This window comes from Carassius auratus, chromosome 30 (genome assembly GCF_003368295.1).
Source record: "Carassius auratus strain Wakin chromosome 30, ASM336829v1, whole genome shotgun sequence".
Classification (NCBI taxonomy): Eukaryota; Metazoa; Chordata; class Actinopteri; order Cypriniformes; family Cyprinidae; genus Carassius; species Carassius auratus.
The window spans coordinates 5,202,143-5,346,321 of record NC_039272.1 but is presented as its reverse complement, the minus strand read 5'-3'; the positions used below and the strand labels follow the sequence as shown (position 1 = coordinate 5,346,321).

At 36.4% G+C, this 144,179-nt stretch overlaps 6 protein-coding genes across 11 annotated transcripts in view; 2 read left to right on the top strand and 4 right to left on the bottom strand.

Moving 5' to 3' along the window:
* The window catches only part of LOC113048963 (sodium- and chloride-dependent GABA transporter 1-like), a 15,580-nt gene extending 2,266 nt beyond the window's left edge, over positions 1-13,314 (top strand). For both annotated transcript variants that reach the window (XM_026210951.1, XM_026210952.1), the window contains exons 2-13: positions 1-52; positions 4,462-4,672; positions 5,463-5,595; positions 5,944-6,078; positions 6,619-6,722; positions 6,949-7,073; positions 8,426-8,538; positions 9,513-9,653; positions 10,707-10,806; positions 10,919-11,019; positions 11,806-11,976; positions 12,067-13,314. The exon at positions 1-52 is cut by the window's left edge and continues 83 nt beyond it. In XM_026210951.1, the coding sequence (XP_026066736.1) occupies positions 1-52; positions 4,462-4,672; positions 5,463-5,595; positions 5,944-6,078; positions 6,619-6,722; positions 6,949-7,073; positions 8,426-8,538; positions 9,513-9,653; positions 10,707-10,806; positions 10,919-11,019; positions 11,806-11,976; positions 12,067-12,171 (1,491 nt within the window). In that variant the 3' untranslated portion in view covers positions 12,172-13,314. The remainder of the gene's footprint in view (positions 53-4,461; positions 4,673-5,462; positions 5,596-5,943; positions 6,079-6,618; positions 6,723-6,948; positions 7,074-8,425; positions 8,539-9,512; positions 9,654-10,706; positions 10,807-10,918; positions 11,020-11,805; positions 11,977-12,066) is intronic.
* Positions 13,315-25,843: 12,529 nt separating this feature from the next.
* LOC113048962 (WSC domain-containing protein 2-like) lies at positions 25,844-76,195 on the top strand. Of its 2 annotated transcripts, none has more exons than XM_026210950.1 (10): positions 25,844-26,489; positions 48,657-48,771; positions 49,976-50,847; positions 58,659-58,773; positions 64,033-64,217; positions 66,455-66,576; positions 66,660-66,834; positions 71,621-71,785; positions 71,884-72,084; positions 73,859-76,195. In XM_026210950.1, exons 3-10 carry the CDS (start codon positions 50,421-50,423, stop codon positions 74,209-74,211), a joined length of 1,743 nt encoding a protein of 580 aa, XP_026066735.1. In that variant the 5' UTR covers positions 25,844-26,489; positions 48,657-48,771; positions 49,976-50,420; the 3' UTR covers positions 74,212-76,195. The 2 variants fall into 2 exon arrangements, with proteins under 2 accessions (XP_026066735.1, XP_026066734.1); XM_026210949.1 differs by having other exon boundaries at positions 48,657-48,793.
* Positions 76,196-76,283: 88 nt separating this feature from the next.
* LOC113048961 (chemokine-like receptor 1) lies at positions 76,284-79,974 on the bottom strand. The gene is made up of 2 exons (XM_026210948.1): positions 79,213-79,974; positions 76,284-78,380 (listed from the first exon to the last, which is right to left on the bottom strand). Exon 2 carries the CDS (start codon positions 78,354-78,356, stop codon positions 77,310-77,312), a length of 1,047 nt encoding a protein of 348 aa, XP_026066733.1. The 5' UTR covers positions 78,357-78,380; positions 79,213-79,974; the 3' UTR covers positions 76,284-77,309.
* A 969-nt stretch (positions 79,975-80,943) lies between these two features.
* On the bottom strand, positions 80,944-82,782 carry LOC113048960 (chemokine-like receptor 1). The gene is made up of 2 exons (XM_026210947.1): positions 82,685-82,782; positions 80,944-82,036 (listed from the first exon to the last, which is right to left on the bottom strand). Exon 2 carries the CDS (start codon positions 82,020-82,022, stop codon positions 80,979-80,981), a length of 1,044 nt encoding a protein of 347 aa, XP_026066732.1. The 5' UTR covers positions 82,023-82,036; positions 82,685-82,782; the 3' UTR covers positions 80,944-80,978.
* An 18,695-nt stretch (positions 82,783-101,477) lies between these two features.
* LOC113048959 (chemokine-like receptor 1) lies at positions 101,478-107,911 on the bottom strand. Of its 2 annotated transcripts, none has more exons than XM_026210946.1 (2): positions 107,723-107,911; positions 101,478-103,062 (listed from the first exon to the last, which is right to left on the bottom strand). In XM_026210946.1, the coding sequence occupies exons 1-2, from the start codon at positions 107,833-107,835 to the stop codon at positions 102,210-102,212; spliced, it is 966 nt and encodes a 321-aa protein (XP_026066731.1). In that variant the 5' UTR covers positions 107,836-107,911; the 3' UTR covers positions 101,478-102,209. The 2 variants fall into 2 exon arrangements, with proteins under 2 accessions (XP_026066731.1, XP_026066730.1); XM_026210945.1 differs by lacking the exon at positions 107,723-107,911 and adding an exon at positions 106,144-106,502 and having other exon boundaries at positions 101,478-103,185.
* Positions 101,478-125,428, bottom strand: LOC113048958 (chemokine-like receptor 1). Of its 3 annotated transcripts, XM_026210942.1 has the most exons (3): positions 124,800-125,428; positions 122,487-123,473; positions 101,478-102,188 (listed from the first exon to the last, which is right to left on the bottom strand). In XM_026210942.1, the coding sequence occupies exons 2-3, from the start codon at positions 123,461-123,463 to the stop codon at positions 102,185-102,187; spliced, it is 981 nt and encodes a 326-aa protein (XP_026066727.1). In that variant the 5' UTR covers positions 123,464-123,473; positions 124,800-125,428; the 3' UTR covers positions 101,478-102,184. The 3 variants fall into 3 exon arrangements, with proteins under 3 accessions (XP_026066727.1, XP_026066726.1, XP_026066728.1); XM_026210941.1 differs by lacking the exon at positions 101,478-102,188 and having other exon boundaries at positions 122,250-123,473; XM_026210943.1 differs by lacking the exons at positions 101,478-102,188; positions 124,800-125,428 and adding an exon at positions 124,268-124,342 and having other exon boundaries at positions 122,250-123,473.
* Between the last annotated feature and the right edge of the window lie 18,751 nt (positions 125,429-144,179).

Below are 144,179 nucleotides of genomic sequence, written 5' to 3'. Positions count from 1 at the left end.
ACCCGTCTGGGGCCGGTCCACTCTCTGGCTAAAATATGTCCCCTCTTCAAAGGTGAGTGGTCCGTGTGCCCTAATCCCTCACATCTCCTTTGTTCAATTCTTCCATCCAAACATAGTCCAAGCAAATGGCCGCTGTTTTTATTTACATGGCACATTCCAGTATTTCAATCACACAAATTGCATCCTGCTCAATTCTTACCATTGGTCAGATCTTTTCAATGACATCAAATGAGTTCAAGGATTAAATAACTTAAAGGCATATTTTTATGTAAATTCTTGTAAAACCCCTTGTTTTTTTGTTTCCAGTGATTATGTATGTTCTGTTTTTCTGATTTTTATTGTATCAACAAAGGTGAATGCTCATCATATATCACTATAGCCATACTCTGTTACACTAACATATTTATTTTTATGAAATTGTTAAAAGGTATTTATTTTAAGCATTTATTATTTTGCTGGACAATGTTTAGTGGATTGTCTTGACATGGCAGTTCAAGCATGGATACTGACTGCAAAGCTTATCTTTTTCCCTTTATGTTGGATTTTCCCTATAGAATGTGTGGACCTGCATTTATATGACGCTCGATCTCTGATGATCTAGTGATGGCTGATCTCTTCTCTATTGACCTTATTTGAATATCTGAGTCAACCTCTTCATATTTGAATTCCTATTATTATGAAATCATGCATTGTTAATTTGCAAACAACAATATTTCTTCTAGAATCCTTATCACTTTTAAGTTAAAATCTTTGTTACTATAATGAACTGGAAGAGCTATTTTTTGATCATCGAGGCAATTTAAACCTGAGCCTCGAGACAATTTCATTTCGAAAATTTATTTTATTATAGTTTATTGGATTATTCACAATTTGTTTATGTTATGTCATAAAATACCTAATTATATGTTACAAAAAAAATCAATAAAAAAATGTTTTGAAATAATGACATTTTATGTAAATTGAGTTCAACTTAGTTGTGACCAAAGTGAGTGTCAACATAAAGATGTTTAGCCATCACTGTTTGTCATTTGGGTTTCGTTCCTTTTTTTTATTTGACATTCTTTCACCTGCTAACTAAGGACTTCTTTCCTCAAAGACAGAGATAGTCTACCCGGTCAAATCTTTTGGGTCGGTCCCTTGATATAGCGCTCATTTCAGCCGATTATGGCTCCTTGCTAGCAGAGGGACTGAAGCAGGTAGTTCTTTCTGTATATTCTTTTTGACTGAAATGTACCCTTATGTCATTCTTTGTGATGTTCTGAACATTCACCAAAAAGTGAGCAATGGGCTATTCAGGGGCTCTCTTTGTAAAAAAGCTCCTCCTTTTACCTCTGCATTATCTATCTTGGTATGCTCAGTAAAGTTACCTCACTCCTAAGTAACCTTTCTGTCTCAAGGGTTATCATTTCCTCATGGGTTAGCCTTTCACCAGGTGTTGACATCAAGGTTGTGTGGCTTAACAAGCTCAGTATAAGATGGAATAAGACATTAGAGTGACTTATTAGTGCACTTAACAGGAAAGAGAGAGAGAGTATGCATGCAATTATGTTTAGTCATACCACAATAATTCTGATTCTCAGAATGTTGCATGTGGTACATCAGAGAAAATGAATTCTGTGGGTTCTGAAAAAAAAAAAATATATATATATATATATATATATATTTATATATATATCATCTGTTCTCAAGTCTTTTCTAACTGTACTGGGCTGCGTTTCACAAAAGCATCATAAGCCTGAATTCATCGTAGACCTATTGCAATCAATTTAGGCTTAAGATGCTTTTGGGAAACGCAGGCCTTATAAACTTGTGTGGCAGCTGGCCAAAATGCCTTTCTTTTTATAGTATTTGTCACGGAAACAATTTTTTAAATTTAATTCAACTAAATATCTCTAAATTTTTTGTCTGTTCACGCATACTGTACATTTGCTGATGGCTGATATTACCATGGCTGATATGAAGCCAATATCTGTAAACCCAATTACATGCCCGATGCCCAGGTTTCTCCATAAAAAAATAATTATAATACAGATTTTGGGGTTGATTTACTCTTTGACATGTAATAAATATTTACAAACCAATTAGTATTTCCTCTTTTCATGATATTTGATGCAATTTTAGGTGCAAACTTGTCCTTAATAAAAAATGCATACAAACATTTTAATAACAGGTCTGTTTATGAAATAAATTCAGAGCAACACAAAGTTTACAGTAATGTTAAGTGCAGTGGATGGTAGCCACGGTCAGGCAAAACCAAAACTGTTTTCAGTTTCCAGTGGATTTCCAGTAGAACATCCAGTGATCCCAAAATGCTTCTGGTCTATAGTTTTGCTGAAGCAGCAAACTCGTTTAGGCTTAAGTTCAGGAGACCAAAAGGCACTGAGGGAATCTGGGTGACCTTAGAACGTGCCAACAACAACATTCCGGTTTTAAGAGCATTCTACTATTCAGGCCTGAAACAACTAGTGAACATGCCATTTAGACGGTGGGAAATACAAAATGATGCCAAGATCCACAGGGAGCATCGATAGCTAATCCATGGATTTAAAGCAAGTATCAAAGAAAATCAAATCAGTTATCTTTGCATTGTCATCCTCCTACAATGTTGATCTTGGTTACAAGGTAACATGGTCACACTAAATATCTAGATTAGATTCAGAACTGTTTGATTTGTCAAGAAAATTATAAATAAATCACTAAGAATAGTTAATATAACACCCTTTCTTACTCTAAATCTTATTTTAAGGACCCTGATGACTGGTTTTGGGGTTGTTGTTTCTTACTATGTGACTGTTAATGTTCGCATTTAGTTTCTAAATCGAAACTACTACTTAAAAACATTTTTTCACTACTACTCATCTAGATCAAGAATTATGCAAGTTTAGCAACCGAATTGCACTTGGTATATCTTTGTCCTATTGGATTTAAAACGAGGGACTCTGAATCTCCGGCCTAAGGGGAGGACCTCAAAAGAACAAAGAACGGGGTGATTTACACAGTCCAATATGGCATCTGCTTTCCTCATGCAGCGCAGAAGAAATATATTAAGTTTAACCCTGACCATTCAATCCCTTTGTGCTATCCTGTGGTTTGCTAAGAGTCCTGTTTCTTTTTTTTTCAGGATGTAATTAATACTTGAAATCACGGAGAAACAGAACTAGTATTCAGTGAACAGTTTTTGAGATTTCTGAATTCGTCCATTAATTTAGATAGGAATTGGACTTGGATGAGCTAGCCCGGAGGCATTGCCAATATGGCCGATTGAGTGAACAGACTTTCCTTGAAAGGGACTTTGCTTCTTTTACTTTGACCTAATGTTAATGTAGAGCCAAAAACTCATCACCAATGACTAGTACATACACGAAATGGACAAAAGTATTGGGACACCCCCTTCTTTAGAAGAGAAAAAGGCACTTCCAAAACTGTGGCAACATAGATGGAAACATTTCATGTATTTAAAAATTATATTTCCATCTCTGTCGCAACAATTTCGAAGTGTCTAAAATGACTGTACCCGTATGCACTAGTCATTTGTGTTTGGTGATGAGTTTTTGGTTCAAGGTCTGCATTTAAAGTCACACCAGAGGTGTTCAGATTAGGATTTTGCTTTATGCAAATCAGTCAAGTTCTTTCTCACTGACTAAATCTCTCATTTCTTTTTTAACCTGGCCTTATATACAGTGGCATTGCCATTTTATATAGTTCTAGAATATAATTATATGGTTTGCACTCATGGTAATTGCTAAAGTAGTCAAACCTGTTGTGGTCAAACCTGTTGTAAAACCTGCAAGATTTTAAAATGTCAAGATTATGAGATTATATGTTCCAACAACACATTTAGTACTCAACATCAATCCAGTCATTATCGCATGTAAATGGGGTAAACCGTCTTTTTAGCGCTTCAACATTGTGTGCGTCTAAGATCTTTTGAAATTAAGTGTTGTGCAACTTTAAAATGTTAAATCTAAAGTTTAGCATGACATTGAACCGCCTTAATGGATTCATTCACGTAACCCTCAATAATAAAAAAAAAAGACTTTCTCATTCAGATCTGCTAGAAGATCTCACAATATGCCTCTGTTTGTTTTGGCCAGCGACCAAAACATATTTAATAAAACAAGGATAACAAGAATCATGAGCTACTGCTGAAAAGTTTTTCTTTCTTAGCATATGTTTAGAGATGTTTTCAGATAGAGCCCTCTTAATATAACTTGACCTAAAACATCTGTCTTGAAGACTTGCTTTGTTCTTTTGGAACTTGTATATTAACCTAAAAATGTACTTCTGGAGGTCAACAGTTTTCTTCTTTTTCTTCTAAAACTAAAACGAAACATTTCAGAGCCTCTGAAGAGCCCTAGGTGCTGTTCCAATGTGAGTCTGTTCAGCAGTGAAAGGCTTGGACAAGGTGACAGGAAACAGTGGTGTCTCCTGGAGTCTCACGCTTTCTTTGTCTGTCTTCAGGTGTGGGGCTTGCCACAGTGGTGATTTCTTACGTGCTCTGCACATACTACAATGTGCTCATGACCTGGGCTCTCTACTACCTGCTTCACTCTTTCAGCTCCTCATTGCCGTGGCAGTCCTGCAACAACACATGGAATGCAGTCGGCAACTGTTCCACTGGTTTTCCTGGCAATGCCACACATCTGAAATCAGCCAGTCAGCAGTTCTTTGAGTAAGTAACAATTTTTAATTTGTTTACAGTCTTTATTGTTTATGCTATATTTGGTGGGGATGTTTGACTTTTTGTCATGGATTTTATTTGTGCATCACTCTGTATATTGCTGAATTTCCTGTAATCAATGTAAATGGAACATTTGAAAAAGTTAAAGAGTGCTATCTCAATGTGTGTAGTAATAACGAATGTCCTTTGAAATGATGAAGTTTTAAAGGAACACTCCACTTTTACACCAGTTGAGTTTTACAGTTTTCGAATCCATTCATCCGATCTCTGGATCTGGGTCACTTTTAGCTTAGCTTGGCATGGATCATTGAATCTGACTAGACCTATAGCGTCTCGTTCAAAAATGAACAAAGAGTTTCTATATTTTCTTATTTGGAAACTTAGTGACAGTGATATAACCACGGTACAGCAACATAGTTCCTTGATTATTACGCCAGAATGAGAGTTATAGTTCCTAGCCATATCGGCCTAGAAAATTGCAACTTTTCATTTTCTTAATACACAATGTAACTACAGAAGGGTTAAGTTTAGATCGGAAAAATCTAGAAACTCTTTGGTCATTTTTGAGCGAGATGCTAATGGTCTAATCAGATTCAATGATCTATGCTAAGCTAAAATTGCTACTTCCAGAACTGATGATCGGCAGAATGGATTCAAAAGCCGTAAAACGGAGTATTCCTTCAATGAACCTTTGACAATATATTTTAATGTTTATTCTATTAATCAAGTCAATGTAATGTCAGACTCCTGAGACTGATGTAGATTTGCTCTATTCCCCCAGTCATAAGGTTTTAGAAATGACCACAGGGATTGAGAGCGCTGGAGGGATTCGTTGGGAACTCTTTGGCCTTCTAGTCCTGGCCTGGACCGTTGTCTATTTCTGTATCTTTAAAGGAGTCAAATCCACTGGAAAGGTCCAAGTTCACATCATTTATAAATTAAGCCTTCAATATGGGACACAATAGCATGTTTAAACTACAAATTGGTATGTTAGTATGTATACAATAAGGCTTAGTATGGCAACAGTAAAAGTAACCATCTTTAACATATTTCATATTTTAGGCGAATAAAAGAAAATGATGGAAATAAAATAATGAATAAAAAAAATATAATCATGTAAAATAATTGTATATATATATATAACAATACGCAATACGCATGTATTTGCCTTATATATGGGTGGGTTTATATATGGGTGGGTTTGTGTGTGTGCACGCATGTATTTGCCTTGTTATCACAAATATAAATCCCTCTGTCTATAGGTTGTGTATTTTACTGCCACATTCCCTTATTTCATACTGTTTGCATTGCTGATCAATAATGTCCAGTTGCCTGGAGCAAAAGATGGCATTCTCTTCTTTCTCATGCCAAACTGGAGTAAACTCTTGGAAGTCCAGGTGAGATCAGATGTGAAAACCATTCATATAGTGTTAAAAAAAACCTGTTTACATGCTACCGTATCATTACTGTAGTACCACAACAGCATTACTGTGGGGTTATTGCGGTGGTTTACCACGTGACATGTAATTAGCACTTGGTGAAGATAATCAACAGGTTTAAAATAATGACTTTAACACTGGTAAATCTTTGAAAGCACCCATGCTTTGTTAAAACTGGGGTATTGAATGAATGGCAGGTTTTATTTTTTAAAGTTTATATTTGTGTTGCTTCTGTAAATGCTTATACAATTAGCCAAACCCAAAATTCACATGTTACTTTTTCTTTTCAGAAAAAGGATAACTGCCTTAAAAAGTTGTGATTTGTTTGCTAATAAGTTTTTAGATCAACTGAAAGTCCTAGTAATTCTGTATAGTAAATCAAATATGAAATATGTTTCCTTTAAATATTTTATTAAAACATAACATTTAAGATATATGGTAACAATACATGGACAAAGGGCACAAATAAACCCCTGTGCTTGTATTTCTTTGCTGAAGGTGTGGGTCAATGCTGCTGCCCAGATCTTTAACTCCATCGGCATCTCCTTCGGTTCTATGATATCTATGGCCAGTTACAACAAGTTCAACAACAACATCCTCAGGTTTAGTATCAGCAAGTTAACATTTGACATATTAAAAGCTTATTTAATTAAATGGATCTAAGTAAATATATAACTGAATAAAAAACATACTTGTGCAGCTTTCAATTGGAACCTTCTTTTTTATTTGCCTGTAAGTTTATTAAACTGATCAGAGCTAAAAGGGTCTGTTATCTTCCAGGAAAACATGATTCATTCTCTTCATCGCTCTTCGTGTTTTATTTTACAGGGACACCTATATCGTCTGTCTGGCTAATTCAGCCACTAGTATTGTGGCCGGGTTTGTTATTTTCTCTGCCATTGGGTACATGGCCCACATTCACAACCTACCTGTAGATGACATTGCCACTGATGGTAAGTTGGTTTTCCTTTTCTCTGTGATATCAGTCTCTGCAGCTGTGAATCTAGTCCTCTGTCCTTGTGCATTTCAAGGTTTGTTCACAAGCAGCTGAATTGCTTTGTCTGGTTAAACCACTTTTACTGTCTGCTTTTATTGCTGTGTCTCTGTATGTTTGTACGTAAGTTTGAAGGACCAGAGGATCACAGAGGATCTCTGTTATCTTTTTATCTGCTCTTTGCTGCTGTGCTCTGTGGGAAATCTAAGGAATAAAATTCTAATTAATCAACACAGTAGCTTTTACATTGCTAGTGTCGTGTTCTGTGACCTATGAATATACATACATGAATATACTATATGAATATACATACATATTCATGCACAAAACAGGCCTAAGGAAGTCAATGCCAATGCCATGCAAGCTAATGAAATGAGATAATTCCAGCTTTTTTCTGAAAGGTTTTTGTTACAGGATAAGTGTGAGAGGAGGTGAAGGGTGGGTAGGTTTAGGCCAGAGGAAACAGAATAAAAGGACTATTCATGGAAGAAATGTACCGAGGAAGGCCGAGTAGAACAATGTGAAAACAAAACAGTGATAAAAGCATGTCCTTCAGTTGAGCTGGCCTTAAGAGAACTTCACAGCAGTTCACCATATCATAATCTTTTTTGTGTTTATATTACAGTACTGTTTAGTAAAACATGTTATCATTTGAGCTCATCAGTTTGCACCAGTTTAATCCAGTAAGACCTCAAGGAGAACACAGAGATACTGGACGGCTTTTGGAAAATGTTATGCTTAACAAAAATGATGAGTTCGCACGCTGTTCAATATCATATTTTGTATTATTTTTGTAATTGTTTTTGAGGATGCACGCACTTCCTGCCTCAACTGTTTTCACCTTATACACCTTAGATTTCAGCCAGTCATCTTTTATCTCTCAGAACAGCAGAATGATGTTTTCTTCTGAGAAATGCAGTTACAGTTGTGTGTTCAGTGGTTTTGTGGAGGATTTCTCATCATGACAAATAGACAAAAAGTCTTTGCCATTTTTTTCCCATTTACTCTGTTTTTTCTCTCCCATTGAAAATTAAAAAATCTTTTTTTATTCTACTTTTCCCTTTCTATTTAGTCTCCTTCTACTGTGTTATTTTCTTACTTTCTTTTTTTTTCCTGCACTGATTTTGTTGAAAAAGTACAGAATTGAAATTGTCAAGCAGAGCTCTTTTACTGGAATCTAAAAACAATAATTAGATTCTGGTTCTCCTTGTTGGCCACAGTCTCAGTAATGAGTGAGTTCATGCTGGCGTAACTGCTGGTGTGCTCTTTCTCTGTGTTAGAGAGTGATGTCGTGGGTGTGTTTTGTTGCAGGGCCGGGTCTGGTGTTCGTGGTGTATCCTGAAGTGTTTTCCACTATGCCAGTCTCTCAGCTCTGGGCTCCTCTGTTTTTCATCATGTTACTCTGCCTTGGATTGGACAGTCAGGTAGAATCAGCCTCAAAACACAATTTCAATCCCTAGAGAGCTTCCTTTCCATCTAAGAAGCCGTCCACAAAGGACATACTCTTGTTTTCTCTCTCAAAAAGTGCTAAACTCATGTTTGTATCCTTTATAATCAAATCAACAATTCTTTGCATTCATGTACATCTTATCGGATCAGTTTTGTCACAGTACATTCTGTAATTGTCTTCTGTGCAAAGTATAAACCTAATGCTGCCTTGGTGAGTTTGATAGGCCACAGTCTCGTTCATTTCTGCAGCTGTAGGCCCAGTCCTCCCATGTCCTTGTGTGTTCTCTAGGTTTGTTGACAAGTAGAAATCTAGCAGTGAATCTCTTGAGTTAAAAGATGATTCACTTTAGATTGCATCACAGCTTTTATTACTATGTTTCTGTACAGCCAAAAACTATAATTCAGAGTTTTAAGGAGCAAGATCAGTGGTCCTAAAAGCTGTTGCACAGATAGAAAAAGACACAACTGTAAAGGAGTCAGGGTCAACACAATCTTGCTGGCAAGATGAGAGATAAGAGTGCAGCTGGAAAATCCATGCCATGTGTGATGAATCTGGAATCTGAGTGTGCAAAAAAATCGAAATACTAAGAAAATCACCTTTGAAGTTGTCCAAATGAATTCTTAGCAATGCATATTACTAATCAAAAATTGTTTTTATTCATTTATGTTAGGAAATTTCCAAATATCTTAATGGAACATGATCTTTATTTAATATCTTAACATTTTTTGCATAAAAGAAAACAATAATTTTGACCAATACAATTGGCTGTTGCTAAAAATATACCACATTGGCTTAAAACTCGTGCTCCATGTGAAAATGTTTCATTCTTGTGTGTGGAAAGTGATATTGTGTGTGTGATCAGGATAAGGGAAACGCCCCACTCATCAGGTTCTTCAACAGTTGTTTGCACAGTTTGACTTGTTGTATGTTTACATCTACACTGTGCAGTTTGCCATGGTGGAAGTGGCTGTAACTTTCATCGTGGACGGCTTTGGAAAGAAAGTTCTGCAAGTTTTTAAGAGGAAGGAGCTGATTGTTCTGGCGGTGTGCAGTGTTGGATTTCTGCTGGGGATCCCTCACATTACCAGGGTAAATATGATCTAGTTTCACTCCAGAAACAAGTCATGTGTTCTTATAGTTGAGATTTTATAAGACTGTTCCTGGAACTGTTAACACTTGACACTTGGAACATAATTTTAGTTTGAGAAAATAAAATGAAGTACATTTATATCCATGTATTTCTCAGGGTTTTTTTTAAAGTATATTTTTTTCAATTAATCAATTTTAGAATTTATTTTAGAGCTTATAAAAACCCTAGTAGTATATTTAAAATACATTTATTTCATACTATCTATTAAATTATTTACTGACATATTGCTCAAGACTTACTGATATAAAAATTACAGTTAAACTCTATTTGGAATATTACTTGTGCACGATGCACATTTCTTAATATTAAGCCTAAAATGTGTTTTAATGTCACCATTGATGAGGATTGTGCGATCTTTGAATAATATCGGTCTTTATACTTCAGGTTAACATTAAATATCTTGCATTTAATTTAAATATTTCCACTTTAGCACCATTTTATATCCTTCAGTATATCTTTAGTTGGACTTCAGCTATCCGACACATCTAAAGTGCATCTAGTACAAAATGAGTTGTTCCTATTTAGCAGATCTTAAGTATAGCAGAAATACAATTGCAAGCTATTTTATTATGTACACAAATATGTAAATGCATTTGTAGTATGCATAGCATGAAATAAATGTATTTCAAATAAATTTTAGTTTATTATTTTTTCTCTAGGGATTTGATTCAGTAGAGGCAAAATATCTACATATCTTAACTCATTTTAATGTGTGAAAAATTAGCATTTAATGAGATCGATTCACTGAAATGGACAATTTGAACTGATTCACTGAAATGAATCAAACTTTAGACACCATTAAAGACAGCGTAAAATTGTATTTCTTCCATAGTTTAAAAATAATCTAGTAATATTTTTGGAAAATGTAAAGGCCAAATTACATATTTTTTCCATTGCATACTGTATAAATCTGCTATACAGTAATTATTTTGATTATGACACAACTGATGGTAGTGAAATAATATTGTGTGTGTGTGTGTGTGTGTGTGCAGGGTGGGATATATGTGTTTCAGCTGATGGATCACTACACAGCGGTGGTGTCTCTTATGTTTCTGGCCTTCTTCGAGGTGCTCGCCATCACCCTCATATTTGGTGAATCTCTCTTCCTTCAGTCTGCACTTCATGATCACAGAAAGACACATTGAAGCACTGCTCGTATTGAGATATGAAGGTTTTATCTCGGCTCTTTCTTGCTCTCTCGCAGGAGTGAGACGGCTCAGTGTAATGCTGGAGCAAATGCTGGGGAAGAAACCCAACCTCTTCTTCCGTGTCTGCTGGCAGTTCCTATCACCCATGCTCGTGCTGGTGAGGAAAATAAAACCGGACATTTTGGGATCCAATATTTCATAACGTTGAAAACTATAGGTCTGTTCCAGAATAAATGGCTTCAAAGCTCTTAGACTTTAAAATGGTCACTTTTTTTTCTTTTTACTCTTTTTTTTTTCCATTAAGTTGCATTGAACCGACACAAAATCAATGACAGAACTCACTTTTTGTCAGATTGTGTTGTGCACACATCCTTATACAGTACATGGAATCCAGGCATCCCACCTTAAAGGGATAGTTCACCCTAAAATGAAATAAATACTCACCCTCATGTTGTTCTAAATGTGATGTGGAACTCTTGTGAACATACATCAAATTCTGGCATGGATGAGAATTTGTTGAAATTGTTGAATAAAGTTATTTTTTTTATTCTCGTAGCTTCATAAAATTAAGGTTGAACCACTGATGTCGCATGGACTATTTTAACAATATCCTTACTACCTTTCTTGGCCTTCAATGTCTCAGTCTATGCAGGGTCAGAAAGCTCTCGGATTTCATCAAAAATATCTTAATTTGTGTTCCAAAGATAAACAAAGGTCTTATGGGTTTGGAACGACATGAGGCTGAGTAATTAAAGGCAGAATTGTTTTTTTGGGGGGGAACTACCACTTTAAATTCACTTTTCTCAATTTAAGGACATTAAAGTCATTCCATTGAAAATGCATTTACTGTTTGGTAATAGATGTTTATAAAGTGTAAGAGTTTGGTGTGTGTGTCTCAGGATGGGATATAATGGGATATCAATACCAGTGTCTCTGTCTGCAGGGTATTCTGATCTCCAGTATTGTTCAGTATACTCCAGCTCGATACGGGAAGTCCTACACGTACCCGCTGTGGGCGGAGGTGGTGGGCTGGTTCATCTCTCTGTTCTCCATCATCTGGATTCCACTGGGGGCTCTACATGAGCTTTGGACCACTGAAGGGTCTCTGCTGCAGGTATGTACGGTGCACAAACACTCTCTATCAATATTTGCTTTGTTTCTCTCTGTCGAAATGAACCTAGTGCCTCTCTCTATCTCTGCACAGAGGTTGAAAAAGTCCATAACCCCAACCGTTGATCTGGAGTCTGTTTCAGAGAAACCATCCGGCGAGTCTGTTGCGCTTTTTGCTGCTGCTCAGACTCCTGCGTGAGGGTTCTTGGTGTGTTTACTCATTAGAAGTACAAAGTAGCTTTGCTTAATCTGTAGAAAGTAGCATTTTATGTTTTTATTAGTATTTATATTCCGTTGTTTTGTAATTTGAGATTAACGCCGAAAAGTACAATCTTAAAAAATGTCCCAGAATATGGCATTAATGCAGATTTTTTTTTGCTTGTTTTTCTCATTGAATTACTTTTTTACATTGTATTTTTTTGATTATGTGACCAAAAAACTAAACTTAATGTCAGAAATTAGAGATTTTTGTTTATAATTTTCTTTAAGGAATGAAATGTAAAATATATGATAATCTAATATGAGAAAATTGGTTTTCCCCATTATTTAAACTTGAACTTTGATGGAATATATCTTTTGATATGGACTGATGAGACATTTAAATACTTAGAATGTTTGAAACAAACTTGATAAAAAAATACTTGATAATAATTCATTTCAGAATTCATAAACTGATTTCATGAAACTCTTCCACAAAGTTTCGAGATGCAGCTCATGCATGTTTTGCCCTCTACTTTGTAAACTGGAACTGTGGCACATATTGTAAAAAACTTTACCCAAGTGTATGGGAAAGGCTAAAGGTTGTAAGTAAAAATGTGTCCTTATTAGTAAGCACTCTCTGACATCACATGTAAGGCCTATTCATTGACAGAGATTGTACTATAATTAATGTTTACTATTTTCTTATTTTATTCTTTTAGTGTTTACTATTTTACTTTAAATTTAGAGTAAAAATAAGAATTATTTCTTTTTAATTGTCCTTATCAAAATGCATATTAAGAAATAAAATAGTTTACTATGCACACTATTGCAACCGATAAATCATAAATGGTAGTATCCACTGAAGGACTGATTAAATAGTATAAATATTTTTATTATTACTGTTATTTTTAAAATATGCATAGCATTGTCATATAGTATGTCATTTTTTTTTTGGGTTATCTCAGAATAAATACTTTTTTTATATATACTACTGAAGGATAATCATACAAAAAGTTGTTTGTCATTATAGACTGTCTATGGAGATTAAACGTTTTTATACTTAAAATGAATTTTTTTGTAATGACCGACAGTTTTAAGTGCAAGTGTCTCGCCAAAATAAAAGACTGTCAATTTCACTTTAGTTTTTCTTGTGTATTGTGCAATTCTATATTAAGACGTGTAGTTCTGCTGTTTCACCACTAGATGTCATCGCAGCACAATTAACTACTGATGTCAAAGCCATTCATTTGTCATAAACATGCAGTAACTGTAGAAATTCGAGTTATATAATATTGTTATTATTAATTTAAAATAATTATATATATATATATATATATATATATATATATATATATATATAAAGTAAAATATTTTAATTTCTATTTTTACTTATTAAATTATAATGTATTGGGACCAGTGTTTACCAGTAGCATTTATGTATTTCAGCAGCATCCTTAGAAATAAAGATAAATGTAACAGATTTAAATGTGCATATATGCTGTCATTTAATTATGACTTCTAGTGATTTCTTCCTCTAGATCAATTGCATTTCATGTCTCTGTGCACTGTTTGACTGAAAAGAGGAATCACTAATAGAAGTCAGTTGAGACTGCAGTTTGGATGTCAGATCAATACCTTCGCTCAGTGCAAAAGCAGGCGGGATGCCACCGCAGCGGCTCATTTATAGCCAGCAGCAGATCAATACACGGCAGACTGTGACAGAGCAGTGCCTCAGTGGAGAGATGTGCTACACTGCTGTTAGCACCACACTGAAATAGCACAGTGTGTGCAAGCAGAGGACAGGGACGTGTGTGTGTGTGTGTGTGTGTGTTAGAGAGAGAGATTCTATAACAGAGAGGATGTGTATGTTAGTATTTAAGGGCCTGGAAAGGAGTATGTAGTGCTTTGGATCTGTGTGGCGTTGGGAATTGATATCTTTGTGACCTGACAGGGCCGAGTGCAATGAGAGAAGAGCTGTGGGAGAAGCACAGGTCTTTGGGGAGATACCCAAGGGCTTGGCCGACCTTTCGGTCACCTCTGTCTGACCCCTAGCTGACCTGTGGGATACCTTTGCAAATGAAGCCCAGCCAGATCGGCCTTCTCTCTCTCTCTGCCTGGAGTGTAGATCACACTCAGTACTCGCTGCAGGGGAGGGTTCACATCCAGCCAAAGAGGAAATCAGGCGTAAAGGGAAATGAAGACACATGTCCCTCTTTTTCCCCTCCACACACTCACACACACACACACACACACACACACACACATGCTGTTCAGATGGGGGGGGGGGAAGCTTTTGCATTTAATTGTAAATATCGGCTTCCAGTGATATAGCTATTGTAACTACTTTCACAGTTGTCCAGTTTTAGCTCAGGCGGATCTTCTGTGATACTGTTTCTCTTTTGCGGTCACATTAGAAGAATTTCAGTTGGTCAATGCAGCAAATTAATGTGATCAACTGAACCTGGTGTGAAATCTGCATCTTTACTATGGCTTTTTCATTTTATTTTTTTTATGCAAAACCAGGCTGATGCATGGAGTGGACAGAGCCAGCCTTGGCTCCATCTCCGTGATCCAAAAATCCAGGGGAAGTCGTGGCCTAGTGGTTAGAGAGTGTGACTCCTAACCCTAGGGTTGTGGAATCGAGTCTCTGGCTGGCAATACCACGATTTAGATGCCCTTGAGCAAGGCACTGAACCCCCATCTGCTCCCCGGGCGCCGCAGCATAAATGGCATTTTTCATATCATTTTTAAAGCCGACAATATGCCGATAACCACCAAATTAAAGATGGTAAAACGGAAAACCACATGATTACTTTATTTTAAATAGATTTTGAGTGGCCTCTCTTTTGATCAAAATAGACAGTGCACAAGGTCATACAAAAAGAAATACCCTCAAGGTCACAAACAGGATGACACGAAAATAATGCAGTGAACGTGAACTAAATAGCATGCAATTTAACACAAAACATTCTATTGTTCATTACTGATAACAAAAATCATCAGAAATGAAACAAATTCAAGAAAACACTATGTAATGTGTCATGCAAGAACTTTAGAGAGGATCTCTATAAATCTTATGGAAATAAACAAAAAACATAAATCTGAAGGTATTTTACAGTAATACATTGCAATTTTCAGCCACTTATGATTATTCAATATACAAAATAAAATAACTTGCAGTTAACCAGGTTTTAATGTATACAGCGTTTTCCTGTATTCTACAGCTCAGCAATTCTCTAAATTAAATAACGTGTATTTTAAGTTTTGGATTTTTCTTAAATGAGAAAGCTGATTTTCATGTTATGAAACAGAAGCCTCTGAGCAATAAATATTTCCTCTGTGATGCTAATCAAGAAAGACAGCAGTAGCTAAGACCAGTTATATAAAACTACAAGTAAAAGAATGAATGAATGAGTGTTTAAACAAACGAGACTCTCGCTATACTGTGTATTCCCATCAGCGGACGGGGCAGCCGTGTTTTAGCGTTGACAGCTGAGCGCTCTGCCAATCTGTGTGTCTGTGCCTGTCTTAGAGTTCGCTGAAGGGGAGTTCTGTATGTTTGTGTAGTGAAGCTGTCTGAAAATGATGAGAAGAAAGAATCAGAGCGGTTCAAAGGTCACAGACAGAGAAATAAAGCATGGCTGAAAATACACACTCACTCAGTCACCTTCAGTCTTCCTTTACTGTCTGTCTGGTGCCAGAGCGCTTGTGTGTCTGTGTCCTTCTCTGATCCATCACTGGAGGAGATACTCTCTCTTCTCTTCTCTTCTCTTCTCTTCTCTTCTCTTCTCTTCTCTTCTCTTCTCTTCTCTTCTCTTCTCTTCTCTTCTCTTCTCTTCTCTTCTCTTCTCTTCTCTCTGACAGACATTTTAAACTCACTCACATGCTTGTCTCACTAGTTTCCTTAATGTGTCTATTAACAACATGCAATAATCTATATAAATGCAATATCATTGACTGCTATTTTTGGAATACGATGGTTGACTCTTTTGTGTAGCTACTGTAGGGCTAATTGTATAATTGTATAGAGGTAATATACACACAAACAGTACTTTAATAATATTAGTATAATTTGACAAAATTACAGGTCGATGTTATGTTCACGATTGAAATACCCTATTTTTCTTCACACGTCTTATGTATATATATATATATATATATATATGTGTGTGTGTGTGTGTGTGTGTGTGTGTGTGTGTACTATACTAAAACTATAAAAACATTTTAGTTACTTAAATTTTATTTGAGGTAAAAGAAAAAATATATAAAAAGAACATTTCTTTTTTTAGTTAACATTTATTATGAAAAAATAAAAAAAATATATATTTTTAGTTAATATAATATTTCCTATAAAACTATAACCATAAAAACATAATAAAAATTCAAACTTAGTTTTATTGTTATAACTATTATAATGGTGAAAATGATTAATGTTATTTTTTACCCAGATGATGATTTTCCCACAATCATCATTTCCGATTTTCATTTAGTTTAACTTGATGTACTAAATCTAAAACTGAAATAAAAAAAAAACAAATATATTTTTAAAAAAATATTTTCCAAAATTGTATAAAATCCAAACACAAATCACAATTACAATAAAATATTCAATTTACAAATTGACAGTATATTATAACATATATGATGATGGTATAGTGATACAGAATTGTATAATGATGGTAGAAGATTTTAAATCATGACATGAGCCTTATTCAGTATGTCAAAAATGAAAAAGTTTGAGAAAAACAAAAACCAGTCCCTTCATGATATGCGACTGTGGATGACAGGTCAAGGGCTTAATTTGGTGCAGCAACCATCGCTGCGTGGATGGACTAAATAATAGGATCTCAGAACCATCATCTCTACGATAAGTGAATTTAGTGTATTTATTTAGTTTAATGTTGCCTTGTTTTTTCCCCACATCTGCTACATTGCACAATCCAGTGCACAAGTGCATTTGGGGGAAAAAGATTTACATTCGTTGGCAGTTGAGCTGGTGAGCAGTAAGCACGCAGATGTGGCCTTTGGATGAAAGAGTGAATAGAAATGCTTGGTGTTTTGCATTTATTCAAAAGACTATAAAAGTATTTTTCCTCTTGGTTTCTGCTTCTCCGAGCGTCCCATATAGCGTGCTGAATGAGATTTAAGCCCTTATTTCCTCTCTGCAGTGCAGATAGTGCACTGACCATGTGAGCTGCTTCTTCTAGATGCTACATATCTCATAAAGAATTGTTGCCCTCCATACTGGAATAAACTATGTCTTCTGTTTGGAGGAATTAAATGAACATCATGCACCTATGAACTTTGTTTATAAAAGAATACAGAATTAGATCTTTCATTTGACTTTTAACACTTGAAAGTTAGATTTGAATTTCTCTAAAGAAAATGTGACTTTACTTGCCTGTCTGAAACCCATTTTCCAAGACTTTTTGTTGGTGGGATATTGCCTGCGGGTTTCCCCGTTGATTGCAGAGGTGTATATCACAACCATGACCATCTTAAATGTTTGATTTGGAAGCTGCCTTGGAAAGAAATGAATGTAAAGGAAAGTCATAAAGAGTGCATGGTTCATTTCTCCCTTCTCCCTTGTCTTGATGTCTGCCAAAAAGGTCCCCAGAAAGGCTTATGTCAACATAGTTTAGTCAGTTAAAATATGAGAGTGAATACATTAAGGGAATAAATTGGTTACCCATAGTCATGCATGATGCAACTATATTTTACAGCGCTGTACTGTCTGCAGGTTTGAATATGATAGTAAATTATTTCTGTCACTATACTGGATTATGCACTATACTTCATTCTCAGATGTAATGTTTGGACTATTTAAAGCTATTACAGTATGTTGGATAATGGCGCTTCATATTCTCTCTGTTTTAACCTTGCTATAGGTACTGTGTTAGGCTAACTGAGACTTGTCATAGCACTTGCATATCATTGCTCCTTCACTGATTTTGATTGCTTCACCTGTCGTTAAGGATGAAAATATGAATATAAATACTTGTGCGATATCTCTCATTCTTCCATGTGTAATATAAAGCTCCAGAAGTTCCTCTGGACTGGCTCGAGATAAAATGTCTCAATCTGACCTGTCGCATGGTCTGAATGAAAGTGATACATGTAATTTAAGAAGCCATCAAGATGTGCTGTCAGGAAATGAGATCACTCAAATTACATGCATGAAGTTCCCACCCCCTTCAAACAAGACACGCATTTGTCCATCTGCAGAGGTGGAGGATTTTAAAAGTAAGAGGACGTGTGTTTGTGAAACCTGATGAGCACATTCTCCAGCATGATTTGAGAAAGATCTTGTGTTTTAATGGAAGCAGGAACATCTGACTGTTCATACAAAGAAGTTAAACAAAGTAAATGTCAGGTGTTGCAAATTATATTTAGAAAATGATTCAACCCGGCGCTCCGGTGAGGTAAGAACTTGTAGTAGGTGCTCTGGGAATGGGGAAGCAAAACAGAATGAAAAAAACACAGGTCCCAGGCACTCAAAAATAATTCAGGTGGAGAAGGTAAACGTTAAGAAGCCTTTATTGTGGTATGGCCAATATCAAAATTAAAATGCCGACATGTTTCGACCGCATTGGTCTTCCTCAGGGCAAAGTGATAATCACATTTAGTATGCTCACACATATAAATACTACAAACCACTCCCATCATCAATAAGAAATTAGTGAACTAATAAAGTTCAGAGTCAACATACGGGTAATCAGGTGTATGAGATCAGGAAACTAAAAAGTAAAAGACAAAAAAGGACAATGCAAAAAGAACAAAAAATACAAATACATAGATCTAATAATATTAAAGTAACACAAAACAAAGCAATGATAAATGTAGTTAATACAAATTGAATATATACCCCAGATTATATCATAAAAAGCATTTGAACTCTATATCCTCATTCAACCCTGGGTAATTAAGTGCATCCAAACGATGGATCCAAAATGACTCACGTTGGCTCAGTTTGCGAATCCTATCACCACCTCTATTTAAAGGTCTAACATGTTCTAAAACCTCAATTTTTAGTAGAGAATCATTTTTGTTATGTTTATGTAACAAATGTGTGGCCATATTGTAGTCTGGATTATTGGTACGAATAGCATACTTATGTTCAGCTAATCGATCACGCAAACTTCTCTTGGTTCTGGCTACATAAAATACATTCTGACATGGGCAAGATAAACGATATATAATGAAGGTGGTGTTACAGTTAATAAAATCTCTGATTTTGTATATTTTGTTGGATTTAAAATCCACAAAGTTTTTTGATGGGATAATGTTACTGCAATGAGGACAATTCATACATCGATATAAACCAATGGGTCTCTTGAGCCAATTTTATTTTTTCTCAGGAGGAAGATAACTATGAACCAATTTATCACGAAGTGTCGGAGCTCTACGATAGGACACCAAAGGAGGTTGCGGAAAAATCTGTTGAAGTACAGGATCAGACTTGATAATGGCCCAGTTATCTAAAATAATATGTTTGATATGTCTAGCCTCCATACTATATTGTGTGACAAAAAAAAGGGCCAGATTGAGTGTCTGTTTTGTGTACCTTCTTAGCAAGGATGTCGGAACGTTTTAATAATTAGGCTCTAGAACATGCACGAGCAACAGTGTCTGATTTGTAAGCTCTTTTTATGAACCTTTCTGACATATTGTCCGCCTGTCTCTCAAAATCAGCATTATCATCACAAATACGGCGTAAACATTGGAATTGGCCAAATGGTATGTTCTCGATAAGATGTGGAGGATGAAACGAATCAGCTCTAAGAATGGTATTTTTAGAGGTCTTTTTCCTAAAGATCGTCGTGTGTAACATACCATCTACATCAATTGAAATGGTCAAATCTAAGAAGTAAATTTTGTGTTTAGAATATTCAATAGATAATTTGATATTACTATTAATAGAGTTAAGGTATTGGTGAAACTCCAGTACCTGAGTCTCAGTTCCATTAAAAATAAAGAGTAAATCATCTATATAACGACCATACCAGGTAATGAAAAGGATTAATCGGATTGAGTACATGTAATTTCTCCCATACTCCCAAACAAAGACAAGCATAATTTGGTGAAAAACAGCAACCCATGGGTACTCCAATTTTTTGTCTGTACAATTTATCAGTAAATGTAAATACATTGTTGTGAATAATGAATTCAGTAAGTTGTACAATAAAATGAGATGGAGGTTTTGTATCAGTTCTCTCAGATATAAAGTGTCTTAAAGCATGCAGACCCTCCTCATGATCAATATTGGTATATAGCGATTCCACATCCATAGTAATTAAGTATTGAGAACCCACATTACCCAACTTAAACAGACTGTTTAGGACATCAACAGTATCCTCAATAAAAGAGGGGAGAGTCTTAACAAAGGGTTTGATGAAAAAATCAACAAATATAGATGCTGGTTCAGTAAGTGTACCATTACCCAAAATAATGGGTCGCCCAGGAGGATTATCAAAAGGAGGTTTATGTACTTTAGGTAATAAACAGAATGTAGCCAAAGCAGGGTATTCAACAGTCATATATCTCATTTCCCTTTCAATAATCCAATTAGAGTCATTGGCATGAGTTAAAATGTTATGAAAAGCATTAGTTAACTCAGACAAGGGATTAGTATGAATTCTTTCATAATGCTTGGTATCTAATTGTCTGGTTGCCTCTTGGATATACATATCTTACATTGTATTATTGACCTAGAACTTACTGTTTTCTTCCCATCAAACTGTCTAGGTTTAAATGCATAAAAAAAATACTTTTGGATCAACTATTATATACATTATATGTAAATTGTTATGTGAAAATGCTGCAGACTTTCAAATTCTATGCTACTTGGTTCATATTCTCATGAGCTGCAGGTCAGATGAGGTTTTGAAGAGACAGAGAAAGTTTGAGTCTTCTAATGAACAGTGAATGAGACGTTGGTGAGTCAAAGGCTGAGCTAACATGAAAATGTCAGAGCCATTTCACACATGACTGCATGTTTACAAATCAGTGCATCGATTAGCATCTGTCAGCCTTGATTTAAATGTGAAATGTTCTGTTGGGTCAATTCATCATGTTTTTATATTTCAGAAAATGAGCTGTGATATGGGGCGTATGTGTGCAGTGAATATATGAGCTGTCACTGGACCTCACCAATGTTCCCATGATTCCCTGCAGTAAATTCAGAAAGGCTTTAGCTCTCGCTCTGTAATTGAGCCTGAAACATTTACCCGAAACATCTCATTGTTAGACAGTCTAAAATCTAGAAGAAACAGTTCACAAAACCGTCAATCATCTCCACTTGCGCCATCGTGTCTTCCAAATATTGTTTTTTCATTTAGAAAATAAAAGGAGAATTTATATTTTATTTTGCAATAATTGTGAAATATGAATAGAATTTAAAATACCAAAAATACCCTTCAGAAATTATTTTATTTATTTATTTAGTCATTTAGTAGATGCTTTAATCAAAAACAACTTACAAATGAGGACAATGGAAGCAATCAAAAAAAAAAAAAGTGACATGACAAGTCTCAGTCAACCTATACATACATATATAGGACACATAGCAAGGTTTTTCTTTTTTTTTAATGATATAGTAAATAAAAAGAAAACTGACAAAAGAGAAAAATAATAGAGCAAGCTAGTGTTAGAGGCCTTTTTTGTTTTTTTGTTAATTGTAAAATAAATAAAAATAAAATAGATGGATAGAACACAAAAAGAATAAAGAAGCTAGAGTTCGTTATTTTTTTAAATGAAAAGAGTGCAAGTTGAAAAGGGGCAAGTTTTTTTTATTATGCTGAGTAATATACTATAATATATTATGTATTATAATATGCTGATATATATTTTAATATGCTGATTTGGTGCTCAGATAATGTTTCTTATTTCTCAGGTTTCATTTTTCTCAGGTTACATTGCATTGCATTAGTCTTTACTGTCACATGATCAGTTAATCAATTTAATGTTTTATTCCAAATGTTACCTGTGGCAACTTGATTGAACACATTTACACATGATCTCTCTCTCTCACTTTGTCTGTCTCTCACTGTGAATACTATTGGTAATTCTCAAATAAAGGGACTAACATCAGTTTAGCGGTGTATGATGTATTTTATTAATACAATCCTCTTTGGGTTCTTGAGCCAATCTAATGGCATTTGTTCTTCTATAATAGCCCTCATTTTAAATGACTGCTGCCCTTGAGGGTCATGGCCTGAAATTACTGCACTTATTAAGTCATCCCTAATACCTTGTAGTCAGTCAATAATAATTGCAGAGACCATTTTTATAAATGATGTGCACAGTGGGAACTTGAACTTGAAGCATGACAAGTAAAGACACTCGTGCTGAAATAAAGAGGCATAGAAAAGTGTGGCAGACTGTCAATGGACCTTATTCATGCAGAACAAATTAATACAAGACATTTGCAAACCAAATATTATGGAAATTGCTGCACTTAATTGAATGTAGCACATTGTTAGAATGGTTTTATGTGTAATTTACACAGAAATACATTCTGTTCATGTGCGTGAACAAGGCTCAGTGTGTTCCTGTACCTAGTAGAAACAGAAATGTTGTCAGGCATGTGAACAGATTTAAGATGTGATTGTATCACCCTCACTTTTCTAAACCATTTACTGTAGGTCACTGCCATATTCCCTGAGGTCTTTAATCCCAATGGAGTTTAGTGATGTCTGAAAAGAGGAAAGAGGAAAGTGCTGACTGGAAACTTGACACTCTGGGTTTCAATCCTTCATTGAATAAATAAATCCATGGCCATTGAATCACTGAATGTTTTGCCTAATAAAAGCTGATCCCATCTGAGCTAAACAATAATGAGATCTACATTCCAGAACTCCTCCGTGCTCCTGCCTGATAGAAATCACCCACTGGATATTTCTGTTTCTGTTGAGAGCTTTGTGGATTAAAGGCGAAAGTTTAAAATAATCTCATTATTTATTCATCTAACTGCTAATTAATTCTGCATGTGCCTTCAATAATTCACAGTCTATATTTTCCCCGGTTTTCTGCGAGTGCCAAGATGAATAATTGATCCCAACAGACTTTTCTGACTACAATGAATGTTGGTTACTATAACTAAAATGTCTACAATGTTTTCCTTGTTTTCCCTTTAATTTGATAAGCATCTGTAGACCTGCTGAAAATATGATACTGAAACATAATTTTTAATCAGAATAATAGGGCTTTTATTCTATTTTAGGTCTGTTCATGTGATGTCTGCATGACTTCCATACTTTAATTAACTAGAGCCTGTAACTTTGGTTTATAAATGTTTTAAGAATGCTTAAAAGTTGCCCGAGATGGATTTTTTAATTAATTGAAGTTGACCTTTAATCATCCAATGAAACAAATAAATAAATAAATTATCCTCATCAAATGACTTTCACTAATGTTCTTGTTTTAAATGATATGCTTATATTAAAACCGGTTATGAACATTGTTAACAAATGTTTCCCAAGTCATTAAGAACATATTTGATCTTCAAGCCAGTGACTCTTCTGCATGATTTGAGGGAGTGAAATGTCTCTGTCTGTCCAGCATGAATGTTTTAAATAAAGAAGAGTCGAGACGCCCCATCTCTGACCTCCAGGTTGAGTTCACGTTTCTCTAAAGTGGAGGAGACTGATTAGACTTGACAGTAACTTGGGGCACAACAGCCACAAGAAACCAACCTTTAACCTTTCCTCCCTCTCAAACAGTAGATGTGCTTTGCTTTATCAGTGGAATAATTTATGCTCCAAAATAGCCCTGTATCCTATACTGCACTTTACTGGCCTGAAGCAGCACAGAGGGTCAGCTGGCAGTAAGATGCTTTTAGCAAAAATGCCTGATCAGCATGAATCATCACATTGGAACAAGAAATAGCTGCTCAGCAGTCACTGGGTGATACATCTTTAAACAGAACCGGTTCAGAAGAGAAGTGTTTTTATTAGTCCAGTTCTTTGCTTTTCTGTGGTTGTTGTCATGTGAAATGCATTACTGTCAGAACTGGTTTCCAGAAGACAGAACAGGACATACAGTTCAACACGCAAATGGATCAACCAGACAGAAGCTTTATTCAGCGCAGGGCATGAATAGAGTTTAGATGAAGTGTTGCATGGACTCTCTGTATTCATCCTGAGTAGGGGGTCTGTGGGCGAGAAATGTCTTCAGAAGGATGAGAACAGCCTTGGATCAGAAGGGATACAATTTAATTTATTCCAATGAGCTGGCAGGGGAAACAGTTTTCATAGAGCTAAAGCACTAGGCCACGACTTTAGGGAAGTTGTGGCTTAGTGGTTAGAGAGTTTGATTCCTAACCCTAGGGATGTGGGTTCGAGTCTTGGGCCGACAATACCATGATTTAGGTGCCCCTGAGCCAGGCACCGAACCCCCAACTGCTCCCCGGGCGCTGCAGCATAAATGGCTGCCCACTGCTCCGGGTGTGTCAACCTTTTGGTTTCATGGCAACCTAAACTCCTTAATATATAACCGCTTGACAGAAACCGAGAATCAAATAAACATACTACCAAAGTTTTTTTTTTTTTTTTTTTTTACATTTATTAAATCAATATGCTTTGAAATAGCCTTATAGTCTTATACTGAAATACAGTCTTATATATAAATGGTTGTGGAAATAGGCCTACAAAATGCTAATTTATCAATTTCTGGATTCACTTCCTTCACTTAACATCATGTTAATAAGTGACCGAAGATCCGCTCTCAGCTTTTTTTGCGAATTAAAAAAATCTTGTTTTCTTTGCATACAAAAAGTATTCTCATGGCTTCATAAAATTACGATGGAACCGCTGATGTCACATGGATTACTTTACTGATGTCCTTGCTATGTTTCTGTGCTTTGATCGTGGTAGTACCCTTGCTGTCTATGGAGGATAAGAGAGCTCTCAGATTCCATTAAAAATATCTTCATTTGTGTTTTGAAGATGAATGGAGGTTTTACAGGTTTGGAACAAAATGAGTATGACAGCATTTTTATTTTGAGGTGAACTATACCTTTAATAGGTAGCCAGTGCAGAGACTGTAACATTTGGGTAATATGATCCTATTTTCTTGACCTGGTAAGGACTCTAGCCAGTGCATTTTGGATTACCTGTAGCTTGATTATTGAGGATGCTGGACAAGCCCCTAGCAGTGCATTACAATAGTCCAGTCTAGAGGTCTTGAATGCATGAACTAGCTTTTCTGCATCAGAAACGGGTAACATGTTCTGTAACTTGGCAGTGTTTAGATGGAAGAATGCTGTTTTTGTAATATGAGAAAATGACTTTTAAAAGACAAGTTGCTGTCACACCCAAATTTTTATCTGTAAGAGGAAGTAACAGTACATCCGTCTAGATCAGGGCTGTCAATTCCTGGAGGAGCTGGAGCCCTGCAGAGTTTAGATTCTACCGTAATTAAAAACACCTGATCCAACTAATCAAGTCCTTCAGGTCTATTTGAAGACTACTGGGTAGACTGTGTGTGTTGGAGCAGGATTTAAACAAAACAGGGCTTCGGTGTTGAGTTGAGTTTGACAGCCCCGATCTAGATGTACTAAAATGCAGCACTGCGCCATAACTTTGTCTAAAAAGTATTATTAAATAAATTAATATGATGGATTTATATATATATGTATATATTAGATCAAAAACAGATTGGCTTTCTGGCTCCTCATCCTAGGCCACTGATTTATGTACAAAAGACAGTGTACTGTTCGAGCAGTCGCGTTTATTAATCTCATCTCGGTTTATTTATTTAATAATTTGTTTCGTGCTGTGTCTGTGCAGAACTCTAGGCAGTGCTGTCGGGCTGTGCGGCGCGCGCTCTGACGCGCGGCTGCTGCTGTTGCTGTGAACTGCATGGATGTGAGACACGCGCCGGATACGCGAGGAGAGAAGAGACAGACAGCTCTCTTGACAACGTTATAAAAAAAAAACCGGAAAGCCTCCTCTTTGACCTGATTCACGAGTAGCAGGTACTATGCGGTCGCGCTGTGCGTGCGCGCTTGCGGCTCTGAGCGCGCGACGATGTAAAAGGCAGCGCGTGCGGATTCTGCGGCAGCTGTGATCGGGAATAACTGGGATAGGAAAACTCAGCGAGGCATGGAAAAGCACGCTGATCACTGAGCAAATAATCATCCAGACAATCATTCACAGACGTGTTCATTGTGCGCGCCCCCAGGCGCTCCGTTCTTCGATCGATTCTCACAGAAGAGACACACAGAGCATATGAATGTGAACGGGTGCGTGCGCTGCAAGTGATTCCGTAGTTCTGCCCTGCTCCGTTCAAAGGCTGCTGAGAAGACCTTACAGACAGGTAAGCCGTCAATATACAAGTTTATCATGCCGCCAGACGTTTTAGGAGCAAAGTGAATTGTAGTCAGCCTCTGCGGAGTTCATGTGTCTGCTGCACCGTTAACTTATGATGCTGGTTTTTTTTATTTGCAGAGAAGATCAGCATGAAACAAACACATTTTTACAGTATTTATTAGTTTTTTAATGTTAGTTATTAAAAATACAACTGTTCATTGTTTTTTCATTTCAGCTTGGGTCTGTTAAATACTATTAACAGATAGGTTTAGTTTTAATAATGTGTTGGTAAATGTTGAAATGAACAAACTAAGAATAAAAATTCTGCTTTAGAAGTATTTTAATTGTTAGTTAATGTTAACTACACTGTAGTTAACTAATGTTAGCATATTGGCAGTAATTGCAAAGTATTGAAACCATTTTTATAGACATAGTTCCAAAGATCTGGTATATAATGGCATTTTTATAAAATGAGCATATGCTGTTGCAATGTTTGCATCTATAACATTTGACATCATCATATTAAGGGGATAATGGTGTCAGATAAACTCACAAGATAGTATTTTGTATTTTTTTATTTAAGTAATCTGAAGATTGTTTTTTTTTTTATGTAAAAATTGTTCCAAACAGGGTCCCCAATCTAGATCTAGCATATTAGATTATTTAATTTTAAAATATGGAATATAGGCTGGGTTAACTATAACTGCTCACCAACTATCAGCATATATCAGATATATTTCACTGTTGTTTTTATATGTAAACTTATGTTTCAAAGGAAAACCACATGCCCTTTGTTCTTGTGTGACCTTTGAACTGTTTGAAACTCTACCCATAACTCAAATGCAAAAATTGTGGTTATATAAATGCATTGATTCGTAATGACATAACATAAGTCTTTGTTGCTGTAACAGGATCAGTGTTTTGACAGCAGTTCTGCTTTGCATGATCTCCGGTGCTCATGTTGAAGAAATTCCTTTATCATCAGGGACTCTAAAGGAGGAGTTTGACTCTTTGTGTCTCATGACCCTAATATTGGTGTTAAATATTCTCAAGAGCCAGTTTTGCACATCAAACAGAACTTGCAAACAGAGAGAGTTCCCAACTACAAAAGCAAGTGGGTCCTTTCACATTTACGAGCGTCTGAATGTCTTGAGCGTCTCTAACTAATTTGAGAGTGGTAATGTAGAGCTTGACTTGTAACAAGGTTTAATAACTCTCTAATGTCTCTGTAAATTTGGCAGCACAGTCAGTGTTTTATGATTCTCTTCATTCTGTCGCTGAGAAGCAGTTGCTATAGTGAGTGGCCTTCTTCATAGCCTCCAACCATCCACACATTCCCAGATTCTGTGAGAACATTGATTTATCATTTATTTTTTCCTGAAATGTAAGATGGTTCAACCTCTCTTGCTACTACTTCTTCCACTTGTTCCTAGTGCCCTTTAAGTGCTAAAACACATCTGTAATTGAATCAAACTCCTTCTGCTAATGTGTCATTTCTGGAATGCATTTTCTATTCAGACTGTTGTTTAAAGAGATCTTTTCCATGCTTTGTAGGACAGCCAAACCAAACCAGCAAAGATAAAACAGAGAAGTAATGAAGCCGACATGAACCTTCAAACAGCTGGGGGCGATTTTCAGTTTGCATAAGAGGACAAACACATCAGTGCCATACATGAGCATGTTCCCTGTGAATTTCAGGAATATTAGAATTTCCATAATAGATTAGTAGATCACAATTTAGTATATTATTTTTTTACATAACTGACCAGCTGCAAGGCTGTGTCGTGTTAATCTGTTGTGTTCGTCATAGATTCAGTGCCCCGGGCTGTTATTTTTGATTTGATCAGTGGGGTGTGAGATTAATTAGTTTGTGTGTCTGGGAGGAATGAAACTCCTCTGATCAGAGGCTGTGTTCCATGTGACTTGTTATCGGACACAAAGCACCAGATTTACAGAGTCTTTAGGACATGTTTGATGTTTGCACATGTCATTTCAATGACTAGATCAGTCATGCACTCTAAGACTCTGTCATAAACATAGGTGCTCTATTTTAAAATGGAAATGCTTCATTTTTATCTAAGATTGCTTCCATTTAAAACCTGCACATTTACAAGAATGTAAAACTGTGTTTACTATTACAATACTCCCCCGGATTACAGGATTTTACATTTCATACATTTACAACTTTTAGTCATGTCATGTTTAATTACTTGTTAGGTTTTGTCTCAGAGGCCACTTGATTTAATGCAGTCAATTAAAACCTAATATGTATTTAGAATTCAGACTTTGATTAATAAATCAACCCTCTGAGCCTCTTCATGTGTGGCTTGCACTTGGTACCTTCTTGGGTGTATGGTACTACACAATATTATGAACAAACTTTTTTAATTTCTGTGTATTTTTGACCATGACAGCACAAAGTGTTACTTTTTATTTTTCAACCCTTTAACATGTCCAAATCAGGTTCATGTTTAATTAATTCATTTAATTTTGCGGGTTAACATATCTAATACACTGGGAAAAAATTATACTAAACATTTTAAAGGGAAGTCGTTGCAAGCTTTGTATTTTAGCTTGAATTAAAAAATGTTAAATTAAATATAAACGTTAAATTAAACGTAATGTTCAAAGTTAGTCAACTAAATTTATTTAGTTGTAGCTATAATAAATTGATTGCAGTAAATTAAATGAATACTGTTTTTCAGTGTGTGACAAGTCTCATCTCATTCTGATTAAGCAAAAAAAATAAATAAATAAAAAAAAATCTAAATGTATCGTTTTTCAGTCGGATGTAACTGACGATGCCGAGAGGGTTAAATATTGCACTGCAGCATTTAACTTTGATTTTTGATCAGCTGCTGTTGCACTTTTTGGAGATTTTTGTCTGTTCAGCACTGAACCACCATTCAGAAAATGAATAATTCAGTTCTACTCAGAAATCAACTGGTAAATCAGGCCTGAAAGTGTCAAATCTCTGCTGTTGCACAGTTAAGTAAGAAACTAAACTAGAGGTTGACAATCCGGTAGAGGAAATCAATCTACTTTTTCCCGGGGGTTGTAATTGCTGAGTGCACATTGGATGTCATATTGAACTTTATCCATGTTTGTCTGTAGCCAAATGTGGAACAGACCGAGCTACAACTTCATAATGTGTCTCTGAAAGATCTGGGACAAACACAATTCAAGGCCCATATTTCTCTATTGTTTTTAATTGGGTTATTTACCCTAATTTCATATTTTTTACAGTACCAGTATAACAGATTATAAATAATGGTATTCTGTGTGTAGACATATCACATCAGAGCTTTCAATATGTTTTGTCTAAAATGCCAAAATTTCAAGTTGCCTTCCAAGAAACTGAAGTAATTAAGCTACAGGACTGACAAAACAAGTTTTGGAGTCTGTTTACACCTGTATTTAGTGCTGGCCACTTGTAATTGTGTTGCCTGGTACTGTGTAGTATAAACCAGGCTACACTCCCATTCGATTCCTAATAGAGTTTGCTTTCCAACAGAAAGTCTCTGGACAAAATTGGATAATTACAGAGAATATATCTTGTTTGTTCAACAATTGGTCCCCTGAGCTCTGTGATGCTTCCCAATGTTTTTCCTCACTGTGTTCATCACTTAACTCTTAATTTCCTGTTATCAGTGTGCAGAGTGTACTGTACGAGTTGAAGACTTACTGTCTGTTGCTGAACTCTCTTCATGACCTTAGCAGAATTAAAGTTGATTGCATTGCTTCAGATTTGTGTCTTGGCCTGAATACAAATGTGCATGTCCTGAAGATGTTTCATTAGATTTACTTGCTCGTGATGGTGAAACATATGGTCTATTCCAAAACGTCCCTCACAGACTTTTTGCTATTGAATTATATAGTTTTGTTATTTATTAAATATCTTTACTATTTCATTAAGCTTGTTTCAATGCATTTTAAAATAGTCTTTTTCCATGAAAGACACAGCTTTGGGATTTGGCCAAAAATGAGGTATCTTAGGCATCATGAATAAGTAGTACATATGAAGCTTTTGGAACCAAGCTTGAACTCTTGGCTCCATGTTTGACTACATACAAATATTGCATTTCATGCATCTTCAAAGATTAAGGGAAGGGCAGTGCAAGCTTTTAAATCCTTTTTAATTTTTTTGTTTGTTGTATGACAGCTTTCTGCGTAATATATTTCTTTGATCATCCCTGTTCTCTGCTTGACCAGTCACTGACTCTCAGCATCAGTGTGAGATGAAATAATTTTAAAGAAAATCACACTGAGCTCTCAGAGTTGCAGTAAGTAGTGTTTTGCATTCAAGATGCCTGGACTGTCGGGGGATGTGCAGTCATGCCAGCATAAGCATAAATCTGTTGCTAATTCTTGGCTCAGAAAATGGCTTTTAGATAAAAAATTCAGCAGCTTTACCCTTCGCCCAATGAAGGGCTGGAACTTCATGCTTGAGTTACCTGGGTATTCAGAGACTCTAGAAATTGATATTTTCCCAATGTAAAATACTATGTCCTACTCCAGCTTAATATGCAGAGACAAATAGAAGCAAGCTATTTGTTGGTTGAATGCCTCAATAAGCATAAACGTTGTGGCACAATCAAAACCCGTTTTGTTTGTTTGAACACCCCAACCAGCCCAGCATAGCAACACCAGCTCAACCAATGGTGTGGGGCAGGGCTATCAGGGGCTTGACCAATGGTACTGTAGGACGGGGAAGTGTTTGGGGAAACCTGTTTGAAAATAATCACTTTTTCTCAATTGATGCTAGTAATGTAAAAATTCCACTCTTCACCATAACTATAGATGTTCACCTAAACCTACATGCTGTACTCATTCATTCTATAGCCTTATATATCAACAAACATAAGACTTTATGATCACATTTCCTCTGTATCTCTCTTGATCCATGGAGAAAGGATAATCTATTGAGCTTTTTTTTGATCCGTTACAAGGAAAGCCTGAAGAATGGGTTGACTGCAGAGCAGCCGTATACATCTCAGCCAGATTTTCAGCTTAGTCCCGGATTATCAGCAACACTGGGCTTTTTCAGTAAATAATACTCAAGTAATCGCTGTTTGGACAGGTGGTGGGATATGAGAGTACAAAGCAATATTTCTTTCTTTTTAGTGTGTCTGCATCCTCAGAAAAACATTGATTTTGGTTTCCTGAATAAATGCAGATATTTAAAATGATAAAACTTAATTCACTTATTAGATAATTGACAGTTGTGCTTGTTTCATATGAGATATTGGACTCTTGTCACACATTAAAATCATTTCAGTTGAAATGTGCATTTGGTAAGTGCATCAGGTCCTGATCGTAATAGTTTTTTTTTTTGTAGTATTGATGGGCTGACTGTGTTATACTTTACGTGATTTAAATTTACTTCATGCATCATTTTTATGTATTAGTCACTTGGCAATCTGGCCAGTTATTCTAATGATATGCATCTTAATTAGCCTCAATTTTAAAATACAACATTAAAAAAGTGAATTATACATAAGTACTTCTGTGTACCCACTGGAATTAACTACAGGGTGCAGTCTGTAGAGATTTGTGTGTGTGTGTGTGTGTGTGTTCTTGTGAAGGTGTGAACGGGGAGTGTTTGAAAGCTGGCCTCCAGATGTTTCTGATTCTTAGTTTTGTCAACTTCCACAGCTCCAAGCCATGACTAATTTTATTTTTCAGCATGGATAATGAACTGTAGTCAGTTGATTAATGACCATGTTAATGCACTCCGTGGGGGAACTACGGATCTGGCCTTTTTAAGATCATAATGGAGGATGGATTGTCACAGTGGAGGTGAAATGAGTAAAAGGCCACATAAAGATCTAGGGGTGGCCAGTATAACCACAAGTATTTATTTTTTTGTCTTTAAAAAAAAAATGAAACTAATGGTGCATAAGCACCGATTCTAAATGGCTGAGCACCCAATTGAGATATTCTCTGTTCACTATACTATTGGCGAAACCAATCTGGCAAACCATTTACACGCATATTTGTGATTGCACTCTGGAGAGTGTCAAAAGGTTTCTATTTACATTGTGTTTTTGTGGCGTTGAGCAATGTACCCAATCACAGACATATCTGCTGATGTCTTAAATACCAGTCCAAGGCGTTTGTTAAAATTCACTCACCGCTCAAGTTTTTCTCTATTGCTGAATTTTGCAGCTCGCGAATCCTCTCATTATAACCAAATGTAATAAAATCGCGATGAACTAAGAATGAAGACAGCTTTTTAGTGATTATAAAGGGAGTGCTCTTTGTGTGCTTTCTAGGCTTTGTATATAATAGCTTCTGTTTTCTGGCCACATGCACGCTACAAAGTTTTGGGAATGACACCCGCATATTAAAAGGGCAATCACACTAGAAAGAGCAATGGATGGGACAAATGTATGTGTATTGAAGCTAGAGAGCACTATGAAGCACCCTCAGTATTTAATTCTGGAACCGGCATCTAATAAAATTAAACCATGTTTGAGCAATTTTCATTATCAGAAGCTCATATGTGGGAGATTGTATGGAGTCTTGTGTGGAAGTAGGGCATGCTTCAGAAAGTCAGAGAAACGAGCAGGATATTTAATTTCCTTTGTGAAGTTAGAGTAAACATTAATGCAGACGGGCTTCATTGAATACTCCTTTTATCTGATGATTTCATCGTATGTGTTGATTATTTGGTTTTTAGAGCAAATCTCTGGTTTCATCAGCTCTGCTAATAAACAATGTGATATGCTGCCAGCCAATGTTAACTGGATTTTAATTAAGATACAAAACATTATTTACCCAGTTTGCATCTGTGAGGCGTCTGTTACACATTTTCCTTGTGTCATTATTATTGAATGTTGACTACTTGGTTTTGTATCTTGCAGTCCGTGTGTTTCGGTTCATGATCTTTATTCTTCATATAGTCCTAAATAAAATAAATAAGGCCCTGTAAAGATCTAGGTTTGGGCAGTGTGATCATTACATTGTTTTCTGTAATTTTATTTGAATGCAATGGTATAAATGACTATTTAGTTAATATAGCGAATTACAAAAGACAAAACAAGCTAGCCTATGTATTGTGGTTGAAGTTTAAAGTGGAATTAATGAGACCTTGGCCAGGCTAATTAAAGACTTTTTGACTTTATCGCACATAACAAAGATAAAGAGGCTGGCTGCTGACAGTTCGAGATTTATAATGGTGCACTAATGGTGTCGTGGCCATTATTCAAGGTCAGTCTTTGGTCTGCTCTTCATGATGGAGACCTGACTAATGCAGACAGCTTCCACCGTCTTCTTATGTCTCAAGGGGCCTTGAACACTTCATAATGATCTGCAGTGGCCCGTGCGGTTTAGCAAATGGAGGAGAAAGTATAATTTTTCCAGCGTGGGTTTGGAGAACTGTTGAGGAAAGCAGTAGAGCTCTTGTCCAAGAAGACAGCCAGTATGAAGCAATATAAAAAGCTGTAGAAATTATGTTTCGTGTGAGAAACTACTAACTGATATATATTTTTCAAATTCAATATTTTTACTGGATTTCTGGTGCTTGACTCTAGAGTCTGTCCTTATCTACCATGAGAGACAGTCATGAGTCTTTGTGATTTCATGAATTTGATTAAAATCTGTTGATTCATGCACTAATTCAGTTATAACCCATTTCATCAGATATCCTTCACAGCAGCAAAGCAGCCGTCTCACCTTATTGAACCGTCTCTTTATTGAAGGGTAGACCATTTACTGAATCTGACCCGGGATAATGAAGAACTGGTTGTGTGTGAGAGACACAGAGGACCCTGAGAAAGATGCCCCTTAAAGAGAGTGAGAAAGGGAATAATAGCGACTGAAAAAGTGGTCTTGAGATAACATTCAGTACATGTCTGTAGGCTTGCAGCAAGCAATAATTACCCACTGTGAATGGCAGACCTGTGCTTGTTCGACAGTGAACTCTTCTGTGGGCCTTAAAGGATGGCCTTTGTGGGTGTGTGTGAACCTGATAGGGTGGCTGAACACAGGGCCACCAGACACTGGGGTCCTGCCAATGTTCACTCCTACCTTCAATCCAATCAGGATGTTGGGTGCAGTTACAAGCCACAATGGCAGCAATGAGATATATCAGATTTCACCGATGGAATGGAATAGAACAGAATGAAAATGAATGCAAGTAAATTGCTAGGAATGGCTCTCAGTGTAATGGAATGAAATAGAATACATTATGTGTAACAATAGGATGCTATGGAGGGAACTGAAGGCAATAAACCAGACTGGAAGGATGCTAAGATCTGCTTGTGCTGTAATGCACACACAGCTCTCAGGATCAGTGGAATTAAGCCGTATTATGCTTAATTCCTTAAAATTAATTCCTATTCTGGAGTAATTGATGCACTCCGAGAGAGATGATCGGTGGGACTGCGCAGGAAAGATAAACAGACTGCTGCTTTTTTTTCATATGCTGTGTCTGTTTTATTAATGCACACACCTGGAAATCATCTGCTGGAGCAGGATCAAATCCAAACCATAACAACCAGCAACACAATGAAACATAATCAACCCTGTTAACTGAATGTAATTTAAATTGAGGGTAAGAGTGCTGTTTGGGGGTCGCTCTTAATGTGGACAGCACAAAACACTTTGAGTGAGTTGGAAAAGGTGTATAATTTCAGTGCATTTTTGCTTTGTAAATGTTACAGTATTTTGCATACATAAGCAAGAATGCTGACCTAACATGAATTCTGCTTCTGTACACTACATGTTTGCTTTTGTTTTGAAATACTGTCTTTTATCTCCGCTTCCCTGAAGATCTGTGGTTTGTGATCTCTTTCATGTTTGCTGAAGGTGGTGGCTGTAGTAAGATGTCGGAGATTACTTTGCTGTGAATCCTCACTGTACAAGTCATCGATAAACTTTGAAGTTGTTTGTAACCGTGTTCTTTCTTACTTTATTTCCCTTTAGTCAGTGGTGGAGCCTGAGGGTGCTTTCACATCTCTCGTTCGGTTCATTTGGTCCAAACCAAGGGCAAACAATTATACATTGTAGCATTTTTCAACTTTTTTGGTTCCTTTTCACACCACACTGATTGCTTTAGTCCATACCAGTTGAAACTAACCAAAATGCAGTCACATGACAACATCTACATCTACTGTTTTTTGATTGGTCAGAATTTACATGCGGGAAAAAGCAGCAAACAACACAGATACAACACAAATATGGAGAGACGACTGTGCGGGCTGGTTTTTTCCCTGGCCATAATCTATTACATTGTTTGTATACACCACAATATGCAAACTATACATTTCTATAATGAAGTGCGGATGCGGCTTGAAAACAACATTCTAAAGCGGAGGCGTGCATTAATTCTTCTTAACTCTGACATTCTCATGGTCATCTGACCAAATTTCTATAAGGCTCCGCACCTCCTCACTACTCCAAGTTTGTCCACGAGCTGCCATGCTAAAGTGCAAACTGTAAACAAACACTTCCTCATCCCATAATGCGCAGCGCAGCTGACTACGGCAGCTGGTTTAGTCCAAAAATGATCAATACTTTTTGCAGTTGGGTCTGTTCGAGGTCGGATCACGTTCTCACCACAAACGGACCGCTCCAGAGTTCGCTTGAAAGCATACCGAGACCACCTCTTCAAGCAGGTCTCGGTACGCTTGTTTGGTCCGCTTTTGGTGTGCACCTGAGTGCGATGGCTGCTTTCTCACCTGCCCAAACGAACCGCACCAAATGGGGAAACGAACTCCGGTACGATTCAACTTAACTAAATGAGGCAGTTGTGAAAGCACCCTGAGCCACACGTAGCTTTCCGAGTCGAGTGCTGCACAGCTCTGTTGTAGTGGAGTCCAAAAATGCAGTCAACAGGTTTGTATGCTATTTAGAATTGAGAAGACCTTTTAAAATTACAATTTTGTTCCTGAATTCCTTTTTCTCAATTGAGGTGGTAAACAGTTTGCAGATTTGCCATTTGAGTGTAGGAAGTAGAATTAAATCAAATAGAAATTGAATATAAAAATTCTTGAAGTTTGAATGATTGTGGATAGAATAGAGATTTTATCATTTAATTAACTTTTGTGAAGAACACTTCGTAGAATGCATCACCTGTGTTACATTTCTTTGATATTGCAATTTAAGTACATTTCTCTGTCATTCAAATTCTGTGGCCAATACAGTTTAAATTCAAACTCCGGAACTGAAATGGAACTATTCTGTTTTGCCCAACCCTGGCAACCAAACACACAACCATTGATATACTGTACATGTACCTGTGACTTTGATTGCTTTATTTAAAAAAAGTTGTGCAAGATTTGAACATGCAATTTTTCACATTCACAAAGCAAGATATGCTGTTCATGTGTTTGGGATTGGTAATTTTTTATTTTTTATTTTTTTAATGTTTTTGAAAAGAAGTCTATTGTGCTAACAAAGGCTCGATTTATTTATTCAAAAACTCAGTACAAACTGTGATACTTGCTTGCCATCAACAGTTCTTCATTAAATGAAAGCTGTATTAAGATTGAAAGTAAATAATAAACTCCTCCTGCAGTCGGGAATTGTTTCATCCTAAGTCTCCATATACAAATACCAGTCAGTAGCTCTCTGTTAAACAGCATTAACAGTGTTATATAAACTGGATTCTAGATTTAATCCATTGTGACTACAAAAATGTAAACCTCTGTGATGACAGTGTGTCTGTGATCTAATGAGTCGGTCTAAGCTTACACTTGAATGAGGTATTTCTCATATCGCTGTAGAATGCATTTATTTGGACAAATCATCAAGCACTTTGCTCCTGCCAAAGAGGAGAGCTTAAACAATGCTGTCAGGCACAAGGTCAGCAGCTATTCCTGCATGTCAGGTGGGGAGTCTGGCTTTTAGTAACATACTGTAATCACCGGCGGCGCCAGGGGGGGTCTTGGGGGGTCTCAAGACCCTGCCAAAAAATGTCTTGACCCCCCATTTGACCCCCCAGCCTCTTCCTGATTAAAAAATATATATATTCGGGATAAAGATCCAAAAATGTTTCTCTTCAAACTACGCAGAACAATAATAAATAATAATTATTTCGACATTTATTCATACACTGAACCGAGAACCGTTTGTGTCGGACGCGTCCGATTCGAGAACCGATGAGCTGATGATAACTGCGCATGCGTGATTCAGCGTGAAGCAGACTGACACAGAGCGCATCTGAACCGAACTGATTCTTTTGGTGATCGATTCTGAACTGATTCTTTGCTAATGTTATAAGCGCGGGTAAACCAAAGGCTTGAATGAAGGGCAATCATCGCCAATGACGGCATTACATCGAGCGCAAAAGAACCGGTGAACCATTTTTTTTAACTGGTTTATTTGATCGAATTGTCCGAAAGAACCGGTTCACTTGAGCACCTGCTCCTTTGCCCCTTAAGTGCCCTTTTGTCAAAGCAAAATTTCCTCAATTTTTTTTGTAATAACATACACTTTTGTGAATGCCTGCCCACGCCCAATCATAATATTAGTACAATTTATTAATAATAATTTAGCCGTAAATAAAATGACCAACATGATGACCGTTCACCTGACTACGACCTCATAACCGGGAAGATTCCTCATGCTGCACGCGCATTTTTTAATTGCTAGAGGATATTTTCAACATCGTGGCAGCTGGTAAGTGGTGTTTCATTCTCAGCGAAGTGATTTTGGTGTTTATTTACTTATTATTATTTTACAAGAACGATGCGATGTGAGAACATGCAGATACGTTGTTTATATTGCTGTGTGTAGCCTGTAGTGTAGAAGTAACACTAGCGTGTTGTTTGAGGGCAACCTCACAGGCATCGAGGGGTCTGGTCTTTTTTATGTTATTTGAATAAACTTTTATTATATTACAGTACTTATTTATTTTTAACACGTAAAAATAATTATCACAACACTGGTAAGGCTTATTCAGATTTTCTCATTCTCTGAATTATCATTATAAAAATAAAAACAATTCAGAAATGAATTAAAATATAATTATATTTTAAATGTGATGCAAATATTTTTTCTACAATAGCAATAGTGTTTACAACAGCAAGACCACTTTAGCCTGTAAACTCAATAATATCTATCTGGAAATAAATGTAAAAATATCAATGTCAATAAAAATGCATAATATACCTGACATGAAAGTGCAGTGTGAAGGATATGAATAACAAATTTAGCCTGTCATTTGTTTACATTGCAAAGGTGTTTTTGTTGTTTAGTAGCAGAAATATGCAGTTATTAGCCATGTCCACTGTATTTTTGTTGGTTTTCATGAGACCCCCCTTGAAAAGACCAGGACCCCCCATTGCCCCCCCAATCAAAATTGTCTGGAGCCGCCACTGACTGTAATGGGTACAAACAATTATTCTGTCAACGAAGGAATCTTAGCATTTCACCACTGTTTAATAAACCTGTTGAATAAACACCGCTCAGGATAGAGACCACATAATCGCTCAAAATGGCATCCTTTTGCGTCATGCACGTCTGATCTGAGAACTTGAATTCATGCTTATGATCAAGTTAGGTCTACCGATATATCACAAAATGCATGCATTTTTAAGCATTGTGGTGACATTAAATCATTGAAATTCAATCAGCAACGGAAGAGAACTAATTTAGCTATATGGGCACAGTGCACACACTCTCTGAGAGACTGATTCTGAGCGCTGTCAGAGAGGTGCACACACTTCGAGACGGTGCTCATACAATGCAGGAGTATTATCCTTGTAAACAGTAATTTGGCAGCTCTTAAAGTGAAAGCAGTTTAATATTCCTGCTGTCTGTCTGTCATGTTAATCAAGCAACAAAAGAGAAAATCTCTCACTGCTCTGGATTAAATAATTTTTGTAACTTTTAATAAGAAATATATATTTAATTTAAAAAGAGAAGAATATGCAATGTTTTTATTCATTTGATTATACAATGTATTTTCTTATTTATTTGTTCAACTTTAGTTTTTTTGTCCCTTTTCTTGTATTTAGTTTCGTATTCTTATTTAATCGCTGACTGTTTACTTGTCTTGCGTGAGCTTGAGTTTTTTTATTTATTTTTATTTATGCTAGTGTTGGTTTTTTTGTGTGATATTGACACTGCTTGCAACATTTTTTAAATGTCCATGGTTTAAAAAATGTTTATATCATAAGGGCCTTGTCAAAAGCAAAAATATTGATATTGTGATATATCGTTACCGTGAAATAAAATGTTATATGTAGATTTGGTCAAATCACCCACCCCTACTATTAGATATGGGTATGTATTGTATACATAAAGATATTTATTATCATCATTATAATGCTAAAAAAAAAAAACTAGTATTCTGTTCCAGTTTTGTTTTATTTTGAAACCCATTTCTGTGTTTAACTTTTAAGTCACCTTGGATAAAATTACCAGCTGAAGGATTCAATTTAAGTGTGAATGTTTTCTAATATAAAATATATATATATATATATATATATGTGTGTATATATGTATGTGTGTGTGTTTTGAACCTGTATTCTAATAAACAACTAGAGCTGCTGTGTGTCTTTTGAATCATAATAGGAGAAGCATGCTAATAATATTGAAGGAGGGCACGTGTGAACTTCATTAGACATCTGAGTTTTGCCTCTCCCACGGCTAATATATTAATAAATTTCTGCAGCAGAATTTTTTTGTATATATAGCAGCTTAGCAACAACAAGTCTTTCTGCCACATTTCTCAAAGGAACCCACAATCATTTCTTTCTCATGCAGGCACCTTCTCCATGCTCACTCCCCTCCTGTAAGTGTGCGTTCTTCCGTTCTTCTCTTAGTTCACTCTACTTCTGCAATCTATCTTCCGCCCACTCTCTCAAGGCTCACCAGCTCTTTGTCTTGTTCTCGCCCTCTTTTGCAGTTTCTCTTTCTCTTGCGCTCAGCTCATTTTTTATTCATATTCAGAATGGTTTCTGAAAGGAAGAGCGGAAACTTCAGCGCTGCATGCAGGCACTCTGCAGCAAGGACATTTACACCTCATATCTCACTGACGCTGACAGGCGGCTGTTTGTGTGCATGAACGCAAACCCGCAACCCACATGTAGCCTCCAAGCACTGCTTGGTTTTTCCCCTTCTGCCTCTTTTCTTAGATGCATTAGTGAGATGATTTGCTTAAAATTAAACTCATCCTCATGTCATTTGAACCTGTGTGATGGCCTTTCCTCTGTACAACACACACACACACACGCGCGCGCACACACACGCACAGTCTTTTTGTGTGTGTGTGTGTGTGTGTGTTAGTCACTCTTTTCATGTGGCTGAAATGAATCTACTGCTTTCAAGCTTCAAAGTAGGTTTCGAAAGCAAGTTTCATACAAAGGCTTTATATAGTCGTTATATAGCTTTGTTTGCAAAACTGAATAAAATTTACATTGTAGTTGATTTGATACTCTTCCTCTTCAGTGTGCTGTTAACTGAAGACCAGACAATTTGAAGATATGTATTTATTTAAGAGTAGTTTTTGCCTTTATTGCCATATTTCCACAACAGTATAAATACATGATCAAAATGTAATGATAATTGTTGTGAAGAGAGGCCTGTGCCTCAGTGCTGATGATAGGCTCCTGGTTCATTACTGAACCAGATCAATCGGTTCACTGAAAAAATCACATCACCAAGAATAATCTGTTCATACTTCTCTCATCTGTCAGAGAGAGGTAGAGTAGTGCCAGCTGATTTTTAGTGAACAGTGATTCACAAAGCTCAGTTATCATATAGCTTTCATATTTAACAATTTAGTGATATTTTCATGGTGCTTTTGTGTCCTTTTGAAGCTTGATAGCTTTATTTCTTTATTTCTCTTCATTGTATCTGCATGTAAAAAAGACAAGTACAATATTTTCAGAATGTCTCTTTTTTTTTGTTGCGTTAAAGAAAAAGTCATGCAGCCTTTGAACAAGATGAAGATGAGTAAATGGCGACAAAAGTGAGCTTTCCCTTTAACGTTGAAAGACTTCTTTATTTGTTTCTTGGTTCTCTCGCTCCTCTCTCAGCTCAGGAAGGATTTGAGAGGCACAGTGCTCTCCTGATACACATCAAGAGCTGAATTTTGTTCTTCCTGCTGTCTCGGTGCTCTAATGAGACTAGACCAAATCTAACTAGAGCTCGAGCTGCAATAGAAGGGATATTGCACTTAAATACTCAATCAGCAAGAAGAACAAAATACTATTCACCCGGGACCCTCTCCTCTCCTCTCCTACCCTTAACTATTAATTATAATTAATTATAATATGCATGCAACTTTTATGATACCTGCAATAATCATTAATAAGAAAATGCTATTTCTTCTAGAAGCTTATTTTTTTTGTATTGATAAATTCCTTGTGTACCAGTGAATAAAAACAATAATAATAATAAAAAATTAATGACAAGACTAAAAACAAGTCCTCCCCCTCTCCCCAGTGGACTTCGTATCAAACTGAATTAAACCTGAGATTTGTTTTTGTTGAGCTGAAGATGTGCAGGAGTACACTGGTGTTTCGTGTGGACTGATCTGTTTCAAGGCAGAAGGCTCTTGGCTGTGATCTAGGGCTCTGCCTGGGTGGGTGGGTGTTTGACTGACATCAGTCAGATAACAAAATCCTTCCTCTGGCCATGCTCAAAAATAAAAATAAGCACTGGCCTGTTGCCCCTCTCCCTCTCTGACTCAGACATGCAGAGGTCAGCGTGTGGCAGACTGACGTAGATGGGCATGCTTGTGGGTTTGATTTTGGAACACTGCTGTGTTCCAAGGGTTTTTTGATTTCAGTCCAGATTTTGTAATTGCACCCAAGTGAGCTTTTAACAATGAAAATCCAAATACGGTTATTTTTGTTAGTTATAAAAAAAGGGAAGTCACCAGTGTTGGGAAACAGCATCCAGGAAGGGAAGAATCAGTGAAGCGTATTTCCGGTTTGGCTATAGTGTGGAAAAACCGATTGTTTTTTTAAAGTTAATTAATGACACTGTTGACCAAAGGTGAGGCAGGAAACGATGCCATAGCAAACTCTACTGTGAGTGTGTGCGTGACCACAACTGCCTGAGCTGACTTCAGATTATCTCTTGATATCTTTAGTACACAAGATTCAGCTGGCATCAATCTCCATCATAAAAACAATGTTTGTTCAAGGAGCTAAATGCATTTTATGACTGAGTAATAAGTCTGATAAAAATAACAGCCCCCGAGGCAGTGGTTATAAAATCTTTAAGGCCAATCTGTGCTTACTTAAGGCTTCATTGGATACAATATATGTGGTTTAATGGGAACAACAGCAAAACATCTAATCAGTTCAATGGCTTGAACCACTGCGCTGCTCATTATCCTGATTGGAGTAGCTTGAGAGAGTTTCAGGTCAGTTATTTTTGAGATCCAGCTATTACTTGGGTGCATAGCTATTATGCTATGGGTCAGATATTTCTAGATTTATTTGCTTATTTAACTTTTCTGTCTGCAGTTGTCTGAGATGATGCCTACTTAGGAATATTTGAAAAGATCTTTCTGCCATCAAATATAGATTGCAGGGCCTTTTTGCCAGTTCACCTTCAGTAGCGTAGCATGACACATGCATTATCACAAACCGTAAATAAGCTATCAGTTGTTTGGGGTGAATAAGATTTTTAAAAATGTTTTCATTCTCACCAAGGCTGATGTTGTTTGATCAAAATACATCAGAAATAGTAAATTATTACAGATTATAAAGGTTGTGTTCTATTTTAACATTTTTCTAGTCACTTTTGTTTTTATTTTTCAGTAGGCCGATTCTGTCTTGTTTGTAGACATGGCAAATCTTTTTTAGTTATCCTTTACATTCAATGTGAATATTAATTCATGAGCCCGGTGAGGGGAATTGAGGACAAGCAGATGCACGGCTACTATGTAAATACACAATATCATGCAGAAAATCATGGCTATTGTACAACATGTACGTAAGGGGATTACTGTACTTTTAACCCATTTTTTGTTAGCTCCCTCTCTCCCTGTCTATACCTCCTCCTGTTTCCCCACATGAATAAAAGCTTGTGGATTGAGGGTAATGGACTATGTAATATTATAAAGATTACAATGAGGCAGCTCTCTCCAATCCCTCGGTTTAAGCTTCACTATAAAAACCCAATGCTCTTATTGTGCTGGCCATAGAAGTAAGAAGTCACTATTAGATGATGTTAGACATTGACTGATTGAAATTACCGCTCCGTGTCAGCAGCACAATGGAGAAAAGTAACCATACAGTTCAGAAGATATTCTCCTACCTTTGTGGTCTAAATCCATTTTAAATATATATTTGTCATATATATATATATTTTTTATTCCAGTTGGTATTTCTCATTTCCTACTAGATGGCTATTGTTATGATGATTTAAATTATTAGCTATATCTAATTTCATGCCGTGCATTTTCATGGCATGTATTTTTTTCTTTTGTCTTGAGCTTCATTCGTTTTTTCAGAATGCAGTTTAATGCAACAAAATGAACAGCATAGAAAATTGAAATGTTAATGTGTTTTAGAGTATTTTTAAACTAGATTTTGAAGTCTGAGAACATGCATTTGGTTATGAAACCTGTTTTGTGAACTCCGGTCCACACCAGCAGTCTGTATACTTTGATGGGGAAAAAAATGCAAAGTTTATCCATTTATTTGCAGTCATACACATTTGTCAAGATCTGAAAGAGGTTTTCCTCAGCGCTCTCACTTCTCTCACCTGCTACACCCAGGAAAAGGGCCTTAAGTGGCATGTAAACCCCAGAGGCAGGATCAAACGGAGGAGAGGAAATCCCTGCAGATTCTCACTGAGAAATTGTTATCTGGCTGCCAGACCGTTTGAGAAGACACACCAGTAATTAATTGCAGTTGGGCAAAGAGCCAGTAAGCAGGCACATGCTAAGAGATCAGACATCCGTCTAATTAAAATAGCTGGCATGAAAATGACAGGGTAATGCAGGCTTTGTGTATGTGTTAAACAGACTATAGCCATAGAGAAGACATCCAGTCAAGAGATGTGATATCAAGTGCAGTGCATGGGTGTAGACTGGGAAATGGGCGGAAAGATATGTTTCTAGTTAATAGTCCTTTCCAGTACATTTCTGACATTGTTTGCAGATGCTGCCTTTACCAAGAGACGATGAAAAGTGGTAATACTTATTTTCTGTGTGCTCTGAGTTGCAGATAATTATGCATAATTTACTATTTTTACTGTAGTGAGTGATATAAATGGACTTTATATCACTCACTACAGTAAAAATAGTAAATTATGCATAACCAAATTATATTTTGTTGTTTTGATGTTTATATACTGTGCACAAAATGTAGTCAACAAATGCAGTTTATCTTCCTGACATTTTCACCTGTGTAGGAAAAGACATGTTGCATCTGTGCTACATCAGTGTACTGTATATTGACATTGTATGTAAAATATGATCTGATGTGTCAAATTGTGACAGGAAAGCGGAGTTTAAATACACACAAGGCAATGTTAAGTGGATCACTTGGGTATTCATGGCAAATGTAAGTGGTAGTCAGAGTTTGACACATGCTGGTAAATGGCATGATGCCTGCGGGCCTGTAGATTCTAATGTAAACATCATTACAGTGTCTGTGGAATTCTGAAGCAAAAGCCCAAACCACTGAACAGAGTGTAGAAACAAAGAAAACATAAGGAGGCAGAGCGAGAGCAGGGCTGAGAGTAGGGCCCCTGTGATTCTGGGGTCACGACACTTTAATGGGGAAGTGCTGATGCTGTCATTTTTAACACACTACATGAGGTCCCATCTGAACTGTTGGCAGGGGATGAGGAATGTCTGCTTTCTACTCCGCTAAAGTCAATTTCATGTGCTGTGAATAATTTGAACCTCTACTACAACCAAGGCGTAAAAACAAAATTACCATTTTTGTCAGGAAGAAGTAGGGCTGGGTGATATGGCCATATATTTACACTTTTCAGTCGTTTTTCCTTAACAAAATAAATATTAAAATTAAAAAAAAATAAAAAAAAATCATTTGGTAGTTTCTGCACGTTCTGAGTGATATATTTTTTTTAAATCATGAAAATTTTTTATCAACAAGTTTTTATCAAACATATCTTCAGCACAGTTTGGAGTGCTGGCTGCAATATTAATATTACAAAATGGATAAATGTTACAGTATTTTTTTGTCTCTTAGAAATGCACATTTGACTGGAGCTTGAGATCAGATGCATTTGTAAATTTTAAGTTCGTTATCAAAAAAGTAACATCTGTAAAAATGAAACAACTTAATTTTTATATGGTGAAATTTAATTATTTTGACTGTTTGATAACCACAAATAAAAAACGCACATAATGTCCACATTAATAATATAATACAATTCTATATGAATATTTAGCGTTTTTGCCACAATACCGTGGTGCAGTTAGTGTTACTACAGTAAACCTATGGTAAATGATTTGTAGATTGAAAAGCCTTCTGACTGTATCATTGCACACAGTGTTTCTGTTTGTCACCATGGTTTCATCTGCTTTTAAACTAGTTTAAATCCGAGAGCCATGCATGTTCTTCATTGAATTCAAGCAGTGGTCACTTTAAAACACAATGCATGGATCCAGCATAATACACATCTGATTTCTTTCTCAGGTCTTTACGTTCACTTAAGACATAAGTAGACGCAAAAGAGAACTCCATTCGGGGCTTGCACGCATCTGAGAACAGGCTCACTGTATACTGAAGTGTAAAGATTTTTATCTTCATGCACTTGAATGTTTTGAAAAAGGCAAGGCTTAAAAAACACATGCAAATGCTAAACTTATCACAAAGCAGCGTCCAAACAAAATACAAATCCATCAACTGTCTCCATCAGGCGGTTCTTGATGTCAAGACCACATGTGTCCATTCATGTCAATGTAATAGCTTATTAAACTTAATATTAAAATAGCTAATTAAAGAAAAATAAAATGCAAACCAAAATAATTGTCCATTTATTAGCTCCGCCTCTTTACTGTAACTAGTACAGACCCACATCTCTTGGCATCTTGTTGAAAACCATTGTAATGCGTTGCAGATACATTATTGGCCAAACCAAAATCACATGGGGAAAATCACTGACAGTAAATCAGTTATGATGGGAAACATTTGCTTTCCTGAAACAGACATATTGTTGTTGCTTTACTATCAAAATGTTGTTTTACTCAAAAAAATGTTATTAATTTACAGTAAATGTTTGTCTTTGAGATTGGGAGGGGTGTGGGGGGGGGTACACAAAATGAACTGTATTTTTTATTTTTTTTTGGGCTACATTTCAACAGTTCAGCATGTGAAAACAAACCTCAACACAAGTCCTTATCGTGTGAAGCGTATGGGTGGAGAGTGTGAAAAGTTGTCCATGAACTTTCTTCACCTGACCGCATACCGTAGCTTCTTTTATTTCTATTGCTCAATCAGCCAGATGGGAAATAAAATGGAATTCCGATGCTACACTGTGTGCTTGAGTCCAAAAACTGAAGGAATTTTAACAACTTACTGGTCTGAAATTGTTCCTTTTATGTTTAAAATCAGTGTTTTAACAGAGTAACCAAAGATAATTATGACACTAACTTTTTTCAGTAGTTCAGCGGTTCTGAAAACCATCATTTTTATCCTGCTTCTGGCTGTTAGTTCTGTAATTGCTGTGTTGCATCACATTGTTTGCAATTTTATGTTACATTTTTTTGCCTGAAATGAATGGATAATCCAGCAATTTACTCAGTATCCACTTTGTCTCTTATACCTTGGATATTCCAATTAATTGTCATTAATTAGTTCATTCAGAACTTCCAAACTAAATTTGGATTCTTCACTAAAGAACTCATGCAAAAAAATATTTTTTGTTTAGTTTTTTAAAGCATACTCTTACCAAGGCTGCATCTATTTGGTATGAAATATTATTACAATTTCAAATAACAATAAACATTTTTAACTATTTGAATACGTGTTAAAATTGAATTTATTTCTGTGAAGGCAACTCTGAATTTTCAATGGCAATTACTCCAATCTTCAGTGTCACATGATCCCTAGAAATCATTCTAAAATACTGATTTGCTGCTCAAGAAACATTTTTCTATAAAAAAAAGAAAAAAAATTTTTTATGGAAGCTGTAATGCATTTTTGAGGTTTCTTTCATTAATACAAATTTCAGAATAATATTTATTTTAAGTAGATCTAAAGGATTGAGATCTCCCCTAACACAATCCACCATCGCTGACTTGGAGACGTAGAGTTAAAGTTTACGGTTTACAGTCTGTATGCGACAGTGACAGCATGGGTGGTCCCACAGGAGTGGTGGTATTTTTTATTGTGCAGGAAGGGTCTGTAATGCACTGCAGCTCTGTGTATACTGATGCTTAGTGGCTTGGCTTGTCTCCTCTAGCAGTAATGAAGTGTGTATTTATGGAAAAGCCTGTGGACTGCAACCTGAGGTCATGGCCCTTAACTCAATCAACCAAGATTAGTTCTGACATGGTTTGCCCAAGATTCTCTCACTCAGTGTGGACCTTTCTAGTCTTATTTGGTGTGAATGTGAAAAATATCCATCAGTCCTGTCTAATTAAAGTAGAGGTCAAACCACTTTTTTCCATTCTAATATCCTGCCTTACTGAGAATGTCTTTCAAATCATTTAATAAGTGTGCAGAGTTTAGTGTTAATATAAGAGATTAAATATGAACATGTTTATTGTTTGGCAGGATATCAAGTATTTTTACAATGTTTTTGCATTATAATTTACAGTAAACCCAAACTTTTTGTGAAGCGTGAACGGTGTGTTTGACTTTCTTTTAAAATAAAATAGATGGAACTTGTTTTATATTTTCTTACCTAATGAATTACATTTCAACTGTGCCTTTTTGGAGCCACAGTACTTTAAATCACAGTAATGCTTTTGATTTTAGGTCTAATAGTTTTTTATTGGTGTCTCCATTTAAAATGATCTGCAGTCTTGAATGTTTCTTTACTACGTCGCACCAACAGACATGTGTCTCCAAGCAGTTTTACCACAAAAACACATTTGCACACACATATATGCATTAACAAGCCCTTTTAGAGGCCTGGATCTACAGAGTTAACAAAAATGTGTGCCTAAGGCAAATAAAAAATGAAGTATAAAGAGCCTACACTAGCTAAGTGAAATTCTTGACACTGTAGTGTGCAACATGAATTTAAATAAATGTTCCCTCCTCTTCTCCCCTCTCTATAGGAGCTGAGCTATACTGGCTCTGAATGAAGTCTGTGTGCTGCTGGATTAGAATGTTGTGACGATAACATCAGCCTGACTCCGCTCTGACTGCGGCAGGTGGGAGCCCAGGGGTCAGGTAACGGTGACACTGGGACATTGTAAGCCCAAACACACACACACACACTCAAATGCACGCTCACGCTAAGCCTGTAGCGGGATGTTTGCAACGGAAAATTCCGTTACTTTCGGAAGGAGGCTGATTATGGACTGCATGTTTAAACACCAGGTCTGAATGTTTTTGGACACGGGGGTTTTTGAGAGAATGGGAATGGACTTCTTCCATCCTGTCATCCTTCACTGCAAAATTCAGTTGTAATGAGGATGTTTGTTGAGTAAAAATATCTTAACATATCTAAACCTAAATCATTTACTCAAGACTTGTTTTCTGACAACATATGTGACCCTGGACCTCAAAAACCAGTCATAAGTAAGAATTCTGAAAAGCTGAAGAAAAAAGCTTTCAGTTGATGTAGGATAGGACAATATTTGGCCGAGATATAATTATTTGAAAATCTGGAATCTGAGGGTGCAAAAAAATCTAAAAATTGAGAAAATCGCCTCTAAATTTGTCCAAAATGATGTTGGGATGCTTTTAATTGGGTTTGAAAAATAGACTTCAAGTAAATGAGTCTTAATGTCTTTGAAAAATGCTTAGATATTTTAACTGGAAAGTAAGATAAAAAATACTTCAGAAAATTATTTTTGCAATGATCTGGAAGCCTGAAATACAATACTGTTTTTTGCTATGCTAAGCAGTCACATTATGACACAATGTCATTATGACAGATTCATTTCCATTTCCTCTGCTCCTTTATTTCCATTTCCTTTGGTACTCTGTATATCTAAGTGATGTAATATTTGTTTATAAGAGATAAGAGATCAACAAAAGAACAAATCAATTTTAAATGAGACTTAATTATTAAGGACAGTTTAATTATAAACCGGAGCCTAGTCTTTTGGAGAGATCTGTGAAGTGACAAAAATCCTCAAGCTAAATGACTTTCAGACATGTGACCAGCCTCTGTCTTCTTCAGAGTAGCTGTTGCGTAACTTGTAAAGGCCTATTTTGGCATATTTCTGCTTTCTGCAGTATTAGTTACTCCAAAGTATCTTCCTTATGTGTTTGATGGTTTAGGTGTTCATCAATAATGCTCCTGCAGTCTGTTATTGGATTTTAACTTTATATCCTTAATCGCTTTCAGACAATGTGTTTTTCTGTGTTCAGAGACCTCATTAGTATTTACCTCTTGTTTCAGTATCTGTCATTTTGTGTTTTTCAGTCTGTGAGTGAGGGCTGAGTCAGGAATGAAGCAGTGCTGATTTTTTTGATTGACGGACAGCTCGGTGGGAAACAAGGCCTCGAGAGAGAGCGAGGGTCCGATAACAGGAGTGAAAGCGTCGCAACAGCAATATCATCTTTCAGTCTTTACTGCCACTCGTCTTTCACAACTTGGCCTCTGCGGTAGCACCGTTCTCCTCTGTCGCTGCCTCTTTGGGGATGTAGAAAGACACGGGACACACGCACGGACACATTCTTGCATGCTGCCGAAGAGGAAAAACTGGGGAAGTGTCTTAAGGTCCTTAATAGATAAACTGTGTTAAACGACACTGCCGTCACAACTATTGTTTCCTGGTTTTAGTGTTTCAAAGGGACTCATAGTACCATGAGTGTTTAGGAAGGTGCTTTCTCTGACTTTATATGTTCCTGTGTAACATCGAAGGCCAATGCGTGTGGCTCGAGAGCCCATCATGGCCAGACCGCTGCTTAAGATCCACCGCTATTTCCACCGTAAACCGATACGCTTTTTCTCTTTCATCCTCCTTTACCTCACTGCTGGAAGTCTTGTTTTCCTGCACTCCGGCTTCTCCAGCGATACTTCCACTACTGGAGCTTCTGGAAGCGGCCGTGACCCACTTATATCTGAAGGTGGGGGCGGCACAGGTGCTGGGAGCTCTTCCTCTGATGCTCTCGGGCTCCTAGGAAGAGTGTTTAAGGAAACAAGAAGAACCCCCCGGAGATTTGGACCACCATGGATGAAGGAAAATGGGGCACAGGATGCACCGGAGTGGGCCGGAAGAGGATTCGATCATACCAGCAGCTGGAGCCATGGAGCCAAAGGAAGAACCACCAAAGAGATGGACGATGGGAGAGGTAAGAACAGGTCCATTAATCATGTCAGCAAGATTTAACATCTGTTTTAACTTCCAAAATTGAAGAATGTATGACAAGGCCATTGGCCAAACCAGTCACTTTGAATGAATTTCCATTCTAGGCCAACCTGATTAATACTACACTGCAAAAAATAGTATTTTTATTTTTAGCAAAAAAACAAAAAAACATCTACAACAGCTTAAACAAGATACATTCAAATAAAATTTCAAGAAATCTACCAAATTTATTAAGGTTTGTGCTGAAAGCAGTAAAACAAATTGACACATTATTGTTCTAAACATTAACCTCACAAAATTGTTAGATTTCTATACAAGACTTCAAATGTTGTCAATTTGTAAAAAAAAAAAAAAACATAAAATATCTCAAATTAATATTGTGTAAAGGATGTTTTGATATTCATATTTCACATGATAAAATACTGATTTTTATTTTTTATTTTTTTGAACCAGCATAGACAAAACATTAACCATTCATTTGCCGCCGAAGCTAATTGACAAGAACAGTCTCTTTAAGCTGATATACCAAGGAGGTCTTTCTGATAAAGCGTTTAAAACACTGCTGTCAGTGTTTGACTTCATCTTGATATACACAGAGAAGTAGAGAGAAACATTTACCCAATAGTCGTTGCATATATATGTATGTATTTATATATGTATGTATGTGTAACACACAAACAAACGTAAACATATAACATTGTATATATTGTATTTTTATAATTCTGTATATTTACATGATATCCTCATATTCCGAGATAATCTGTGTGACTCAAGTCCTGCAGGGCGTCACAAATGAGCTCATTTTTGTCAGATGAAGTGCTCAGGGTGTTGTGTGTAGTGAACACTGAGTGCGATGTGAAGCACAGTGCCTCTGTTGATTGAGTCTTTAAGATCAGAAGAGAGTGAATCAGCTTGTCAGTGGTCAGTGGTTGCACACAGTCATCGTGTTGTGAGGTTGTGGTTGAAGCTCAGTGGAGTATGTGTCTTTAAAGCTTTCAGCTGGAGGAATGAAGTGCCCTTTTGATGACTGTTGGAGTAAATCATGAATGTGTGTGTGTTTCTAATGGTTGTAGAGTAGCATGTTTGCTGTTGTTAGGTCATAGCCTTCGGTTGATGTTTCATAGCTCCTAAATATCTTGTTGTGGAGCAGGAGGCACAAATCTTAAAATCAGGTAATGTATGATATTATAATGTATATTTTTTTAATTAAAAGAACAATAATGATCACAGTGAGAGGATTTATGGGTTAGTTATGGGTAAGTCTTGTGGAGTTGAAAAAATCTGACTTTCTCAAACCCCCAATATTCCTGTACAGAAACGTAAAGTCAGTTTATTAATCTTTGAAATACGTTTCATCTTTGAGATGATGCCATTAAAAATTCATAATGTGACTTGCATCATATTTGGTCCTCTATGATGCTTGAATTCTTATCACAATTATAGTGACCAAAATTATCCCGGTATTGTTAAAATGTGCTGGATATGTTTAAAAAAGTACAGACACATAAATCACTTCACCAAGTTTTATATTTAAAAATCAACAAACAACAAATAAAACAATAATATTACCAATGATGTGCGGATTTTAAATGACAACTTGACTGACAACAGTTTAATAGTATGTTGGAATATCTAATGTAAATGCTCAAAGCTTTGAAAAAGTTTAATAAAAAGGTTAACTGCACATTTCAGCCTTTAAATAAAGATATAAATCAAAATAATTGATTATTATCTGCTCCATAAATAATTCTAGATAACTTATCTGAATTGTTAAATGTGTAGAATCCACATAAGGTTGTTTTTCATCAACCGGTCAAAACTTACAGCAGGGCATGCAAATTTGGTTTGTTTTTGTCCAGGCAGAAATTCGAACACAGAGTGAATGTAAATATACGTCTCTGTAAATCCACTCTCTGACAGCAGGTGGCACTCATGGAAAAGCAGAATTACAGCTGTTTTCCCATTACCTCCGTGGACAAAACAGCATTGCGTTTAATAACACTTCCTTTAGGTCAACGGTTCTCAATCCCAGTCCTCTCGACCCCCTGCTGTGTACTGTAAGAGAAAAATACAAAATGTGCTGAGTAGTGGGGCGGAAGGACTGTTATTGAGAACCGCTGCTTATGGAGCAAAGCTGAAAACAAAATACCATTGAATCATTTCTGAAGACAGTGAGAGCCTTTAGAGGTACATTCATATAATTAATTCATTCACTTATTCATTTGTATAATTCCCTTAGCAGTCTTTTAAAACCTCCCAACTTTTCCGCCCTGTTTTCACTCAAAACGTAACTACAAAGCTGAAAACTCTGCTTTATGCTGGACAGTATTTATTTATTGCGAGTTGTTCAAATTGCAGTAATCGAATATAAAATTAAACAGTAGTGTCAATGTTTTTATCATTGATCCACTGGAGAATCACTCTGAAAGTGACTGCAACTATATTGTTCCTCTGCTGAGGTGTGGATGCAGCAGTTCTCTTAAAAATAGACAGATTTTTATAACTTTAGTTATAGTTGTTTTATTGTTTTTTGTGTGCACTGGCCTTTATTCATAGACTTTGCATTTGTTCTTTGATTAAAGAACCTGAAACTTTAGATATTTGGTTTACAGGATGCATTTTAACCTTCAGGGCCTCTAGTAAAAAATAAAAACTGCACTTGTTCATTTCGACAGTAGTATGTGATATGAGTTTAGTAATCAACAGCTGGTAAAGAGGAAGTCGCGGAGTAATAATGTGGAGATTGTATCTTCATGATTGTAATGACAAGTGTAATTTTCAAGTAAGTCAAGGACAGGAACATTATCTCAGAACATGCTTCTCTGTAGTCTACAGTATCTGCCTTATCAACAGCAACGGACGGGCTGACAGCACAGAGGAGGAAATGCATGACTTATGTTTGTAGTCTTTGTGACTGCAGCAAAAACCCATTATCATTTTACACAGAAACCCAACATTTAGCAATAGTGAAGTGCATAGAAAAACATAAAGACTCTTTTCCACAGAATGAGAAAAAGAAAGGGACTCAAAGTATCAGTTTACAAAGAAGTGTCTTTAAAACATGTAAGACGTGTGGAAGTAGTCCTTTTTAATTTCATAATTTAATGTATTTTTGGGTTAAACAGGATATTGAATAAGTGGAAATAATGCAGAACTTGGTTTAACAGAACTGATTATGTAATAATAGTAGAGAAATGTATTGGTTTAATATTTCTATAATACATGTAGGCATGTTTCTATATACATGTGTAATCTATTTATAACTAGATTATATTCAGATTATTTTAAACAATCTGCACTGCTGAATCATGAAGACCATGGACATGTATTAAAGCATACAGGGGTCAGTTTTGAGTTCATGTTTTTTTTTCTCTCCCATGTGCTGTCCCTGTCTCCACTCTGCCTCCTTCAGGACACTTTTATAACTTTTACCATCTTCATGTCTGTCATAGTAATACTACTAGTAATAAGTTATTGTTGCTATTGTTTTAGTGGAAACTGGGGCTAGAGCTCACAAATATTTTATTCCAGGAAATAGTTTGTGACAACTAGCCCTGCTGTTCCCTATCTGTATTATTATTTCTATTATTATTACTATTAATGTTAAATCCATATGCATTTTATGCATAAGGTTATGCCTTGTAATTCACCTGCATTCATGCATTTTACAATCTCATGAATAATTGTACATAAAAACACTTAGTTGTTTTCAATTCATCATATCAATTAATTGTTAGACTATGCATTTGTAATTCAGTTACAATTATTTATGACAAGATAATTTATTAAAATGCAAATTATGAATAATTCTAATGCCATTATACACTTTAATAACCCTTTATGATGCATTATGCATAAAGGCTTTAAGTAAAGTGTTACTAAAAAAATGAATAATAATAATAATTATTATTATTATTATTATAACTGACAAAAATTAGAGCAAAAGCATAGAAAAAGACCTATCCTTTTTACATTACAAGAAATTATTAAAGGTTAATATATACAAAGTTTTAGCCTGCCGGTTAACAAAATCAAATATAAGCCAGATCCAGACAGTAATTGTTTCTCATAGGGATGCAAGTGATTTTAAACATTTACAGAGGTTAGTCATGATTTTATTTCCCAGTCCAGAATCCTGGTGTTTTTCTCCCTGGCTAAACCTTTCTAATTTTGGCAAACACCAAGGTCATGTGGTTATTTAATTGTCAACCGAATCCACATCGCTGAGTTTATAAGAAAAAAATCAATGTCGAAATGTATAAATCCTTTCATCCACTGTATAATATAGGCCTATAATTACATGCATAAAAATATAAACCAAGCGGCTTTATGTTTACCTTACATTAAATAAGAGGTTGTATTCATTTATTTATTAATATGAATGTATTCTTATTATTCCAAGAATGTGATATTTCATTGACAGCAGACAATCATGAGCAGCGTGTTCCCGGTTCATAGGATCACAGAATTCATTTGTCCGCTATGAATAAATCATCCATGAGTTTCATCACTGAGGTGCCATAAAACTAAATTTTTGCAGAAATCCAGAACGAGAAAAAATGACCATTTGAACAGGCCTATACAGAAGCAAACTTTGATTATTTTTTTTTCTTAATTAATTTCAGAATTGTATGTAATTTTGTGATATATTGAGATTTATTTAAATGTTATGTGAAGCTTCTATAATTAATCCCTGTTCCCGTCTTCAATATATTTCATATGTCCAGAGCAAATGGTTCATGCAGAGAAGGACTGTTTCTAGCCAATTTGACACCCTATGTGAATTTATTATTGGATATCCCTATATATATATATATATATATCCCCTGTATGGATATCCAATATATAAACATATATTCTTGTCAGACACCAGTTTCTTGTCACGTTCAAATTGCTTTTCATTGTAACAACAACAAGTTGTGGAAATTCAGCGAATTGTGACTTCCACGAATCTGAAAGCATTACTGTTAAGATGAACATTTTACATGATTTATCAGCTGTAATATCATTGTGTTGCCATTAGATACCTGTCTAGCCCTATGTAACAATCCCTAGTAGCTAAGACATTGCACATAATTTGCACATAAATTAATTTTATTACATTTGGATTTGGATACATGTTTAGATATGATTAATGGCTACTTTTTGTATTTATAATTTGTTTTGTTCAGTTATTTTGTTGTTGTTGCTTGAGACATTGATTTAAAGTGTCAGTTATTGCATTATTATTTCAGTCAACCCTATAAAACCCTTTGTTACCCCAAACTGCATATAAAAGCCTGATCAGAGGCATAAAAGTGATCAATGCAGCTACTTAATCCTTTGCTACTCTTTAACGCGTACTTACCCTTTAAATAATGTGATGCTCTGCCCTCTGTGTGAATGACGCTGTTGGGATCCATTAAACTCCACAAAGCGGTTTAATAACGGATGAATTGATCTTGTGAATTAGCAAATTTTACTATACCAATATTTTTTAATCGGCTGTTAAAGTTTTTATGGGAATATTACGTTACTCACTGATCCTTTAACAATGTATTGGTGCAAAAAATGCACACCTTTTGGACAAATCTTGCAACATGATTTATGAACGGGCACAAATACTGCCTAGACAAAATACTGATTTTGTGCACTTATATTTTAAATTGGCCTTTGAGCTTAGCTTTATTGCATGGCAAAAAAAAAAACCCTTGTCTTGCCAAAGCAGTGACAGAGCCCATTGACCTAGTGGTGTGATTGAGCGCTTCAATGCAAACTTTGCATGCAACAATCAGACAGCAACTGACAGCACTCTGATCCAGTGGCATGCATGCATCGTCAAATTGACGTTACTATAGCCCAATGATGTTGAGGGATCCAGTGGGGGTGGCAGGCATATTTCAGGGTTACTATGCCACTCTTTATCACACAACCCTGCTAAATCTAGCAATGTAGTGCCAGTATGAGCGCCCACTGGCACCCCTTCAGCTGGTGGTGCCCATAGGCATCTGCTTAGCTCACCTATGCCTAGAAACGGCACTGATGCAGAGACCTCATCATGTGAGTACAGCGGAGCATCATTATCTCTGTAGTCGTGTTGTTAGTGAGAGTTTAATCCGTGCATTTAGCTGCTTTACAGAATGGCAATCCAGTGAGTGAAAGAGTGATAAAGCAGATTACCGAGCTTGCCCTCTGTGCTGGAATACGATTAACTCTGAGCTCGCTGCTTTTTAGACAATTGCAATTACTGTAATGTCGAACTGGTTAGTGTGTGTATGTGACAGAACCATCAGCTATTAGAAAATACATGAGATCCCAATGGGGTATGATGAGATTACAGAGGAAGAACAGATGTCCATCAACAGGGCATTTCGGGTCATTTTTGTGTATGTATGTCACAAACGTTGAGATTGATGAAGCAAAAGGTGCATCAGACTGTGAATGTTTGTCCCAGAACAATGTGACCGTATCCAAACTGCAGATGTTTCATAATAACTTCTGTTTACATATGAAAATTACATTCTCTTTATGATAGCTACCAATCACAAAATGTGTTGCCAGACTAATAGCACGTCAATGGAATGTTCCGGGTTCTGTAAAAATCAAGCTCTTTACAAAAGAATGTTGATTGTTTCAGAAACTTAGGCAAAAGAAAATGTGATAAGCAAAGTGAAAAATTGTTTGCATAATGCAGTTAAAATGGAAATTGACGGGGAAAAGCATTGTACCTGAATAAATATGAATATACACACAAATTATAGTTAATTTATTATATAATTGATTTATTTAATAAAAAATGCATTTAATAATTTTTTATATTTGTATGTGTGTGTGTGTGTGTATGTGTGTATATATATATATATATATATATATATATATATATATATATATATAATATATATTAGTGCTGTCAAACGATCGATTTCTATTAATCACATCCAAAATAAGTTTTATTTATTTATTATGTATATATAAATACACAACCATACATATATTTATATTTTAGAAACATTTGATGTTTATATATTAAATATTTTTATTTTTATTTATAATATAATTTATATTACTATAAATATAGACATTTAAATACATGTATATGTTTACAAAATATATACTGTGTGCGTGTGTATTTATACATGCATAATAAATATACACATAACACACACCCCTATATTATGTAAACAAAAACTTTAATTTTGGATGTGATTAATTATTTGACAGCCCATATATATATATATATATATATATATATACATATATATATATATATATATATATATATATATATATATATATATATATATATATATATATACACATATATATATGTGTATATATATATACATATACATATATATATACATATACATATATATATACATATACATATATATATATATATATATATATACACACATATATATATATATATATATATACATATATATATATACATATATATACATATATATATATACATATATATACATATACATATATACAGACTTAAGTATTATAATCCTACTTATAATCCTACAATATTTATAATATTTATTTTATTTAACATAACTGTATCATGCATTTATTCAGTTATTATTATATATTATTATTATTGTATTATATATATTTGCTTGTTATTTTTTAGTTTGGCAACTAGGTGGTGCTGTGTTTTAACATTTAAAAATGTACTTTGCAACCTTGACTGTTCCTCACCAGGATATAAATGTTGCTATGAAATCAGTACTTTCAATGATTTTTCTCAAATTGTTGTTCCTGGAATTAGCAGTGATGTTTTTACCATCTGTCTCTTTTTAGCAAAGTACATCGGATGTTATGTTGATGACACACAGAAGCGGGCTCTTAGAGGGGTTTCCTTTTTGGACTACAAAAAAATGACTGTCTTCCGTTGCCAAGACAACTGCGCTGAAAGGTATGTGAGCTGAAACCTTTGATCTATTTACAAGAACACACGTTTGTATCGCGATAGGGACTTTTTAACTTGTATTGTTTATTATGTCTGCTAATGATGTTTTCTGTGCCTAACCACAAACCACAAGTTTAATTAAACTTCCTTTATGGTGAGTAGCAGATAACCGTTCCCCACAAATCAAAAGTTTTACTATCCTTTTAAGATGACATTTCATCCCCACAATGTTAGTATAAACCTGAATTTCACTTTCCAACACACGCTCATGTTATGACAGAACTGCTAATAACCCTTAACTGACAAACACGAGTAATTTAACACTCTCTACACTGATCTTATTCCCTTCCCCTTTAGATAACTGAGAGGGAAAGGTTATCAGACATGCTGTTTGCTCTGACAGTCCTCTGATATATCATGTCACAAAGATGTGTGCTTTAAAATGAAGACTCGTTTTCAGGAAGTGTGTTCACAAATTAAGAATTAAGAATTCATCCAACTCTTTCCAAATCTGATTTAGTTTCTTTTCCCTTTGGAATCCACAAGAAGAGAAACTGAAGACCATAATTGTTCTTTTTCTGTAGAATGAGAACTGAAACTTTCAAATTTATAAACTACATCAGCATAAAGCTTTCTCATGGCATTTGAAAGCTGTGTTAGAGAAAAATTATTAAAAAAAAAATGCATTATAAAAATCTGAACAATTAAGACAGTAAAATGTTTATTTAATATTATAGTGGATTGATAATAATTGTTTAAATTAATATAGTTTTTTTTGGTTTTGTGAATACTTGTTCCTGAACTGTAAATAATGCTTATTAAAAGTTTTATTTTACAGTTTAATTTGAAACAGTGCACTGCTCATATCTTTTATCTTTTATTCTCATATCTTGTATTACTCTTTTCTATTATTTGTGTATGTCTTAAAGATGTTCTCAAAATGTGAGCTAAAAAACCCTGCAGAAATTCTTGTTTACTTTAATGACTAATTAATTCTGCTTTTACATCCTTGTTGCATCACCACTCATTGTTCTTTTTATGAAAATAACAACCAACTAGTTTTTCCACAGTTAAAAGACATACCGGACAACATTAGTGTGAGAAAAGGAAATATTTAATGTTAGGTGAACTCTTGATGTTGCTATTCACTTTCATTCCTGTTAGCATTCTTATTGACTTTCCTTTTTTATTCAGTTCCTCATCCATTCGTGCTTCCAGACGATTTTTAACTTCAATCTGTGTTTTAAAAAAGATACAGGAAGAGAGAGGGAGGAAAAGAGGTTGTGGGATTCTGGCGCCAGGACTGCTTTAAAAGGAGTAGTGTGTGTTACAGCGATTTGAGTGAGAGAGAGTCAAAATAAACAGTACATCTGTTTGTTCTCAGCACTGTGCTCCCCCTCGCAACATTCAAGAATCCTGCCACCCAAATTGAGGAGATTAGGAGCAGATACAGCCTGCATAGGGATGAGCCAGAAACTGAAGGACGACATCCTATATCTGTCCTCCTTTGATAAAAAAATCATGCATCTAAAATTGACCTCATAGATCATGTTTCAAAGGACTGTCCTATATTATCTACAATAGCTCTCTGAAGCATTAAAACCACAGTGTCCGCTTGAGACAGTTCTCACTTTGTTTTTCAAGTGTGTGTTTATGGACTGAAGTTCACAGACAAAGGCACAGTGCAATTCACATTTGGTCATAACAAAATGCACTTATATATTTTACACTTATTTGTGAAACCGTGATATGTTTAAAAGCCAAACCTTGGCAAAACCTTTTCTTTCAAGAGTGCATTGCAACAAAAATTTTCACCTTAATGCATCAGCTGAAACGAAATGGATTTCTATGTAAAACAGTATAGCTTGCATCCAGCTCTGAATTTGAGGAAAGGAACGTGCTGTTCAAGTGTCAGAATGTTAATCACATGCTTTCTGTTCTTTATAAGATCGTTATCTACATGCAAACCCATGTGCACCACATTAAGCACTTAGTACAAAAGAAACTGTTGTACACTTGGTACACTCCCTCCCCTCGAACAGTGTCTTTCTCGTGAACATAATTGTGACAGCTCAGGAAACATCCTTTGTTGAACCTACAACATTTCAGTTACCACCCCAGATGCTTAACTACTAGGCTACATCACGATATGCATATGTGTGTTTAAATAATTATATTTGTAAAAACAATGCCTATACTCCTTTACTGTATACCTGACCCATTGTTTCTTATGCTTATTTGTTCATTGCTATTGTTTAACCCTCTATTTGACTAATTGTGAATTCACGGCTTATAACTGACTTTTTTATTTTACAGACATTTAGGAATACAATAATTTTCCACTCACAAAAAAATCCTTGCACTCAACTTTAATTTTGGGTGTATCGATCAGTCACTTTCAGAGAAAAGATCTGCACTCGCTGTATCTTCTTAACAACTTATTTTGCAGCAGAGCAATGGACATTCAGAGATTTGGGCAACAAGACTTCCTCAGTGAAGTGAAGATCTTTTGTTGTCTGAAAGTAAAATCATTTCCCAAAATGGAGTTCCTAGAACTAAATACGTTTCTAGTTCCTGCAGTCCGAACACCCCAAAAAGGGGTACTTCCGCGAATAATTCGAGGAACAATGAAAAACTTTGGCAAAAATACTTTTTACACTATCTGAAAAGAGGAGAACTGTTCTTACACTTTCTAAAAACATAAAAAAAATCTTTATGAACGTTCAATTTCTGATTGTGCTGCAATATTTGATTTGGAATTACCATGTAAAAATTTATAAAACCTGACACAAATTGCATGGAAACCATGTCTTAGTGTTAAAAGCATTAAAACATCTTTAACGTTGTGATTCATCTTTGAATTTCAAATCAATTATTGTAGCACCAGTGAAAGGCAACAAGACTCTTCTTTTACTGTGCATCCTGCACATCCCACACGAGTAGATGTTGACTTGTGCAATCATTGGCACATCCCTGCCTGTCAGAATAGTAATGCCAGTGGAAACTGGCATTTTTCCTGACTTCTGATTGTTATATGGATCACATCTTTCAAACTGACATATGATAATGCAGCCAAATACCTGAATTCCACAACAAATGCCCTCACCCTCATTGCTTCTTTCCATCTTGGTCCTTAACAACTCAGTTTAAAAGGTCTGCTGTAATAGCATGCAGCACCCAATGTTTCTGTGTGCATATTTGAACACGAGTAAAGTACAAAGCCTAGAATATGTAATGAGTAACACAATAAATAAAACATACACACGCGCACACACACACACACACACACACACACACACACACAAACATTAAGTATTAATTTATTTATTAAGGATTATTTATTAATTTATGAGGCCAGAGTCAGGAAGAGGGCGGCTAAAATTGCTGCTGATCAGTCCCATCCAGCAAGTGACATTTTTAGGCTGCTTCCTTCAGGAAGAAGGTACAGAGCAGTGAGGACAAGGACCTCACGCCATCTTAATAGTTTTTATCCCAGAGCCATTTCCCTTATGAATAGCTGATCTTGCACTATTTTTGGACTATTTTATTATTTGATTGATTGTTTTAGGCATGCTTTTGCAGCTATATGCATATATGTTTGTGTGTTGAGTTTGTGTGTTACCGATGGCCATATCAAATTCCTGTGTATCTGCTGATGCATTTGGCGAATAAAGCGATTCTTATCTCATCTTATCTTAGTATATCACCCAGCGTAATGCATGCTTTAAATTTACATGCAGTTATGAATATATTTTTCTGATTAGTTAATATTAACATAATGAAAAACGTTGTTCGCGATCACGATACAAATTACATTCAATACAGTTTAATGACCACAGTTTGAACAGTAAACATTTTATTGTGCAAAAAATGCCAAAATAACTATAGGCTACTGTATATGGCTACTGAATATGTAAATAGGCTAGAACATGTGGGTTGGATTGATATGTGCTGGATAACAAATATATTACAGTAAATTTCTTCTGACATCTGCTCCTCGTCACTAGGTTCTGTTCTATCTTGTGCACCCCCCCACAGCTTTCAGAGTATACTTGGATGTGACCATGTGGTCACAAAAAAGGGACAGTTCTAATGACCTAGCCCCCACCCCGATGTCATCGTTCATCACTATGTTTCACAGTAGACACAGTCCGATACTCATTTGTTAGTCATCACCCAACCCTAATAGTTTAACAAACAAATTTGATTACAAGGCACAGTGGGAACATTTGTATCCTTGTTGAACAAGAAAGGCTTGTAAGCCGAGTGCACTTTCAGTTTCACTTTAATATCAATTTTAGCTTGCCATTTGTATGTTGTTTATAATGAATGCTGCTACAGCCTAATTTGTCTTTTATAGTTTAATATTTTTCTTCTGTTATGAATACCGTCAAATTGAAAGGATTTGTTGTGGAATGAGAGGAACTACTGTATATAGTGTTTATTATGTTTTTAAAGGTTTTGTTATATTTACTGGTATTTCATATACATATAAATTAATGTAATTGTTTGCAATTACAAGTTTTGCTTTTATAGCTTTTGCTTTTGCAATTAAAGTTTAGTTTGTTTTATGAGCATGATGAATCTGTTTTATGAGATTAGGCCTACTTCCCTCTTTTGGCAGGGTTAACTTTCTCTGTCGTGAACTCTAGGCTTCTAAACAAGGGGTTTTACCACGATTGTTTTCAGTCACCATTAATGTACGAGCATTCATACAATGGAATAGGAAAAGTTCCATGAACCACACGTGAAGTTGTAAGTTGATATGTACACTCAGATCTGTTCTCGTTTCTATATTAGATTTTAAATTAGGCCCAGTAACTTTGCTCACACAAGGTGTAATAATAATTAATGCAATGATGCAATAATGCTTGTACTTATTGCACCATTTTCCAAGCAAAAAAATACCAGCCTACAAAGCAATGGCTAATAAATTTATGCTATATTATTAACAAATATTTCATTTTGAGCTTATATACGTATCTCAGTTATGAGTGAATATTGCTAGAATTATCTACATGTTCTGGTTTGTTTATGTCTAGAAACACTATTTTTTGTGACTCTTTCTGTTTGGGCATTTTTTTAAATATATATTTTGCATTTACTTTGGTAATTTTGTGCATACTCTTCTAGAGAAGAATCAGCATTGGGAAAAGGATCACGAGCAGGGTTTCATAGCTCAGCATGTCGAAACGCACTCCACTGCCCTGACATTTCAATGACTTGAATGATTAATGATGCTTTCGCTCTGTCCTGTGTTATAAGGGGTTATCTCTATGCGGGTCTGGAGTTTGGAGCGGAGTGCTACTGTGGCCATAAGATCCAGGCACCCAACGTGTCAGAGAGTGAATGTAATATGGAGTGTAAAGGGGAAAAGAGTAACATCTGTGGAGGACCTAATCGACTGTCCATATACAGACTGGAGTTGAGCCAGGAGTCAGCCCGCAGATGTGAGCACCCTGACACACACATACACTTACACACACATGCTCGCATGTATTTGGATGGTTGCACAGATGTGACTCATCACTGATATAAATCTCAGAAGCGGAAAGGAACCTGTCACATTCATAGATTAGACCAACTCATTTCTTACAGGAAATTGGGTAAGCGTTCAAGTAAGGTTTGCTTATATATGCGTATACTTTGCTAATATTAACTACTTTGGTTGACGTGAACTAACAATAAACAAATAGCATTTATTAATCTTAATGTTAGTTTAAACTATTATCCATTTCAAATTTGAAAAGGTTACATTTATTTAATGCACTGTGAACTAACATGAACAGAAAATTATCAGTTGTGTTTTCAATATAATTAACAAAGGATAAAGGGGTCATATGATGCTTTTTTAAAGATCATTATTTGGTGTATTTGGTGTAACAGAATATGTTGACATGCTTTAATGTTAAAAAACACATTATTTTTAGGTCCTCTATGCCCCGCCTCTCTCAAACGAGTCATTTACTACAAAGTCCCTCCTTCCGACGAGCGCAGTCTGCTCTGATTGGCCAACTGACCCAGTGCATTATGATTGGCCAATCACCACAAGCATTCGTCGGAAATGTAATGCCCCTTTCCATAATCACGAGCTTCATCTTTCAAAACAAATGTAAAGAAAGTTAATAATGTCCTTAGTTTTACCTTCAGTTCAAGCCTGAAAGAGAAACCGAGTCGAGTGACAGACACAGTGATGAAGCTCGTATGTGTTTGCAGTACACAAGTCATGGACGGTTAAGACAGCTAACTACACTGTGTGTCCGTATCTCTCTCTCCACTCACTCAATCACTCACACACACACACACACACACACACACACAAACATGCATGCGCGCGATGCACAGATACTATTGGCAAAACTCTGCATTTGAACATTCGAGTGTTTAAATGAGCCTTTTTTGGGGGGCGTGGCAGAGTATTAACTTTAATAAAGTATATCTCATTTGATTTGAAACTTTAGTCTTTGCAACTTTACAGATCTTCTTCATGCACCAAGAGCTTGTAACTCTCCAAAGAGAAAGGAAACATTCGCATCTTATGAGCCATTTAAGGAATGCTTTACAGTAAAGCAATATGCCCAAATAAGCTGTGGTTTCAGTGAATTTATAACAGCTAAGTGGTGATTCTGATTCTGATTCTGATTCTGATGTTAGGCACGATGCTAAATGGAAAACCCCTAAAACCACTTTAGTGCACTTTAATTTAGCGGTAATAAATTCACTTTAAACCAGGCTTCACTGGGCTTATTGGTTTTATAAAATGGTTATTGCATATATGTAGCAAAGTTTTACTAAATGAAGCAAAGCAAATAAAATGTAATTAAAAGCAGTATTAATTACTGAAAACATAATTCTTCCACCAAACAATGTAGTTCCCATGCTTCCTGGATAATTTATATTAAATAAAATGTAATGAAGTTTTCCTGTAGCCAAGAATGAACAGTTCACCACTGGTTAACTTTAGGGAATCATCCTTGTCTTTTATTCCCACCATAAGTACATTAAAAATGTCCTTGAAGGGCTTTGGAAATTATCTCTGGAGCCTTGAATGCTTGTTTTCCCCATCTCATTAATTTGTGTTTATTTATTGAAGCTTTGGGATGGATTTGGATTGACGCTGCCATTATTGTTCTTCTGTCTGATCCTTTACACACATCTGTTTTTAGAATAAACTATTAATAAAATAAAATCAGTATACATTTCCAGATCTTAAATGGATAGCATGTCCTTCACCCTTTTCCTTATGACTCATGTTTCCTTTATTGATTAAAAAAATAGCATGGGCAGAAACTTGTGACGTTCCACCCAGTGTATCCTGATTAAGCACTTTTCTCATGTGACAGGATGTCTATTTTAATATGAAAGGTTATGTGAAAACACAGCAAGTGAATACAATAGTTGTGCAGGAACAACTTGGCCTTTGATGAAACCATTCTTAAATGAATCGATAAAAGACTATTTCATTGTACAAATAGTGATATTTACACTTTGTGCAAATAGTGTCAGAAACGATTTGAACATCAGTGTATTGCTTTTTTAAAACAAGTCAGTCAAAAACATTTACAAGACAGTAGCTGGTGAGGTTTTTGAAATACAATCAATACTCACATTTAAAAATAAATGCTATATATATAGTTGTTTTTCTTGGTTTTAAATTTTAAATATTCATTTTTATTTTGCTTTTCAGATGGGAGTGCCATCTTCAAGGGCTGTTTCAAGAGGCCAGAGAACGTGACCCTGGCACTTCCTGCTAGTGCCGTTATTAAAAACATGTCAGTGGACAAGTGTGTTGACTTGTGCACAGAGAAAGTGAGTAAATATGGTCTCTCTCATACTACAGTACTGTGTTTACATTCTTTCTTATATAATCTTTTTCCTTTTGTCTACCATAGGAATTCTCTCTGGCAGCCTTGGCTGGTGAAAAATGTCACTGTGGATTTCCTACTTCGCTCTTCACCCTGCATGAGCATGAGGATGAGGAACTGTGTCTCCAGCACTGTGCAGGAGAAGACTTTGAGAGCTGTGGAAACAATGACTTCTTTGTAGTGTACCAGACCCAGGTGCAAGGTACTATAGCATTCATTTGTTTGGACCAAAACCATGTGCACAGCTGAGCACACAGGCAGCCTACATGCACAGTATTTTCCCTGTTTTAGGACAAGAACAAACATGTCAGGCCACTATAGAAGCACAAAATATAGCCCAGTTTGTGCTGCTTTAGCACATTCAGTCTTCACAGTGTTTAAAATGTGTGATGAGCTCTAACTGAGCGTTTGTGGCTGCATTTCACTTACCGAGGTCGACCCTCATACTGCTAAGTTCACACTTCATTTACACTTCCTCAGAGTTTGCCATCAAATTAAGAAAACAGTGTGACCTCGTTATTCCACATTGCTTTGGTTTCATCGGTGGTCAGAGGTGATGGATCACCTTTAAATTTGGCACTAAGTCAATAGTATATATCATGCATGTCAGGTATCTGCAGATAATTTCAATGAATGCATGCTTGTGACACTTAAATGGCTCAACTGTCCTGTTGTGCAAGATAAGCCTTTTCCTGAAACATGCACAAACATGCACTCGCCACAGAACCACATGAGGGTGGGGGAATCGTTGTTTTTAAGTACTGGGTAGTTCTCACCACAGTTTTTAAACGTGTGGTGGACTGTGGAGTGAAGGGGAGGGGATGACACATCAAATAGTTAAAAACATCAAAGCTTTTGTATAGATATTACATAAAACAATAAAAGAGTCAAGAATCTGTGGTTTGTTAATTCTTGTTAACTTTTATTTTATTTACAAAAATATAAAGAAAAGGTTTCCAATGTTTTCAAAGGCCAACTTAAATGAATTTAGTAAATTTAAAGAGATTATATATATTTACATGATCCAAAAAAGTTGGGCAGAGGCACTCTTTAACACTCGGTCACATTATCTCTCCTTTTGATTACAGTGTTAAATTGTATGAGAATTGAGGATAGTAATTGTTAAAGTTTTGCATGCAAAAATTTTTTCCAGTCTTGCTTGATACAAGACTACGGCTGTTTATCAGTCTGAAGTATGAATTGTTTGATTCTTCTCCATAAATTTTAACAGGAGACAGATCCACAGGTAAGTAATTTACATCCACTTATGTCTATGAAACAGCGCTGTTGTAACATGCACAGAATGAGACCTGCTATTATCTTGATATAATAACCATGGACTTCCCATGATAGACCGCATCTTGATGACAGTTTACTGTATGTCTCACTTCAGCTCTATATTAGGGGCTTTTGCTCAACATCGTTCCAGGAACTAGCTAGACTGGTAGTTACTAGATAACAAATGTTCCCCTTGGGCCATTTACATGGTCGCAACAACTCTGAAGCGCAGACAGCATCGTCTTTGTTCGTGAATATCTTTACATGGCTTTTTAAAAAAACTGGATGGACGTTGCTTCGATTGGACAATTAACATACATTTATGTCACTGGTAGCATAGGTCTATAGAACTGTTTTAGACCCTACTCTGAAGAATGAGCTAATGTTGTTTGTCCAAATGCAGTTCCTAGAACTAAATACAGTGACCTCCCATAAGTATTTAAACAGTAAAGCCAAAATGTATTTCTCTGCTGTGGAATCAAGACATTGGCAAATATGATTAAAAGATGAATATGCGACAAAACTACAGAATGTCACATTTTATTATTAGGTCTATTGACACATACGTGCTTTATCAAATAAAAAGGACGGCACTTTTAGATTTCATCACACTATTCAATGTGAGCATAAGTATTGGAAGAGTTGAATTTAAGGCAGATGTAAAAGAATAAAAGCTAATATTTTGTAGAGCAAAAGTCTGCAACCCATAGACATCACCAGACTGTTGGTCTTATGTTTTGAAATGCTTTCCCCCAGCCTTTAAAGCACCCAATTCTATATTTAGCTTGTTTTGGGGAGTTTTTGTCTTTAGTCTCCTCTTCAGTCGGTGAAATTAGGGCCCTATCATACACCCGGTGCAATGCGACGCTAGGCGCAGCACAAGTGTGTTTGCTAGTTTCAGTCCAGTGCCGTTCGCATTTTCCCACCCAGCTACACGCCGTTAATTAGCAAATGCATTTGTGCCCATTGCTGAAAAGAGGTCTGTTCAGGTGCATTGCTGGTGCATTGCTATTTTAAGGAGCTGAAAATAGACTGCACCATAGACCCACTCAAACCTGGTCTAAAATCAATTGCGCAATATTTTTGTTATTTAAAGAGCGCGTTGGTAGAAAATGTGCCTCTGAGCAGGTCCACAGTGCGTGTTGACTTTGCTTATTACACACAGGGATGTGCATCACACAAACATGCCAAAAATTTAAAACAAAAGGATTACAGTGTAAAATAATATTATTGTGTAGGCTACGTAAATATAAAAATGTAAAAATGGGCAACCTAAAACTTTAGATTTCTTTGCCCTAATAAAGTCATTTAGTCCTGAAGTCAAAACTCTATTGGCTCACATTTGTGAAGAATCTTGCCTTTCTATTTTTGGTGCTGATCAGAGGTTTGCATCTTGCTGTGTAGCTTCTGTAATTCTGTGTCAAATTCTCCTGCGGACTGTAGATTGACAGAGCATCACCCCACAGATGCATTGACAGATGCTTTTCTTCCAGAGTTGGCTTCCTTGTCTTCATCCTGGTTTGTGTGTGTCATCATTGAAAGCAATGGATATAACTGATAAGACACATTCCCTGCTTTTAATATCTGAAGAATTAATGCAACAGGACACAGCTGTTCTTAATTCCTCAATTGCGAATGCTCAAAAAGCAGGTACTTCAGCCAGTTGTTCAAGGATGAAAAGGTTCCTCTGGTGTGAAAGCCCAATATGCCTCCATGTTAATAGTACCTTCACACAGATTCATTTGCTTTTGCATCTGTCACTGGTAGAAGTCTAGATGATATCATTGGTTTTTGGGACTGAGAACTAGAAGTACGTTTTATCTTATTAACTCTGGCCCCGAGAGCCCGGCAGTATCACTGCATAGTATTGATGTAAGGTTTTTCTTTGTGTAACAGTTTCAAGTTGCATTTCTTAATGAAGCGTAAGACTGTGGTAAATGACAGTGGTTTTCTGTAGTACTCCTGAGAAGGTTGCTGTATTTGACACCGCAGCATGATTGTTTGTTATGAAATGCCGTCTGATGTCTCAAAAATCTGTTCCAAAACATTATTTTGCCTCTGTTTTGTTAGCTCACATTACATATTGTAAATTCACACATCCTTTGAAAGCTCTCATTTAATGCACAAATAAATGCACATCCATTTGCACTTGCACTCTGCATGGAAAATATATATAAGAATATTTAGCGGACCGCTGCATATTAAATTATTTTTTTAGCTAATTTTGTGGCATTTATAAAAGCTGTTTGATTGCTTACAAAAAGAATCTGTAAAGACCAGTTACACTAATGGTGTGGATGAATTGCCTGTCAGAGATTTGTAGTTTATGGTTTCAGGTAGGGATACACTAAAATGAAAATTCTTGGCCGAAGCCAAACAAAATGAAACACTGGGCTGAAGACCAAATATGGTTTTTAACGACCCCCCCCCCCCCCAATGCAGGCCTATTTTACCTTTTTTCACCATTGCATTAATTACATTTCCAAAATGTGATTTTACAGTTTTATCCTGCTTTCAATTACAAAACAACAATAAAAAAATATTTACTTGACACTGAATTTTTTCAAAAACATTTTAGCAGACATTATACCAACAAAGCACAATTTAACTTACAATTAATAAGTTGGTAAAATAATATTTTTTTGGCCATTTTTGAGAGTTGAATCGTGCATGTATTTTTACTGTACAAATAAAGGCATCCTTGTTTGGCAGAAGAGAATTCTTTTAAAATATTAGAATATATTTCAGATCCCAATTTGAACACTGTGTAAATGTTATAATCTATTAATAGAGCTGTTGTACGGTAATTATTATTATCATTATTATTTTCTTAATTTTTATTTAGTTTTACAGAACAACAGTAAAATTACAATACTATTATTGTAGTGATGGGAAGTTCAAATAATTTTACTAACAAATTCCTTTGAGTCTCGTACAGTAGTGAACAAATCCTTTTTTTGAGTAATTTTAAGTGTGTCCCATCAGAAAATTTTGACATGCACTTGTGGTCTTCATGCTCACTTAAACACTTGGGCCTAATACAGGAAATATGTCACAGAAGTACACAAGTGATAATCAAGTGCAAAGACCGCCAGTGTGGGTATATAGACGAGACTGAGTCTTTCAAGTCATTCTTTTGTCATGTGATGTGTATTGGATATAGAAATTAATTTCCTTACTTTATTATTATTATTATTATTATGAAATATTAAAGTATTATTATGAAAATTAAGATCACACCTTTTTTTTTTGTGTTAACACGCTTCGTCTCGTTTCCTCTTCATTCTGATAGTCATACACTCTGTGGTACAAATTATGAATGGTCATCATGTACAGCTTCAAACCAAATTTGCAAGCAAGCGGTCATTTGAAAAACTGAATCAGATTGTCACGAGAGTTTCTATGATCAACTTGTCTCACGTCATCAAAATATTTTCTGCATATTTTCATGGTGGTGTTGTGCATTCCTCCTGTTTATCACACCGCTCAAACCTGATTGAGACATTTGACCTCTTTTTTACAGAATGCATAGGTTCTGTGATTTCAAGAATATTATGTTTGCATTTTTTAGTCCATGTATGTTACCTTCAACGTCATAAATATATGTGCTAATATACTTGCCTTTCAAGCAATTTCATGGAGATTTTTTAAGGATTTTTTCACTTCGATATCTTACATTTGCCCTGATGTGTTCTCTTTTATCTCCACAGATAATCGTTGTATGGACCGGCGCTTTTTACCCACTCGTTCCAAGCACCTAGTGGCACTAGCTAGTTTCCCAGGAGCAGGGAATACATGGGCCCGTCACCTGATTGAGCTGGCCACGGGTTACTACACCGGGAGCTACTACTTTGATGGCTCACTGTACAATAAAGGTTAACTTAACTTATATGTTCTCTTTTTGTAAAGGCCAAAATATCCTTTTGACTCTTGCTTGCTGATGGACTTCCTCTCTTTTTGATCTTGTGTGCAGGTTTCAAAGGGGAGAGAGATCACTGGCGCAGTGGTAGAACCATATGCATCAAGACCCATGAGAGCGGCAAGAATGAGATCGAGGCCTTCGATGCCAGCATTCTTATGATCCGCAATCCTTACAAAGCACTCATGGCAGAATTTAACCGCAAGTATGGTGGCCATATTGGATTTGCCTCTCAAGCTCATTGGAGGGGGAAAGGTGAGAGTTGTTCTAAAACCTAGTGATGTGAAATACAAACCGCAGTACTTACATAAAGCATATAAAAAACCCATGCATGTTAAATGTCTCTGTTAAAGAAATAGTTCACCCAAAAATGAAAGTTTGTGGGAATTGTACTCACCCTCAGGCCATCCAAGATGTAGGTGAGTTTGTTTCTTCATTGAAACAGATGTGGAGTCATGTAGCATTATATCACTTGCTCAACACTGAATCCTAATATGTGAATGGGTGCCGTCAGAATGAGTGTCCAAACAGCTGATAAAAGCTTCACAGTAATCCACATGACTCCAGTCGGTCAAGTTACATCTTGTGAACAGAAAGGCGGTGTGTTTGTAAGAAACAAATCTAATCTAATCATTAAGGTGTTTTAGAAAGAAATCATCTCTTCTGATGATAATCTGAAATTAACTGATAATCTGGATTTGTATTTATATATCCATAATGTACAAGAGAATCATATTTAAATAACTGTGATACAGCTACGTTTGAACCGATTCTAACCACAGCCATTCACTCCAGAGAATCCTCTGTGGTGAAAAAGTGAAGTAAAGCTAAATTTTCATTTTCGGGTGAACTGTTCCTTTAACTTTTCTACTGCTGCTAGAATTAACCACATTTTCCCCAGTGCTATTTTTTCCATTTTCTCTTCCATATGCAAGTGTTATTTGACACATTTAGTGTGTTCACTGAGCCCATCCCAGTATTTTCTGGCATTATCTGTATCTTAGGTCAGTTTGGTAGGCTAACAGACTAATGTTTACAAGAACTTCTGTTTTGTTCTTGATGTTGTCATTAGTCTGAGGTCTAAACTAAGCTGTTATTCTGCAGTCGAGAGTGTGCACTTAGCAGACACAAAATACCATGACTGTCTTTAACATGTTTTTTTTTAGGAGAGTCTTTTTCCCTTTTACCTCTGTATGAGAAACTTGCTTAAGACTAATACTTATGTTTAGGTAGAGAAATCTATTACTGGGCACCAAATACAAGTTTCTAGTGTCTAATTTAGAAAAGTTATTACCAATAAACCAAAGCACATTTTACTTGCAATGAAATTTTACTAAAATATTGTTGCATTTAAAAAAAAAAAAAGGTGTGAACTATGGTAGTTGCGTTTATTGTGCAAAGTTGTCCTTACCCCAATGAAGTCCATTTTTAAGCAATTTTCTGTTCTGCTTCTTACAAATATATATATATTTTCCCACGGAGAGGCACATACTTGTGAAATTTTGGTGAAATGAGCATCTTTCTGTTTTTGTTTCATTCTTTTTTACAGTTTTAGAAGTTTCCTGTCTGTGTTTTTAACACATTTTAACATTTAACACTGTATGTTCCTGTGTTATTCTTTCACTGTTTTTGTTGCTGTGCCAACAAGCTGATGAATTTTTTCTAATGCGTCACACTGACCAAAACGCAGAAGCCTCTCAAAAAAATCAGCATTTTTTGCTTCTTCCTTTTGTATTCCATTCTTTTTACATCCTCTATCATCATGATTATGATAATTTGATTTGGTTGTGAAGCTCTTCATTAGCAATTACATTGTTTTCTTTCTCCCCACTGATGAGACTCAGCAGAAAATCATTTTCTATTACTTAAATAGAAACAAGTTCATCAGTTCAGAGAATGACTGGCCTGTACTTAATTAGTTCTTTTTTTCAGAAAAGTGTACTGATCGTTGATTAAAAACATACCGTGCCATGTTACCACAGGATGTCATAGCTCTAGAAGCTCAACTCTCTCATTCTCTCTCAATCAGAGTGGCCAGAGTTCGTGAAGAACTACGCTCCATGGTGGGCATCCCACACACTGGACTGGCTGAAATATGGAAAGAAAGTTCAAGTGGTACACTTTGAGGATTTAAAACGGGAGCTTTTCTCAGAGCTAAAAGGCATGGTCATCTTTCTGGACCTAGAAGTCTCAGAGGACCGCCTGCTGTGTGTGGAAGGACAGAAGGATGGGAACTTCAAACGCTCTGGGCTGAGGAAGCTGGAATATGACCCTTATACACCAGAGATGCGTGCAACTATTGACGGGCTTATTAAGACCGTGGACACGGCACTCAGAAAGAGAAACCTGTCTGGTGTACCCGAGGAGTACAGACCCAGATGATACCCATCTCTTCATTTACTTCAAAACCATTTTCCCCCTAGAATATGAAATTGTTTTCATTCTCCTTGACTGCTTTCAGTTTTACGAATTGTTTGGTATGTATTGCACAAATGAACTGCTGAAAAACTGTTTGCCCTTTCATTAATAGTCTACACTACATAGTAAGCCATGGGCTTGTGCAACAATTTGCTTTGAGTTTAATCACTTTGGATCTATCTTCCTTAGGCCAATATAAGTGTGTGACTCATTACGGGAAATGACTGTTCACGCTTCTTATGAAAGAAGTGTCCGTTGCCATCAAGACATCCGGGACAGCTATTTAGATAAACTCATGATATGTGTTAGAATAATTTATTAAATCAGCTTTTCCTTCAGCTACTGGACTAAACTATGATCAGTTAAGCACTTCAGTCTCACTGGGAATATCTGGACAGCGATGTTCATTTTTAACATCTGAACCCCAGTTTCCTGTTACCACAAATATCTGGAAATTGCTTTCAGATGTTATGATGCTTCTTAGATTTGATATGGACCACAAAAATCCTCAAGTTATACCACGTGATCAGATAAATGCATGGGCAACTCAAAAACACGTTGTCTTGGTTCAGTGATTTGCAGGCAAATTGCAGCCCTTATCGAGCTATCGGTTTAGATGAAAGCAACCAAATTCTTCTGTTTTGTGTTTAGAGCACTTCTACATTGAGATTGTTCCATTGAGTTAATTGATTTCTTTTTTCTTTTTCTTCTCACTGAGGTTTTAAGATGTATTTGCAGTGGGTGATAAAAAAGGGGGCTTCTTGTAAATTGCTTAAAGAGACATTAACTGACCCTTTACCCCTTTTATTGTTTGAATCTGTTAAAGGGATACTGTAGTTTTCCCCAAAATGAAAATGCATTCAGTAATATTTTTTTTACACATTAAATACATAAAAAGAGTTGTGTATCAATACTTGGATTTACATGAAGATGTGTAAATGATGAACTATCCCTATGTGCAAACAGCTTGATCAATTTATGTCCCAGGTTAGATTGTGAGAGAATAGTTGCACAGCGCACTGAATAACTTCCCCACAAAATCCAATAATTTTACATTTTCATTAGATCCCAGGCTTTGGATGCAGAAATATTCAGAATTATTTTTGTTTTTTGCCAGTGTTTAAACTGCAGGAGTTTTTATACAAAACATTAAATCAGCTTTATTTAATAATCTTGAAGGGGTGAAAACAAGTTTGAAACAATGTTCTAAAGAGACTAAAAGCACCTCGAAGGTAAATTTCTGCTTCTCAGCTGGAGACCTAACAAATAACATTCAATATATGTAAATACACATATATATTTTTGTAATGCTCATTAGGAGAATGACTTTAAAAGACAAAGCACCACCTATATTTTTGAAAAGGCTTTTAAATTTGAGCATTACATGCTTTTCATTTCAAAAAGGAACTGAAGTGTCTTTCTGAATGTATTTTGTATGGAGTGAATGTAAGGAATTTCTTGTAAGGAAGGGAGTAATTGCCAGAAATGCAAAGGGAATTAAATAATTGCAATTGCAACAAGATTTTTATTATAATTGTAAGCTGAGAGAACTGTGTGAAATATATGGAAAGGTTTCCCATTTGTTTGAATGGTGCATCAAATCAGATCAATAAATTGTAATGCCCTCAAATTATCAAAGGCCCAACATTCATTCATGGATGTAGTTGCTTGCTTGCTTATTTTTTTTTTTTAATTTGAATGTGATTGTAATTTTTTTGTTTTTAAATGTATTTATTTATTTCCTGTGTGCATTTGGTGAAAATGCTGAAGAAACTAAAAACAACAACATTTAAGTAGATTCGTTCTCTCTTTACAGCTGATACTGCATTTTAAATGCTTGTTGTGTTGCAATTTTCTAGAATAATTTTTAATGCTGTTTTAATGAAATTGCACAAACAAGTTTCCAGGCTGCAACAGTTTTCTAAAGAACATACTTTCTGAAACACTCCATCGAATCATAAATATTCAGAAGTCTTATGTGAGCCCTGGTTTTATGAATCTCTCATCTGTTTTTTTAGTTGTTTTGTGCTGTTTTCACAGAGAAGGTGTGATAGGAGCAGCACTTGAGCAGCCAGTGCTCAGAGCTAAATTAAGCATCTTTGGTAATAAGGATGCTGCGGTCATAACGGCTGAGACTGAGGCTCCTCGCCATACATTTAATATGTGGGAGGGTTTATTTCCAAACACTAGTCAGTCTGGTTAGAAAATGACTCACTGCCGCTGTATACTAAATGGTCAGAGGTGAAGAGCTGCAGACTGCAACTAAATGAATTGAATCTAAGCCACCTTTTTGTCTGGTCATTTGTCAAAATGATACAGGAACCACATAGGGATGCCAAGGCGACTTGGTTTTAAACTATTGTCTTAAATTTTTACATTTTGTTACATTGCAACCAGTTGAGCTACAGTCTTCAGCCCTGTATCTTTTTTTATGAAAACTGCAAATCAGGTCTATAAATCTTAGAAAATAAAGCAGAAACTACCAAATACATGCAATTATATTTCTGCAATGCTTGAAACAGGAAGTATTGAAAGATAGGAAGTATCACAATGTTTATCATATCAAAAATAAACAATGCTGTGTCTTTCTGAATGTATTGTGAATAGATTTAATTTATAGGCATATTAAATAAGAGAATTCCCAGCACTTAAGGAAACAGAATGGTTAGACAATATTTTTATTATATATTTTTGATGTATTTGTTAGAAAACAAAGAGAGAGATGTGGAGCATGACAACATTTGTTGATCTTGCCCAAATGATGTTAAATACATACATTCAAAAAACATTTAATTTAAAACCTAAATTCCCCATCCACCAGACCCCTTGTGTTAATCAGTAACATGGTAAGATAAAAACTGTAAATATTTAATAGCTATCATAGACAAAATAGAACGACTTGTAAAGTAGCTTATATTGAACCTCTATTTAAATTTTCTTAACTTCTACTTTTAATTTTCCAAGCTCAAGCATGCTACAAACAAAATAACTGCACTTCTTGTTAATGCAAAGTCATTTCTATGAGCCAGAATCCTCTTTAGTCCATGACTCGTGTTAAAATTTCATACAGCAGTGGAATGTCTGTTATCCACAGAATTGGTGATTGAAGTTGCTCTGAAAGCACTTCGGGTCTCCTCATCAATGGCGCTCTCAATCTTGGAAAGAAAGGAATAACATTTCTTCTTAAAGTCCTTGGCCATGAATGCATAGAGGAACGGGTTTAGAAAGCTGTTTGCACAGGCGAGACTGGCGGTTACTAGTTGGGCTGTGTTATAGGCAGTGCTGTGCTTGGTTCGGTTCAACTCTAAAATGGAAACTACTTGAAATGGCAACCAACAGATGAAAAAAGTTGTGATCAGTAACGTCATGATCTTGTAGGGCTTAGTGGATTTGGACATTTGGTTTGCTCTAAGTTTACGGATCAGGATGGAGTAACAGGTGAAGATGGTCAGGAATGGAATCAAAAACCCAAAAGTAAAGCGCATGAACACAACAGTTTTGTGTTGATTCTTCTCATAGTTGTTATAGCATATGTCTTTTGATCCATGATTCGTAGTCTCTCTGAATTTGGCAGGTGGAATGCTAAGCAAAGAAGACACGAACCAAAGTAACAAAACAACTACAGAAGCTTTCTGTACAGTGCGCTGATTCTGGGCCCAGACGGGAAACTTGACGGTGATGCAGCGATCCACACTAATGATGACCAGGATGAAAATGCTGCTGTACATATTGAGGGTCATAACAAAAGAGTTGAACTTGCACATGAAGAGCCCAAAGATCCAGCTCCCCTTCAACGTGTAGTCAATGGTGAGAGGGAGAGTAGCGCAGAAAATGAAGTCAGACAGAGCCAGACTCAGGTACCAGGTGGTGTTCACTGACTTCTTCATCTTAAAACCAGTAATCCAGATCACCGCGCCATTTCCAATGATGCCAAGAAGGAATATGATCACATTAAAGATCACCATAATTATACATGCTGCTTCCCTGCAGTATTCAAGATGTACAGTTCCATTCTCACCAGGGCCGATTTCAGATTTATTTTCATTTTCTTGATCATAATTGTCATAATTATAATCATTATCTGAAGTTGAATTCATTGTGTTTTCCATTAGAACTGTATTGGAAGCAGAGTTCTGTAACAAAAACAATATGAAATTTATCCAAATGCATTTAAACTGAAGCTGGGCTGTAAACTCCAGTGACATAAGTGGTACTTGGAATAATTAGAAATGCCCAATTTTCAATACCAGCACAGCTCTGTTTTTTTAATGATTTGTTTTGTTTTGAAGGAACCATGTACAATTTTAAACTTAAATCTTTCCATTTGATGCTATGTACCAGAGCTAACCAATAGTTTACTTTTCACTATTAAAAAACATTCCTCTCAGTATTAAAAAAAAAAAAAAAAAAAAAAACACACAAATTCTGCATGACGCATACAATATTTCATTTCCAATCAGTTTTTTTCGGACAAGCAGGGCTTTCCAAAAAGGCCAATAAAAAGCACAATGTAAGCATAATTAGCATAACTGCTTGTTCTTTTCTGATAATTCTTTTGACCTTAAATTCCCTTTGGTGGGTTACATGCATCCCAGTTTGTATGAAGGAACTTGCCTTATTTCCTACTTAAAAAGCTATTTTAGTGTTTAAACCACACAGAACATGTGGCATGCCATTCACATTTACATTTTAAGTACAACTTTAAGCAAAACTTGTAACACTGATGAGTGCAAAGTATGTTTAAGTGAGCAGGGTGTAATCCCTCGTTTGGTGTTATATCTTTTAAAGATAGTTTCAATCGTAAATTTGGAAAACATTCTATAGCAATATGGAATTGTTAATTGTATGCATCCTAGTTATTTTGCTGCTCTGTCTTTAAAATTGAACCCGAAACAAGTGTTCACTTTATGATCATATGCACATATTATATTTAATTGGTTCTGATGTCATCTGAAGATAACTTACCTCATAAAGTAAGCTTCACAATGCCGTTTGCTGCGCTTCAGAACTTAACTTCTGCTGCTGGGTTGTTTGCCGATTAGTGCAGACTGAGCTATTAGCCAAACACTTTAACACCTAGTTCCTCTGTAAAGATGCAAGCATCATTTCTGAGAACTGAGACTTTCGACGGCCACACTACACAACCCTATTCAAGTTGCATTGTTTATCTGATAGCTAGCGATGTGTTGGTTTGAGGTTATAAACCGAGAATATAGCGCCATGCAGTGAGCAGGCCAACAAACACCAAACTCTACTGCATTGTGGAAGGATGAGGGGGTTATTCTGTGAAGCTTGTGGCACAATAGTCAGAACAAAAATATGTATTAGTTACAGGGAAGGTCAATAATGTTCAGATCTATAGAAGATCAGTGTATTTTGATTTATGAATATTAAAGTATGCTATCTTACATAAAGATGCTATATGCAATATGCATCATTAATTTATATATTACTATAAATAACAAAAAAATTAAGATTGTAAATCATTTAAAAATGTATTCAAATTAATTGCATATACTAAGCCTAAAATGAAGGTTTTGAAAAGCAAAAAAAAAAAGAAAAATACAATTTATATTTACAAAAAATGGCTTTAGAAGTCAAAATAAGTTTTCTTTTTATATCATTGAACAAACATGACTTTACACAAGACAGGTTCCCCATTTACATGAGTGAGTGACGTGACATTCAGCCAAGTATGGTGCGCAATACTCAGAATTCGTGCTCTGCATTTAACCCATCCGAAGTGGGCAGCCATTTATCCTGCGGCGCCCGGGGAGCAGTTGGGTGTTCGGTGCCTTGCTCATGGGCACCTAAGTCGTGGTATTGAAGGTGGAGAGAGAACTGTACATGCACTCCCCCCACCCACAATTCCTGCCGGCCCGGGACTCGAACTCACAACCCTTCAATTGCGAGTCCGACTCTCTAGGCCACGACTTCCCTTATTTTTGGTCTGAGTATATACAAAATGTTACTGGTCAGATGTTTTTTTTGGTTATTGCGTCACAACTCTCTTAACGCATCTTGCGTACCACTTTAAGGTGCAGTTTTAAAAGTAAAGTAAAAAAATAATTTTAACTGTTAAAACGTGTAACTGTGCCGCACTCAAGCAGTTTTGAATGCAACAACGCATCCAGTGAAACACAATCTATTTGGTGGCATTTCAAGCTTTAAATTGATCAGATCACAGATGTTCAGAAATGGATGTGATTTATTAAAAAAAGATTTATATGCAGTATATATAAAATTACATATTTTATAAAATATAGATGGATGTAATGCAACATTTACTTTCTGTTTTTTTTTTTACTTTTCTTTTGCTTTTGGCTATTTGTAGTCAAGTTTGGGGCTTTTCAGCTTAGATATTTCACACTTAAAAATAATTAATGTTGAAGCAAATTTTCATCCAGAAGTTTAACTTTTACAAATAATTAAAAAGAAAAAGCAAGTAACACATTGAATTAAAAAATTCATTTTAAAGACCGAAATAGTGCTTGGTAAAACATAATCCAATAAACTTTTTTTTTCTGTATTTACAAGTTTTGTTTTTATTTTTTATATATTTTTTTTTACAATGTATAAGTGTCCTTATTATGGAATTTACAGTCAGGAGGCACATTACAGTTTGTTTTTTTAGATTAGTTTAAAATTAATTGTACAAAAAATGTATGCTTTAAATTGACAGCCGTACTTAAAAAAAAATAACTGAAAAAATATTACTTCCAGTTTATTCTTTAGATATGAGTGGACGCCCTTGCATCCACTGAGCTGGAGCGAGACAGGTAGCGGCTGATCGTTCGGCCGTCTTCTCCAATGGCATTCTCAATCTTTGATAAAATGGAGCTCCTGAACTTCTTCCTGAAGTCATTGCCCATGAAAACATACAAAATGGGGTTCAGGAAGCTGTTTGCGGTGGCAAATGTGGTGCCAATTTTCATTCCGAGAATAATGACCTCTTTGTGGAAGGTTCCATTTAGTTCAATTAGCACAAACGTGTGGTACGGCAGCCAGCACAGGAAGAAGGTCAGAATAAGAGCCGTCATGATCTTAAACGGTTTTTTGGACTTTGCCATCTTAGTGGCTCTCAGTCTGAGGATGATGACAGTATAACAAATAATGATGAGGATGAAAGGGATGAAAAATCCAGTAACTAAGCGGCTCAAGGCAATGAATGTGTGGCTGTACTTGCTGGATGAGTAGCTGTTAATGCATTGGCTTATACCTAGGTGTTTCTGGACATCACGGTATATGATAGACGGAATACTTAATATTGCAGCGACAATCCACGCGAGTACGATCAATACAGATGCTTTTCCAATAGTGCGGTGATTCTGTGCCCAAACAGGAAACATGACGACAATGCAGCGATCCATGCTGATGATGACGAGGAGGAAGATGCTGCTGAACATGTTGAGGAACATGACGAAGGAAGTAAACTTGCACATGAAGAGGCCGAAAATCCAGTCTGATGTGACACTGTGGGCGATGTTAAAAGGCAAACAGGCGCAGAATATGAAGTCAGATACAGCCAGACTCAGGTACCAGGTAGTATTGACTGACCTCTTCATGCCAACCCCTGCAATCCAGATGACCACACCATTTCCTCCCAGGCCCAGCAGACAGATGATCACGTTGATCACCAGCAACAACAGGCAAATAACCTCAGTAAAACATGTAGTGGTGGGATTATGGTAAACAACTTCATCATAATTGAAATTAACAGAGGTGGTGTTATCATAATCAGTATAATTATAGTTCAAATCTAAATGTGAATCCATTGCAAATTCTGTCCCTGCAAGTAAACAACAAAAGAAAGTTTGTTAATGATAAATATCTGTAATACCACAATCACTGTTCATCAGAATTTAATTTCATCCCCGAGGTGTTCAAAGTAATTTCTTGAAGATTGAGTTTAAAAAAAAAAAAAGAGTTCTTTTTTAAAACATAAATATAGGCTAAGTTAGATTAGCTACAATAGATTTGTGACCCTGGACCACAAAACCAGTTATAAGGGGAAATGTTTCAGTCTGAGAGCTGAATAAATAAGCTTCTCATTGATGTATGGTGTTTTTAGGATAGGACATTATTTGGCGGAAAATATGGAGTCTAAGGGTGCAAGAAATTGCAATATTGAGAAAATCTTAAAGCCTTACAATTTGTCCAAATGAAGCTCTTAGCGATGCATATTACTAATCAAAAATTATGGCTATTGCTACAAAAATACCCCAGCGACTTAAGACTGGTTTTGTGGTCCAGGGTCACATTTGGTTCTCTTCAATAAAGAGAAAATAAGTAAAAAATCTTGTCATACGTAAATATAAAATATTTATAAAATCTAAAAATGAATGTAAACATCTCTGTGGACAAAAAGAGGCAAACAATTATTTGTGTTTTGAAGTCAATTTTCATAGTTTGAATAAATAACAAGAGAGTCTCTCACCTCACGTAATAGCAGTGTCTCCAGCATTACCGAACCAGCTCCCATTTGTCATCTGACAACTGTGACACTTTTGTTTTTATAATGAACCAGCATTCTATCCTTCTCTTGAGCAATATTGCGCATGACTGCACATGCTTTACTTCCACAAAATACTTCCACAACTGTTTTTGTTTTCCTCATCAACAAGATCCCCTTCTTTCACTTCTTGATTTTACTCTTTTAGTTTTTGGAAAATAGATTCCAGAAACAAACTCTTAAGCTTTGGCCCACTACATGATCTGATTTAATGCTGTCTTCCCTTATCTCAATAAAATAATGAAGTGATCATTTAAAATCATTCCTTACTTTGAAATGTTCAAGAAGATTCTCCTCTATTTTATAAACCAATCATGTTTATCTGTAGTTTTAATAGGTAGATAAATATATTGTAGGGTTTCATGTACTCAACATCACTTCTTTTATAGAAACTAAAGATAAAAACGTAACTTTTTTATTATTGATCAAAAACAGAATGAGCGACAAAATCAGGGTGGCGGTATTATTATAACTGAATATTGGCCTTAAAGGGTTAGTTCACCCAAAAATGAAAATTATGTCATTAATCACTCAGCCTCATATCGTTCCAAGCCCGTATGTATTTTCAGTGCTTCGACAAATATAACTGACCCTCTGATGTCACATGGACGACTTTGATGATGATAATCGTTAAAGAGCCACACAGATGGGAAATCCAAAATTACCTGTATTACAGTGTATGATGTAGCTGTCCATCAGTGTAAACCATGTGCAAAGTAATTAAACCAAAAAGTACACGATTTATAAAGTTATTGGCTTCTAAAGTAAGGAGTCGACTCTGAATCGCTGAAACGAGTCGTTATAGATTTCAAATCTTTTGCCCATCTCTATGTACATCACTAGGAACACTTTGCATAATAATCTCCGCCTACCGTCTTGGGAGAAACGGAACTCTGACCTGCCCCACCCCCCCCACACAGACGCTCTGGTTGGTGTGAGAGCATCATGTCGAGGAGACGGTGTGTTTTTAATTGTAAAGGCAAGTTTGTTTTATTTTCACTGCCAAAGAATGAAGATCAGAAGAACCAATGGCTAAAATTCATTTTTACCACAATACCAGAGCAGTACAACAAATCCTTGTTGTGTTCACAACATTTCACTGATGGCTGCTTTTCTAATCTCTGTGAGTTCAAGGCGGGATTTTCAAAGCGTTTGGCCATAAAAGAGGGTTCATTACCAACTTTATTTAGACCAACGAGCATCTCCAAATCACAACGTGAAGTATGATTATGAAGTTATGTGTCTGTTTTCTCCCGAGCGTCTTATCAGTATGTGTGCTGTCTGCGCCAATCTTCATTTACAAAAACGTCATTAAAATGAAGTGTAACTCCGTGAATACTCAACGAAGAGACATGAGAGAGATATCTATAGAAAGCTTGAAATGTATACTTTAAAACTAAACAAGTGCTGCCGAAAACAGATATTCTGTGATAAAGTAATCCATATGAAAACAACGCAATGTCTGTTTTTCATGTCTCCCTTCGTTATATCTAATGTGACCACGCCCCCGAAGCTGAACGCGCTATTCAGATTCGAACTGAAGCACGCGGCTTGAATACTCCCACACAGAAGAAAAAGCAGCGAGACTGTTCAAGTTTTTTATTTTACTGTTTGCTTCGCGGTAAGAGGAATAAGACATTATTCACCCCAAACAGATGCTAACGCATTGTTTACCGTGAAGTTGTGTGCGGAACAACCAATCAAAACTATGTCAGTTGACCAATCAGAACACAGTATGCTACCGAAAGGTGGGGTTTAAGGAAACTGAATCTTTTGAACAGCTTCACGCAAACCGTTTGAGGATCTCTGAGAATTGAAATAATTTTAAAATGTTATTTTGACAAAATAACAATGTTTTTTAACCTTGGATGGATTTAAACCTAATGTACAGGACTTATAAACAGTGATAGGAAGCTTAAAATTTTCATCTTACTGGCTCTTTAAGTTTGAGGGTGATCTGACATTGTATGCATGAGTTACAACACCTTCCTGCTTGATAGCGTTAAAGGTCCCATGACATGGATTATTTCCTTTTCTTTAAATGCTTTTTAATGTTTCCTTAGGTGTATTTATATTGTTAGTATGATTTTTACATTTGAAATTTAGAAATAAAAAGCATTTTTATATCCTGACATTAGCCCTCTGGCTTGAATGCTCTGTTTGAAGGGGCGTGTCTGCTGTGAGACTCCGAGTAAACCACAACTGTTGTGATTGGCTGACATCTTTGCATTCGAAATGCATATTACATGTGAAACCCCTCTCAAATATATATATATATATATATATATATATATATATATATAAATATATATTTTACTATTACAGCTGTCGAGATTAACGAATCGTGGAAGTGTTAATTATATAATTATTTTTTCAATCTTTTCCCCATCTCTCACAAAATGCTTTCACCACAGCTAACAGCAAACACATGAATACAGTAAGAGCTCCGTTGTGCAGCATAACAGCGTCATTCATTGTAATGGCAGTTTGGGCAAGTGTGCAGATATACTCGCGATGTGTAACAGCTCCGGAAAAAAAGGGAGCTTTCTTTGATCGCTCTCTGTAGTTAAAGCTGCAGTAGGGAACTTTTGACGCTCTAGCGGTTAATAAACAGAACTGCTTGTGTCTTGCGGAAGAACATTGTAGCCGGAACTACTTCTCTCTGTTTATGTCTATGAAGAATCACAAAGATACTGGGTTACTCCGCCGCGGTACCCCCGAAGCAATCTAAAATAGTCTGAATATAAACACTTATTATAGGTGCACCCTAGTGATTCAGGACAAGCTAAAAACACGGTTTGGAAAATGGATTCATGGTGTACTCGCTTATCATGTTAATTTTTCTACATTTTGAACACAAACAAAGTTACGGACCGCAGCTCTGATTGGTTGTTTCTTACCGGGAGCGCATGACTTTCTGCAAATGGCAATAGGACCACTGGGAGGAGCCAGAGGAGCTTGATTTTTTTCACAGATTATCTGTCTCATATTCTACTGTCAGGACATAATGACAGGTTTAATAAATATGTACAAAATATTTTTTGACAAAAGTTCCCTACAGCACCTTTAAATCACAATTTAAATAACAGATTTGTTTCATGCTACTAAGAGAAACAACGTGAAGTTGATCGTTTAGTCACTGGCTTGATTCACTGATGCATAAACAGTATTAAACGATTTAGAAAGAAAGTCTGTGTGAACTTGAATGATTAGCTACCCATCAGAAATCACTGATCACAGATCAGGCATTAATGAACACTGTTACTCACTGTTTGTGCCAGTGCCGTCGAATCCATATCATAAAAGTCTGTTTGAAACGCCTGTGCTGACATTGCGACTGAATTATATGTAAATATTTGGGCGGGCAAAGCAGAGAAAGGGGAGGTAACAATTCTCGTTACAACGTCACAACGAGGAGATTCAAGATCAGCCCGTTTGATCTTCCATTTTCTCAAAGGCAGAGAAAGATAGAAAAATCTCAATTTACACCGATTCAAATTTCTAGAAACTTGGGGAGCATATACAGGCTAGAGGAACTCATATTAATGTTAAAAAACCTCAGAAAGTGAAATTTTCATGTCATATGACCTTTAATAGCATGCTTCAGCACTTAGCAAGTGTTACTAGCATGTTTGTGCATGTTTCTAACATGTTTAGCACATAATGGCATATTTTTACTGTGTTGCTAATAGTGCATCAAGTGCATTGTTAAACATGTCACTTCCTATTGACAGTAGATGGCGCTACGACTGTAACTTAATCTTGGAATGTACAGGCCAAGGCTCTCATCAAACATGTTAAGTTTGGGGCCACAGACTATACAAAAAGATGGATGACGTGTCTTCACTTCCTTCCACTATAGAAAAGTGAAGCCAAAGCATATCTCATGCACGGCCGTTGCCATCTTAAAGGTTCCCTTCTTCGTGAGCCCATGTTTTAAACTTTAGTTAATGTGTAATGTTCTTGTTAGAATATAAATATTATCTGTAAAATGCTAAAGTTAAAAGTTCAATGCCAAGTGAGATATTTTATTTAACAAAATTCGCCTACAAAAAACGACCCGTTTGGACTTCATCCCTCTAGTTCCTGCAGTGATGACGTCATTAAAACAGTGTTTTGACTAACCTCCGCCCACATGAATTCACAAAAAGGAGGGCGTGGTTTTGTTGCGCTCCGACGGAGAAGAAGGAAGAGCAGCATTTTTGTCATCTTTGTTTGGGCTTCCCAGGGACGCTGTACTTGTAGATTAATGGTTACAATTTATGTTTAACTCGGTTCCCAAAAATTATAATCCACATGTAAAACTATGTGCAGCACATTTTGCTGAGGACAGCTTGCTGAGGACAACTTCCTCAATCTCAATCAGTTTAATGCCAGATTCACACAAAGATTATTCTTGAAAGATGGAGCAGTTCCCTCTTTGTCTGGAGAAGGCGTTGTTTATGGACCACAACCGGAAAGTGTATTTTATTATTTAAGTTGGTGCGTTTAACAGTTTCTGTAACTTACTACTGTTTAGCTTTATTAACTAGATGTTAGGGCTCTGCAAAAAAATGGATGTGATTTCATGCGCATCTCGTCAGTAAAAACGTTCCAGTGATTATAAGTACATCTCCAGCACGTGCTTTCTAGCTCAATCACATTAGCAGGAGGGCAGCGCGCGCTCAGCTGCTGTCGAATCACAACACAGGAACCGCTGGCACAATCAGAACTCGTTACGTATTTCTGAAGGAGGGACTTCATAGAACAAGGAAGTCATCAGCCCGTTTTTATGACAGTGAAAACAGAGGTATACAGATAGGTGAATTGTGTGAAAATTACAGTTTTTTTACACACTAAACATGAACACATGTTATATTGTACACTGTAAACACAATTAAAGCTTCAAAAAAGCGCAAATAATGGGACCTTTAAGTAAATTACATAATTTGGAGTCTGCGCAGTAGAGATTTGTTTGGAGCCAGAGTCTGCGCAGTAGCTTCGAGGTGGAGCCGTGGTATCAATCTCCCACCCAAACTCCCACAGACCCAATTAACCATAATGACATGCTCCGTTTTTATTATTTCATCAAATTTCTAGCTAAAATCAAACATCATAAAAACAAACAATTAAACATATATCAGAATTTCTGAGAATTGTATTGGAATTTATTGTTAATTTATTTATTTTTTTGACTCAAGTCCCATTTGTTTACATGGAGAGGACAGGGTTTATGTGTACTGCAGCCAGCCACCAGGGGGTTTCACCTCATTAGCATGCTTTAGCACTTATGCTGGGTACACACCAAGATATTTTTTACATCTTATAAGATTTTCAAAATGTGATGGACCACAAACATGAGGATAAAAAAACCTAGATTTAACTGTTTTGCTCCTATAGTGTGTGGTGTGCCATGATGTGACAAAGACAGCACACCACACACAAACAGATTTTCAACCAGTCTCACAACTGTGAACACAGGAAATCTTGCAAAATCTCGCGAGACTTCAGATTAATATGCAGGTAAAATTGCAATGATAATGTTTGGAATGATTTCATACACGACATGCTGTATAAACATTCATGCTGTTGCCACAAATCAACAAGCTGATCCTCCATCTCTGCTGTCCACATCAATTTCACTTTGTGCTGCGCCATGATTGCTTCTGTCTTCCATCATCTCGCTTTTCTGATTGGATAATTTTTAGTTTTTACGTGATAATCTCCAGAGCATGCGTGCATTTGTCCTCGGGGGTTCCCCCACACATCAGGATTTCTGATCGTAAAGATTAAACATGTTGAATATTTACGATTTGCGATTGGAGTGGCTCCGATGTTCTTCCGATCAGGTTCGGACACTCTTAACACATCTCACACCAATAAATCTTTTAAAATAATCTGTAGAACCATCAAGATAATCAGGACATAGCTAGGATTGTCGGAAGTCAAAATCAGCCCGATTATCTTTTGGTGTATACCCAGCATTAGCTAAGTTTTGCTAGCATGGTTTAGTATGTTTCTAGCATGTTGCCAGCCTATTTAACGCTTGTTCACACTTTTTAATGTATAATGTTGTTAGGAATCCATAACAGTGTTAACCATGACACTTCCTATTGCCAGGAGGTGGCGCTATGACTATAACTGAATATGGGCATGGATATGTGTTCAGGACAGAACACCTATCAAACGCGTGAAGTTTGGGGCAGATCGGACATTGCTTGCCTGAGTTACAGCAAATCCTGTTTCATGGCGAAATATTAGATTTGTCAGAGAGCCAGGGACACAACCCTTGACAAAAACACAAGATCTTCTTAATTTGACATCAGAATGGCCTTCAGATAACCCTCACTGTATTTGAAGATGATCCAACTGACCCATCGGTAACTGCCCTTAGTCACTGTTGCTCCCTCGGACAAACAAACAGAGCTGTTGCCTGTCTTACAATGACAGAGTCCATGTGAAAACCTTTTCCCATGATGTTTTGCACAGTTTTGGATGCAGAAAGGCCACCATTCAAGTGGAAATTAAAAATTCCATGAAAGTATGTATACAATATTTTAAAATAAATACAATGGGTAACTGGAGGCTAGGGTTTACAGATCACAATTCAAGCGGGAGAAGCATCGTGTTACGGTCGTCATAATCGCAGATGACAGTATCCCAGATCAACACTGTTCACATAGCGCAAGATACAATTAATATAATGTACATTTAACCAGTTTTATATGGAGAGGCAGTGAAATGTAGACCTTTATGTGTTTTTGACTTACACAGTATATAATGTGAGAACAGTTTGGTATTTTGTTTTGAAATATCATGGACTTACTAACTTTAATGTTAGCTAGATTTAGCCAGAGATACTTTGCTGAAGCAATGTTCTGCTTGTGCGGCTGAAAATTGTAACTTAATGAGTTTATTTAAGCCCTCAAAAATGTGATTAACTTTGGAGAAGGAGAAAAGGAGCTATTCCAGTTGGGTCCTTACGCCATCGTTGCTTAGGTCCTAATGATTGCTATAGGGTGAGGTGTGAACAACATTATAAGAATGCATTAAGGAGTGCACATGCTTGTAAAATATGAATGGCTTTTTGTTTCTACAAGGGCAATATTGAACTAATATAATGCTTTACTTCAATAAAATGTTTTTTCCAAAAATATTTACATTTATTAATAAAAAAATTTTTTTTAAATAAAAATGGGCTTGTTTATTTTTGTAGTTTAAACCCTAAAATAAAATTGACATCAGTATTTCCAACAATTAAGTCAACGGTTTCATTTCCTCCATTCCTCAGTGACAATACCCTCGAGGAAGTGACATCATTTTGGTGAGAAGACAACAGCACAATAACTATAAGCAGAGATTGACATTGGCTGCATCTGTAATTTAGGCAGCTGACTTGCTGCCTTATTAGGCAATGACTGTGCAGGCAGAGTTTTGCATAAGGGGACCATGTGAAAATAATTTTAGACAGGCTTCTGAAACAACATAACGGTTTAATGATCTACAACAAAACAGATAAAAAATGAAGCAAGTGCCTTTCTTTGTGAATGGGTTATTGAATCATTGAGATGACTCAACCAATTCATAAAAAAATGCTGAATCATTCAGCAACAAAACACAGATGCATGTTGCACAGAGATGCACGACTGTGCTGTGATCTTTGTTTGGAACTGTTTTCATTACCCAAATCAAGCAAAAAAACTGTCAACATTGACAAAACATAAAAATGTAATCCGCCAAAGTGGCAAGCGAGAGTGAAGCATTACACGCCACTACAGAAATCATGTTGGTGGGTGTTAATGTCAAGCCCAGTCTGTAAGTGTGAACTTATTTAATTATTTGTTAATTATTTGTTAATTAATTATTTGATGTTGAGTGATTTTGATTGATTCGTGTCTTTCATTCAAACGTAAAATTATCGTTAAATTATAGAAACTAAAATTTCTGAAAGATAAATTTGTTGACGCCTGTAAGCTAACTTTTATTATCTCACTGATGAATGGCTAACTTGAGCTCTTTAGGCGATTTCCATCCAGTTAGGCTGATTATCCTGCTTGACATCCTAGTATTTTTCATCCCATTGTTTAATTCGTTTATAAAAGTTTAAATTTCTGAGCTTGACCAGGGAATGTTTCTGACCATTCTTTATAGAAATCCATTCCGTAATAGATGCCACAACCATACTAATTAACATTCGTTATTCATAAAAAAAAAAGATATTCAATTCAGTCTCTTGCTCTGCACATGAAAAGGTCACTTCTCAAACACTTTGAACTCAAGTACACACCTTCAAATTTATAAAACCTTGTACCTTTCTTTTTAGCAGGTGGTTTTTAGAATAAAACACAACTTTAAAAAAATAAGAATTGTCTGACATACCTTATCAGCCTTGAAGCACCATTCAGTGCAGAATTAACTTCACATAGACACACTTTCACAAGAGCATCTACAATGTCATCATCACCTCACTGTGAAGTTCAACCCAGTTACAGGAAATTTTTGCCTTACCACAAAAGAGTCAGACCACAGGCAGCATGCATTTATACCACCTTGTCCATTTTTAGTTAAAAAAAAAAAGACATTTAATTTTAAATCTTTCAAAGACACATGGACCATGTCAAATACTACTTAATGAACTATCCCTAAACATGTGCTTATGGTGTACTTGAGCCTGGATAATAATCACCATCTGATTCTGTGAATTAAATCATCAGCTCAGCTTTGCTCTTTCTAAATGATTCATTACAATAATCATCAGTCATCAAAGCTCCTGAAATGGTCACAGACACAGAGATTTAGGCTGCTTTCAATTTCACCAAGCTGATTACTCACTAAAAACTCCCACAAGATATATTTTAGGCCATTTCATGTCTTATTTTGACATAAAAAATAAGGTTTTGATATCTAAGTGTGTGAGTTGTTTACTTGCTTTTTTTAAGTCTTCCAATTAACACCATTATATTGTTCGTTCATACTGATTCGCGAACACAAGAGGCAGGATTTATAGCCGGAATAATCATAGCCGAACACACCCAGTCATACTGTTCCAATTATATTGCGATGGAGGCATGACTTTCCCCCATTCATTCTCAGTTACCCCCACACCAAACTCACTGCATGATTTAGGGGATCTGTTCAAACTCAATGGGTTCTGGAGAGGCAAGAGAGATGCAGACTCCCGCTGAAACTTTACCTGCTGGTGTCACTGTTGGACAATCTTTCAAAAAATTGATTTTAGTATTTATACAGTTTTTAATTTATTATATGTTCCAAACCAAATAGTTTTGACTTAGGCCAAAATCTCATCATGTTATATTTGATGTAACTTCAGTACTATGTATAGTGCCACCATTGTACTTTTGACTGAATTGCCTGAACTTTTATGATGATTGTTATCAAACATTATTATTCAACAAATAATATTTTATATATTTAATGGTATTTACTATTAGGAAACAGGGTGTGTTTGTGATGGTGATTTTAGTTATATTGTTGCGCAATTACAGAGCGACAAGAGACTTTTATTTTGAAAGAGACTAAAGCGCTGTTTTGAACTTGTTACATTTAATAACAGCTTGAAGCAGCCATTAAATGCACTTAGCAGCTCTATCCTCGCAAATCAGCCTTAACAGATGAAAGGATAGTACGACAAAGATATGACTTTCCTCAGCAGACATTCAAACTAATGTTTTATTGTTTTATGAGTGATCTGAAGAATGAATGCTGTATCGTATGCAGGTAAGTTAATCACATTCGCTCAGTCAATCTCTGTTATAATACTCTACTCCACACAATACACAACTTTTAATGCAGTAATATAATAAACTTTTAATGAAGAAACTCAACGTTCCTTCATTACTAGTTCTAAAGTGACTTTTTCAGATTAGTAAAGGAGGCTTGGGCTCAGCTGTTTAACTGTTCTTTCACGATCGGGTTACCTCCTCCTCAGTCTGTTGTAGCAGTCAATTCCAGTCCACCCTCGATGCAGCATGTCTGCTTAGAGGGTTGTCAGGTCTGTGTTGTAAACCAAACCAAACTGTTAATCTAAAATTTCCACAAAGCATCCCAATTATGTGGTAAAAAAAGACTGTGGATTTGGCAACACTGCAGCATGCAAATACACCAAAACACAACTGGATGTATCCAAAGCAAAAAGGGACAAATGTCTTGCTGCACTGCAGCATTGAAAAATGATTCTCACACTCCAGTTAATGTTCTGTGATTTTTTTTTAATTTTTTTTATTCATCTTGCAATTGCTCCTTTGTTTTGGTCTTATGTACGTTGCTGAGTTGTTGCTGTTTTATTTTGCCTATGCAAATTAATTGAAACTGTCTGTGGTGACCTCTATATAGAGCCACAATATATTTTAATAAATATTCTGTTTGGTTAATCTGTTTACCTTCTTACTGATACAGTGGAATATATTTGATCTGAACACTTATCCAAACATCATTGTTTTCACAAGAAAGCCTTACATACCAGATTCAAGTGTGGAACATAATGTTGGCATTCAATCTCAGAGTGCACCAGATAAAGTAATGACATTTGCCAAGTATGGTAGCCCATACTCGGAATGAGTGCTCTGCATTTAACCCATCCAAGTGCACACAGCAGTGAGAAATGAACACACCGTGAACACACACCCAGAGCAGTGGGCAGCTATATATCCAGCGCCCGGGGAGCAACTCGGGGTTCAGTGCCTTGCTCAAGGGCACTTCATCCATGGGTATTGAGGGTGGAACAGAGCACTGTTCATTCACTCCCTCCCACCTACAAATCCGCCTGCACCGAGACTTGAACCGGCAACCTTCTGGTAACTAGTCTGACTGTTAGGCCACAGCTGCCCCAATCATTCAAAATAGCTCTGCTGTAAATTATAGGGAGATGATCACAAAATTTTGTCACCTGAATTAATGTTCTTGTTGGATTATGAAAGAAAAGGATCCAAAACTATATGAGAAAATTCTAAATTACAAACATTGAGGTGTTTATCCATTTGTCATAAAAAAAATAATAAAAAAGAGTAGAAATGTTTCGTTTTGCAGATGTTCCTCCAATTTTCAAGTTAATGGTAAGCAAACTACTTTAAAGTGACAACTCCTCTACACTGACAAGTTTTCTCATAGTGATACACCAAGACTTGATACTAACAAGAAGTCAGTGCTTGTCAAGGAACTACACTTAACTCACTTGAAGCAACTAGCACACTGACAATAACCTGATTTCCAATTTCAGTTTAAATGGGCCTATTCCTTTAATTGGGCCTTTAGAACCTCATTGCCAGTTATTTGTTTAGATTTAAAAAAAAAAAAAAAAAAAAGCTATTTAAATAGATGGTCAACTTTATCACATCTCCTCAAAAACAGTGTAAAGTTAAGAAGAAAAGTGGTTGCTGGACGAAGGCTGAAAAGAGGCCAGACAATTTTTATTTTAGAATTAGAACATTGTGGAACCAAAAAACAAATACATCCCAATATGTGTATATAAGCTTGTTGTCCACAGATGTGCATGGATTTTGAGATATTGAAATCATTAGGTTATAAAATGTAAACGTATTAATGTTGCTATTTAAATTTTAAGGTGGACCAGCCTCTGGAACTGCTGGGCATGGATTTAGTGGAGAAAGTCACTATAGGACCAACAATGGAAATGAGTACATTTGTGTCCTGTTGCCAATCTATAAACTTTTCATGTTCTGGGAATTTTTTTCAGCGGCAAGTTTTATTTTATTTCCCAGAATGTTCTGCTAAAAGGTAGGAAATCATTCTCTAGAAACAGTCTAAAAATGTGTATTGATAATATTGTTAGAACATTATCCTCTAACATTCTAATAAAGCTTTACGTTAAACTAGATGTGGTTAGACAACATTGCCTAACTTAACTTTTCGTTAAACAACATTGCTCAGAAGTTGAATTTTGGTTGAAAGTGAAAACCCAAAATTTGTTTGATGTCAAGCTCCATCATAAATAACTCCAAAAACAGCATTACCAGCTTCACTTATAATGCCATCTAATTCAGAGTCTACAGTAAATAACCCCTTGCAGGATCACACTGAAATCAGTAATAAATTTGATTTGAAAAATATGCTGTAACCGTTGAAGTGCTGCAAAAATGTTTTACCACAAAAAGAATAGCAATATTCACTGAAAGAGATGAAAGATTTACTGGTCATTACATTTATGTAGCTTTAGCTCAATTGGTAGAGCATTGGGGGTTCAAAGGCAATTCAAACATTGATAGCCTGAATGCACAGTAAGTCGCTTTGGATAAAAGCGTCTTCTAAATGCATAGATGTAAATTACATTTTAATTACAGTGTTGAGTACTCGAGACTCGGTCTTGGACTCGGTCTCGAGACCGTATTTTAATGGTTTCGGTCTTGTCATGGACTCGTGTGCATTTTGACTCGGTATTGACTCGGACTCGAACATATTAGGAATCGGACTTATGCCCGAGTCCACTCGAGTCCCAATCAAAATATTTCATGATTATTACTGTATGTTAACGTTTATTTAAATTGATGTATGATTGACACATCCAATGACTGGTGATTTTCTTTTGACGTGAGACGTTAGGCCAGCAACACACTGGATGCGTGGCGCAAGCGCCTCAGCTGCGTGTCGTGTCTGTTTTTAATTCGGCTCCCATGTTAACAGGTTAGATCTTGCAGACTGTCTGCGTGAGACGCGCGGAAAACCCGTGCATGCTAGAAATAGAACCGACGCCTATTTTTCACGCGACACGCGTGCATGTTGGAAGTGTTTCCAGGCAAAATATACTAGGAAAATATGTTTATATGTCATTTTGTACACAAATACATATTAATTCATGACATTTTGATATTTGAAAGTCTATAGGTTGACATAAATTCAGATATAAATGTAATTTTAAAAATACATTAATAATGATCGATTTTCAAATATTGCACCTGTCAAACATACTCTATTTTGCCGTCAATACTGTTGATGGTGTCTTATCAGTAGGTGTGTAAAAAAAAAAAAAAATACATTTGATATTGTTGTCATGAAGACAAGAGCCTGGTTTTTTGGCGGCCTCCCTCTATGTCACCTACAGCCGCAGCAGCGTGCCAAGCGCCGCGTCAGACACGCTTCTGGTGTGTAAAGACACAGAAAACGCGAAGCAGCCACCACGTTTCTGGCACGCAGTAGAGACGCCACGCAGCCAGTGTGTCACCGGCCTTAAGTTACCCTCCTCCCTTCCGCCTGTAGTGATCCCGCTTTCCAGAAAGCCACATTGCTACATTATTTCTCTCAACTGTGTTATTTTTACAAAGTAGGACAAAATGGTCACAGAAAAACAAACAAATATTGTTTAGTTAAATTATATAATGAATACAGACACAGACTGACTGTCTCAACACTAAACATCTCCCCCTCAAAAACAATGTCTGACAGAATGCATTGAACTTATATGGCATTTGATCCAGCTTTCTTCCCCTGGCACATACACACTTTTGGATGAAATTTTCCTGGACAGTCACTCGGCTCTTGTGTGTATGCCCTCCGTAACAAAAAAAAAATAGTGTGTATTTTACCCTGCATTAAAACGCACCATCCAGGGAAATTAGCATTAGATTATCCGTTGCTGTTACAGAAAGTGATAAAATAGTAACTGTTGTCAGTCCCCGCTTCCTCTGCGCCAGTAGAGAGAGTTTTTAGTTGGGGTGGATTGATCATGAGACCACATCGTGCTTGGTTGGGTAGCTGGATGGTCTCCTCACTTATTTTTTTGAGAAGTAATTATGCCCATCTCTAATCTTCACAACATCTAAAGTGCACATAATCCAATACATTGTAAGGATATTAGCAGTTATTAGCTAAGCTTCAAGGTTAAAAGTTATGTAAAAGCTGTTACAGTTGAACATTTACAGGTATGGTACAGTAATGTTACTTGTACTAGAAGTGTTATGTAGAATTACAATATAGAGTCGTACAGTAATATTATGTGTACTAGAAAGGTTATATGGATGTGTATAGTGGTACAACGATGTTATGTGAAAAAAATGAGCACTTAATATTGACAAGTAACACTTCATAATATTAATAAAATTACCTTTACACCACATACTATGTGGCCCTTTTAACCTTTATTGTTTCCACCAATCATTGGCATACTCTTGAAGATTTCTTTAGGTCTTGTCTCCGACCCAATCTCTCTGGTCTCGGTCTTGACTCGGACTCGACCCTTTCTGAACTTGGTCTTGACTCGGACTCGACCCTCTCTGGACTCGATCTGGACTCGGACTCGAATGAGCTGGTCTCGACTACAACACTGTTTAATTATAAATAATTGCATCCACATTTTAAAAATATTTTGACACGAATATTATAATATTAGTGTACATTTAAAATGCTTGAACACATATTTTGAAATTTTTTTTTATCTCATTTGAAAATAAATACCGCATTTATCTGAGGTATGAGGGAATAACCAGTCCCAAAACTTTGTTGCTTGTTTAGGTTTTAAAACTTTTATTCAAATTCTGAGCAGATTAGATAGTATTTAGCCCAGGTTCGGTTCTTTGGGGTTGCTAAAGGGCTTCAAACGAAACCAATAAACCATTTTGATATTGTTTCAGGAGGCTTCCATTTGGCATTTTCAGCACCCCTTGAGATCTTCCAGAGGTAAATGTGCTGGATGGTATGGAAGTCTTAATGGATGACATACTCCTCTATCGGTCCTCCCTGGAACAACATCACACTCAACTAGAATGGTTGCTGCAAAGAGTGGAGTTGACAGGGTTGGAAATAAATCACAAGAAATGCACATACAGACAAAGTCAGCTTTGATGGGTCATCTGATTAATATGACTGCACCAGTCCTTGCGTACTACGATGTCACTGAAGCCACTGCTGTCTAAGCTGATGCCAGTCTCTATGGACTGGAAGAGGTGCTCCTGCAGCTACATAAAGGAAGGAAGCCAGAAACATACTTCTTGAGATGACTCACTGAAGCAGAAACTCGATATGCACAGATCAAGAAAGAGTGTGTGGGTAGGGTGTGGGTATGTGAGAAGTTTAAAAATACCTGTGTGGTTTACATGAGTTTAAGCTGTCATCGAAAGATGGAGGGAGTTTTTGTTTCCACAGCAGGAGAATGCGCCGTCTGGCTAATAATGTTAAAAATGCAAAAGACTTTGCAATATTTCCAGGCAAATCAGTGACATTTGACGAAAGTCCAAAAAGTGCTACCAACGGGCAAGGCTCAATCTGTTTCTTTGTCACTAAAGAAAAACAATTAATGATTGATAGCCAAAAAGAATTTAATTATGAACATGTCCAAAACATATGCATTAAGTCTGCCAGGGCCTGATGGCAACGGTCACAGAGAGGATCAATACCAGGCTTGATTTTTGCCAACCTCACTTTTGTCCAGTAAATTCGATGAATACATTTTAACTGGATACGACTGTGACGTGCACAAATAGAGGAGTTATGAACACGGGACAGAATCTGGTTCCAAGTCTCATCATCAAATGTAAGACAAAAATCTGACTCCTATTGTTGTTTAATAAGAGAGAGAGAGGAAGTGGAAATGGAGGAAATTAGCTTGTATCATTATTTGACCCAGTGTCAAATTATGATATGCTATCGGCATCTCTCAAAGGCTTTTTAAGGAACAAAGCCATTTCCTTTTCTCCTAGACTTAAAAATAAATATTCTGAACAAACTTCAGTATTAGAAAGGGAATTAGATTACAACTTTTACAGTATTACACTACATAAGTAAAATGTTGAAAGGGCTGCACTCAATGATTTGATTCGCAGAAGAGCAAGATATCTAATGCATAATACACAACAAAATGGAAGCAGACCAAGCCTACTCCTTGCACTCACTCTAATTATACAGTTTTGAACCCAACAACCCAACAATGCATACAGAAAAAAAAACCTTGTTAGCACAACCATGTGCACATACATGTGTACACACATTCACTCACAAATATTAATAAATTATTAATCACACTCACTCAAATCACCCCTCTCACTCTCTCCTCTCTCTTTCTCAATCACAGACAGATTAATAATGTACGCTATAAACAGGTGCAAGGTTTGTGGGATTCAATTATTAATATTTTCTGTTGTTTTTATTCTTTTGTTAAAAGGAAGGGTCTAACCTAAAGGGATACTACACCCCAAAATGAAAATTGTCATTAATCCCGTAACCCCATGTTGTTCCAAACCCGTAAAAAAATGTATGAAGTGACAAGCTGCATTCAGCTCATATTCTCCAAAATGGTGCCACGGTGATGTGGAGTAACACAGAGGACACGGCTTGTTGAATAAAGTTGTTATTTTAGTTTTCGTTGTGTACAAAGAGTGTTCTCCTCGCTTTATAATGTTACGGTTGAACCACTGATGGCAGAAGGAGTATTCTGAAATGATTAATGATTAATGACAACATTTTCATTTTAGGGTGCAGTTACCCTTAAATGATGTGTTAATGTCCCATAAAGGTCATGCCAGTTTGAAGAATGAAGAATTTGGTGGCATTTTACGTGAATTGCTTAATACTTTTTATGGTTTTCTTCAGTATTTGAGGCATATGAAACAGCTGTACCTAAATACTTTTCATCCCTTAATGTTACTAATTTCGGTTACTTTAACATCTTAGGCTATGTAGTTTTCATTTAAAATTTACATTTTTATTGTTTTAACAACTCAGCTGTATGTGGACACTTTTGAGTAGAAATGCATATTGAAATTTTGTTTTGTTTCAAATATAGTTCCCATAGTCCATAACTACTGTATTTTTATGTTTATTTTAAGTTATTTTAATATATAAATTCAGTTAAATCATCAAACATATTTTGACAAAAATTCTCAGATAGGTTTAATAGTCATAGAGGTACAGAGCAGGGTTGTCCATCAAGCCAAAAATTAGTCTGATATTCAATGATGGATGTTCATCACCTTATGCCCGAATGTCAGTAATATAATTTTGCATCAATTTTATTAGTTCCATGCTTCCTCTCCCCCCACCTACAAACTATTGGCAAAAACTAGATTATTTACTAGCCTAATAAAATATATTTGGAATGGAAAATGTCCCCGCATTAAGTGTTCTACACTTCAAAGAATTCAAATGAAAGGCAGATGGGGTTGTTCAAATTTTAAATTATATAAGTCCTTTATTCTGCCCCTGGTTAAAAAAATAGTTTGCTCCTTGTTCACAGTCCTCGTGGAAAGTAATATAGCAAGAGCTTATTTCACCAGTTCAATTTCAAGATTTTTAATTTTCTGGCCTTACATGTATGAATCATTACACTATGGACCTATACTTTTCTTACACACTCTAAATATTTAAAAAGACTGAACCCCCTTTTCCATCTAAAACTATGTGACACACCAATACTACGGCACAATCTGAATCTGCTTTCTGGTGGACAACCATTTGTACAGCCAACTGGGCTACAAAAGATATTCTAACATTGAATGATATGGAGAAATCTATTTTAGATTTTCAAGATTTAACATTTCCTGTAACACTTTGTTTCTATTTTTCCAACATTGTTCTACATTAAAACTTCAAAAGGTTCCTTGGGTTAATAATATTCAAATTCACCCAGTAGTGCAATGGATTCAAAATACGCCAATTTATTATCTTTGCTTTTCAAATCTTAATACAGATACCGTAATTTCCCTAAAGCTAGAGCGTGGTTATCAGATGTTTTATACAAGGTTATCAAGATTAATTTTCCTAAAGATCCTGTTATTTAATGATAATTCTCAATTTTCTGTAAGTGAAAAAGAACAATAATTTTGGCTAGCAGCTTTGACTGCGGCAAATAAATGTCTAGTTCAATGCTGGAGACCCCCTCATGACCTTTCTGCTAAGCACTGGATTCAGGCATTTTTGAAAATACTATCTCTGGAACTGTCTCCTGCATGGAATAACCACGCAAAACCTGCTACTCTACTTGGAAGAACTGGATTTCCATAGTCTCTAAGATTTTGGTCATTTAATCAAAAGATTCTGTTGTTAATATTGTTACCAATTCTGTTTGTATCTTTAATATATATATATATATATATATATATATATATATATATATATATATATATATATATATAATCTTATTTATATTTATATGTAATTATACTTATATTTAATCTTATATTGTTTTACTTTTGTATTTATTTGGGTCCTGGGGTGCGATGGGACAGGTGTGGGATGGCAGTGGTTTAATAGATTTTCTCTCTTTTGTTGTAATGTATTTTTGTGTGTTCTATCAAAATAAAAACAGTGAAGTACAAAAAAATAAAATAATAATAATGTACATGACATTCTTCTTAAAATCTTAGTAGTGTTCCCGGTTCTGGTTGACCTAATTAATGCAGCCTAAATATCCTTTAAATGATTTGTATTACAGAATGTGATAAGTGTGCTATGTGTATGCCACATAGAAGAGATGAGTCTTTAAACTAAATTTAAACTGTGTCTGTGCTAGGAAGACTGGTACAGAAATAGGAACAAATATTTTATTTAAGACTTGATTTTCAGATTCTAGATACTGAACCAGATTTTTTAGAATGAATATAATGAGCTAAGAGCTCACCCAAGTACTGAGGACCTAAACCATACAGGGCTTCATAACTAATAAGTAAGATTTAAAAAATGTGCACAATGTTTAACAGGGAAGTGCTGATAGAACCTGGCTAATGTTGTCATACTTCCTGGTTGTAGTGTTTGAAAAGACACATAACATGAAAATACATTCATTTGTAATAAAGCATATTCTTTACACTGCAACTATATATATAGACTACAGTCAAATACTTACACATTCTTATATCTATAATAGACAAAACATTACAGTATTATGACAAAACAGCAACACTATTGTGACACACCATCAATAAAAAACAGCTTCAAATGGTCCTCTATAAGGTTGATATTCATATACTACCAAATATACAGTAGATAGTGGGTTAGTGTTTCTGAAGCATGCCCTACATGCGATGCAGTGTATCAACAAAATCAGAATATAACTTGAAAGCAAGCATTAATTTGGAACATACAGGGCCATTTTTCATGTTTTCAGAGTTTGGATTAGGAGTTAAAAGAAATGTTTCACTTGTCAGTTTGAGTAGAGAAAATGCTGGCATGCATTTTGCTGACATGGTGTATGTTTAACAGTCCTTGCTGATGTATTTTAGAATTGCTACATCGATCTTTAATACCTATGTACAATTCATGGGCAGCTTTTTCCTAAGCACATCAGTTCATTGTTGTGATCTGGGTCAGCCATCCATTCTTCAAACTGCTTATCCTCAGTAGGGTCGCAGGGATGTTGGTCCAAGGGTGGAGAAAACACTGCTAGATGATCATTCCATCACAGGGGAACACTCTTTCTCATTCACTACACAGACAAGTTTGTGTCTCCAATTCACCTCTGAGAAACTCCACACAGACAGTCCTGGCTTATTTGGGGCTTGATCTGGGGACCTTATTGGTGCAACAGTGGTCTCCCTCGATCAAGCACAGTTTCGCACTTATCTGAGTCATGTTCCATCCACTTCATTTTAAAACTAAATCCGAATAAGAAATAGATGACCGGGCTGATTAAAGAGTGGGCTGTGGCTAGTGCAGTAGCTACTGGAAGTCCATATTTCAACAAAATTGGATCCAGGCTGTTGGTAACAGTGGCTTGAAGCATGGTTAAGAAGATCTGAGGGCCCCAGAACACAAAAAAGGCAATTTTTATAGCACAGATGATCTGTGCCTGCTCCTTGCAGACTTTACAATTTCTATGAGCTGATGTCAAACAGCTGAGAAACATTACCAAAGCTGGCGCAAGAAGCCCAATGAGAAATCTCATGATAACGACTGCCTTCAGCCTGGCAATGCCCTCTTGAGTAGTTTTCAATTCGTCCGTGTCATAATCATCAATGCACTGAGAATATCGGACCTCTCTGGAATACAGTGAAGGACATGCCAAGATGGCTGCAATAGCCCAGGATAATGAAATCAGAATGATGTTACAGTTCTTGCAAAGATTCAAGCAGTCAATTTTTAAAATAGCAGAACTAATGCTCCAGAGACTCAGCATGGCTGCTGTGGAGAACATACTGCCATAGGTGATATAGGATGACAGCTTGCAGCTCGCGTTTCCATAATTCCAATCAAAGTTATTGTAAGCATACAGGAGCTGATAAACAATAAATGCACTGGAGACTAAGTGTGTTAAAGCCAACGCCGTAATCCAAGAGGAAACCGTTGGCGATTTCTTGTTTTTCAGGCAGCTGATGATAATGACGATGAAGTTGAGGGTGACACCGAGGATCAAGACAACAGAATATGTAATCAAGTAAATCATCCTGATCACATGTTGGTACTGCTTGGTTGCATTCTCCCTGCTTTCAATTTCTGCAATGATAGTATCATAGTCTGTGTAATTGTCTTCTCCAGACATTTTGTGAAGTCTGAAACAAAAAGACATAGATTAAAATGTTTCACTCTGAATAATATGCTGCCCAGGAACAGATATGTTCTGTTCAGTTCTTATATATATAAATATATATATGTGTGTGTGTGTGTGTGTGTGTGTGTGTGTGTGTGCATGCGTGTGTGTGTGTCACCTATTCTATAACCTGCCCCTTCCTTGACACTGAATAGAATACTAATTTTAAAAGATACTGCAGGCAAAAAATAATAATCTTTACAAAAGAGGTCATTGTTAAATTTTTTTTAATGAGAAAGAGCTGTGATCATTATTCAACCCTTTTTTTTCCAACAGAAAAATAAACACCAGGCTTAGAGAATGAATTACGGAATTTGTATTTTTGAGTGAACTGTCCCTTTAAGGAATGGGGGAAAAAAGTTTATCTTTCCAAATGAGGCACCAGCAGATATATATGTAATGTGCTCCTTGTCTATATTAAGGCATTAATATGTGATCTTAGAGATCTCTTGTGTTAGTCACTGACGTTGAAATCTGGCACTTTCTTTGGTGACCAATATTTTCAAACACCTTACTTTATAATTTGTTCAAAACATTAAATGCTTAATAGTAAGACAATAACAAATTCATATATAATCACAGAAAAAAAAAATCTTAATGTAACATGAATTAAATTAAACAAGGAAAAACGAGATCAGAATTAAAGTGACAAAACGGCAGCATCTACAAAACAACACTGCATGTTTTTTTTATTTTTATTGCACACATAAATTTACATTTAAAATCAAGTTACATCTGCATGTCTTGCAGAAAACGTCTAAAGGTTTCACCATGATTCTTTATTTGGTCCAAATGCTTTGCTTCATGCATATTTTCTGTAAAATCATCTTATCTTTTGCAGCAAAATGGCTGAATGAGTAAAATCTTAACTCTCTGACTATCTGTGAGAACGGTGTACTGAAAATGAAAGTAAAATATGTGGTATTGGATTTTTTTTTTTTTTTTTCAGTTTCAGTTTCCGTCAGCTGCAATTTGTGCTGCAGCCAGGCCTGTAGCCAGCTAAGACATCACCTCTGTAAATTTTTCATTTTCAAAAAAAAAAATTGTTCTCTGATTGATTAATTTACTGCTAAACTCCTCATATGAATGTCTTCATGTATAATTTAGAATGTATAGAGTCTGTGGTATGATTGCTGCAAGACGCTGCCGAAGTGAACAAGTCTTCAGAGCGTTTTGAGCGAGAGCGTGAGACACAGCCGCCTTGTTGCCAGATCTGCTATAAGCATTTTTAACTCATTTTTTTCTACTTAATTTGACTCTTTAGAAAGTTAATAAATTACAAAGTTGCGGTTTAGGGTCAGCGATAACTTTAACTGATCTAATTTCCAAAATATTTAAAATAATTTTGCTTTATTATATATATATATATATATATATATATATATATATATATATATATATATATATATATATATATATATATATATATAGGTTTTTGTTTATTTTAATAGCAATTTCTGGAAACATTGCATCGCTGGCAATTTCTGGCAGTAATCAAAAAAGGCAGCGGCTATTTACACTAAGTGGAAATAGCTATAGATGTTAAAATATCAGTATTTTCTGCTATTTATAATACCTATTGCAAATAGTGGCAATTATCTGCACCTCAGTATTGTAGTTCATTATAAAACAGTATGCAATAATTACTGAGTGTCAGTTTTAATTTTAATTCAAATTATTAAATGGATGCCACCTTATTGGGACAATAAAGCCCTCCCTACCCCTACATCTACCCTACCCTTACTCTTACTCTACCCCATACTTTATTTCCAACTTATTGATTATTCACTTTATTTTCAGTGAAAATAAATTATTTTCTGATGTGATTTTAAAAGGGAGAAAAAAATTACCCAAAAGGTGGATACGAACCCGGGTCGATCCCGTCAAAATATGTAAAAATTTTCCTCTGCTTCACTAGAGCTGATGCTTAACCTGTTAATGTCTTTCGTAATCTTGTCTTTTGCAATCTACGTTTGGTGGGTAAAGTTAGTGTAACTGGACACTCAGATCAAAAAGTCTATGGACACGGTATTGCTGACAAGATATAACATTCGATAAGAAAAAAAATGATATTACCTGTCAGACACTTTATCAACACTATCAAAACCCTGTCTCACTCTAGTGCAGAAATCTGTAGATCAAGTTACTTAGGGTACAGAATGAAATGAAACACTATCCATTAAGAAGTCAATGCTTAGTCATTCAGTACGGTAGTTAAACTTTAACAAATCATGTTATAAACATTCATAAGAGCACTAGACAAAGTTAACAGCTATATAATGGTTATAAATAAAAACAATATCAGCAATATGTATGGTTGCATAAATAATAAACAACTGATAAAATTATCCACCCCATAGTAAAGTATTAACAAACTTTGATAATACAGTAAATAGGGTATGATTTAAAAATAAGCCTCCCTCCAAAAACATCTACATTTCTGACACTTTTCAGGTGTTGGTGAATATAATTAGTTGTATTTATAGGGGTTTTTATAGCACAATTCTGTAATTAGGTTATTATAGAAACCCCCTGAACCTCACTAATTTTCAAAGCCTGGCTACGGCCATGGGAAGCACATCTTTGATTCTGGACAAAGTCCAGAGGTTTTAACTGCACCTCTCGGATTACATATTCTATACAACGTCTAAATTAGTCACACATCCACATGTGGAAAACAAGTTTTATTTTTCTAAATGCAACCACGTTTAAAATGTGTTTGTAAAGATGATGAAAAGTGCACATTTAAGTTTGTGATTCTAAGATTAAAAGAAAATTGCACCTACATAAACAAGTCACATGTTAACATCACAACCAGATTTCGTTTATTAAAACATTGCAGTAGCTTCACTTGGTTAGATTTCGCTTGAACACATGCTTAAAATTGTCAATGTGTGAGGACTGCAGTGATCTAAATTACCTTTACACCGTGTCCTAACCAGACGCGACGTGATAAGATTCCAGCGACAGATGATTTTTCAGTTCACACGAGAAGAGACGAGACAGAACATAAGCTGTATGCTGTTCTCCCTGTCTATGGTTGTCCAGTCGTCGCAGAAACCGAGAGCCGCAGAATCCTTTTGCTTGTCTTGTGTCGTGACTCTTATCAAACTCTGATTAACACGGAAAATAAACCTTTTATAGCGTGTACCGCATGAGTGGCGAGAACCACAATATGCACTTGACACAAACTCAAAGATGACGTGTGTGTGGAAACCGATCTCCTAAATAAGCAAGATATACTTGATTTCTGCAAGGATGAAGGGGGCGTCGCCGACACTAGATGCGGGGTGTGGCAACCTCAGGGTGAAAACAGCCAATCACATGAATTAATTAATTAATTACATCACTACTGTATTTCAATGACCAACAGAGAATTGTTGCACAACAGACACCAGATTCGACTACCACCTAAGCCACCACCTTCAAAGCTCGGTCCCCTCGGAGTGAGTTGTGTTATAATTAACGTGCATCAAGCCATTATCCTGGTTCTGGTTGACCTACTTAATGCAGCCTTAAATTATCTGTATTACAGAATATGACAAGTGTGTTACGTGTATGCCAGATGGAAGAGATGAGTCTTTAAACTAAATTTGAACAGACAGAGCTTGGAAGACTGGTACAGAAATAGGAAAAGGATTTTATTTAAGAGTTGATTTTCAGAATTCTACTGAATAGCCAGATTTTTTAGATCACAGTGAACGTGAATGAATATAATGCACTAAGAGCTCACCCAAGTGCTGAGGACCTAAACCATTCAGGGCTAATAAACAAAACATTACAGTATTATGACAAAAAAAAAGCAACATTATTGTGACACACCATCAATAAAAAACAGCTTCAAATGGTCCTCTATAAGGTTGATATTCATATACTACAGAATACAGTACTCAGTGGTTTAGTGTTTCTGTAGCATGCCCTACATGCGATACAGTTGTAGATCATAAATTTTCAGAGTTTGGATTAGGAGTTAAAAGAAATGTTCCACTTGTCAGTTTGAATACAGAAATTGCTGGCATGCATTTGTGGACATGGTGTATATTTCACAGGGATGTTGGTCCAAGGGTAAAGAAAACAGTGCTAGATGACCATTCCATCACAGGAGAACACTCTTTCTCATTCACTACACAGACAAGTTTGTGTCTCCAATTCACCTCTGAGAAACTCCACACAGACAGTCCTCCTGGCTTATCTGGGGCTATTGGTGCAAGGCAACAGTGGTATCCCTCGAAACATTACCAAAGCTGGCACAAGAAGCCTGATGAAAAATCTCATTATAACGACTGCCTTCAGCCTGGCAATGCCCTCTTGAGTAGTTTTCAATTCGTCCAAGTCATAATCATCAATGCACTGAGAAGATCGGACCTCTCTGGAAAACAGTGAAGGACATGCCAAGATTGCTGCAATAGCCCAGGATAATGAAATCAGAATGATGTTACAGTTCTTGCAAAGATTCAAGCAGTCAATTAAAAAAAAAAAGGATCAAGACAACAGAAGATGTAATCAAGTAAATCATCCTGATCACATGTTGGTACTGCTTGGTTGCATTCTCCCTGCTTTCAATTCCTGCAATGATAGTATCATAGTCTGTGTAATTGTCTTCTCCAGACATTTTGTAAAGTCTGAAACAAAAAGATATAGATTAAAATGTTTCACTCTGAATAATATGCTGCCCAGGAACGGATGTGTTCTGTTCAGTGCTTTTATATATATATATATATATATATGTATGTGTGTGTGTGTGTGTGTCACCTATTCTATAACCTGCTCTTGCTTGACACTGAATAGAATACTATTTTTTAAAGAATAGTGCAGGCAAAAAAAAAAAAAAAAAAAAAAAATCTTTACAAAAGAGGTCATTGTTAAAAAAAAATTTTAATGGAAAAGATTTATTAAAACCTTTTTTTCCAACAGAAAAATAAACACCAGGCTTAGTGAATGAATTAGAGAATGTGTATTTTTGAGTGAACTGTCCCTTTAAGGAATGGAGAAAAAAGTTTATCTTTCCAAATGAGGCACCAGCAGATATATATGTAATGTGCTCCTTTTCTATATTAAGGCATTAATATGTGATCTTGGAGATTTCTTGTGTTAGTCATTGACGTTGAAATCTGGCACTTTCATTGGTGACCAATATATTAAAACACCTTACTTTATAATTTGTGCTAAACATTAAATACTTAATAGTGAGAAAATAACATTCATATATTATCACAGAAAAAAATCTTAATTTAACATAAATTTATTAAATTAAACATAAAAACAAACATGGAAAAACATGTTCAGAATTAAAGTGATAAAAAAGCAACATCTGCAAAACAACACTGCATGTTTTTTTAATCATATTGTACATTTTTCATACACAATTTACATTTAAACTCAAGTTACATCTGCATGTTTTGGAGAAAACTTCTAAAGTTTTCACCATGATTCCTTATTTGGTCCAAATGCTTTGCTTCATGCATATTTTCTGTAAAATCATCTTACCTTTTGCAGCAAAATGTCAGAATTAGTAAAATCTGAAATTTGTGACTATCTGCGAGAACGGTGGACTGAATATGAAAATAAAATACGTGGCATTAAATATGTAAGTTTTTTCTTTTTTTTTTTTCAGCTTCAGTTTTCGTCAGCTGCAATTTGAGCTGCAACACATCTTTGGTTCTGGAAAAAGTCCAGAGGTTTTAACTGCACCTGTTGGATTATAAGGTTACATAGCCTATACAAGGTCTAAATTAGTTACACAACCACATGTGGAAAAAATGCAACTACGTTTAAAAGGTGTTTGTAAAGATGATGAACGTGCACATCTAAGTTTGTGATTCTAAGATTAAAAGAGAACTGCACCTACATAAACAAGTCACATGTTAACACCACAACCAGATTTCATTTATTAAAATATTCCAGTAGCTTCACTTGGTTAGATTTCAAGAGCACTTTAGCATGCTTGAAGGGTTAGTTCACCCAAATATTAAAATTATGTCATTAATAACTCACCCTCATGTCGTTCCAAACCCGTAAGACCTCCGTTCATCTTTGGAACACAGTTTAAGATATTTTAGATTTAGTCCGAGAGCTCTCAGTCGCTCCATTGAAACTGTGTGTACGGTCTACTGTCCATGTCCAGAAAGGTAAGAAAAACATCATCAAAGTAGTCCATGTGACATCAGAGGGTCAGTTAGAATTTTTTTTGAAGCATCAAAAACACATTTTGGTCCAAAAATAGCAAAATCAAAATATTCATCATTGTCTTCTCTTCCAGGTCTGTTGTGAGCATGTTCACTGCAGTGTAGTGATGTCTGGTTCGTGAACGAATCACTCAATGTAACCGGATCTTCTTGAACCAGTTCTAAAATCGAACTAAATCGTGCCCCTCACATTTCTGAGACAAGTGGATACAGCTTCCAAACGACAAAAAATAGCCGAATAATATTTTTTAGATATTTGATATTATCACACCGGTGAGATTAGATCGTTCAGTACACATCATCAGCTGTTAATTCAAATCTGCATTCGCTGGCTAGCACTGAGCCAGAGACAGATGTGTTCGCATGGTAACCAATCAGAAACGATTCGGTAGCGCTTATGAATGCAGTGGCCAATCAGAGACGTGCAGAAGAGTCATCACTGAAACGCGGTGTTTTGAGAGTGCATGAACTCTGAATGAAAATGCTCTTTGATAATTTAAATTTTCTTTACTCTCTGTTAAAAAAAAAGTAACTTACAATACTGGTATTAAAATGTACATTAAATGCAAATTCAGTCTTATTAAAAATATTTTATGGCATGACACCCATGTATGGCATTTAAGTAAAAAGTTTTTATATGTAGTTAGATTAGACTACTTTGCCCATTACCATTTGCTGATCAAATAACAATCTTTAAAGGTGCAAAATGCATTTACTTACACATATCTGAAAATCGAGATAATTCCTAAAAATATTAAGCATGTTTGGAATCGTTTTGAATAAAAAGAAACAATAACTAAATAAAACATAAGCCTATATAAGTTATACCTGCTATCGTAGCTGCTGTGTCACATGAGAACCATAACTAATACCCCCCCATGTGCCCCCTCAAAAATCATGAATGCATGACGCCCTTCCTGCTTAAGCTGTTAACTATTTTAATGTGGTTGACACTCCCTCTGAGTTAAAATAAACCAATATCCCAGAGTAATTCATTTATTCAAACAGTACACTGACTGAACTGCTGTGAAGAGAGAAATGGAAGCTTTAGCCTAAGTTCTGCCAGGAAGACTCAATCACTTCGTCACTAATTACCTTCATCATTATCCAATCACGTCTTTATACTCCTGTATAAAAGATCGTACTTACACATGTTTGAGTTCGCAGATGCCAACGCGACAACAACCGCAGATTCCGACGCGATTGTACTTGCTCAAGCTGTTGTGTTTATTCATCTACTTGCTGTAATTAAGTTCGTGCCCCGCAAACTATCTAGAGTTCGACGTTCCTCTAAGATGCACACGGGATCGTTGGCTTAGCTCTGTGTCGCGGTGATTATCTGCAGTCGTTTGTGTTGGATGATTTACAAGCTTTTCTCGGCAGAGGATGTGAACATTGGCGGAGTTCCGTGTGCTTCCAGGCCAGGGTTGCCAGGTTCTCAAAACCACCAGTTACTACTTTAAAAAAAAAAAATTAAAAAATAAAAAAAAAATAGCCCAATCGCGTTCAAAAGGGATTTATGGTAGAATTCACATTCTAGGGGCTATATATAACACTATTGGGGTCACCTCAAACCCAGGACAGAAAAGGCAACCCACACACAAAAAAAAAAAAAAAAAAAAAAAAAAAAAAAAAAAAAAAAAAAAAAAAAAAATACGTTCTTGGCAACGCTGGTGCTTCCGAGATGTCGCGTCAGTGCTGCTTGGGTCTCAACACCTGAAAAGACTTTGGTCTCAATCAACAAATATTCATCTGTACGCTCACGTGAACCTGCAGCAATGAAGTTTCTCCGGACCAGCAGACAGAATTAAGGCTGCCAGTCTCTTCGGCATCTCGCCTCCATCACTTCACAAGTCTACAGCATTATAAGTATCATTTTGTTCTATGCACTTGCGGCGCCTGGGCATTAATTTATTCTCTGCAAGGATTTATACTTGCACGTTCAAATAAAACACTGGGCGTTTCGTGCTTGTTTATTGACTTGCACAGCATAATTAAGATGTTGATCATAGTGCATGCAATTTTCTGAATTTCTTCGTAATGAGGCACTTTAAGGCTCATCATAAACGCTACAATCTTTATACTGATAAAGATTTTTCGCATTTCTTAAAAAAAAAAAAAAAAAAAAAAAAAAAAAAAAAAAAAAAAAAAAAACCTCTGTCTAGCACACTTGAGATTCACTGTTTTAATCCTATGCTTTAATATTTTGCTTATTCAGTCTTTCATTTGCGTTATTCCTGAAAGTTCATACTCTAATGGGATTCTATGGTTGCAGATGCAGGGAACCGCTGCTCTCACCTCATCTTTACATGGCTTACTCTCGGGCTAGTGAATCATGAACACCGGATCTACCAAGCTGATGCGTATATGGACCCTTCTTTTGAGTCGTAGGTAAGATTCGGCTCAATGCTCCGTCAGCTGGCATATAACTCCACGTGACACGAGTTGCTGCTGGACCTTATTCAGAGTAGTGACAGATCTCCAGTTTAAACCGAATAGTAATTAGCAGGCATGGTTGTTTGCACTCCTGGTCTCCGTCTCAAGGTGCGGTCACACTAGACTTTAAACATGCAAAATTATTTCGAACGCCACTGCGAATATGGGCGGGAACAAGATAAAACAGTCTCCCCTCAATTATCACAAGATGGATTATTATGTGCGCTAGCACTGTGTCTTTGCAACGGCGTCAAAAGCGTTTTATTATATTGTAACGTTACTCTGTATCTCTCTATAAATCTATACACCCTAAGGGAGGAGGGGGAGAAGAAAGAGAGAGAGAGAAGAGAAAATATATATATAATATATATATATAAAACGTTGTCATTTCAATGTATCACCTGTTCCCGTCGACACTACAAACCATGCAGCTTTTCTTTTATAAATCTTTTAATGTATTATAAACTAGGACCCTGTGCAACAGCTAAAGTATATAGCGCTTCCTTTTTGAATTTTTGTACAGAGGCCATGCAGCAATGTATCGCTCTTCTACTGGTCCACATCCTCACGTTATGCAAATTCCCTGGTCCGAGTTCACCAAACTTGAACTTTGGAACGCAGCGAAATGCAAAATTTTCGCATAAGCTTGCGTTTCCGGTCCGACGCATTCGCATGCGTATGAATGGAAGTCAATGGAGAGAAAAGTGCAGTGTGACCGCCCATCACTCATAACTAACTAACGTCTGGAGGGGCGCGTTAAGTAGGTTCTGCTCATGCTGTCAAACTGACCTCATCAGAAAAATTATTCGTTACAGGGTGGAAATATTCAGAATTTGATAAGATTGTTAAGACAAACAACGTTTAATTGTTTACATCAAGATTAGCAATGTGTGCTAGTAAGTCAATTCGACTTATGCGTATTTTAAACTTAACCTCTGATACCTCAACTTAATATTATAATAAAAAAAAAAAAAAAAAAAAAAAAAATTGGGGAGTGACCGTTAAGGGGTTAAGCTACAATCAAGGCTTGTTTATATTCGCGCATCTACTGGTGTTGGTTCATCACTCTTACTCGGCTGTTGCGCCTTTCACCTTACACTTTTAAACTTTCAGACAGCTGTGCCCTCAGCCAACCCGGATTCTTCAGTCTGCCCTCCGTTAGCAGACATAATACTAAACGAAGTGCTACGTCAGCTGGAAATCACATTTCTAAGGCGTCGCTCCCTCTACAATCAAGCCTACACGTTTGCATGGTCCGCTTCTAATGTTTTTCCTTCCAATTTTTGTGTTCCTATTCTAATTTCGACCGTTGCTCCTTTCTTGTCAAAAAAAAAAAAAAAAAAAAAAAAAAAAAAAAAACCGCAATCTTAATTTCTCTATTCGCAGACTCCTTGCCAGCATCTAATCCACGCTAAATTTTATAATCAAATTTTCAAGCCTTTTGGTTATTCAGTTCTATTACTACTTGAGGGGTTAGCTAAATCTTCCAACAAATTAAAGACAAATGTCTGCCTATTACCCTGCCCATATTGCAAAATGAATTACTTCCATCTGCTACAGCCTTCCTTCAAAGTACCTCAATATTCTTCTGGAGGCAGTGTTTATCTGCTTTCTACAGGTTATGCTTCCAGGGGAATTCACTTCAAACCAATCAATTTGATCCTGCTCGCGGCATTTCCTTCAGATCTATGATTTTGACCAAAAATTCTTCACACTCTCCTCAAGCACTCAAAAAACCGATGTGCAAGGTTCTGGTGTCACCTTAACAATTCTAAAATCAATAATCCTGTCCCTTCTCAGCATGGTGAAATTTCTTAAAAATCCGACCTAGAATTTCTAAAACGCTCCAGCTCTATTTTTCCTAACGGAGCCCCCTTTCCAAGGCTGTTTAGAACTCACTTAACCACTGTTCTCAAAGCTGCAGTCTATCTACTGGCCATTCATTCAGAATTGGGGCAGCTACTTCAGCAGCTGAATGAGGGATCTCTACATCAGCTGTTAAGATCATGGGGCAGATTGGTCTTCCTAAGCATTTGAATCATACATCAGACCTGATTCAAAACCATTATTGAAGCTCAGCAAGCTCTCCTGTAACTAATCAGGTAAATTCATGCAATTACTGGTGGTGGTGTTACTATATCTGTATGGTCTTTCAAGGCCTGTCTGTGTCTGCCTATCGTGACTATTTCTGTACGGTCTATTGAGACCTGTCCGTGTCCGGCTATCATGGCTATTTTTCTGTATGGTCTATCAAGGCCTGTCCCATGTCTGCCTATTGTGGCTATCTGTGTCTGGCCTATCGTGGCTATTTCTGTACGGTCTATCGAGACCTGTCCGTGTCCGGCTATCATGGCTATTTTTCTGTACGGTCTATCAAGGCCTGTCCCATGTCTGCCTATTGTGGCTATCTGTGTCTGGCCTATCGTGGCTATTTCTGTACGGTCTATCGAGACCTGTCCGTGTCCGGCTATCATGGCTATTTTTCTGTACGGTCTATCAAGGCCTGTCCCATGTCTGCCTATTGTGGCTATCTGTGTCTGGCCTATCGTGGCTATTTCTGTACGGTCTATCGAGACCTGTCCGTGTCCGGCTATCATGGCTATTTTTCTGTACGGTCTATCAAGGCCTGTCCCATGTCTGCCTATTGTGGCTGTCTGTGTCTGCCTATCGTGGCTATTTCTGTACGGTCTATCGAGACCTGTCCGTGTCCGGCTATCATGGCTATTTTTCTGTACGGTCTATCAAGGCTTGTCCCATGTCTGCCTATTGTGGCTATCTGTGTCTGGCCTATCCTGGCTATTTCTGTACGGTCTATCGAGGCCTATCTGTGTCTGGCTATAATGGCTATTTCTGTACGGCCTATCGAGGCCTGTCCGTGTCTGCCTATCGTGGCTGTCTGTGTCTGGCCTATCGTGGCTATTTCTGTACGGCCTATCAAGGCCTGTCTGTGTCCGGCCATCATGGCTATTTTTCTGTATGGTCTATTGAGGCCTGTCCTGTGTCTGCCTATTGTGGCTATTTCTGTACGGCCTATTGAGGCCTGTCTGCGTCTGCCATTGTGGCTGTCTGCGTCTGGCCTATCGTGGCTATTTATGTACGGCCTATCGAGGTCTGTCTGCGTCTGCCTATCGTGGCTAATCATGGTCTATCGAGGCCTGTCTTGCGTCTGCCTATCGTGGCTGTCTGCGTCTGGCCTATTGTGGTTATTTATGTACGGTCTATCGAGGCCTGTCTGTGTTGGCTATCATGGCTATTTCTGTACGGTCTATCGAGGCCTGTCCGTGTCTGCCTATCGTGGCTGTCTGCGTCTGGCCTATTGTGGCTATTTCCGTTGGTCTATCAAGGCCTGTCCGTGTCTGGCTATCATGGCTATTTTTCTGTACGGTCTATCAAGGCCTATCTGTGTCTGGCCATCATGGCTATTTTTCTGTACGGTCTATCAAGGCCTGTCTGCGTCTGCCTATTGTGGCTGTCTGTGTCTGGCCTATCGTGGCTATTTATGTATGGTCTATCGAGGCCTGTCTGTGTCTGGCTATCATGGCTATTTTTCTGTACGGTCTATCGAGGCTGTCTGTGTTCTGCCTATCATGGCTATTCTGTATGGTCTATCGAGGCCTGTCTGCGTCTGCCTATCGTGGCTGTCTGCGTCTGGCCTATCGTGGCTATTTCTGTTGGTCTATTGAGGCCTGTCTGTGTCTGCCTATCGTGGCTGTCTGCGTGAGGCCTATCGTGGCTATTTATGTTGGTCTATCGGGGCCTGTCTGTGTCTGCCTATCGTGGCTGTCTGCGTCTGGCCTATCGTGGCTATTTATGTACGGTCTATTGGGGCCTGTCTGTGTCTGCCTATCGTGGCTGTCTGCGTCTGGCCTATCAGGCTATTTATGTTCGGCCAATTGGGGCCTGTCCGCGTTTGCCTATCGTGGCTGTCTGCGTCTGGCCTATCGTGGCTATTTATGTTCGGCCTATCGAGGCCTGTCCGTGTCTGCCTATCGTGGCTATTTCTGTTGGTCTATCGAGGCCTGTCTGTGTCTGCCTATCGTGGCTATTTCTGTTGGTCTATCGAGGCCTGTCTGTGTCTGCCTATCGTGGCTATTTCTGTTGGTCTATCGAGGCCTGTCTGTGTCTGCCTATCGTGGCTATTTCTGTTGGTCTATCGAGGCCTGTCTGTGTCTGCCTATCGTGGCATTTCTGTTGGTCTATCGAGGCCTGTCTGTGTCTGCCTATCGTGGCTATTTCTGTTGGTCTATCGAGGCCTGTCTGTGTCTGCCTATCATGGCTGTTTCTGTTGGTCTATTGAGGCCTGTCTTTGTCTGCCTATCGTGGCTATTTCTGTTGGTCTAACGAGGCCTGTCCGTGCCTGCCTATCGTGGCTGTCTGTGTCCTGCCTACCGTTGCTGTCTGTGTCTGGCCTATTTCTGTAAAACTTAAGAAGTTTAATCTAACGTCATTATACTGGTCATGCTAACTCTCTTTCTATTTCTTCCAGGAACCTTAGGATTCACAACTGGTGGGTATACTTCATCTACTTTATTTTGGGGGGAAGGCTGGCCCCGTCTGGAGGTCTCATAATCCACCTAATTTTGGGGGTCTGCTGCGCCCCTGCCTTCGTCTTCAGGCAGGAAATGCAGATTCGCTACCCTCGGATTACGAACCATGGACGGGGCCTTCCGCCAAAGAAATTTATAATTGTGCTCGCTGAGCTGTCAATAAATGTATGCTTCGTACATTCCTCTATCTCCCGAGTCTTTCTGGTAGAAATGGAAGCTTTAGCCTAAGTTCTGCCAGGAAGACTCAATCACTTCGTCACTAATTACCTTCATCATTATCCAATCACGTCTTTATACTCCTGTATAAAAGATCGTACTTACACATGTTTGAGTTCGCAGATGCCAACGCGACAACAACCTCCACCCTCCCCACCACCACCAGGATGGTCCTGTCCTTACCTTCCAGGGGGGGTCTGCTGCGCCCCTGCCTTCGTCTTCAGGCAGGAAATGCAGATTCGCTACCCTCGGATTACGAACCATGGACGGGGCCTTCCGCCAAAGAAATTTATAATTGTGCTCGCTGAGCTGTCAATAAATGTATGCTTCGTACATTCCTCTATCTCCCGAGTCTTTCTGGTAGAACTGAAGATGAAAACTGAGCCAAGCCAGATAACGAACAAAAGATTGAGTCATTCTCAAGTCAAGAACCGGTTGCATCAGTTTTAGGATCATCAGTACACTGCACCGAGAACAGTTTCTGTCGGAGGCGTTCGATTTGAGAACCGAGGAGCTGATGATACTGCACATACTGCTGGGGAAGCCATGGCCTAATGGTTAGAGAGTTGGACTCACAATCAAAGGGTTGTGAGTTAGAGTTTCGGGCCGGCAGGAATTGTAGGTGGGGGGAGTGCATGTACAGTGCTCTCTCCACTCTCAACACCATGACTTAGGTGCCCTTGAGAAAGGCATCGAACCCCCAACTGCTCCCCGGGCGCCGCAGCATATATGGCTGCCCACTGCTCCGGGTGTGTGTTCACAGTGTGTGTGTGTGTGTGTTCACTGCTCTGTATGTGCGCACTTCGGATGGATTAAATGCAGAGCACAAATTCTGAGTATGGGTCACCATACTTGGCTGAATGTCACGTCACTTTCACTTTCACTTTCATGCGTGTTTCAGTGTGAAGCAGAATGACACACAACGTGTCTGAACCATTTGATTAAATGAATTACTCTGGGATATTGGTTTATTTGAACTCAGAGGGAGTATTAGCCACATTAAAAAAGTTAACAGCTTAAGTCATTTGTGGATCAATGCGTATTGGAGACACAAACCATTTCAAACGATTCAGTTCAATTTGTTGAAATGGTTCACGAACATCTGGTTACATCGAATGATTCGTTCGCGAACCGGATATCCAGACTGCTTTGATTTGAACTCTCTCTCACAACGGACCGGAAGAGAAGACAATGATGAATAAAGTCGTAGTTTTTGCTATTTTTGGACCAAAATGTATTTTCGATGCTTCAAAATATTCTAACTGACCCTCTGATGTCACATGGACTACTTTGATGATGTTTTTCTTACCTTTCTGGACATGGACAGTATACCGTACACACAGCTTCAATGGAGGGACTGAGAGCTCTCGGACTAAATCTAAAATATCTTAAACTGTGTTCTGAAGATAAACGGAGGTCTCACTGGTTTGGAAAGACATGAGGGTAAGTTATTCATGACATAATTTAAATATTTGGGTGAATTAATTTATAATTATCTAAATTACCTTTACACCATGTTCTAACCAGATGCGATGTAATAAGATTTCAGCGACAAATGATTTGTCAGTTCACACGAGAAAAGTCGAGACAGAACATAAGCTGTATGCTGTTCTCCCTGTCTATGGTTGTCCAGTCGTCGCAGAAACCGAGAGCCACAGAATCTTTTTGCTTGTCTTGTGTCGCGACTCTTATCAAACTCTCTGATTAACATGGAAAATAAATGTTTTGTAGCGTTAATTAATTAATTAATTAGTTACATCACTACTGTATTTCAATGACCAACAGAGAATTGTTGCACAACAGACAACAGATTCACCTAACACCTAAGCCACCACCTTCAAAGCTCGGTCCCCTCGAAGTGAGTTGTGTTCTAATTAAAGAGCCAGTAAGATGAAAATTCTAAGCTTCCTATCACTGTTCATAAGTCCTGTACAATAGGTTTAAATCCATCCAAGGTTAAAAACATTGTCATTTTGTCAAAATATCATTTTAAAATTACCTAAATTCTCAGAGATCCCCAAACGGTTCACGCGAAGCTGTTCAGAAGATTCAGTTTCCTTAAATCCCACCTTTCGGTAGCATATTGTGTTCTGATTGGTCAACTAACTTAGTCAGTTTTGATTGGTTGTTCCGCACACAACTTTATGGTAAACAATGCGTTAGCATCTTTTTGGGGTGAATTATGTCTTATTCCTCTCATCGCGAAGCAAACAGTAAAATAAAAAACTTGAACAGTCTCGCTGCTTTTTCTTCTGTGTGTGCGTATTTAAGCCGCGCGCTTCAGTTTGAATCTGAATAGAGCGTTCAGCGCGGGGGCGTGGTCACATTAGATATAATGAAGGGAGACGTGAAAAACGGACATTGCGTTGTTTTCATATGGATTACTTTATCACAGAACATCTGTTAGCAGCACTTGTTACACTTCATTTTAATGAAGTGTTTGTAAATGAAGACCAGCGCAGAGAAAGGCTGCAGACAGCACACATACTGATAAGATGCTCGGGAGAAAACAAACACAACTTCACAGGTTGTGATTCGGAGATGCTTGTTGGTATAAATAAAGTTGGTAATGAACCCTCGTTTATGGCCAAACGCTTTAAAAATCCCGCTGTACTCACCAAGATTAGAAAAGCGGTCATCAGTGAAATGTTGTGAACACAACAAGGATTTGTTGTACTGCTCTGGTATTGTGGTGAAAATGAATTTTAGTCATTGGTTCTTCTGATCTTCATTCTTTGGCAGTGAAAATAAAACAAACTTGCCTTTACAATTAAAAACACACTGTCTCCTCGACATGATGCTCTCATACCAACCAGAGCGTCTGTGTGGGGGGTGGGGGGGGGCAGGTCAGAGTTCCATTTCTCCCAAGACGGTAGGCGGAGATTATTATGCAAAGTGCTCCTAGTGACGTACATAGAGATGGGCAAAAGATTTGAAATCTATAACTACCCGTTTCAGCGATTCAGAGTCGACTCCTTACTTTAGAAGCCAATAACTTTATAAATCGTGTACTTTTTGGTTTAATTACTTTGCACATTGTTTACACTGATGGACAGCTACATCATACACTGTAATACAGGTAATTTTTGATTTCCCATCTGTGTGGCTCTTTAACACACATCAAGCCATTATTTTTCCTGAAATCCAGATGACACTTTATTATTTCCATCTGACTTGCAGCACTTAAATCCTAAAGTCCTCAAAATTATAGATGAATTTGGCATATATCGAGATTTTAAATTAATCATTCTAAAACTATTTTGATGCCTCTTAATAATTATGGTCTTAGTTTTTCTAAAAACAATATACTATTATCAACAAAAGTTAAATATTTAGGGATCGGACTCAGACCCACGTTAATTCTCATCTCAAAAATAAACTAAATATCAATGTATGGAAAAGTTTAGTCTGATATTAAACGATGGATGTATCTGCCCGAATGTCAGTATGAAAAATGTATATTTCACCTGTTTGATTTCAAAATTTTACTACCATATGGCACAATCTGAATCTGCTTTCTGGTGGACAACCATATACAGCCAACTTGGGCTACAAAAGATATTCTAAAATTGAATGATATGAATGGAGAGAAATCAATTCTAGATTTCCAAGACTTGAAAGATTTAATATTTCCTGTAAGACTTTAACTTCATTCTGCATTAAAACATCAAAAGTTTTATTGGGGTAATAATCTTCAAATTCACCCAGTAGTGCAATGGATTCATAATGTGCCAAGCATAGGAATTGTTTCTTATTTTTACCTTTGCCTTTCATATCTTAATAAAGATAATCTCCCTAAAGCTAGAGTGCGGTTATAAGATTTGACCGCCTATAATAGTAGCATTGAATGGGACACAGTGTGGGTTAATACATTCCATGCATCTTTAAACTCTAATCACAAATATTTAACCACACGTTAATTAATTAATTAATTCGTTCTGCTGTGGTATTTCACACCATCCATATTGCATATTTTGTGGACCAGGTTTCCTTTACACTTTGATACATGTGCTATGGGACTGTCCAGATGTGCAAAAATTTTGAGATATTGTGCTTGATATTTTATACAAGGTTATCAAGATTAGTTTTCCCAAAGATCCTGTTATTTTATTGTTGAATGATAATTCTAAATTTTCTGTAGGTGAGAAAGAACAGAAATTTTGCCTAGCAGATTTGACTGCGGCAAATAAATGTCTAGTTCAATGCTGGAGACCCCCTGATTACCTTTCTGCTAAGCAGTGGATTTTATTTTTTAATATATCTCTGGAACTGTCTCCTGCATGGAATGAATACGCTAAACCTGCTACTCTATTTGGAAGAACTGGATTTCCATAGTCTCAAAGATTTTGGTCATTTCTAAAGATGTCATTCTGTTGTTAACACTCTCAGGCTCAAATTAAGTTTTAATAACTTAGTAACTTTAGTAACCTTTAGTAAAGTTTTTAGTACTCCAGATACATATTTAATGTATCTTAATGTATCTTTAATAAGGTTTTTAGTTACGTTACTGTTGCAAATCTGCAACGCCTGCCTTGAGAGGGTTAATATTATTAACAATTCTGTTTGTATCTTTTTTATATATATATATATTTAATCTCATATTGTTTTACTTTTGTATTTATTTGGGTCCTGGGGTGCGATGGGACAGGTGTGGAATGGGGGAGGTTCTGGGAAGGCAGTGGTTTAATAGATTTTCTCTCTTTTGTTGTAATGTATTTTTGTGTGTTCTATCAAAAAAAACAAACAAAAAAAAAACAGTGAATTACCAAAAAATATTAATATTATTAATAATAATAATGTACATGACATTCTTCTTAAAATCTAACAAGCGTTCATGGTTCTGGTTGACCTAATTAATGCAGCCTAAATATCCTTTAAATGATTTGTATTACAGAATGTGATAAGTGCATTTACGTGTATGTCAGATGGAAGAGATGAGTCTTTAAACTAAATTTAAACTGACAGAGCTTGGAAGACTGGTACAGAAATAGGAAAAAGATTTTATTTAAGACTTGATTTTCAGATTCTAGATATTGAATAGCCAGATTTGTTTAGATCACAGTGAACGGGAATGAATATAATGCGCTAAGAGCTCACCCAAGTACTGAGGACCTAAACCATTCAGAGTTTCATAACCAATAAGCAAGATTTAAAAAATGTGTACAATGTTTAACAGGGAAGTGCTGATAGAACCTGGCTAATGTTGTCATACTTCCTGGTTGTAGTGTTTGAACAGACACATAACATGAAAATACATTCATTTGTAATAAAGCCTATTCTTCACATTGCAATCATATATAGACTACAAGTATATACTTACAAATTCTTATATCTATAATAAACTAAACATTACAGTATTATGACAAAACAGCAACACTATTGTGACACACCATCAATAAAAAACAGCTTCAAATGGTCCTCTATAAGGTTGATATTCATATACAGAATACACAGTAGATATACAGTAGATAGTGGATAAGTGTTTCTGTAGCATGCCCTACATGCGATGCATTAAGCAAGCATTAATTTGGAACATACAGAGCCATTTTTCATGATAATAAATTTTCAGAGTTTGGATTAGGAGTTAAAATAAATGTTTCACTTGAATTGAGAAATAGCTGGCATGCATTTTGTGGACATGGTGTATATTTAACAGTCCTTGCTGATGTATTTTAGAATTGCTACAACAGAAAGTCAGCGATCCATTCTTCAAACTGCTTATCCTCAGTAGGGTCGCAGGGATTTTGGTCCAAGGGTGGAGAAAACACTGCTAGATGACCATTCCATCACAGGAGAACACTCTTTCTCATTCACTACACAGACAAGTTTGTGTCTCCAATTCACCTCTGAGAAACTCCACACAGACAGTCCTGGCTTATTTGGGGCTATTGGTGCAAGGCAACAGTGGTCTCCCTCGATCAAGCACAGTTTCGCACTTATCTGAGTCATGTTCCATCCACTTCATTTTAAAACTAAATCCGAATAAGAAATAGATGACCGGGCTGATTAAAGAGTGGGCTGTGGCTAGTGCAGTAGCTACTGGAAGTCCATATTTCAACAAAATTGGATCCAGGCTGTTGGTAACAGTGGCTTGAAGCATGGTTAAGAAGATCTGAGGGCCCCAGAACACAAAAAAGGCAATTTTTATAGCACAGATGATCTGTGCCTGCTCCTTGCAGACTTTACAATTTCTATGAGCTGATGTCAAACAGCTGAGAAACATTACCAAAGCTGGCGCAAGAAGCCCAATGAGAAATCTCATGATAACGACTGCCTTCAGCCTGGCAATGCCCTCTTGAGTAGTTTTCAATTCGTCCGTGTCATAATCATCAATGCACTGAGAATATCGGACCTCTCTGGAATACAGTGAAGGACATGCCAAGATTGCTGCAATAGCCCAGGATAATGAAATCAGAATGATGTTACAGTTCTTGCAAAGATTCAAGCAGTCAATTTTTAAAATAACAGAACTAATGCTCCAGAGACTCAGCATGGCTGCTGTGGAGAACATACTGCCATAGGTGATATAGGATGACAGCTTGCAGCTTGCGTTTCCATAATTCCAATCAAAGTTATTGTAAGCATACAGGAGCTGATAAACAATAAATGCACTGGAGACTAAGTGTGTTAAAGCCAACGCCGTAATCCAAGAGTAAACCGTTGGCGATTTCTTGTTTTTCAGGCAGCTGATGATAATGACGATGAAGTTGAGGGTGACACCGAGGATCAAGACAACAGAATATGTAATCAAGTAAATCATCCTGATCACATGTTGGTACTGCTTGGTTGCATTCTCCCTGCTTTCAATTTCTGCAATGATAGTATCATAGTCTGTGTAATTGTCTTCTCCAGACATTTTGTGAAGTCTGAAACAAAAAGACATAGATTAAAATGTTTCACTCTGAATAATATGCTGCCCAGGAACATATATGTTCTGTTCAGTTCATATATATATATTTGTGTGTGTGTGTCACCTATTCTATAACCTGCTCCTTCCAGGACACTGAATAGGATACTATTCTTAAAAGAATAGTGCAGGCAAAAAAAAGAGAGTTTTACAAAAGAGGTCATTCTGAACTTTTTTTAATGGTTAAGAGCTGTGACCATTATTCTAACCTTTTTTATTTTTTATTTTGTCGAACAGAAAAATAAACACCCCGCTTAGAGAATAAATTAAAGCATTTGTATTTTTGAGTGAACTGTCCCTTTAAGGAAATGAAACCAACTTTTCTATATTAAAGCATTAATGTCATCTTAGAGATTTTTTATAGTCATTGAAGTTGAAATCTGGCAATTTCGTTGGTGACTTATATATTAAAACACCTTACATTATAATTTGTGCAAAACATTAAATACTTAATAGTAAGACAATAATAAATTAATAGCTTTATATCACAGAAAAAATATTTTAATTTAATATTAATTAAATTAAACATAAAAGCAAACATAGAAAAACATGATCAGAATTAAAGTGACAAAACAGCAACATCTGCAAAACAACACTGTTTTTTATCGTATTGTAAGTTTTTTCACACACAATTTACATTTAAAATCAAGTTACATCTGCATGTTTTGCAGAACACGTCTAAAGGTTTCACCATGATTCCTTATTTGGTCCAAATGCTTTGCTTCATGCGTATTTTCTGCAAATTCCTCTTACCTTTGGCAGCAAAACGGCAGAATGAGTAAAATCTGTGACTATCTGTGAGAACGGTGGACTGAATATGAAAGTAAAATACGTGGCATCGAAAGTTTTTTTTTTTTTTTTTTTTTTTTAAGCAAATGAGTTTTCGTCAGCTGCAATTTGAGCTGCATCACATCTTTGGTTCTGGACAAAGTGCAAAGGTTTTAACTGCACCTGCCGGATAGAAGTTAGGTATTTTATAAATATTAGCCTACATATTCTATACAACGTCTAAATTAGTCACACATCCACATGTGGAAAACAAGTTTTATTTTTCTAAATGCAACCACGTTTAAAAGATGTTTGTAAAGATGATGAAAAGTGCACATTTAAGTTAGTGATTCTAAGATTAAAAGAAAATTTCACCTACATAAAAGTCACATGTTAACATCACAACCAGATTTAATTTATTAAAACATTCCAGTAGCTTCACTTGGTTAGATTTCAAGAGCGCTTTAACACGTGCTTAAAATTGTCAATGTGTGAGGACTGCAGTGATCTAAATTACCTTTACACCGTGTCCTAACCAGACGCGACGTGATAAGATTCCAGCGACAAATGATTTTTCAGTTCACACGAGAAGAGACGAGACAGAACATAAGCTGTATGCTGTTCTCCCTGTCTATGGTTGTCCAGTCGTCGCAGAAACCGAGAGATACAGAATCCTTTTGCTTGTCTTGTGTCGCGACTCTTATCAAACTCCGATTAACACGGACAAATAAACCTTTTATAGCGTGTACCGCATGAGTAGCGAGAACCACAATATGCACTTGACACAAACTCAAAGATGACGTGTGTGTGGAAACCGATCTCCTAAAAAAGCAAGATATACTAGGGGAGACCGGGGATGGTTGTAACACGGGGAGAGTTGTAACACTACCAATTCCATGAATCAGGGGCAAGATAGGAGTCATGTGACAATTTCAGTTTCATCAGGCTTCCTTTACAATCCCACATGGAGGTTTTCCAGTCTGTGTTGCTATCTCTCCTTAAGCTACAGCAGAAAATCTAATTCTGAGGTCAGAAAGTAAAAAAAATTAACAAGATAATATTTTGTTTAGTACTTCTACCGTTGTAGATAATGTTGTATGAGTTATATCAGGTCAAACTGTAGTTTCTCTAGTAAAGAATGGTGTATCAACCTTCAGCCAATTTCAAAGCACCATGCTAATACAGCTTGCTAAACAATGGGTGACAGTGAAGGGGTAGGTTGTAACACGTGTTTTGAAAGTGTTACAACCATCCCCTTACATACAACCAAGAACATTTTTGTGATTTTAACAATTCTACAGAATTACTAGAACTTGTGACTGGTAAAGAATGCATTCCATTTGTTCATTCTCTGGAGTGGGGATAAACATACGTCTGTTAATTTGCTCACACACACACACAAACACACACACACACATTTTGTGAAAAGTGGGGACATCCCATAGGTGTATTGGTTTTTATACTGTGCAAACTGTACATTCTATGGCCCTTCACCAACCCTACACCTAACCCTAAGCCTCACAGGAAACTTTGTGCATTTTTACTTTCTCAAAAAAACTTTCTGTGTGATTTATAAGTGTTTTGAAAAATGGAGACATGGGTTATGTCCTCATAAGTCACCCTCTCCTTGTAATACCTGTGTCATACCCATGTCATTATACAGAGTTGTGTCCTTATATGACACAAAAACAAGAACACACACACACACACACACACACACACATGAATGTGCACGTACAGACATGCACACACACAAAGGCACACATGCACAAAAACACACAATGTGCTCATACACTCCCCATATTCACACATATTTATTGTTGCAGTCATTCATTTAAAATAAAACTGTTTTTGTGTCAAATCACTTGGAGTACCCTTAGTTTTTGTATATTTTGTCTACCTGTTACAACTTACCCCAGTATGTGTTACAACCTACCCCAGTAGTGGGGTAGGTTGTAACAAAGGACCACCTTGTATTTGTCATCATCTCACAAAGTCTGTGATATAGTTGAATACATTTAAATTGTTGCCATTTGTAGTATAAACATGTGGGTACTTTGCCTAGAAGTTTTAGACTTGTAGCCAAAAGAAAAAGGTAATTTTAGGCGTTGAAGAAAAAAGTGTTACAACCATCCCCGGTCTCCCCTACTTGATTTCTGCATGGATGAAGGGGGCGCCGCCCTTGACACTAGATGCGAGGTGTGTCTGAAGCTTGGTGCTGACTGCTGAAGCAGTCATAGTGAAAACAGCCAATAACATTAATTAATTAATTAAATAAATCACTACTGTATCCCAGTGACAAACAGAGTACACAAACGCAATAGAATTGTTGCACAACAGACACCAGATTCACCTACCACCTAAGCCACCACCTTCCAAGTTTGTTCCCTTTGGAATGACTTGTGTACAAATCAACACATTTGGCATGTGACAGACTTTCAGGGTCTGTCTCATGCCCTCTCACTGCCCAAGTAGTAGCACTTGGAGCACATAATGGAGAGAATTTGATTTCATTACCCTTCCAGTTTTGGTAGATATTGTACATCTAAAGCCTTCTTCATCTAAAGGTGATGTCACCTTATCTTTTTAATCAGATTGTTGCTATACTGTAGGGACTGAACCTTAATAACAATTGCCACCTGTCCAGCAGATTTGAAGTATGCTACAGTTCTTCCATTATTTTAGGCCAATCTAAAATTTACCCAAGGTCTTAGAAAAAGTGGTATTTAGAAGCTTCAAGCACATATCAATGTAAATTCAATTAGTCAGCCATTACAGTCTGGCTTTAAGTCCTGTGACAGCACTGTGAAAGTGTTGGTCAAAGTGTTAAATTACATCTTTGTTTCACTTTGATAATGGCGATAATGTTATTTTAATTCTGTTTAGACATTAGTGAAGTGTTTGATATGGTGGACCATGAGATGTTAATCAACTGCTTAGATCACTGGGTTGGTTTAATAGGTAATGTTCTCAAATGGTTTAAATCTTATCTCACATAGGCTACAGATTTTTTCTGTTAATATTGGGGGCTGTAATTCTTCAAGATTACATCTGCCTTGAGGAGTCCCACAAGGTTCAATTCTTGATCCAATTATTTTCTCCCTTTAAATGCTACCATTGGGGGCTTTCTTTAAAATATAAAGTGTCTTTCCATTGTTACGCTGATGATATGAAGATTTATTTGCCCGTGAGTGAATTAAATTCAAATTCACTTGACACTTTATTAGCTTGGTTACACGATTTTAACAATTGGATTGCTGCAAATTGTTTAAAGCTTAATGAAAATAAACCGATGTTATTGTGTTTGGCCATTGAAAGCATAATGTGTTGCAGTGCTTATATGCAACTTCTTTGACTGGTTTTATTAAAGGGGGGGGGGGGGGGGGGGGTGAAATGCTCGTTTTCACTCAATCTCCTGTTAATCTTGAGTACCTATAGAGTAGTACTGCATCCTTCATAACTCCAAAAAGTCTTTAGTTTTATTATATTCATAAGAGAAAGATAGTCTGTACCGATTTTTCCCGGAAAAACATGAGCGCCTGGAGGCGTGGCGTGTGGGCGGAGCTAAGGAATCACAAGCGCGAGTAGGCTTTTGAGAGCGTTTGGAAGCTGTGACATTACCGTGAGGAAAAAAACATCTAAAACAAACCATGGCTAACAGTCAGATTCAGCGTATATTTATGATCCAGAGGCTGAAATTTGATAAGAGCAGCATCAGCAACGACGTCTCTATGTGGTATGTACTGAAACTGTATATATTTGCTTAGCGGTTTTGCAAAAATTACTAAGTTCCACTTTATGTCGTCTTTTTTTTTATTTATTTTTTTAAGCTGTACATGTGGAAAGTGCAGCTTGATGACAACATCGCATGTTGTTTACTTGATGTGCTTACGCGCTGATAGCTAAGTTAACAACACAGAGATATTTGAAGCAGTTTTACTCACCGGTTCCAACACACGATCGTGACCCTTTTTCGTTGGGACTGCATCATCCTTAAGAAATAAACGATGTGCAAATCCGGCGTCAAACTGGGCCTTGTTTGTAAAACAAGCATCTTCGAAAAGCAGGGAAAAACAAAAACACTTGCACAACTCCGTTGATGCTCTGTAAAAATAAACTCCATCCACTGGTCCCTTAATGCTGTTTTTTTTTTTGGAATCTGTGCAGGGTTGTCTTGCCCTGGCAACCAAAAACACACTCCTTTTGTGACATTTCGCGACGCTCTCGCTCTGATCAGTGAAGTCTGTTGTGCTCTCAGTGCTCTGCTATACGGGAGCGCGCGCTCTTCCGGGAGAAGTGCCCTTAGGACCCAACTTTTGACAAACCGGAAATTCAAACATACAACTTAATTTTTGAAACAGTGTAAAAAAAACTCAGCATGCATGAAATAGCATTCTAATGTAAAAAAAAATTGGGGATTTGTTCTGGATAGTGATTCAAAGTTGGACAGACAAATTAACACTGTGGTGAGATCTTTTTTTTTAATTTTTTTTAATCTATATATGTTCTTCAACCGTAATGTTATGAAGCTAAAATTATATTTTGTGCGCAAAATGAGATCTTTTTTTTTAATTTTTTTAAATCTATATATGTTCTTCAACCGTAATGTTATGAAGCTAAAATTATATTTTGTGCGCAAAGAAAACAAAAATAATGACTATTGACTATATAAATTTGACTGTATAAATTTATTTTAGAAATGGCTGTCCCCACTCATATGGGGAAAAACAAGTTGGATAGAGAACTGGGGCCCATTCTTCATACGTCCCTTATTATATCTGAGATGAAATGTCAAATCCAAATTGCACTTTTCAGGATCTGGCTAATTCAGTTCTTTGAACGCAACTGCTGTTGAGCAATACTTACAAGAGCAAGTATTTTGTTTGTGGAACTTCTTTAATCTGTCTAAATATAATTCAGTAATTGCAATATCTTCAGGTCCATATACTTTCCTTAGGAAGGTGTGCTAAATACTGATTAATGCAACATAAAAATACTATACATATTTCTATATTTAGTTATTGTATTATGGAGTGACTCTTTCATAAACTTTTCTATACCCCTTTGATTATATTACAATATCATAGTCAAGAGATCATGTTATCTTCATCTCCTGCACTTTATCAAGCACTCCCATAAAAGCTGTCATCACTCAAATTAATGCACGACTCTACATTATCTGTGTGTAAGACTCTAGTATAATTATGAAATAATTATTTTAATGATGAATAAATCTTTCAGTGAGTAAAACTGGCTGTCTATAGAAAGACTACACAAAATTATTATATTATCTTTAAATAAATTGTTTAATTATTATTATTTTAAATTACTGTTCCTGGATCAGTAAGATACTCTAGTAATAAAATAGTGGTAGGAGTGGACAGATCTTGAATATCAATTCTGCTTAAAAGATGTAATCTAATCCTGTTTACATGAAATAAGCCCTCTCCTGAGCAGGGAGTATTTCATACCTAAGTATTTCAAAGAACACTTACAGCAAAGTAATCGTGTGTTTTTAAAGAATAAACTTAACTAGCCGTGCACATGTACTAGCACAAACAACTGTAGTGTCTTCTAAAACTATCCCAACGTCCTGTCCAAATAAAAGTCTGATTTAACTTGAAGAAATTATGACAGAAATTGTATTTTAGTTATTAACCAAAATGTAATTCTGAAGTATCGTAACTATATCGTGAAATAAATTTTCCCATACCATAAAATACAATTTTGGTCACATCGCTCACATCTCTAACCACTAATATTACAAATTTATTTTAAAGGCCTGTTTTTTTCAAATCATCACTGATCCAGCCATTGCTAATTTACATTCGGCAGATGCTAGTCACGATATATAATTACTTATTTTAATTAATTTAATTACATTAAATTAGGTCAGTTGTGTGACAGAATTTTTCTGTAATTTAAGTTGTCAATTATTCCTTACATTCTCTGTCATCTTTGGCAAAGCTCCATGAGTGTAATAAAATATATAATTAATATAAAGTATAATGATATATGACTGTAATATAATAATGTTTTGTCTTTCTGCTATGCCGTGTACTCTACTGGCTTTGCTATTGCCTTTGGTTGCCTTGCTGTGTTATTTATATGTGAATGTGTCGCTCATAGGAGTTTTTGTGTATGTTGTGTTAATTGTGGGGACAGTTCTGACCAGTTTCTAGGGACTTGTCTCCAATGTAAACCAGTGTTGAGTACTCGAGACTCGGACTCGGTCTTGGACTCGGTCTCGAGACCGTATTTTAATGGTCTCGGTCTTGTCATGGACTCGTGTGCATTTTGACTCGGTATTGACTCGGACTCGAACATATTAGGAATCGGACTTATGCCCGAGTCCACTCGAGTCCCAATCAAAATATTTCATGATTATTACTGTATGTTAATGTTTATTTAAATTGATGTATGATTGACACATCCAATGACTGGTGATTTTCTTTTGACGTGAGACGTTAGGCCAGCAACACACTGGATGTGTGGCGCAAGCGCCTCAGCTGCGTGGCGTGTCTGTTTTTAATTCGGCTCCCATGTTAACAGGTTAGATCTTGCAGAGTCAGACTGCCTGCGTGAGACGCGCGGAAAACCCGTGCATGCTAGAAATAGAACCGACGCCTATTTTTCACGCGACACGCGTGCATGTTGGAAGTGTTTCCAGGCAAAATATACTAGGAAAATATGTTTATATGTCATTTTGTACACAAATACATATTAATTCATGACATTTTGATATTTGAAAGTCTATATGTTGACATAAATTCAGATATAAATGTAATTTTAAAAATAAATTAATAATGATCGATTTTCAAATATTGCACCTGTCAAACATACTCTATTTTGCCGTCAATACTGTTGATGGTGTCTTATCAGTAGGTGTGTAAAAAAAAAAAAATACATTTGATATTGTTGTCATGAAGACAAGAGCCTGGTTTTTTGGCGGCCTCCCTCTATGTCACCTACAGCCGCAGCAGCGTGCCAAGCGCCGCGTGCAGGCACGCTTCTGGTGTGTAAAGACACAGAAAACGCGAAGCAACCACCACGTTTCTGGCACGCAGCAGAGACGCCACGCAGCCAGTGTGTCACCGGCCTTAAGTTACCCCCCTGCCATCCGCCTGTAGTGATCCCGCTTTCCAGAAAGCCACATTGCTACATTATTTCTCTCAACTGTGTTATTTTTACAAAGTAGGACAAAATGGTCACAGAAAAACAAACAAATATTGTTTAGTTAAATTATATAATGAATACAGACACAGACTGACTGTCTCAACACTAAACATCTCCCCCTCAAAAACAATGTCTGACAGAATGCATTGAACTTATATGGCATTTGATCCAGCTTTCTTCCCCTGGCACATACACACTTTTGGATGAAATTTTCCTGGACAGTCACTCGGCTCTTGTGTGTATGCCCTCCGTAACAAAAAAAAAATAGTGTGTATTTTACCCTGCATTAAAACGCACCATCCAGGGAAATTAGCATTAGATTATCCGTTGCTGTTACAGAAAGTGATAAAATAGTAACTGTTGTCAGTCCCCGCTTCCTCTGCGCCAGTAGAGAGAGTTTTTAGTTGGGGTGGATTGATCATGAGACCACATCGTGCTTGGTTGGGTAGCTGGATGGTCTCCTCACTTATTTTTTTGAAAAGTAATTATGCCCATCTCTAATCTTCACAACATCTAAAGTGCACATAATCCAATACATTGTAAGGATATTAGCAGTTATTAGCTAAGCTTCAAGGTTAAAAGTTATGTAAAAGCTGTTACAGTTGAACATTTACAGGTATAGTGGTACAGTAATGTTACTTGTACTAGAAGTGTTATGTAGAATTACAATATAGAGTCGTACAGTAATATTATGTGTACTAGAAAGGTTATATGGATGTGTATAGTGGTACAACGATGTTATGTGAAAAAAATGAGCACTTAATATTGACAAGTAACACTTCATATATTAATAAAATTACCTTTACACCACATACTATGTGGCCCTTTTAACCTTTATTGTTTCCACCAAACATTGACATACTCTTGAAGATTTCTTTAGGTCTTGTCTCAGACCCAATCTCTCTGGTCTCGGTCTTGACTCGGACTCGACCCTTTCTGAACTCGGTCTTGACTCGGACTCGAATGAGCTGGTCTCGACTACAACACTGATGTAAACCAATATCAAACAAAAGGATTTATTTTGCTTGTATTATACACATTTATATGTCACTTTGAATAATATTTCTAGCTAAAGGTATAAAAATAAATTCAAATGATTACACAGTATAAAAAACATACACAGATCATTATATTGCCCCTGCTAACTTTTAACTACAGTAACAAGTAATGTGTGGTTTGTTGCTGTGTGTGTTTCTTATCCAATAATGAAAGCCTGAATTAGATCTTTTCATTCTTACTTGCCTTTTTTCCACTCTTGTAGTGCATGAAAACGATTACACCCTTGATACCACAGCTGTCTGAGACTACAGCATTCCTTCAGCTCAAAACAGAAGAGTTAGACAAAGCACAGTCAAGGTCGAGGGGTTTAATTCCAAGGGATGGAAATAAATGCCATGTAGCATCGGCCGAATGTAAATTAGCAATGGCTGGATCAGTGATGATTAGAAAAAAACAGGCCTTTATAATAAATGTGTAATATAAGTGGTGAGCGATGTGACCATAATCTTATTTTATGGTATGAGAAAATGTAATTCACAATATAGTAACATGCAAAAAAATCTACATATTGAGAAAATCACCTTTAAAGTTGTCAAAATTAAGTTCTTAGAAATACATATTACTAATCAAAAATTAAGTTTTAACATATTATTTACAGTAGGAAATTTACATAATATCATCATGGAACATGTTCTTCAATTGATATCATAATGAATTTTGGCATATCATAAAAATAATAATTTTAACCCATACAATGTATTTTTTGCTAATGCTACAAATATACCCCAGCAACTTAAGACTGGTTTTGTGCACACACACACACACACACACACACACACCTATAGCTATAGCTATTTTATTTAATTTTTTGTGAACAAAGACAGAACAGAAAAAAACTGAGAACAAACAAGCAGATTACAAGCAGAACAGAACATAAATTCTAATTAAATAAAAATACAGTTTATTCAACATAAAATAAGAATACTACAGAAACTGAATAAGTGCATAACTAAAATAGTGCACTTATACTGTATCAATCAATTATGAACTGATTCTTATTAAAGATCCAAAAGTAATTCAGTAGTAGTAGTGACTGATTTTCTACTTTGTCTTTTATTACTGGATTAACATTAATGACACAGCAGTTAAATTAAGCTTCTGTCCCTTTAATTCATGATTACATGCTGTCTGAGAGGCAGAGTGTGCTTTGGTTTTATGTCATAGCACATGAGCACTGCATTGAGTTTTTCGTTGGTGATTGTGCTTAACTCTAGCACATCCCACTTTTAATTTTCTCAGCCATCAATGTTTGTTCACTCTTTGGAGTATATAACTTACAAATAGTTCTGTGGTAAGCAGATATATTTACATACCATGAAATAACCAATAGAGCTAAATCTCTAATGAGACAATTTGTACTGTGGTAATTTTACAGGATGACATAGTTATTTGGGTATTTTAAATTACAGTAACCTGAAAATGTTCAATTTAAGAATGGTCTAAAACTAGTACTCTGTTGAAGGAATTTATCCTTATTGAATTTTTCTAAAACATAAAGCAGTAGTCCAATGCAGGTAATCAAAGATGTTTCCCGCCATTGATTTCCATAGTAGGGGAAAATATACTTTTTAAATTACCAGCATTCTTCAAAATATTTTCGTTTTTGTTCAACATATGTAAAAAACATACAGGTTTAAAACAACATGAGGGTTAGTAAATGATAACAGAATTTTCATTTTTTAATGGAACTATTCCTTTAACTGATTGTCTTGGACTATCAAAATAAAGTGTTTTGGCTTAAACATATCTTTTCTAGATGAAAGAGAGTAGCATCCCTGCAGTGTTACAAATCAGTGAAGAAGCTCTTTGTTCTTGAACATGTGCATGTGATTGTGTGGCCTCAAGTGAACTTCTTCTCCAGCCACTCCTACTCTTCTGTTCAGCACAGATGGAGCATTAAAACTGATTGGTGTAATTCTAAGCTGTAAAAGGAATGTTCTATGTGCTTTTCAGAACTTCAACAATATACTGTGGGTGGATGGCATTTTTGCATAAACGACAAGAAAGAACATGCTCAAACTGACAAAAAGAAAAAAAAACATACATTATATTTTTGTGAACACCACATATCAGTGAAAGGGTTAATATTCATAACCATATTTAAGTGAATTTATTTAACTTGACATTAAAAATGTGTCCAGTTGTGTATGGGTTTTGTTCAGTGGAAACAATAAAATCATCCATTTAAAACAAGATAAAATCCACTGAGGCAGATGACTTCCAAGTGCACTATATGAGACGGAGGGAGAGACAACTCAGGAATTCAAGGCAAGAAGAATTCAGGTATTTTTGGACATTATTGTTTTTATTAACACACCCTTCACATTTCCCAAAAAGGAAAAGTATCTTTTAGTCATCTTTATGCTGTACCAGATATATCTGACTTTCTTTCTTCTGATGAACACAAACAAAGATTTTTTGAAAAATAATCTATCCCAGTCCAAATAAAACATAAGCATGCTAAAACCAAAACTGAACACAAAAGTTATTGATCTAACTCTCTGAAGTCAAGTGTACAACTGTTGGCTGGATATTATATTATATTATATTATATTATATTATATTATATTATATTATATTATATTATATTATATTTTAGATTAGATTAGATTAGATTTATTTTATTAATTCTAAAGTATTATATTTTTCAGTAACATTTTACTTAAAGTCTTTATATATAATGCATTATAAAATTATTTTTTATGCATTAATTATGCCTTGTAATGCACCTTATAATGCATGCATTGTACAGTCTCATGAATAATTGTAACCACAATTAATACATTATAGCACTTATCACTGCATTGTTACACAATGCATTTTATCTTACAGTATGTTAGTATATACATATTATATTAGTTATACTAGTTTACAACCAGATATAATGTATTACAATGCACATTATGAATAATTACAATGCATTACCCTTTAGTAACCCTTTATAATGCATCATACATAAAGTTAAGAGTTACCTATTTTTCTTATACTCACTTATTGTCATATGGATTGCCGGCATGTTCATTTTGCATGGTTTTTGAAGGTCCAGTGCACTTGCATTACAGGAACTCACAGAGAGAGCTTTCTCTAAAAATCTTTGTTCATGTTCAGCGAGAGAGAAAGTTCTATACATTTTTTATGGCATGAGTATGAATAAGTGTTGACAGGATTTCATTTAGGGGTGACCTATCCCTTTTAGGCAGTGAAAATGTTCAAGGAAAAAGGAATAATGACACACTTGTGTTTCAAGAATCACGGTTCACAGAGTACCAGAAAAAAAAAGAAAAGAAAAAGAAAAAACGTGTCTGAGCCAAGATCCTGTGTAACTATAAAGTTACACCTGTGGCCAGGGCCATCACCAGGAATTCATTTCCCTGTGCACTTTTGATCAACGACTCATAACACCGGTTTTTCAGCACTAGCACAAACACAGAAAATGCTTCTGTTGCAATTTACATTACATTACATTAGTTATTTAGCAGACGCTTTTATCTAAAGGACATTGCAAGCAATCAAAAACAACAAGAGAGCAATGATATAGAAGTGGTACAACAAGTCTCAGTTAGCTTACACGCAGTACACCTAGCAAAGGCTTTTAAATAATATAATAAATAAAAATAAAACAGACAGAATAGAAAAAGAATAGACCAAGCTAGTGTTAGACATCTTTTTTTTTAATAATTGTATAATAAATAAAAAAGAAAATAGATAGAATATAAAAGATTAGAAAGGTAGTTTTTTTTTTAAAGAATAGAATTAGAATAGTGAGTGCTAAAGTTAGTTAACGTTAGAGATGTCAAATAAAGATGGAAGAGATGTGTTTTAAGCTGATTCTTGAAGATGGCTAAGGACTCAGCTGCTCGGATTGAGTTGGGGAGGTCATTCCACCAGGAGCAAACATTTAATTTAAAAGTCCATTAAAGTGACTTTGTGCTTCTTTGGGATGGCATAATCAAGCGACGTTCACTTGCAGAACGCAAGCTTCTAGAGGGCACATAAGTCTGAATTAACAAATTTAGGTAAATGGGTGCAGAGCCAGTGGTAGTTTTGTAGGCAAACATCAATGCCTTGAATTTCATGCGAGCAGCTATTGGAAGCCAGTGCAAATTGATAAACAGAGGTGTAACGTGTATTCTTTTCGGCTCATTAAAAATGAATCTTGCTGCCACGTCCTTTTAATTGTAAAGGTTTGATAGAACTGTCTGGAAGACCTGCAAAGAGAGCATTGCAATTATGATTAATTTAAAAAAAAGCAAAACACCCTAATGACAATCACAATCACATTTAAACAGAGTCACATACAAAGCAAATGTGAGAACTTGTGAGAACAACTTTCCTTTCACATTCCTTTGCATGAGTTTCATGAATAGACAAACATGTTCCTTCATGCACAGACACAAAAAAATATGCTCTATAATAGCCCTATACCCTTATATGTGATTACAGTTTGTCATTGCTGACTCAATGAACCAGTTTCACTGACACTTCATCGCCTACACAAACAAATGTGTTGATACTATGAGGCAGATGTATGACATGTAGACTTTAATGGGAATAGCACAAACTCTCAAAGGATGTGTCAATAGTTGATCCGGATCTGACAGCACTAGTGAGAACTCTTCCATATCTTTTCAAATATTTAATTTGATATTGTCAGCATACCTGAAAAGTTTATGAATTGAAAATGAATTATTACACAGATCTCTGGAATACTTCTTCTGACTTTACAGTGACTATATTCAGAGGTCTATTACAGAGCAGTACATGTATATTAAATATTACAATTTTCATATTTGAATATTAAAAACAAGAAGTGAATAGCAAGACACTGGCTATAAACAAACTATATCATGGTTTCAACATGGGTTTCACTAAGCTTGCAAAAACTCAGTCTTTATTCAGCCATGTCACCCTGCAGCCCAAGACTGAGCCTGGTCAGTACCTGGATGGGAGACCTCCTGGGAAAACTAGGTTGCTTCTGGAAGAAGTGCCAGTGAGGCCAGCAGAGGGTGCTCACCCTGTGGTCTGTGTGGGTCCTAGCGCCCCAGTGTAGTGATGGGGACACTATACTGTCAGCAAGCACCATCCTTCAGATGAGACGTTAAACTGAGGTCCTATTGAGGACTCTATGTGGTCATTAAAAATCCCAGGATGTCTTTTGAAAAGAGTTGAGGTGTGACCGCGGCATCTTGGCCAAAATCGCCCATTGACTTCTGAACATCATGGCCTCCCAACAATCCCCATATCTGCTGATTGGCTTCATCACTCTGGCTACGTCCAAAATGGCATACTTCCCTACTATATAGTATGGAAAAACCAGTAGGCGAGCGAATGAGTATGTTTGAATCTTTTGTGTTCATAAATGAGCCGAGATTTGGTTCTAATTCGATTGCGTTCTAATATGCCTACTCACCTACTATATAGAGTATGTGAAGAAAAAAGTATGTTCGAAAACCGCAGTATTCATAAAACAGTAGACGAGAAATCCCTGGATGTCCTACTGCTTCAGCCCAGATTTTGCAGTGTCCATCGATGGACACTTTTCAATCCCAGGATGTCACATGAAAGGATTATCATCATCATCGAACGTGAAGGAGAGCAGTGACGAGGGTGTTTAAGCAATCAGAAGAAACATTTGCTCATTTGTTTTATGATTGCCCCATATCCAAGCAATTTTGGTCTGACCTTGGCTCATAAATATTTGATTCTGCCAGTGCTACTTATTCTTTCGGTCTAAAAGACTATTTTATTATATCAATAATAAAAATAGACCCCTAGAGTACATTGTTAATTTCTTTATTTTGTATGAAAAAATGTTTTTCTGAACTTTTGTGTTCAGAAAAAAACACACACACACACACACAAGGGTGAACAGAATGGAGGCAAGTAATTAATGACTGAATTTATATTTTAAGATGAACTAACCCTTTAAAGCCCCAAATAGAAACTTTATGAAATATATGCATGCATTAATATTCTAATAGTACCTAAGAAAAAAACCTCTGGAGCCACCTGGAGTAAAGACACTCCGGTGGAGACGACTGCGGAGATTGATCCAGCAATCTTCTGCTGACCAGTTCACTACACCACAGAAGTAATGAAGCTATAGCAAAGTAACATGCAATTGTAAAAATATGAAATTAAATTCAGCAATAAATAGAATGCTGACAACATGAGATATAAAGCATTTTACTCTGTGTAAATGTTTTACAGGTAGTGGTGCTCATGGAGAGCAGACACAGATGAGTCAGATTGTCCCACACATGTTTTCCTGCTCTTGTTCAAGGTTGTGTGGTTCAGGGTCTTCATCATGGTCTTCCTCATCCTCTCTGTGCACTCAGACAAGGACTCGATGTCTCTTTTCCATCCATGATCAGATTCAGTCTGACTGCAGCAGTGAGGGACCTGATGGACGGATGTGGGTTCACCATCTGTACACTTTCAAAAACAGAACAGGGTTTGAATAAAGCTTTGTTTTAGGTGTTGTTGACTTGTATTTATTTGTTGTGATGGTTATTTTTATTATTTTTATTTATTAATTAGCCTAATTGTTTTTTTAACACATGCATTCATTCATTGTTTGACTGAATATTTAGATGTACAGTATTCATCTTGGCTGTATTTGTCTAATTTAAAGACATGCACAGCTATGGCATATGAAAAAACTAATTACAATATGTTTGTTTTACAAAAAATATATAATTATTAGTCACCATTTATCATTATTATTGTTGATAATTGTTGGGTTGGGCTTAGAAATGCTTTCTGATGTAATCTTAAATTGTAAAATCAACAGTCTTCTCCAAATGCGAGATCTCAAAGCAGCTGATTCACATCTAAAATAGTATCTCTGACTTTGGATGATGTATAGGTTATTGGGTGGAAGGTTTTTTCCATTTCTTCATTTTTGCCTTCCTCTTTCTCAAAAATAACGTAAGTGGTGAAACTGATGTCATCCGACAGTACTACAGTTTTTCTGTCGTTTTAGTGCATTTCTCAAGACATTTCGTACAAACATCACCATACAAAGGATTACATGCAAAAGCCTGTGACTTACTCAAAATCTTAAGATCATCTCTCAAAAGTAAGTATTTATGTCAATAAACATATCAGTGCCATCAGAATGAACAGTCCATGTGTCATTGTTCACAAACAACATAGTCAACATGCTTAGTCCTGTTGTCAATATAGCAGTGCACTCTGTTAGTACTACAGTACCTGATGTAAACTATGGCAACAGTTTGGATGAAAGTTACTGTATTAAAATTTTTATGAATTCCACATATCCATTTCAAAAGTACAAATTTGCACATTACTGCATGTGGTATATTGATTGAAAGAAACTGAATAGGATTCACAGTTACAATTTGCTTGTGGTCTGACACCCTACAACGTCATTGTGATATATGTAGAAAATGAAAAAGGTCACAAAGGCAAAAATACTGAATTATAAAGGCAAACACAGGAAACACCCCTTAGACAGAACTTTGCTTTTGCGTGCAGCACTGTATACTTGCACTGCACCTCCTGACATGCCTTTCTGTCGGTCCACAGATTCTCATCTACATCACAATGAATATCTTCCCTTGCAATCAACATGGAATTGCAGTCAAGTGAACCATCTCACAACTTCATAAACATGAATGAGGATGTCTTCAACTTGAGCAAAAGCAGGAGGAGTTGTTGAAATGGGTCATGGGCCACAGAGCTACTGTTGATTTGCCAGGCCAATGGGAAGGAAATATCCATTGTCAGAATTTGTAACTCTTGTGTTGTCCTCTGTCTTTATATGCTTTCCAGTTTAGGTTCATGAGATGCACCTTTGGGCAATTTCAGAGAACTGGTTTATCATTAGCTGATCTACATTCTCTTCATTAGTGAAAGTCAAGATTCACCTGCACAATTCATGGCAAATTTACAAAAACTTTAATAGAAATGTGTAGAAAATATGCTTGACCTTTTAGGACATCTAGATCAACCATTTTGCATCTCATGACTTATACGATGAACTAATGCCAAGATGTTTTGGGGGGTAAGACTATTGCACAGAAAACTATATAATACATTTTGAGCAACATGATAATAACTGATATGGCATACAAATGTACATAATAAGTTGCATGAATGTACCAAAGCAATTGCAACTTCTTCAAAATAAATATAAACTGCTTTTATGCTGTGCACAAGTGACTAGATGATGTATAGGTTGAACAAGTAGTTTTGAATTTGTTGAATTTCTGATCTGAGAAATGCATCAAAGCGACTGAGAAAAACTGTAAAAAAAAAAAAATAGAAGAAGAAAAAAAACCCTTTGTGGAAATACAAAATTACAGGAAACCCACCTCGGCCACTGTAAAGCCTATGATTAAAAACATGGTCCACAGTGGCCCTTATTTACTCTGATATGCACCTATGTCCTTGGCCTCTTCTGTATTTTGCTCTGTTTTGGCTTTGCACCCTTCCACCATACATCCTTACTCCTATTCCTCCTCTCAGCTGTTGATCCAGTCATTTCCTGGATGTTCACTGAATGTCAGAATTTGTAACTCTTGTGTTGTCCTCTGTCTGTATGCTTTCCAATTGAACGTTCATGAGATGCACCTTTGAGCTATTTCAGAGAACTGGTTTATAATTGGCATGATCTACATTTCTCTAAATTAGTGAAAGTCCAGATTCACCTCAACAATTCATGGCAAATTTACAAAAAGTTGTAGAAATGTTTAGAAAATATGCTTTGACAGTTTGACCACAACATCAACGATTTTGCATTTAATTACTTATACAGTAAACTAATGCCTAGATGTTTTGGGGGGTAAGACTATTGCACAGAGAACTATATAATAACTTTTTAGCAACATGACATTAGCAACTGATAATGTTGGAAACCACAGATAAATGTAGCAAAGCATTCGCAACTTGTTGAAAAGAATGAGAAACTTTTGATGGTGTGTACAAGTGACTGATGTGCAGGTTGAACAAGTTTTGAGAATTTCATTCCTGATCTGAGAAATGCACCAAACTGACTGGGGAAAATTGTACCTGCAGTAAACTTTTGCAACAGTTTGGATGACAGCTACTGTATTGAAATGCAAAAGGCTGCGCTTCTGTACGCTATGTATCCATTTCAAAAGTACACATTTACACATTACTGTATGTGGGATATTGATTGAAAGAGACTGGATAGGATTTACTGTAAAACTTTTACTAGTGGTCTGACAAAAAAAACAAAACACACACACACTCTGTAATGATGAGCGATGAGAGTGAGGATTCATTAGTAGGTTATTAAACAACAGAATCAATAGGACAACCAGCCTTAAAGGTGAGATGAGATCATACATGGTCCTGGCCAAGATCATAGCAGGGGGCAGAGAATAAACAGTCCAATAAACAAACCAGGACACAATGTAAATAGCAATCCACATTGAATAAACGCTCGGAAATGATCAGCTGAGCAGACTAAGATTTCGCAAGGATGTGTGTGTGTGTGTGTGTGTTGTGTGCTTATATTGAGAGAAGGTAATGACTAGCAGGTGTGAGTGTGTAATCAGTCCCAAGTATGTGAGCTTATGGGAATTAAAGTCTGAACTGAAACAGTCAAAACTCTGGTGAGCATTCCCTCTGATGGTTCTGAGGAGAAGGAGGTGCAGAAGCCTCACCTGTGACACACACACACACACACACGTTTGTTTCTTTGAATTGTGGGGACTGTCCCTAGACTACTACTTTTATACTGACCAAACAATATTTTCTATCCCCTAACCCTACCCCTTACAGAAAACCTGTTTGTTTTGTTACACTTTCAGATAAACATCATTTACTGTTTTTTATATTTTTCCCTCGTGTGGACCGCAGGCCAAAAAGTTCAGGTTTTATTATCCTTGTGGGGACATTTGGTTGTGTATACACACACACACACACACACACAAATTAATGTGAAGAAAATATGCTTGACAGTTTATGACATCTAGATCAACCATTTTGCATTTAATGGCTTATACAATGAACTAAGGAGTAGATGTTTTGAGGGGTAAGACTATTGCACAGAAAACTATATACTGTTATACCATTTTGAGCAACATGATAATAACTGATCATGTAGGAAACGGCATACTCAGTGGTATGCAAGCTTATGCAATGTACTTATTTCAGTTGTTAACATATACAGTATTGTTCAAAATAATAGCAGTACAATGTGACTAACCAGAATAATCAAGGTTTTTAGTATATTTTTATTGCTACGTGGCAAACAAGTTACCAGTAGGTTCAGTAGATTGTCAGAAAACAAACAAGACCCAGCATTCATGATATGCACGCTCTTAAGGCTGTGCAATTGGGCAATTAGTTGAAAGGGGTGTGTTCAAAAAAATAGCAGTGTCTACCTTTGACTGTACAAACTCAAAACTATTTTGTACAAACATTTTTTTTTCTGGGATTTAGCAATCCTGTGAATCACTAAACTAATATTTAGTTGTATGACCACAGTTTTTTAAAACTGCTTGACATCTGTGTGGCATGGAGTCAACCAACTTGTGGCACCTCTCAGCTGTTATTCCACTCCATGATTCTTTAACAACATTCCACAATTCATTCACATTTCTTGGTTTTGCTTCAGAAACAGCATTTTTGATATCACCCCACAAGTTCTCAATTGGATTAAGGTCTGGAGATTGGGCTGGCCACTCCATAACATTAATTTTGTTGGTTTGGAACCAAGACTTTGCCCGTTTACTAGTGTGTTTTGGGTCATTGTCTTGTTGAAACAAACCATTTCAAGGGCATGTCCTCTTCAGCATAGGGCAACATGACCTCTTCAAGTATTTTAACATATGCAAACTGATCCATGATCCCTGGTATGCGATAAAATAGGCCCAACACCATAGTAGGAGAAACATGCCCATATCATGATGCTTGCACCTCCATGCTTCACTGTCTTCACTGTGTACTGTGGCTTGAATTCAGAGTTTGGGGGTCGTCTCACAAACTGCCTGTGGCCCTTGGACCCAAAAAGAACAATTTTACTCTCATCAGTCCACAAAATGTTCCTCCATTTCTCTTTAGACCAGTTAATGTGTTCTTTGGCAAATTGTAACCTCTTCTGCACATGCCTTTTTTTTAACAGAGGGACTTTGCGGGGGATTCTTGAAAATAGATTAGCTTCACACAGACGTCTTCTAACTGTCACAGTACTTACAGGTAACTCCAGACTGTCTTTGATCATCCTGGAGGTGATCATTGACTGAGCCTTTGCCATTCTGGTTATTCTTCTATCCATTTTGATGGTTGTCTTCCGTTTTCTTCCACGTGTCTCTGGTTTTGCTCTCCATTTTAAGGCATTGGAGATCATTTTAGCTGAACAGCCTATCATTTTTTGCACCTCTTTATAGGTTTTCCCCTCTCTAATCAATTTTTAATCAAAGTACGCTGTTCTCTGAACAATGTCTTGAACGACCCATTTTCCTCAGCTTTCAAATGCATGTTCAACAAGTGTTGGCTTCATCCTTAAATAGGGGGCCACCTGATTCACACCTGTTTCTTCACAAAATTGATGACCTCAGTGATTGAATGCCACACTGCTATTTTTTTGAACACACCCCTTTCAACTAATTCAACTAATTGCCCAATTGCACAGCCTTAAGAGCGTGCATATCATGAATGCTGGGTC

What these genes read in the sequence shown, in the direction of transcription:
- LOC113048959 (XM_026210946.1), bottom strand. Translation starts at nt 107,835, where the DNA reads ATGTCTGGAGAAGACAATTACACAGACTATGATACTATCATTGCAGGA. An exon ending in AGGATGATTTACTTGATTAC is followed by an intron (nt 103,063 to 107,722) that starts ATCTTCTGTTGT and finishes TTACTTGATTAC; the next exon opens with ATATTCTGTTGTCTTGATCC.
- LOC113048960 (XM_026210947.1), bottom strand. Translation starts at nt 82,022, where the DNA reads ATGGATTCACATTTAGATTTGAACTATAATTATACTGATTATGATAAC.
- LOC113048958 (XM_026210942.1), bottom strand. Translation starts at nt 123,463, where the DNA reads ATGTCTGGAGAAGACAATTACACAGACTATGATACTATCATTGCAGAA.
- LOC113048962 (XM_026210950.1), top strand. Translation starts at nt 50,421, where the DNA reads ATGCGTGTGGCTCGAGAGCCCATCATGGCCAGACCGCTGCTTAAGATC. An exon ending in CAAGACAACTGCGCTGAAAG is followed by an intron (nt 58,774 to 64,032) that starts GTATGTGAGCTG and finishes CTGTGTTATAAG; the next exon opens with GGGTTATCTCTATGCGGGTC. An exon ending in GTACCAGACCCAGGTGCAAG is followed by an intron (nt 66,835 to 71,620) that starts GTACTATAGCAT and finishes TTATCTCCACAG; the next exon opens with ATAATCGTTGTATGGACCGG.
- LOC113048961 (XM_026210948.1), bottom strand. Translation starts at nt 78,356, where the DNA reads ATGGAAAACACAATGAATTCAACTTCAGATAATGATTATAATTATGAC.